This window comes from Phytophthora infestans, genomic scaffold (assembly GCF_000142945.1).
Source record: "Phytophthora infestans T30-4 supercont1.2 genomic scaffold, whole genome shotgun sequence".
Taxonomy (NCBI): domain Eukaryota; phylum Oomycota; class Peronosporomycetes; order Peronosporales; family Peronosporaceae; genus Phytophthora; species Phytophthora infestans.
The window spans coordinates 4,849,596-4,975,435 of NW_003303757.1; the positions used below are offsets into that span (position 1 = coordinate 4,849,596).

A 125,840-nucleotide genomic window follows, 5' to 3' on the forward strand; every position below is an offset into this window, starting at 1 on the left:
AGTGATCTCCTAATTCACACTGCCCTCCAACCAATCACATATCGAGAATGGAACAGCGCACAAGTCTAGATCTCCTAATTCAGAGTACAAAAAACGTGCTAAACTGTAACTATCCACCCAGAAATTCGCAATGGCGCGCACTCCCGGCCAACGGAAAGGGAGAACCCGTATTTCTGGCACTGGCAAGCCTCCCAAGAAGTTCAAGCGCGTTGCCATTTCATACGCCTACAAGCTTTCGGTTGTGGAGGGAACCTGATTGGGAGCTGCTACGACGGTTGCTGGAAGAAGTGCCCGTAGTGCGCCATGCTGTGGATACGCGTCACGACAGAAAACTTCGTAGTTCCCGAAGAAGAACTTGATAACTAAATTGTTTTGTTTAAATAATACGTGATAGAGATGCGTCGGTACATGTACAGATCTTGTCTATTTTGCAACAATACAACTTCAAAAATATTGGGTCTGAAGTAGGAGATCTCAAATACGGTAACAACGAAACCGAACTAAATTAATAATTTTTTTTCTCAAATAAAAAATCAATCCCAATATAGTCAATGACAATGGCTTAAAACCTCCAAGAAGGTATAACCCAAATATTTGAATTAATTAATTTCAGAATCTTTTGTAATGACTAAGATATAAAGTCGATCCTGATACATGATCAAAATATTATAGAGTCATATCTACGAAGAAGAATTCATATAGAGGCACCATCTTTGCATACGAACTCGAAGGATTAAAAAGATTAAATATCAAAGCTATCAAATGGGGTAGTAGCTACCGTGTTAAGGTGCGTGGTAGAACGGGTAAGATGGTTTATGTATGCAAAGTTTCGCGCCCAATCAACCAGAGACTGGTAGCTAAGCAGTACAATGATTCGATTGAAATCCTTGAGAAGCACTTGTCGCCTGACTTCAAGGCTGATCCTAAGTATCGTTTTTACAATGGTAATCACATGGAATCACACCTATATGAGGGTATCGAGGCTACTGATTTCTACGATAAGCTCGAGAACGTTCTTTCGAGCCAGGCAAGTGCTTTTAAGGTAAATATTGCTCTTGGGTACGAACTTATAAGCAAGACCGATCCTAATGATACTCGCTATTTCTATCCGAATCTCGCTAACACTTATGTGTTCGATAAGCCTGTTGCTATCAACAGCAAGGCTGATATTCGAAAGAAGGTGATTTCGGAAATTCGGTCTATGGAGTTGGCTGACAAGCTGAACTACCCCAGCTCTGGATATAAGCTCAAGGCGATCACTGCATTCAAGATTTTCGTCTACCATCGCGACCATGCTCTTGGGGATAGCGACGCTGCTATTCCTAAGATTATCCGCGAAAACAAGCATGTAATCAACTTCCCTAAGACCAACAACAAGTGCGTCTTCCACTGTATCGCCTGGCATACATTCCAGAGCCCTAAGAAGGATCCTCGCAGAATTCAGGCTCAGGTGAAGGAGGCATTCAAGCGCTACTGCTTTTTCAAGGGGGTGAAGTATACGTTGAGTCTATTTAGAAGCTTCAAGCCTATTGACCTACTACAGCTCGATGAGGTTGAGGACTGCTTCCAACTCGGTATTAACGTATATAACATGATTGTAGCTTCCGGAAATGTAGAATGCATTCGTAGATCGGACAAGGGGTATGAAGCTATGGATATTTTATCGTTCGAGAATCATGCTCTTTACATCAAGAACATTGATATGCTTCAGGCTAAATATCAATGTCCTAAGTGTGAAATGGTTTTCGTCAGCGTTGAAAAGCTGAAAAATCACAAGAAGAACCAGTGTGAGCTTGTAAATATTGAGAGCTTCCCCACTGAGCCAACTATATACAAACCGGCTCAGAACACGATACGATCACTGCTTACGAAGTATTCCGTCAAGGATGCTGACCATTACATCGATCACTTCATAGTTAATGACTTTGAGGCAATTCTTAAGCCTACCGCGACTCAACACGAGGAAAGTACTGTCTTCACGAACGAACACATCCCTGTGTCTGTATCCATAGCTGATAGTTTAACCGAGGAGGTGCGCTGCTTTGTGAATGAAGATCCGAAGATGCTGCTGACGGATATGTTCAAATACATCGGTGATGTATCGCTGAAGATTCAGCAGTCCAATGTCAATAAGTATTAGTCGCTTCTACAAAAAATCATCAATGCTCATGGTATGGCAGGTATGGAAATTCCAGGAGTAAATCTTGGCAAGACCTACAAGATGTCCGATGTGGAGAGTTGGATTGAAGTGGGGAAGTATGCCAGCTTCTTTGACTTTCACCGCAGTCTTAGTTTTGGTAAGCAAAGGTCTGATTATGGGAAACTGAAACAGCAGCTTGACCAAGTACCAGTATTCGGCTTCAATTCTGGTCGATACGATATTAACTTGATTAAGAAAGATTTGTTTGCCGTAAATGGTACCGACAACATCAAATCTGTCATCAAGAACCCCAGCTACATGTGCATTGCTACATCGGACATGAAAATGCTTGATATCACTAACTATGTACCAGCTGGTACCAGCTACGACAAGTATCTTACAACATATCTCGGTGGCTGCAAATGCGATGACAAAATTAAATGTGTCTGTGGTCTTGGTAAGGGTCTTTTCCCTTACGAGTACATCACCGCGTTCAATGTTCTAAAGCAGACTACTATTCCACCTAAGTCAGCGTTTGATAGCAAGCTCCGTGGAATGAGCATCACGAGCGATGACTACGAACGAGTGAAGTTCGTGTGGGATTACTACGAGAAGAAATCAATCAAAGACCTACTGATCTGGTACAATAATCTCGACGTAGTCCCTTTCACCAAAGCTATCAAGGCTCAGCGAGAGCTATTTAAGCGCTTCGATCTGGATATGTTTGCGGATGGAGTGTCCCTACCTGGTCTTTCAGAGAAGGTCATGTATCAGACCTGCTTCAATAATCTCCAATATCCGGATAAGAAATCTGCTAACGCATTCCGATTTCCAGCTAAGCGCATGGCTGGCTACAAGAGTCAGGATGCTAAGGCTATACGAAAAATTGGTATGACGCTTGAGCACGTGAATACATTGCTGCAAAAGCAAAAGCATCTGTGTGGTCTATGCTATTGTCAACTGACTGCTGATACCGCTTCCGCTGATAGAATCAATAACAATTTTGGGCACACTGATGGTAATATCTTGATCAGCTGCATTTCATGCAACACCGCTCGAAAAGATATGTCTCTCAGGGGGTTCAGATACAAGAAACGGCTTGATTTTAACGCAGGCAGATTGGTGTTTTCGATTGACAAGGGGGAATCTGAGATTTACGGGAAAATGAAAGCTAACATCGCTGGTGGACCATCAAATATATTCAACAGGTATGCTAAGCGAAACGAGACGAAGATTCGTGGAGGTAAGATCTGCAAGAAAATTATCGGATACGAAGCTAACGCTCTATACCTATGGGCACTTGGTAATGAGATGCCATGTGGTCGATTGATTACGGTTGAAGCGTATGATGGTATCATCGATGACATCAAAGCAGACAAAGTATTCGGCTTTCTTGAATGTGATATTCGAACACCAGAACACCTTAAACAGTACTTTGGTGAGATGACTCCAATTTTCTAGAATGTACTGATCGACTGTACGAATGAGAGCGTCATTGGTAAGCACATGTTCGAACACAATGAGGCGCGCAAGCAATGCCGAGCAACACCAGCTCGCAAGTTGATTGGTAGCTACTTTGGTGAAAAGATTCTCATATACGCACCTTTGCTGAAGTGGTATCTCTCTCATGGTTTGGAGATCACCAAGACTTACAGCTTCATAAAAGCGAGCTCCCATAAAGCTTTTGCTCCATTTATGGAGGCTGTATAAAACGCCCGGCGAGAGGGTGATGTTGATAAGTCTAAGGCTATGATTGCCGAGATGATGAAACTGGTAGACAACAGTGCTTTTGGTCGATCTGGCATGGATATGAGCAAGCACAAAGAGGTTAAGTATGAGTCGAGCGACAAAGCTATTAAGAACAAGAGTGAACACTTTACGTTCCATGGTCTCGAAGAGCTTAATGATGCGTGTGAGATCACGATGAAGAAGCGTCGACTCAATAATAAGAACCCAATCCATTTGTCGATTGCTATCTATCAGCTTGCTAAGCTACGCATGCTTCAGTTTTACTATGACTGCATAGATTTCTACTTCGATCGCTCTGACTTCCAGTATCAGGAGATAGACACTGATTCGGCTTATATCGGTTTCAGCTGTGGTAATCCATTTCAAGACTGAATTAAGCCTGAGCTACGAACCCACTTCAAGGAGCATAAATACGATTGGTTCCCACGTGACTACAACACTGAGGTAGCTCAGTTTGATCGCCGTACGCCTGTTTTGTTCAAAGATGAATGGTCAGGTGATGATATGGTCTCACTATCAAGTAAGAGCTATATTTGCTACCTACCTGATGAGACATACAAAGTAAAGGTTTCAGCGAAGGATATTCAACAGGGAAGTGGTCGAAACAATGGTGTTCTTAATCCTGATGGGTTTGAGACTGTCGTACGGGATCGCATCACGCTACAAGGTACAAACAAGGGGTTCAGACTATCGAAAGAAACCAAGTCTATCATCACCTATACTCAAACCAAAACAGCGCCTAACTACTACTATGACAAACGTCGAGTACTTGATGATGGTATCACGACTGAACCACTTGATATTTAAGCAGCTAACCACTGGGGATTTTTCTAATGTAAATATAGATCATGGACGCGCTATTAAAGAAACTCTACTATGACCCAAAAACCGGTCTTATAGGAGCTCAAGCTCTGTATCAGAAGGCAAAGGAGTTGAATCCTAAGATAACTTTCAAAATAGTAAAGGATTGGTATGGGAGTCAGCCCGATATTCAACGATTTCAGGAGCAAAAGAAGAGATTCAATGGTTTCAAAATAGCTTCGCATAACCCCAACTCGTGGCAAATTGATCTTGCGTTTTGGGAGAAACGGCCAATTTTGACTGCTATCAACATCAACTCAAGGCGGGAATACGCAAAGCTCTTACAAAACAAGACGGCAGCAATTGTGTTAGAAGCGCTTAAAGCGTTTGTTCGTCTCCACAAAGTGGATATCCTAACAAGTGATAATGGTAGTGAGTTCATGAATTTACAGGCCCAAGAGCTCTTCGAATCCAAGACAATTGAGCACTACAACAATGCGCCAGGTGAATATGGAACTATGGGAAAAATTGAACGATTCAACAGAACGTTGAAACAGAGACTAACTAAAATGTCCCCTAAGAGAAATACGCAAAAGCTTATCACTGATGTTATTGAAAACTACAATACCACGTTTCACCGTTCGATTGGTATGACTCCAAATGAGGCAAAAGACAAAGTAATGAATGCAGACCTGAGTCATAATCAGGTGGAAGCCGATAGAATTGAGAAGGAGTTTGACGTCGGATCAAGCGTATTGTACCGTCTCAAAAAGCAGACGTTTGATAAAGAAGCTGCTCGACGGAGCAAAGCAGTCTATAAAATCGTTGGAATTGATGGCTACCGAGTCCAAATCCGTTCAAAAAATGGTCATACCCTCTACAAGGCGCCAAACGATCTTAAAATGGTCAACACAGAGACTACAGATGCTGTTATTAATCGTGGCGATATTCTTGAAGCTGAGAAGATCTTGGATCATAAGACGACACGGTCTGGGAAGTACAAATATCTGATCAAATGGCTTGGTAATGAGCCTGATTCCTGGGAACCTCAAGATAATCTCCGATTGATAAATAAGAATCGGAAGTCGATGCTAGAAAAAGAGTACTGGGCAAAAAAAAAACACACACAAATGAGTCATAATTAGCTTTGTGTAAAAAATATATTAGAGCAATCCTCGGTAAGCTTTGACTCATTTATAGTACATTTACTATTTTTAATTAGATTATTGAAATATCTGACTTGATATATATATAAACCCTTATTATAAATATGTGCCCCAACTGTTGTAAACAGTTGGGGCACATATTTATAATAAGGGTTTGAGGTGTCGCCACATTCGATCAAAGACATAAAAGGCACAACGTGAGCTTGCTACGGTACGTCGAAAGCTGTGGGTCATTCAAGAGGTGAGTAGAGTCAAGAATGAGTTGATAAATCTCGATGCATGAGCAAACTTTCGTAAAACAGTAGTAAATCGAAAGTATCGACATGAGTTGGAAGCAATATTTGGAGTTCCATTCCATTGCATTAAGGATCGCTATCTAAATCTTCTAAATGAGCGGAATAGTATCTGTCATAAATATCAACCATTTAGACATGCCTCAGTTATGCCGAGTTTGTGGTAAGGGAATTTAACACTACTCATTTTTTTATGATTCGTTTGATATAGCAATAAAATGTTTCCTTCTTTTACATCGCTCGCTCAGAGAGAGCAAAAACGGCAGGAGCTTCTTGAAAGAGCTCAGCGCCGCGTTCGACAATCCAACACTAAGCGTCAGATGTATGCAGGAACGTCATGGGCAAGTGATATCACGAATGCGGTTACTACAGTTCCAAAAAAATCAACAGAATCAACTCAGACCGACTCATCCGAGTCTGCTGAGTCATTAAAAAAAACACTGATTGATGGATACTCCCAAACAAACCCTGAGGTCTCAACACCCCAGGTGGAGTCACAGTCGCAGACTGACGGCTTCGCCTCACGTCTGAGCGACAGCTCAACTCCAAATGTTCGCCCTGTGATGATCGATGTTGGAGTTGATAGCGGCGTGCGGATGGTAAATAGCTCAATTAATACTGATCGTGTTAATCAAACTGATAGAAATATTCTAACAAGACCTCAAACATCTGATGTTGGTATCGATAACACACAACAAACAGCTGATGTTGGAATCGACAATACTCAAAAAATGTTAGATGCTGAAACAAACATGAAAAGCATGGATACCGAAGATCAAGTGGAGGCGCGATCACTAAGAAATTGTTTACCGCCAATCCTAATTGGGTAGCGCTTCGAATTAAGCTAATTAAGCGTAAGACTGGTAAGGATGACAATAGATACTTTCTTGGTGAAAAGGGGTCATTAATTACAGTCAAAACGGGTAGAAAGAGTAAGACTTATCAATCGATTAACTGGGTGGCTACAGAGGAAAAGATTAGGGACATCTGGGTATGATGGCGAAAGTAAATCAATCGATGAGAGCAGTTATATGAGACTTGAAGACCCTCTTTTTCACGTTTCACTAACGCGAAAACGAAAAATCGCCGATCCAAGTGAAGGTGATGATGCATTCCGTTCAAAGCAGCGTCTTGAAGATAGTTTTGAGTTGGACACATCGACTTCAACCTCATTAGACCAAGTTGATAGTAAAAATCGATTGCTTTGGTCTATTTTCAAGAATAAAGCAGTGCTTGAGTCGGCTAGTTTGAAAAAGAAAATCATTCCTATCCTCAAGAGCATGAGTAAAACATCTCAGGCGGATAGAACTGGATACGTATGGATTGATGGTAGTGTATTTAGTATTGATAGTGAAAGAGTCAAGCCAGCGATTAATAAAAAAGTCGATTGGAGATCTACATTCCAAGAATTTATTGATTTAGTCAAAGATCGTGGCGATATCGATCTATTTACTAACGAAGACACCACCAAACTTGCAAAAGCCTTTGAGCCACGCGATGGTGAGGCTCGGCATGGAATTAAGATTGGAATTGATGAAGATATGAATAGTTCTCTAACTAATGCTGATAACGATGCGAAGAAGATTCTCATGGACTACTACAGCAAAATAGCATCTAAAGGAGTTCGAATTCCCTTAAGACTGAAACCAATTGTAGATACCAAAAGTGGTGTGAAAGCTAATCAAAATTACTACTTTAGTGAGCCTACCGCAGCAAAACCATTTTACATTAGAAACCACGAAAACAAAGCGGTTTCTGGCAAGGTTTTCAACGATCTTATGAAAACCATTAGATGGATGGATACTTTCAATAGCCTGATGACCGGGTTTGAAGACATAGAGCGATACGTCTATGAGAATGATGATCCAGCATTGAAAAAAAATCTCGAAGCTAATCTTCAGCTATTAAATCGAGCGATCCTCGACAATACAAAATCGACAGATACATCAGCTCGAATCAAATCCTCAGAGGGTACTCAATATCGCGATGACACTTTGCAAAAACTCCACGATGAGTCAGAAGCCGCATTCCAAAAGTATGGCGAAGCTCAGAGGAAATACGATGAGGCGAAGCGAACAGTAAAGGGTAATAACTCAAAATCCGCAAGATCAGCGTTGAAGGCGGCAACCGCTGCCATGAAGCGACCAAGGCTGTCTATTAAATCAAGGCTAAAAGCTACTCCGATGCTAAGAACTACACCGAGGTTGATCAATTCAGTGATCGACAAGACGAGCGCACGGTTCGCCAAACTGTGCATAACATGGTTGATCGAGTGGGGTCAGAGGTTAAGAGGAATCTTCAGGGTCGTGGGTTAAGAGGTGCTGGCGTCGCCCCGCTTGAAGGAGCTGTCCGTCGCGGGAGGACATACAACCTCAATGAGATTCAAGGTTTGGCCACCCCATCGGCATACATCTACCGTCAGCTGGGTAGTAAGTATATCAGAATTCCTGATCTTGATAACAAAACCCTTGTGATTGTTCAACCCAATCGCCGCAAATGCGGACCCAAATGTCAAATCAGTGATAGTCTACAATCAATGATCCGAACTCTTGTGTATAAGAATCATATCGATCAAGCTTCATATGACAAGCTCAGTATCGATGATAGAAAACTGTTCAAACAGATCCTTGCAATCACACATCTTCAGTATAACTTCCATGACCACCTTGAGAATTCGTTAGACTCTCTAAGAGCTGAATATGACAAGCTGAAAGGAGAGCTTAAATTAGGCAATGATAATCCTTCAATCATCAAGCAACTGAAATCGCTTAGTGTGGATATGTACTCCAATCGTTTAATTTCGGATTCTGAGTTCAAGGATATTATCGTCCGATTGATATACAGATGTTCTTTTTCAATCCCCGAATTATTTCCAGCTCAGGTGGTAGATATGGCGACAACGCTGATCTCAACGTCGCAGAGCTAAAAGCCATCATGAAAAATCTTATGATCCATGACCGCCCTCAAAAGACCCAGGCAGCTGTTTGGGCAACGGATCTTGACAAGACGCTCAAGAAAACGGATGCGTCAACCCAGACGGAAGGAGGGAAAGTATGGGCATACTCAACTAAAAAAAAATCGAAGTCTGTAAAGACGTTTGCTATCTAAGCAATACCAGATCTAACAGCTTTATTCGCCATTCCGCGATATATACTAATTTTTTCTCTCCAACATGTATTTCCAAGATAGCATCTTCCCCCGTCTTCGCATCTCTGATAGGAACGAATGCACTATCTCCGAGAGCTACGATCTGATCAGCGCGCATGAATGTAGAAGCAATTACCTGAGTAGGTTCATCAGCAGTTAAATTCGATTTAAGATCTTTGCTTGGTAAGCAACCCATTTTGCAGCGGGGCTGCCGTAGCTTTAGCGTCAGAGGAAGACGTTCGACTCAAAGAGTCACTAATACTAAGTTCCTTATCCAAAGGACACTTACAGCCCAAGACCAGGGCTCAAAGTTACCACCTTAACTTTTATGCTTCAAAACCAGAAGTGTTTTATTTACTAATATTGCGGCCAAGCCGTCTAGGGGTAAATGTATCTGTTTAACTATCTAGCATAGTTAAACCTAATCAAATGCATAACGTGTGGCTTTCGGCCAACGTACTGAGAGACCTTGTTAACTCTCCAACTTATGTACTGAGAGTTTGTTAACTCTCCGGGTACTTCGTACCCCTGTGTGTTCCACACCATGTAACCCCGTTACACTCTCCCCCACTAAGATGAGAACATTCCGTTCTCGAAACTCTCCTCAGCGAGGTCACGTCTTGTTAAGACGGCGGAGGTTACTACACCTCACACCAGCGTTGTACAGCTCCGTGAGCTCACAAACGCCTACGCATCGTTGATGCCCAACTTCTCGTCGTCGGCCCACGGCCCAATGCTCCAAGCGCAGCGCGCATCTTGCTCTCAAGCGGTCTCAGACCTACGCTCGCGCTCCGCGCCTACTCCAAGAGCTGCAAACCGCTTAGAGCAATGCTCTTGACTCATTCGAGTCGTCGACAACAGCTCAGCGGTTGAACACCGCTTCACAAGCGATAGGTCCGTGGTTCAAACCCACTAGGGCACAGCCCTCTCGTTCCATGAACGATTGTTCACGCTTGGACAAGCTTAAAGGCAACACCCTTTTAGCTCAATGGTTGAGCGCTGGCTTTGAGAGCCACAGGTCGGTGGTTCGAGCCCACCAGGGCACAGCCCTCTCGTTCCATGAACGATTGTCCTTGAATGGACAAGCTTAAGGGCAATTACCTTTTAGCTCAGTGGTCGAGCGTTGGCTTTGGAAGCCACAGGTCGGTGGTTCGAACCCACCAGGGCACAGCCCTCTCGTTCCATGAACTGTTGTCCTTGAATGGACAAGCTTATGGGCAACGCCCTTTTCAGCTCAGTGGTCGAGCGCTGGCTTTGAAAGCCACAGGTCGGTGGCTCAAATCCACCCGGGCGCAGCCCTCTCATACCATGAGTAGTCCGTTCTCGGACTGACGTACGGGCATCGCCCTTGTAGCTCAATGGTAGAGCTCCGGCCTGTCAAGCCAAAGGCCAGTGGTTCGATCCCCGTGCGGGACACCACTTTCGCTGTTACAGCGCATCCCCATTTGGATCATGCTCATCGAGCAAGTTGTTTCAAAACAACTATGCGTCTATCGAGACGCTTGTGCCTGAACCTTGTTCAGCACAACACGAAGCACCTGCTTCCTTCGGGACCATGTCCCTAACACTACGAGGTCTCTCCACCTCCTGCTCCCGCTGCGAGCACCGCTCATACGTACGAGCTGGCTGCTACAGCCACTGGTCAGAGCCTGAGCTCAACTACTGACCTGATCGCTCCCCACTCTAGTGGGAGGCGCCCAGCGCCTGGCGACGCTGTCGCACGCCATGGTGGCGCTTCGGCACATGATGTGCCCGGTCGTAAGCGTCAACGACGTCAGGGCAATCTTGCCGGAGGATAGCCTCAGACTCCCATGAGTTCTGTGCGTGAGGGTAACCCCTCCACTTCACCAAGTACTGGGTACGACCCTGGCGTCTACGCCACGCCTCAAGGCGTTCCACGTGAAAGTGGAGCTCACCATGCTCATCGAGCAGAGCAGGAGGAGGCCTTGCCTCAGCTGGGCTCTCGCGGGGAGAGTCAGCACTTGCCGGAACGGCGTCTGCGTCCATACGACGCCGGCGTCCACGACGCGAACGTTCACGTTCACCGCCCATCGGTCGATCTCGAAGAGGTGATCCACCTTGTGGATAGGTTAGAGCCACCACTGTTGACTCACAACCAGGTCTCGGACCTTGAGCGTCCAGCTGCTCGGCTGAACGTTAAGCTTGCCTTGCTCCTGCATCTCGAGCACTTCGCTCCGCGACCTGTGGTTCTGCCACATGCTGTTGATCAGCCATCTGTGGATCCACCACTTGCTGTCGTTCAGCCTCCCGTGGCTCTACCAGTTTCTGCCCTGCAGCTGTCCGTGGCCCAGCCACCGTTGGTGCCAACGCCTCCGCGCTCACCTGAGCAGGGTCTTGATTTGGCTTAAGCAAGCCAACATAGAAGACCGGATGCGTGCGCATCTTCTTTGGAAGGTTGAGCGTATACGCTAGGCCCTTCCTGGCCACGACCTTAAACGGTCCTATGAACCGAGGTCTTAGCTTCGTTTTGAAGACTGCAGACACTGCATGAGTAGGCAGGTTTTTAGCGTTTAATAAAACTTGGTCTCCGACCTCAAACCTCTCAACATTGCTTCTGCCCTTGGCGTCTGCATGTTCCTTCTGCGTGTCTTGGCTTTCAGCCATAGCGTCGCGTACTTGACGCATTACGCTCAGTCTCAAAGAGACAAAGTCATCGACTTGCTTGCGAACCGCAACAGGGCTGACATCAGCTAGCCGCTCGGCTATCCCTCCCCCATCAAGCCCTGAGCCACTGCGTGGCGGCGTCAGTGGGACGCGAGGGTTAACCAAGCCGTTCACATAGAACGGAGTGTAGCCTGTCGAGGCGTGCACTGCATTATTTAATGCGAACTCAACGAGTGGGAGCATCTGGCTCCAGCGTTTTGGCGCCTCAGCGCATACGCTTCGGAGGGTATCCTCCACAACGCGATTCACGCGTTCGGTTTGACCATCGGTCTGCGGATGGTCCGCTGTGGACATGTCCAAACGAGTGCCGAGCACTCTGAAGAGGGACGTCCAGAACTTCGCGGTGAAGCGGGGGTCTCGATCCGAGACAATTGCCTCAGGCAAGCCATGTTGGCGAAAGACTCGGTCTAAAAACAGCAAAGCTGGACCTTCACCATCAATGGTGTCCGGCACTGCCGCTAAATGAGCCATCTTGCTCAATCGGTCTACAAAGACCACTATACCCGTGTTTCCCGCCTTATCCTTGGGAAGGCCAAACACAAAGTCCATACTCATGGACTGCCAGCATCCCTTGGGGACAGGCAAACTCGCCAATGGCGCTGCCGTGCTCGGCGCGGACTTTGTCCGTTGACACGTCTCACACGTGCGTACATAGGTGCCGACCCACTTATACATCTTGGGCCACCAGTACATCGAGCTCACCGAGCCATAGGTCTTCTCCCGACCTAAGTGCCCGCCCACGGGCGTATCATGAACCTCGTAGAGGATTCGATACTTTAGATCCTCATCATGAGGAACGACTACACGAGGGTTATCCTCAGAGTCGGTGCTGTAGTACAGCAGGCCGCCATCGAGTGAGTATCGATGCAGCCTAGACAATTCCTTGTCAGAGACTTTAAACTCTTCGCTCCCAAGAGCCCGTAGCAGCGCTACGCACATGTCGTCTTGTGCATACGCGCCGCGTATCAAGTCAGGCACTGACGACGTCACTGTCGTGACATGAGCTAGCTCGTACTCCGGCCTGCGCGAGAGCGCATCGGCCACTACATTAAGCCGCCTCGGCTTGTACTTCACCTCGAAGTTATACTCGGCAAAAAAGGAAAGCCATCTTGCCATTCTCTGAGAGAGATGAGGCGACTGTGTCGCAGTGCGTAACGACGCATGATCAGTAAAGATCACAAAAGGCTTAGAGCCTAGCAGGTGTACCCTGAATTTGACTAGAGCATACTTCATTGCAGGTAGCTCTTTGTCATGAACTGGATAGTTCTTCTCTGCAGCTTTGAGCTGGCGAGACTCAAACGCGATCACGCGTTCACGCCCTTCGGCGTCTGCTTGTAGTAAAGCACAACCGATTGCAAAATCGGAGGCGTCACAGACGACGCTAAACGGACTATCCGGGTCCGGTAGCGCAAGGATCGGAGCCTGGAGGAGGCTCTCCTTCACAGCCTCAAAGGCTCCGTCGTGCTCGACGTTCCAGCACCATGGTGCGTCCTTCTTAAGGAGATGTGATAATGGCCGAGCCATCTCCGCGTAGTTCGCGCTGTACTTGTGCAAGTAATTGGCTAAGCCTAGCCACTTGCGTAAGTCTTTTTGGTTCTTGGGAACCGGCCAGTCCACGATGGCCTTGACTTTGGCAGGATCTGCCCGTAAGCCACGCTTCCCAATGAAGCACCCGAGGAAAGGTATCTCCTTCGCGCCAAAGACGCACTTGTCCAAGTTGGCATACAACTTATTAGTGCGCATGCACTCGAGCACCGCTCGCAAGTGGTCAATGTGGTTATCCACGTCTGACTTTCCGTGCTCGGCACGACTATGGACGAATATATCGTCAAAGTACGTTTGAGCGTACGCCCGGTGGGGCCTAAACAGCTGCGTCACAAGACGATTGAACGTTGCTGGTGCGTTTGACAGCCCCTGGGGCATCACCAGCCACTCCCAGAGCATACCGCTCGGAGTACTCACCGCTGTCAGCGGAATGTCGCTCGCTCTCATGAGCAATTGGTAGTAGCCATCGACCAAGTCGAGCGCGCTGTACAGCGTACAGCCTACCATGTTGTTCTGCAGAACATCCTTGCGAGGAATCGGCGTTTGCGCCGGGATAGTGGCCGCATTTAGCTTGTTAAAAGCATGAACAATGCGCCACTTGCCGTTCGGCTTTCTGACACAGAACGTGGGTGTCGAGTGCGGAGACTTACTCTCACGCACCATCCCTGCCTCGTGCTTCGCACGGAAGAATGCGTCATTGACGTCACACTGCTCTCTCGGCAAAGGCCATTGCCTTGTTACGCAGTATTTGGTTCCAGGAACCAGGTCAATCTCATGACACACGCCTCGATCCGGAGGCAGGCCCGTCGGTGGGTCTTTCGAGACAACGTCTTCATACTCCTTCACCACCGGGTAGAAGGGATCCGAAGGATCTTTGAGGATCGCCGATCCACTTCTTGCGCTCAGCGCCTTCTTGGTGTCCTCTAGGACCGCGTCGTCCACGACGGATGAGGAGTTCAACTCCTCCTCAGGTCCCAGCAGGACCACCTCGGCTAGTTCGCCTGTCTTCAAGGCTTCGACAAACTCGGCAATGGACATATCGTCCAGCTCTAGCAGAGCATCTGCAGCGGGCAGAGTGTCAAGGCTGATATCGCCTTCTACCTCCCCCGTCACTCCGTTCACGAGTGTATACAGCTGTTCACAGCAATCACGTGGAGCATCACCGCTCGTCACGTTGGACACATCGTCCGACGTCGAAGACGTCACAGACGCCCTGCGTCTTCTTCTCCTCTCCCTCCGCGACCGAGCCCGGCCGGAAGAGGGCGGTGTGGCGACATCTCTGTCACCACCGCCGGGTGCAGCAGCACCATCACTCCTCGAAGAGGATACAGTGTCTCGCAAGACACACGGCTGAAAGCCAAGAGGTCCTCGACCTTCACACACTGAGCTAGGTGTCACTTCACCTGCATCTCCTGGGCCACGCCCATGATGCCTCGACTCGCAGTCGACCGCGACCCTCGGGTCACGCAGCGGTAGGTCATCGACCAGATTCGTACCACTCAGTGGATTACGCGCCACTCCGCGCTCGTCCTCACCAGGACCCAGCAGTTGGTCATTGACCTGACCTGCACCGCTCAGCGGATAACGTGCCGCACCACGTACGCCCTCAGGGCAAACAGCAACCTCGTTGCTAACAATTTCGGACATACCAATGTCCAGCACTACGGCCGCCTCGGCCTCGTGCTCGCGCCAAAAGCGCTTCTGCTTCCTAGCAGAGGTGGGTTCATGACTCACCAAAGCTCCACTAGGAGCAGGGTGCGACGCACCCAGCGTTTTCGACTTCCAGTCGATCCATGGCTCATGGCGTTCCAGCCATGCCATGCCAAGGATGAGGTCATACCTCGCATCCAGGTCTAAGACCAAACAGCGTTCCACGCTATCGAAGTTCTCAAACTTAACTCCAAGGTCGACAGAGACCTTCGACACAGTTACCAGTGTCCCCGTCGCGAGACGGACAGAGATCGTATCTCTCGTTGGCACTTCCAGTGCTTCAGCATACAGCTGACTCCCTTCTAGGGTGGAGCGACGGGCGTAGTTGCCCGAGGCTCCCGAGTCAATCAAGACTCTCCATGGCTTTACAAAGCCCTTCACGTTTGCTTGAACGACCAGCAAGCCCGGCTTGCACACACTCTTCTCGTAAGAGAGATCAGCTCTCTTCGGGGCTGAGCCCCGTTGCCCTCTACCTCTTCGAGGCACAACAGAGCTCAGTTCTTCCCCAGTAGGCCGCCCCGCGCCTACTGGGAGTTGCCGTTTCCCGGCGATGACCCGGAGGGTTTGGCTCGCCGGAGCCTCGCGCTTCTTGCGCAGGGGGCAATAGGCCCTCAAGTGCTTAGTGCTATTGCACACAAAGCATCGGCGGATGCCGGCGCGCTGCTCCGCAACAAGAAGCTCCGCTTCTTCATCTCCAGCATAGCTGAGGTCCATCGGCTCTGGACCGCTCGAAGAGCTTGCGCTACCAGCGCTCCAACCAGGTCGCGCCGACCTGAAGTTGTGCTCGGCATTCAATGCCACATCCACCGCCTCTTCAAAAGAGTTAGGGTGTACACGGAACACTTCCGCTCGAGCTGCGCTCACACGAAGTCCCTCCATGAACACGGTCACGCTGACCAGTTCCGGAAGAGGGTCCGCCGCCATTCCAGCGATAAGAGTTCTCAACTCTTGGACATAGTCCAATAAATTCTTCTTGCCCTGGCGGGTGGCAAGGAACTTTGACCGGATACGGTACGCCTGATTAGGCGGCGCGAACACGCGCGAAAGCTGTTGCTTCAGCTGATCCCAAGTGGGAAATGCAGCGTCAACAGACGTGCCGCACGTTAGTGCCCATTCGCGAGCGCGACCTCCAAGCCTGGAGATAGCCAGCGCCACGCGCTGATGCTCAGACTGGAGCAGAACCGATCCCATGGCCATCTCGACCTCACGGGTCCAGAGAAGGAGATTCTCTCCATCCGTCCCCTCGAAGGTTTTTACGCTCACCATGAGCGGTTTCAGTCTCATAGACTCTTCACGCGTCATCGACGCCGCCGCCGTTGCGGCGCTCATCTTCTCTTGGACATGCTCCAAGAGCGCGTTCTCGTAGCGGGAGAACGATTCCAGCCTGGCAGTGACCGCCTCTGGACCTTGCGATGCAAGATGAGCCACGCCCTCCGGGCCAAGCAAGGACATAAGCTTAGTAAGCGCGTCCTGCTGCGCCGGGGGCGAATTCGCGAACACGGAGTGTTCCATCCTCGCAGAGGATATAGTCAGCCGACTCAGGAGCGGGATTGACTACAAGTGCTACCACTGCTGTAGCTTTAGCGTCAGAGGAAGACGTTCGACTCAAAGAGTCACTAATACTAAGTTCCTTATCCAAAGGACACTTACAGCCCAAGACCAGGGCTCAAAGTTAACACCTTAACTTTTATGCTTCAAAACCAGAAGTGTTTATTTACTATTATTGCGGCCAAGCCGCCTAAGGGTAAATGTATCTGTTTAACTATCTAGCATAGTTAAACCTAATCAAATGCATAACGTGTGGCTTTCGGCCAACGTACTGAGAGACCTTGTTAACTCTCCAACTTATGTACTGAGAGTTTGTTATCTCTCCGGGTACTTCGTACCCCTGTGTGTTCCACACCATGTAACCCCGTTACACATTTCTTGTATATTATTACCAAAGAAACTTCTTAGCATAGAAATCCGCTGATGGTTCTGGGTAATCAACTTTGTGTCTAAGGTAGTATCGATGACGTCTCTCCTCATCATTATGAATCAAGATGACTAAAAGCCTTCAGAGGCGTTTGATCCCGATATTGGGCGTATCCACGAGCCCCGAAATCAACCTTGCGCAACTTTCCCGTATCAAGACGTACCCATACTCGATACTTCTTGCTCTTCAAAGGTCTTAGCTCCCAGCGCTCAATCCTCATGACTCTATATTAGCCAAACGATCTTTTAATCTATCTATCTCACCCAAAAGATGCTGAATCATCTTCATATTATAAGCCGATATTCGACTGTAATCAACGTTGAGCTGTTGCTTAGCTGGTTCAAGGCTTGGGTCTTCTCCCCCTTCAATATCATCTCTGTAAAAGATCGATATCAAATCAGTAAGATGGGCTGAGACCAAATCCTAAGCTATGAGACCGATTTCTTGTCCAGGCTTGTTTTCCGACTCGATCCAGTCATAAAGCTTGACCTCACAGCTATCGTAGAGCCGCTTCACACGATCAATTGGGCATGATTGAATATTCTTTTTAAGGCGTCGATCCGACGTCATCGCCATGGCTGTACAGGCAATGTATCCTCCGAATATACCCGCTACTGAATATGTGATCGGGCCAAGAGCGGATTCTGTAGCTCCACTATCTGTTCTGAGGCGATACACTGTCGTTCCGCCTGCTCCAAATACAAAACTGTTGCTGCCAGGGACGTGCAGCGGAGCTGAAGGACTTGTAGTACCAAGACCAAGACGACCTGTGGTAGTTAGAATCATCGACGTCGAGTTATTGACCCCAAATCTGAGGTCGTTGTTTGTGATGTTCCCGATCCATGACGCGTTCCCTGTGGTTGATCGATTGCCATTATGGACTTGGATCTGGAATTGAACAGGAGTCGTATTCGACCCGGTTAGAGTCATCATTCGTGTGTAAGAACCATCAAGAAAGTCCAATCCACTACCAGTAATCGAGAAATATTCATTCGTTGCTGTAGAGTTGACCCCAAGCTCTGTCAGCGATCCTACTGTTGTTATAGCTGATTGGTTTCCATACGCTAAAAACCCATTGATAACGCCGGAGCAGCTGATATCCCCACTCGTTGACAGATTATTGAGCGAGAGGGAAGTCGGAATAGATGTTAAAAAGCTTGATAGGTCATAATACGTCGAGCCCTGGCGCAAGTTCGTGCAGGTCAGAGTAGTAGCCGTTACCGAACTTAGGCCTCCGATATTCAAGCTTGAGTCGCATAATAGGAATTTATTTGGCGTTGCGGTACCAAAACTAACTCCGTTTATGTATTCAAGAAGGCCCAAATCGTATATAGTCCCGTTCTGGCGATATTCTCGACAATCGATGTAGCTTGAAGTGCCTGTTATCGATATCGAGCGCGATGACCCACTGAACGATAAATTTCCACCGATCGTAAGACCTGATAAAGAGCCGAGAGACGTTATATTTGGTTGGGATCCGGTTTGTAGCGTTCCAGTAATAGTAGAAGCTCCAAAGCTATAAATTCCGCTGATATTGCCGGACGAATCGAGAATCAAAGTTTTGCTGTACGAAGCAGTTCCCGCTATTACTCCGCTAAGGTAGCCCATCCTGTAATCATCCTTGCTCAAATATAGTGTCTGCGCATAATCGTATGTTAGATAACCACTCGAGTCTAACGAAAGATAGAATGAAGGATTATAAATGGATGATTGAAATGTAGGCTGTGGATATGAGAAACCGGAACTCATTTTGTTTAATCCTATATAGATCAAACGATTTTAGTCATGAGTGCTATTCCTGACTTCGGGGCTTCGATTCCGAAAAAATTCAAGTCTGCTTCGATGGGTGATATCCCCGCATTGGATATGAAAGCTTCGTTTAGAATGGTTGTGCTCGGTCCAAGCTTTTCAGGAAAGAACAATCTTTGTATGTTTATTCTCAAGCATTCTCCTCACGTATTTGCTCATCTAACTATCATTGCTCGTAATCCCCATCAGGAGCTTTATGAGTATCTCCGGGAAAAGTTGGAGGGATTCATCACATTTGCTGACCCAGATAGCCCTCCTAAAGTAGATCAGGTGCGTCATACTCCATTAAGCTCTAACAAACCGGAGCTTGTAATCATCGATGACTATAGCAATGATAAACTACTTCAGAAGAATATCTTCTCTCATTACTATACACGTGGGCGACACTTTAAACTCTCAACCATATTCCTAAGGCACAGCTACTTTGTCACTGATAAGATGATTCGGTTGAATTCAGAGTACGTAGCGATTGTAAAAGCGAATTCGAAGCGTGATTTACAGATGGTTGTAAAGGATTTAGCATCAAAGGCGTTGATGAACGATCAATCGTCTATTACTATAATAAAGCCACGGAGCGCAAAGGACAGATGCTGTTCGTGGATTCAGTCAAAGGTCAAATCAGATACAACTTTGATCGACCGATAGATATTGAGCAATAACTTAAGAATATTTTTTTGAGTGATCCAATATACATATACCATGGCAAGTTTTGTTAAACTCGATTCCACTAACCTCGTTCAAAACAATTATAACAGCACATGGAAATACAGCTTTCCTGGTAGTGCTGCCAATTTTCAGGATGTGGTATGCGCGGTTATCGATTTCGATGTATAACTCTGAATACAACATCGATGCAACTCAGTTCCTGAATAACCCTTCAAAACCGAGGTTCCGACAGCTGGAACCACATCCACTGTATCTGTTATCCTCCCTGATGGACTTTACAGCTATACCGATATTATTAGAAGCATTCAGACGGCCCTCGTAAATGCTGGAGCGTATTTAATTAATCCATCTGGTGAGAACGTTTTCTATATTCAACTAACGGAAAACAGTGTGTATTATGCTGCTCAATTCGATTTTAGCGCTACTCCAACGACACTTCCTACAGCTGGTGGCACTTGGACACGACCAGCAAGTGGGCTTTATTCGTCAGGCGGTACTGGTTTGCCAACAACAACGCGTGTCCCTCGCATCATCATTGATAACGCCTCTTTTGGTAAAGTAGTAGGATTGACTGCTGGTACGTATCCTTCAGCGTCTGCAACGGTTTCAAGTGCTCAGCTGTCAAATACCATTCCTCAGATTCACCCAACCTCGAGCTAAATCGTTCGATGCGACCTGATCAAAAACGAGTATGTTGCCTCTGGTGATATCCTTAGTGTGTTTGACCGTGGTGATGCTCAGGTAGGTCAATTAATCAGCTATAAGCCGAGTCAGTATGCTTGGATGAGCTGTCATAATGGCGCTGAGAACGTCTATTACGATCAGTATCTATAACCAAAACGATCAAAAGGTTAAGCTCCGTGATACTTCTGTCTCGATCATGTTGTTGCTGAGGGAAAAAAAGCATTCAAAATGGTTTTTTTTCTCACAATCCGCAGAATAGGGTGCAACTAATTTAATCGAAAAGAGCCAGCAATCATTGCTTTCTTACGTTTAGCACGGAGTGCAGCCATCTTAGCCTTCATTTCGGGCGAACCTTTAGCTGGTTTCTTAGGGACTCCTACACCATAGCGTCTCTTTACCTCACCTCGAACCGATTTGATCAGGTTCTCATGCTCTGGCTTGGTTGCTTTTGATAGTAGAAACTTCTCGCCTGCATCGACTGCATCAGTTAGAATCCCCTTACGTTTAGCATACCCGAGAGCATTTTTCGCCGCCTTCTTAACATCCGCTACCGAAATACGACCACCTTCTTTCTCTACATCGAGCAAGGCTCGGACGTAGGCAAAGTCTTGAGACTCTACCGGGGTATCGCTGTCAGAGTCGTATACTCCAACTCCTGTCAATGACCTAATAGCCGCCCTTGCGGGGATTCCTGCTTGAGGGGCTCCAAACGCTGTAGCAATAGCAGGCACTGCCGCATCCAGACCCTTACTCAGCAAACCACTATCTTTTACGAATTTGAATGCTGTCGATAACCCTGATTTGATTTTACTCCAAATGGATCCTCCTTGGAGCTTCTTGAAGCCTTTCTTGATCTCATGCTTGGTAATGTCAAGTCTAACCCCACGACCCGCCTTGCGTGCTTTTAGTGCTTTCTCATACGAAGCTGGGTGGAGATGGATAACAGAGCCTGAACCCTTGAGTTGATCAGCTGTAAGACTTAGCTTACCTGTCTTGAGGGCTTTATTCAGCTTGGGAGCTGGAACATCGCTGGAAATCGTCAATTCGCGATACATTATTGCTATATTTCCTGAAACATATTTAATACAGAATTGACAAATTCAGATCTTTGAATCGATTCAATAGATTCATCTTATTTTTTTGTTTGCAATATAGCCATAGCATGCAAAACGGACCACAATAATCGCCATAAGTGCCTTGATATTGTTTGGGATTGTATCGCCTGATGCCATACTTCGTAGGTGCCGCTTCCCCCATTGAATCAAAGAATTCTCCATCATGAACAGCCTGTCAGTGTCCTACATCGAGATTAGGCGATCTAAGTAGAACCAGATATGATCCTTTCTTCGGAAGCGGCTTTGTGATCTCATTTGACTCAAAGATAGCATCGAGATGAACCTTAATACGCTTGGCAAGTTCAATTAGATCATGATCGGATGTAATAGGCTTGACGAGTTCCATAATAATTATTTTTGATAAAATATATTACATGCCATATAGAATCTCAACGATGTCTGAAACACAACTTTCCGACCAATATCTTTACCAGAGCTCGCTCAAGAGTGATCTGGAGATTAAAGTCTCCTCTGGCAAGCACGTGCCTTTCGTTATCGATCTTAACCAGGGCTCATACCAAAACGGTGTTATTACTATCGATGCTACATCCCAGCTTAATGGAAGTGAAGGATTTGCTTCGCTTCGCGATGCCTACATTATGCTACCATACAAGGTATCGATGAAAAACACTCATGCTACTCTTGCTACGGCTGCAGCTAACCGTTTTTGCGTTTCGCTGAAGTGTGGAAACTGGAACGTCATCCATTCGATGTCCTTGGAGCTAAATGGTAAGACTATTGTTTCTATGGCTGACTATAAGCTTTTCTGGAACAATATTCGTGCTCAGACTGGATATAGTCCTCAGTATGTTGAAAAGCATGATGCTGAATCTTTCCTGTATCCGGATGCTGCTCAATCAACCAAGTACAGTGGTTCTTCCAATCCCTCTCCCAATGGAGACGGGTATTCGAATAATATGCCAATTTCAACGACCTTTAACGCCGGGATTATCTCTGCTACGGCTTCGGTAGCAAATGATGCTTTTGCTAAACGCCTTCTTTCAAATCCACCAAACGCTGGCGCTGACTCATCTAATACATGGCCGTCTACGGGTGGCGCATCTGCTACCACTACCATTGCTAATCAGCTTGGACGTGGTGCGTTCGTAGTAGGTGCTGGTACAGCTGGTGCTATTATGGGTACATGAAATTACATGCTCAAAATCAAACTCGTTGATTTACATCCGATCTTCAAAGAGCTTGATCTTATGGCTAACCCTCAAATCCGTCTTCGTTTTCGCGTTAATCAGGGTACTGCTGCTATTGATATTGATAGTTCTACTAGAATGACGTTATCGAGTACTACTCTATCAAGTGGTAATACCTGTCCAGTACTGGTTGCTTCTGCGACTTCTCCAGCCCCTATGTACAGTGTTCTTAGTGGTACTGGATCCATTGCTCTTTCTTGGGGTGCTGTCGTCAATGCGCTTGAGCCTACAATTGATGGTACGTACATGCCTTTCACGACTTCTAGACTGTATGTTCCGTTTGTTTATTTGGAGAACCCTCAGGCTATCATCTCGAATCCAGTAAAAAAGGTCCGCTATAACGACTGTTATGCACAGTGGTTTTACCAGCGCGCAGGTATTGGCAAGCAATCGACTCAGCTTAATGCTTCTTTCGATCTACAGCTATCCGTCTGTCAAGAATGCGAAGTATGTTATCCTTCTCCCCTTTGCCGAGCAAACTGGAAACTTTGCCACTGCTGCTGTTCAGCAATTTCAGAGTCCATTTGATAGCGCTCCTTGGACTCTTCAGCCTGGTTCGCGCATTCGCAACTTCAATGTCCGTATCGGTTCGATTCAGTGCTTTGATATCAGCCATGATTATGACTTCCATCAGTTCACTAATGAGGGCGCTAAAATTGGCTCGATTAATGGTGATCTGACCCCTGAGCTCGTGAATGGACTTCTTGACTATCAGACTTGGTCGCTAACGAACCGTGTCCTGATTGCTGATGTAAGTCGTCTAACCGAACGTGATGTTCCGCAGGCCATTCAGATCCAAGGCACAAACGCTGGTTGCCAGGGAACAAACATGCTTGTATTGGTTGTAAGCGAGCAGGAACTAAGCTATGATCGCCTCACAGGCGAAATTTTAGAATTCTCAACCGCGTAGGTTCTCGATACCATTTCATTGAACAAAAAAAACTTTAATCGCTTAATTAAGTTCCTGGAGTAGCTTAGGACACTTTTCAATAACGAATTCACTCTTTCGAAGCCAATCAATGTAATTAGGGTCCATACGACTGATCTGCTTAAGCGTTTTCCCCTTGAACTTGTCCCAACTCATCATATACGAATTATCATTGCTAAGAAACTCGGAGTGAAGGAAAATCTTGATATTCTCAGTAATATTGAGACTGGGTTGGTTGTGCATCCATCGACAATACCCGGGATCAGAAGCATATACTTCTTCGATCGGTGTGCCCTTGTATTTTCCAAAAGTTAGTTCGTTCGACATGTTATTAGTTATGTGTATTCTATATACATAGGGTCTTAAAATTTTTTTGAGAAAAATATATAATTCTGAAATTCAGACAAAACCTGTTCAGTGGTCGGAAACTACCCTAAGATCGAAAAGACGTTGCTTTCGCTCTCGTCGTCAAAATAGCAGCTGCCTCGAAAGAACGTTCCAGGACTGGTCTCGCTGGTAAATTACGGAAAGTAAAAAAACTGCCGGCGTAATGTTCCATGACCCACTACTTGCAGCTTCATTGGGAGACAACTACGCACTCGCCATTACTCCTAAGGTTGCAATCACCCCCCGCGAACACGATATGAAGGTTTCAGTCACGCGTTCTGCAGAGAGAAACTTTGTGCAGGTGACGTTGGCTTTCAAGGATTTGTGGTATTCTGTACCAGATCCAGCAACTCGAAAGCGAGTATCGATCTCCTCAAGGGTGTGAGCGGGTTCGCACTCCCAGGCACTATCACTGTTCTGATGGGTTCTTCAGGTGCCGGTAAGACCACGCTTATGGATGTTATTGCTGGCAGGACGACGGGTGGACAGACCCGTGGAGACATCCTGCTAAACGGATACCCAGCTACCGATCTTGCTATCCGTCGAGCCACTGGTTATTGCGAGCAGATGGACATCCATTCGGAGGCGTCTACATTCCGTGAGGCACTTACGTTTGGTGCCTTCCTGCGTCAAGGTGCTGAGGTGCCAGATGCCCAGAAATACGACTCCGTGAATGAATGTCTCGAGTTGCTTGACCTCCACCCCATCGCTGACCAGATCATCCGAGGCAGCTCCACAGAGCAGATGAAACGACTGACTATCGGTGTGCAGTTGGCAGCCCAGCCCAGTGTGCTGTTCCTGGACGAGCCGACAAGTGGACTTGATGCTCGCTCCGCCAAGCTCATCATGGACGGTGTACGCAAGGTGGCAGACACGGGAAGAACGATGATCCACCAACCTTCGGCAGTGGTGTTCAGCGTATTCGACAGTTTGTTGCTACTTAAACGTGGCGGTGAGATGGTGTTTTTCGGTGATTTAGGAGAGAAAGCCTCCAGTTTGATTAATTATTTCGAGTCGATCGAAGGTGTGGCAAAGCTGGAGAAAGACTACAACCCAGCGACCTGGATGTTGGAGGTCATCGGTGCTGGTGTGGGCAACGACAGTGGTGATACAACAGACTTTGTGGGGACTTTCAAGGCGAGCGTTCAGGCCCAGTTACTTGCTGCTAACCTCGACCAAGAGGGAATCACTCGTCCGTCAGTATCAGTTCCTCCTTTGGTATTTGATCAAAAACGTGCAGCTGGGAATTTTATCCAAGCGAAGTTCCTTATCAGGCGCTTCTTCGACATGTACTGGAGAACCGCATCGTACAACTTGACGCGTTTTCTCATCTCGATTATGCTCGGACTGGTGTTTGGAATTGCCTACGTGGGTGCGGAATACTCTTCGTACCAGGGAATCAACTCGGGGCTTGGCATGGTGTTCATGACGCAATCGTACATGACGTTCATTGTGTTCAGCAGTGTGGTACCAATCTCGATCCAAGAACGAGCCTCATTTTACCGCGAACGCTCGGCTCAGACGTACAACGCGTTCTGGTACTTCATCGGCGCTACGATAGTCGAGATCCCGTACTGCTTCGTTGAATCACTCTTGTTCATGGTCATCTACTACCCGATGGTTGGCTTCACTGGAGTGGGACATTTCATGGCGTATTGGGTCAACTTGACTGGCCTCGTGATCCTTCAAGCGTATTTTGGACAACTACTCGCGTACTTGTGTCCAAACCTGGAAGTCGCTTCGGTCTTCGTCATCCTCGTCAACTACGTCTGGATCACCTTTACGGGGTTTAATCCACCAGTAGCGTCCATTCCCCGTGGTTATCGATGGCTCTACCATCTTAATCCACACAAGTACACGTTTGCGAGTCTAATTACGATCGTGTTTGGTGACTGCCCGAGTTCTGGTGATGGTAGCCAACTCGGCTGTCAGCAAATGACGGGGGCACCTCCGACACTTGGAAACGAAATTACGGTATCTGACTACTTGGACGAGATCTTCTCGGCTAAACGCAGCGAAATCTGGTCGAACTTTGGCTTTATCATGCTGTGGATCGCATGCCTGCGTGTCGTATCTCTCCTGGCTCTTCGTTTCGTGAACCACCAGAAGTAAAGGCCGTTTTATAAATGCTTGGATAACATGAGCCCTAAAAAAATGAAATACATAATACGTGTGTCTGCAGTGTCTATGAATTTCGTTTGTTTCGTCGGAAAACGATGCAGCACATGTAAAACTGCCGGGGCTTTAAAAATGGACGGCGTCCTAACAGCGGGTGAGTACCTGTATTGTAGCCTGAATTATGATAATTTATAACTGTTTGATAAGAAAACACCATTTAAACTTACCATAATTCAGTAGATACAAACTACAACAAATGTTGCGTCGAACGCGACTGGACATAAGTGGTCGCTGGCGATCGTTCTCTTCGTGCGCCTCCTCCGACTCCCTACTCGCGTACGGCGCCCGCATCTTGCGCTGCCCAGACCCACACGAGAAGGTTTCGCTTACTTCCGAGTGCCAAACCCGCTGGCTGTCCGAGAACCTTCCAATCTACAGCGAGTCTCAATGGGGAGCCCACATCCCTCCGCCGCTCCCTGCTCGCGGTCCCAAGCCCGAACTCTTGCCCCCTAAAAAGATGCCCGGCATGAAGCAATTGCAGACTCAAGCCAGTATCCCCGTTATCATGCTCCACGCATTGGCGCACATCGAATTAGGAGCAATCGACAATTACTGGGACACCATCGTCCGCTTCGACCCGATTAAACACCAGCTGCCTCGCGAGTTCTACGACGATTTCCTGAAGGTCGCAGGTGACGAAGCTCGACATTTCGCTATGGTAGACGACAGACTGAGGGAATTAGGCTCCCACTACGGGGCCCTCCCGGCCACTAGAGCGTTATTGGAACACGCAGCTAATACAGCAGCAGACTTGGTTGCGAGGATTGCGGTAGTGCCGTTAGTGCAAGAAGCAAGGGGACTGGACTCTGGAGATCGGTTAGTTAGTCGGATTAAATCCATGGGGGACAAGAAGTCAGCCAAAGTGGTGGAGCAGATTGTCTTTGAGGAACGGGACCATGTCAGATGTGGCATCAAGTGGTTCCAACATCTCGCCAACGTGCAGAGGAGAGAGGACCACGTCACATATTTCCAGGAGCTGGTACTTCAGTTCTTCCCGGACGGACTACCAGGTCCGTTCGACGTGGAAGCGAGACTTGCTGCCAACATGGGGACGGAGTGGTACCAAGCTCTGGAGAGTAAGGTCGCACACTCGTATCCTTCTCAACCAGGTGTGCATTTAAAGAAGGACAAAGTGTATCACCACAGTCAACACAGTGCCAGTGTCGCAGCCTTCGCTGCTAGCAAGAAGAAGGTGATTCTAGCCGGATCAGTGTGGCCAGAACGCACGAGCTCTGCCGCTGGAGTGCGCAGTGCTGACATTATCAGTGTGCTACAAGAACGAGGATTCCAGGTGCTGTGTGTATCTCCCAGTCGTCTGAATGGGCACACAACACGGCTGGAAGAGGAGCAAGGAGTGCGCTGCATGCAGGCAGACGCAAACACGGACGTGTTCCAGAAGGTACTGTTAGAAACGATGCCCCAGCTCGTGGTGTTTGATCGTTTTATTGCAGAGGAAATGTACGGGTGGCAAGCAAAGAAATACGCACCCGAAGCTCTAAGAGTGCTGGACCTGCAAGATGTTCACTTTATCCGCCGTGCTCGAGAGTTTGCAGTGAAGAAACAAGGTGTGAACTTTGAAGATACGTTGGATGGAGCGCAGCTGAACATTGATCCAGTTGAGAAGCTTGCTATCCGTGAATTGGCATCTATCCACCGCTCCGATCTGACGCTGTACGTGTCGGAATTCGAGCGTGACTTGCTGGTCTCCCGGTTCCAGATATCTGATGTGAGTCTGCATCGATGTGACTTTTTCTATCCAGAGATCGAGACCTCAAAGCTACGACCTTTTCAGGATCGCAAGGATATCGCCTTTATTGGAAGCTTTAAACATGCACCCAATGTCGACGCAGTCGAGTGGACCAAGAAGACGATTCTCCCGTTGTTCCGCAGGATTGGAGGCGATGCGGAGATCCACATCTATGGATCTTACGGCGAGACTAAGCGCTTTACTAAGCTAGAGGACCCCGTACAAGGTTTCTTCATGAAGGGCTTTGCTCCTGATGCGCATGAGATGCTGAGCCAGTATCGACTGAGCATCGCGCCGCTACGGTTTGGTGCAGGTATCAAGGGTAAAATTGCAGACAGTTGGTTCGTCGGGACGCCATGTGTGAGCACGTCGATTGGCGCCGAGGGTATGACATTGGATAGTGTTCCTTGGGGAGGTGTGATTGCCAATGTTCCTCAGGATTTTGCTACCGAGATGCAGCGTCTGTACAGTGATAAACCCAAATGGAGCGCTGCGCAAGGTGCTGGTGTAAATACGTGTTTAACGTCCTACAATCGTTCGAACAACGCTGATAGCTTGATGGAACGCGTTGAGCGCTTGATGCAGGACAAACACGCATTACGACTGGAGAACTGGATGGGGCGCATTTTGTGGTCCGAGAAATTCCGCGCGACTGAGTACATGTCCAAATACATTCGTGGGAAGAGCGAAAGAGTAGACAAGATAGAGAAATAGACAAGTTGTTCCACACTGCGAATTACTGCTGTGGTATTATAGTTCTGGGTCAGAGCGACTCGCTTTCTAAACTCGGGATATAAATTTGCTTTTTCTTGCTAGAGGCTTTCTCCTGACCGAAACGCTTCGTGGCTGGTTATTTCTCATGTTAAGCCTTTTTTTCTTGGCAAACCGTCGTTCCCCGCATATAAGGCATATGTGCTGTAAATGAATACAACACTGCTTGTGTGTTATATTCGTTTAGAAAGCCTATGTGTTGTACAACGATCAAATTGTTTGACTTTGAAGAATGGGTCCTGGAATCTGGCTTGGTTGTTGAGGCTTGACGATCGGGTGGCCTCCTGCTTGCAACTCACATGATGTTGTGATTGGTAGCAGGTCTTTTCTGGTTTTGCTTGTTAATATTATGAATTCTACATGTATTACTGTTTTTTTTATAAGAATCGTTTGCACAAATGCATTACAGTCAGGGGCTAATGGTAACCAAATATCATATGATATTTTTGATAGTAATAGTACTATTTTCGATATTAAATATTAATAGTAACTCATTTTTGCAAAAGCTAACATAATATTTTTATATTAGCTCGGAGAACTGAAAAATATTAGATACTACATGATATTTTATGATATTTTCCCACTTAAGTACGTTTCTTGCCAGCTTACCTCTGTGAACCGAGCGGAGCCAAATAACTTTTTCGATCAGGTTCTAGAAAAGCAGTAGGCTTTAAGACTGACGAGTATTTGCTCTAGTATTTCACTGTGACACAGACAAAGGCGATCGAGATGGAAAACTGCAAACGCTTGCAGCTGTTTAACGTTGATAGAGCGAAATCAAGACATTTGTTCTTGTTCTCTTCCGATCTCCTCGTCGACATCGTGCGTCTAATAAACCTGCTGCCTGTGGCGCTAGATTAATGCGCTCAGCAGTGCCAACACACAACGCCAACCTTGCCGTCACTCACAATTGTCCCGGTACTCACGGTTGATTAGTAATACTTCAGCTAGTCGAGCGTTAACGACATCTGATTAGTTAATGTAGCCCGATTACGCAATCATTGAAAAATATAATATCGTATTAACTAATATTAAGTTGATATTTAATAATATCATATTGTCTCAAAAGAAAATATTAGGTGATATTTTTTATATTAACTGGTCTACAGGTGATATTTTCACAATATTAACTTCACCGATTTTGGAGTTACCATTAACCCCTGATTACAGTACATGTAATCACGTGTATTATACTTAAGTATTATGTATCCATCTACTTTCACTGCGAAATATGATCCGGAGCGAACCAAGCACAGCGTTTTCAGAGGATTTTCAACCGTGTACGGGAATTTGAACACCAGTTTATTGTCCTTGTCAACAGTACTTACCTAAAGCTACGTCGCTCAGCACTCATGGCTGTGTAAATTATAAAATTAGAGAATTAAAGCCAAGTATTAGCAGCACCGACAATTTTGTTGAGAAGGGTGGTTGGTTGGAGCTCTCAAGAATATTCATTGGTTGGTACAGCCTTGTGTTTTAAGTAGGTTTCAGCCACATGTGTTCTAATTAGGTAGGTGGTCAAATTGAGGTTTAAGCTAGATGTCGAGCGAATCCCGTATTTTATTTAGAACACATATGCCTTATATGCAGGGTAAGACGGTAAGACCGGTACTGCAAACACTGGGTTTCGTCGATCAGCGCGGTGTAGATGGCCACGACATGGCCTTTGTCAGCGTAGGCGTTGGATTTATTGTGCTTTGCATGTGAAATGCGATCCATTTAAGCTTTCTAATACAGAGATTGCTGGATAGGTAAAACCGGCTCTAGCAAAACGGACTTGATCTTATTTAGACTTTTTATCTCAAAATGACGGCCCCAGCCACCAGCTAAACTGTCATTCAGGTAACGACCAAGAAAAGTGCCTGTGGTGAAGCGTTTGGACCCCGTCAACGGCGGCCATACTGGGCTGTGTGTAAGTATCAACTAAGAGGAACTGACGATCGTTCTAATGGTATGAATGTGCATGCGCTTGAGTTACGTTAGGCCCCCGTGAACGAGCAGCAGGCCAGGTACGTGCTGTCGTCTCATAAAAGGTTTTCAGTGTGGTCTTTTCGTATCCAAATCTTCATATTGTGTGTATATCTAGGTAAAACCCGGTGGATTAACGTGTAAAACAGCAACGACGTGAGTGATACCGTCTTACGGTATTTGGACATCGCTACTATCAATTTGTTAGCATTTTTGGCGCGTTTGACTGTGGTATTTAGCTACACCTGAAAGAAAATAACTGCTCGAGGTGTCCATCCGAAGTTCAAAGGGATTAGATAGCAGCATGGAGCCGTCGGTAAGCTAGATTTGCCGTGGCCATCAGAAGGCTCTCCGAAGTAGCATCATTTTGACGTGCTTTCAGTCACATAGGCCAACATCTCTGGTTGTACTACCTGAAACTACCTTATTGCGAGCAACGCTGACGGCAAGAAAAGGATGAATAGAACGGAACCCACGCGAGGGTAAAACCAAGAACTTTGATTTCATAGTTGGCGATCGGTTTGGTGTACTTCGCGCCAAAATACTTGGTCTTTTGGAGACACGTCCTTTTCAAAATCTTCGCCTTGACGACGATAACATTTACTTCCGAGCCAGTAAAGGTGCTCCCCAGCATCGGTACGAGGTTATTACAAAAGCCAATTTCGTCGCGCTGTTGTCGCAAAGAGTGAAGCGCGTTTCTCGTAAGGATAAAGAAGCTTGGAATGGAGAAGTTTTCGAAACTTTAAGGGTTGAATTTTGTGTTTACTGTCGCGGTCGCGATAACCGTCCTACTATACATCGAGCTACGGCATCAATAATTCAGCAGGCGACAGTGGCAGTGCAACGCTACCACCAGGAGAATGACATTACTCTAGGCTAGATTACAATGAACCACGTTGCCACTACACATGCTCGACAGCCCAATATAACGCAATTTACACTACCGGACAACACTACGCGGCAGGCTATGGCTCGATGCTTCGATGGCAACTACGGCTACGACACACCACGCAGATGCAATACCACAGATTGCTACCATCAGACTCGAGATTATTGGAAACTGGAACGGCTTTCGGGTTGAAGTAGCCTCACTTCGATCGGCGCTGGGCTTACCAGCACATGATATTTTTACTCAAGGAATTTTTCATGGTTTTGTTCCAGTTGATCCACCTGAAGACGACCTAGAAGATGAAGACCATCGAGAGGGAATTACTGGTCAACGAGTTTAGAATAGTAAGAAAAAATATAAATGCTCAATATCATTTACTCGTTTGTTTTAGTCAAAGTATCAAATGGTTTGTCTCTAAGCTGGTCAATGTTAAATCCACAATGTCCATAAATGCCAAGAGCACCGTTTTGCTGTCGCCCCACACAAGCCTTCATTCCAACCCTTAAGACTTCATCCGGATAAAGTGGAAATACGAGGTTTGCGTTCCTCTGGATCCACCTTTTTAGCGCGCCGAAACCAATCTCAATTGGATTCAGTTCCGCGCAATAAGGTGGCAAAAAAAAAAGTAGTCGAGCACCTGTCTGAAATAGACTTCCTCAAGCTCGTGATACATGTGTATCTTTGCATTGTCTAGAATAACACTGGATCTTGGCAACGGCCAAGGATTTAGGAGAGGAACAACGTTCTTAACAAAAGCACGAAGAAACAAAGATCTCGTAAATGTCCCCGCTGTAGTCTCCCAAGATGCGAATCCTTGATGGTCAAGGGCCGCGAAGATTAAACGACGCTGACCACGTGAAAAAGGCAGCTTGACAACGCACTTACTTTTTCTCTCCGACTACCCGTACCTCCTGTACGCGTGGCGACCATCTTTGGAGGTTTCGTCAATGAAAATGAGCTGCTCCGGGTGCGAGTATATTGCGCGGAGTTTAGCTTTATAGTTAGCGACCTAACGATAAAAATAAAACAAAATATTAATGTCAAAATCACTATATCTTCAAAAAGCTGAACAAACTCACCTCAAGAGGAACACTTTCACGGGCTGCCCTCGTCAGGACTTTTCTAGTTAGACCCAAATCAAAATGCATCGCCCGGCAGATAGTCGAAAGTGACACATTTGTCCCTGTTGGGGTTTTGTTCGTCTTGTAAATATTGCTGTAGCTCAAATTGTGCGTGGCTTTGGTTCAAAGAGGTCGCTAATGAACCCTACGGCGATTCCGTAGTCGTGTAGAAGTGAAACAGCTCGCCAACGAAAGTCCGCAGAGTACGTCATGAGTGCTGAAGTCTTGGGAACGCTGTGTTAATCATGAAAAGTCGGAAATGCAGTTTGATATGTGCAATTCGGGGTTACCGAAGCTAAAACAGCAGCATAGACTGAGTTGGTCAGCTCTAATTTAGAGATTGTCTGCGTGAGTAACACGCTAACTACGAGATGTTCAATTGTAAACCGCAATGGTAAACAGACTTTTGGCAATCAGTTTTGCCAAAATACATGCAAAGCATAATAATCGATAAATTTGATACCGTTCGATGAATCAGAATGTCGCTTTGCTCTATCTTCTTGGCGCACACGAGTCGATAGAGCTCCAATCTGCACTTGTCGAGCTCAGGCTATACGCCCTCTGTCTGCAAGACCTCAAGAAACGATATATTCGCTCCATGATCGACGATAGCCGCTTGGCGTTGGCGGTTGATTTCAGCCACGATAGTCTTCAGTAGGCTATCGATGGAAGGCGGCAAAAAAATGGAAGCCACGGCGCTGGCAAACTAAGATGTGATCGATCCCAAGCGGGAAAGTGCCGTGAGCGACGCGGCTGTCTGTTGGATGGATAACCGTCCCGTGCATCTGCTAAGTGCTGGAGGTAGCATTCAACAAGACCGCGTGGTAAGAAGAGAGAAATCGGGTGAGCAAGCCGAAGTAGCGTGCCCAAGAATCCTGAAGGATTACCAGAAGTTCATGGGCGGAGTTGATGTCCATGATCAACTCCGTCTTCAAATGCAAGTTGCTGTGTTTGCATGTACCGGATATCCAATTTTTTTTACCTGTATGTTACATACTACATAGACATTCTCTCCAGCTTTCACTGAAATACAAGAAGTAATACAAGGGTCTTTTTCTTGGGCTCATCGATCTGGCAATCTTGAACTCGTTGATAGTCTATAACCAGCGTCGAGTAGCAGAAGGCAAAAGAAACGTATCTCACATCAAGTTTCTCAAACAGCTACACTTGGAGCTGGTGCAGCTAAATGAAGAGGATTGGGATGAAATCCGCTGCACACAACAGACGCCAACCAAGCCGAGAAAGCGGGGACCCCTGTACAGCATCTACACGAGCTCCTTCAGGTTGATGAGTGGAGGGATGGCAACAATGGCCAAGGGCGGAAGCGTCGTCAACGTACCTGTAAGGTGTGTTCTAAGATGAAGAGACTGAATGGAGCTGAAGGCGGTGAGACGTCCTACTATTGTAAGTCCTGCCGACTCCCTACGTCCTCAAAGACGGCTGTAGCGTCGCGTGTATATCTCTGCAACAAGATCAAGCACAAAGTTGACGGTAAGGAGCTTTCATGCTTCGATATATGGCATACAAAGTGAAGGAATGGAAGCAACCTACCTCCGTCGATAGCGAAGAAGAGAATACGGGCGCGCACACCTGGGGCCGCTTCCACTACTGAAGCGAGATCGGCAAGTGATGCCACGACTGCAGATGACGAGCCGGACAAGCGTCAGCGGGTAGAAACGACTGTTTGAGCAGCAACACGATTTAGTCTACATACCTTAGTTGAGTATAATGCATTCTGTTCGGTTTGGCAGCTGCTGTTGAAGTCTTTTTTTAAACGATCTGTCTCCGGCTGCGCCCAGCTTTCGCACTGACTTTGCATTGTTTTGAACGTCTAAGTACGCTTTCCCACTGTACCCTGTATGTCTGAGGAGATTGATCTTGTATTGTACAGGCTATCATTTTTTCACCATCTTAGGGGTTGGGAATTTGCGAGGCTTTCCAAATACAGGATACCAAAACATACTAGCTGCAGTATGGTAACCCCTCCCCTGATATACAAGCTAACAGTGCAAGGGTTTCGGTAAATGAGTGCGCTGGAAACTTCGGGCTCAAGGGGTTAAAATCAATTGTGTATGTAAAATATTTTTTCCTACATACAAATAGCTGTACCCCGGTGTACTGTATTAAGTTATTCGGTAGCTGTAATACGATAGTACGTTATTCAGAAGTCCCCCTGAATAATCGTCTGATTAATTTGCATATGATTTGTCAAGTGTACCCCCAATCCAAGTGATCGAATGAAAAGGGGTATAAGGAGTACAAGGTACGTTTATTTTGGGGACTTTTGTACGCTAAAGAGTAAACAGTCTTGTAATACGAAAGCACGATAATGTATATCAAACCGAACTGTATACTTCGAAGTACCATATGGCGCACTTTCGTATTTCTGTACAGCTATGTTCAAGAATTTCATCCGAGAGTTGCTTGTACGACAGTACAGTATAACGGTCGTGCGCTCGAAAAAGTCTCACTACTTCCGGTATGGAGCAACTGGTAATCCTACCGTCAAATTTTGGCAGCTAATTAATAAATACGAAATAATCAGACGGTTCAAAGTACAACTATGCTGGACTTTTGTAAGCTAAGCTTACTTGTACTGGGAATACCTTCAGGTATGGACAGCCCACACCGGATTTATTCCACGGTACTGCGTAACCCGGTTGGCTCAACATTCAGCTTCAATTCCATGTGAGCTGAATGTTGAGCAAATGTTTGCTGCCAGGTTGCAGTATCTAACACTAACGTGCTCGTCGTGAACTCTCACAATACAGCGCATGTTCTGTTTAGACTTGATAGTCATGTCTAAACGTGGGGTTGATGCTCCGTCTGGTGACACGCTATCGCCTGCCGAGCAGATGAAACGCCGGCGAAAAGAAAAGATGAGGGCGTCTCGTGAACAAGAAGAGAAAGGTATATATTCGACGCTATAACGTCTCTGCTACTTTGATTACTTTTGTTCGCTCAGGTTGTGGTGAAATACCTACCAAGCAGGCCAGTGTAAACAAGGCCATAAAGCAGCTTATATGAGGAAGTTCCGAGCGTCCCAAAACCAAGTAATTGACAAAAACGCTGCAGGTAGTTTCTAACTGAGCGTGCTTTCACTTTTTGATTTGGGTGCTGCTCTAACTGAAGTTTGCGTTTCCAGGACGCATTGTGCTGGAAGTATTTGAGCCCCGTGAAGCAAATATTGAGCCGGAAACAATCAAAGAGCGCTTGCAATCTCTCGCGAAGTCTGCCTTGTTGCAAAAAAATATTTCAGAACGAGGTAATTTACTTATGACAAACGGCCAAAAGTATACAGGGGATCCGCGACTCGTTCTCGTCTATTATTACTGTTGTGCTGGACATCCCGATGCGTTCGTCTTCAATGACAAGAGTGTTCGTGAAAGTGGAGATGTCAGAGAAAGGCTTTTAAATGCGTTGGATTCACCCCCAAGCACAGTTGAATTTACCCGATGTCAAACAGCCGCTGAAACGTCAGATCCAGCAGGAAATAAAATATTTGCGTGTGCTTGCTTCATGCTGCGAGTTTATATTAGGCTCGTACTCTGAACGTGATCGAGTGTGTTTGCCGTTATCAATGTTATTAGATACGTTTCGCGTGTCTGACGAAGAATATGCTCAGCGATAAGGACATTTATCGTGCGATATGGTGAAAAAGAAAGCGCAGGTATTTATTGAACCGGCTAGGGGTACCTTCTTCCTGAATCCAGAGCTTCTATTGGCTAAAAGTTACAACATCACCGGGAATTGGCTACACTCATCGATGCAAAGAGAAAAAAGTGTATTCCCAGCTAGGTCGAAGACGATCTAGTATTTATTTAATTTTCCTGGTAGTGCTATGAGTAGTACGTACAGCCCTATAGGGGTTTATTTGAGATTATGTACACACACCAACATTAGGTATCGATTCGATACAAATTTCAATTAAGAAGGTCTTATTTTCCTACCAATTTGTATAAAATTCACATGTTTCACTCTACAGTAAAGGTTTGGCATGGGTATAAACTGATAGAAACTTGGCTTACGAAACAACATATAGCCCACTTTACGTAAATGCGAGGAGATGTTTTCTTAGAAAATTTACTTTTTTCAGTTTTTCTTACACGGCTAGGTGCTATGCAAGAATATCACTATTAATAATAGATCTTAAAAGCTACAAAAAGGTATGTAAACAAAGCTGTCGAGGCCGTTGAGGTGTGTGTCGATCGCACGTAGCGCCTCCAGGCAGCGCGGCATCATCCGTCTACATCTAGCCCTTGCTCAGTAGAAGCCGCAGTGGTCCCAATGTCTTGATGCAGCCACTTGACGCAGCATCGAGACGCTGAGGCTCCTGGACACGGTGATTTCGGAGCTTTCCCTCATCATGCGGTATATTTCGCGAAGTGCTAAGTCCGCTCGTATGTGTCGTTAGGCCGTATCGAGCCAGCCGCCGCGGGCGTCACAAGTGTTGGTCTCGATTGGCCCAAAACTTGCTCGAGCAGATAACCGCAGCGGCTCACTCACCGCAGCGGCGGCGAAGTATAGTGCTCGGGCGGTGGTCGCCGCAGCTGGAGAGCTCGCTGAGAGGTGGCTGTGAGCTTTTGAAAGAAACAATCTTCCCCGTGATGAAATGATAACCTCACTCAAATCGTATTAACTTCTTAAACAGATTTAAATTTTTTAGATGTGGTGGAGTTTAGTGTGTAAACGTATCTCATCTGTATATGATTGTTAGAGCAGATACGGTAAAATTCAACAGCACTACCAGCCAAATTCTCTCGTTTCCTGAAGTTGCCTCCCTCAATCCGAATGTTACGGTTATTTTTGTCTTAGTAAATGAGTCGAAATATATTTACTGTTCCACAATCGGGCTACACTATCTTCTTTTTTCGTAATTGGATCTGAATATTTTTATTTTGAATCGATCTATCGAGTTTCTTTCATTATTAATAGTGCCGCGCAATATGCATAATACTGAGTGAGCCCTACTTAAAATTTCCATGCGCGCTTGATCAACGACTACCAGAGACCAGCGAATATTATCGTGTCGACTATACTTAGTTTTACATAGTAAAAAGTAGTGAGTCAGTCACTTCAGCAATCGGCAATGGCGGATGCCACAGGAGGAAACAAAGGAGACGCAGCTCGTATGGCATCGCGTGGGCGAGTACTGGGCAAACGGAGCGACCGGAACACTCGTACACCGCTGTGGCCTTCGCGCTAACCTCGAAGGAATGAGCGATGGTCTCTCCATGGTGGCTCCGCATAGTTACCATACAGATGGTATTTGTGTAACACGGTGAAGTGCAGGGACGGAAGTTCAGCAGGGATGGATGCCGTGGTGCTGCTGCTTCCTGGACGCTGTGCAAGTCGACGGCTGAGCAGCAGTACCGACGGCAAAATTCGTAGTGTATTTGTAGGATTAGATGTAGGATGGGGCGTGCATCTTTCCAGCCTGCGATCCGTGGAAGTGCGGCTCAGGACGTGCTACGCGCATTCTAAAGACATCTGCACAACAAGTGGAGTGGGAGTCGGTCCTGCTCTTCCTCTCTACTTGACACTCCCACTTGATCATGTTGAAGAGCGGCTTCAACACGATCACCTTAGAGATCACCGCGATAGTCTAGGCACCATCACACTGCGTAGCAGCGATAGCACTTCGTCCTTGGCGTCGCTCCTTCTTCGCGTCCTTGCTTGCATGAGCTCGTTGTAGATAGCGATCACATCACGCGAGGCGATAAGGCTTGCTTCCTACTAAAATAGCTCAGTCGTGCTGATGGTCGATCTCTTTCCGTCATCAGGGGCATTCACGTAGTCAGCATCGGTGTAACACGTCGGCTCGACTTCGTTCCCGGCAACTGTGTTCATAGTTAAGCCATAGTAGAGGGTACCAGCTAGATAGCGTAGCGCTTCTTTAGCAGTAGCATTGTGTGTATGGTCAAAGCACCGGTACTTGCTGAGATGACGCACAGCGTGCGCGATGTCCGGTTATGAAGCTGAGACCAGATTCTGTAATGCACAAATGAGCAATTGGTACGGGGGCGGTGAATCATCTTGGAAGGGATTGACCGCCTCAGCGCACAGCGTCTCTGCTGTAGCAATATCATTGCGTCCTTCCACTTGATATCGCTTCGGCACCTCCCAAATGCACTGCCGCTGGCAGAAGGTCGCATATTGCCGCTAGTGATAAATCAAAATCTCCACACTGGGGAGATATTTGACTGGTCCGAGCGCAGTGAGCTCGTGCCCCCCCCCCCCCGAGGTGTTTGGCAACAATAGCGCACAGGTCACTTGGGCCCAGTAGCAGTACACCGTGAGCAACATGGTGACTTCACCCCTCCATTTTTCTGGCGTAGAGTCCGGAGACCGAGACGAGACGCTCTGTCCAATCTTCGTCACAAACTTGTGCAAAGTATTGTTCCAAACGCGCGGCGCTTGCTTCAGCTCGTACAACTCTCTTTATTCTGCATATGTAGCGCGTAGAGTCTTCTCCATAGCCTGGTGGCTGCTCCATATAGACCGCTTCGCCGAGACCACTGTTCAAGAATGCGGTCTTGACGTCAAGTGGTAGAATAGCTCATCCACGTTGCAACGCGAACACAATCACGCATCCGATCGTCTCGAAGCTGATTACAGGCGTGGGTGTTTACTGTAGTCGCTGCCCATGCGCTGTAGAAATCCTATAATGACCAATCTGGCTTTACATCGATTAATCCTGCTATTTGGGTCTCTCTTCAATGCATAAATCAACTTGCACGAGATGACACGCTTATAATTGGCTTCTGTGCGCGGCACAAGCACCGAAGTTCCGTGTTGCGAAGCGAACCGCGGGGGTGGCTGGTACATGTACCCACCGGTAATGCACTCAGTATCCGATTAAACAATTAAAAATAAAAGTGACTTGAGCAACCATGCAAAAGTGTCCGACCCAATTTGTAGTGCTGCAAGTATCCGACTTAAAATACAAAAGTAACCGAGTTAAAGTATTCTCCCGCGATCTATGTCGATGCCATAGCAAAATTGAATATTTGTTTTGATGAGGTTAGCAACTTGAGGTGCGGTGGACCCATGTGGATTTGTCAACGCCAACAACGACACTTTCGTTAGACGCCACTTCGAATCAATAAAGACAGCGGTAGCTCCGACGATATAAAAAAATGTTAGCTACGTTTGTAGCTAAGTCGTGAATAGCTGACACAAACGGCTGATATGAAACCGCGTCAAACACAGTTTGCAGAGCGCGGGAAACTAACTGGATAAAAATGAGATAGTCTCGATCAGCAAATTATAACGTGTCTCGAGCAGGAGCTACGGTGCTGAGGCTATTTGAAAGACGGCCGAGAAGATTAAGCAGCTCTTTATTTTCTAGTGAATTATAAGGTAGTCCAGAAGAGAGTAGCCATCTTGTAGCCAATACTCTTATTGCATCTCAATTTACGGCAAACAATTCACATATTGTGCGCTGTTTCTTTGCCCGTGTCGAAATTTTAGCGGTATTTGCCTCCAATGCTGCGGTTCTGCTGGTTTCTTGCTTTGTTTGCTTTTCCTCACCTTAATCGAGAAATGGATTTTTATGGGCTTTCAACATGTGCTTCCGAGCAATTCATGAGTTTCTTCCTCTCTAATACCAAATTTTGACTTATTCATGGTAGGTCATGGCCTTTTTTATATCAGCGTACTCGATGCATACGGGGTCGGTCATGATTTGCTGAGTCCGGTATTAGAACAGCGAGTAGTGGGCATATGTCCAAACTGCCGTGAACATATTATGGCTTGAATGTGTGATGGGGACCTGGATGCCATGTCATTAGCCTCTCCATCCTCCGTTGAAGTGGTAGTTCAGGCGAAGCTGTCGTATACGAACTTAGCTCACCGCTGGCGTCTGTGATGGAGTTGCTGTCGGACATCTAGCGTCGTACTTTGCGTCTGCGTAAAAACATCTGCGAACTCGCTTGGGCAACGCAAACATTCGTCTGTAGCGAAACGGGGGTCACACGGCTCCGCTCGTAGAGCTGTTATTATTTTTTTAATTTAAGATCAATCTATTTATTATGTAATAGGTTCACGTACCACTGATTCGGATCCAGAGGGGCAGTCGATATCAAGTGATGTTGATACGGCCTTTAGGTGATACAATTTCGATGTAATATCTAGTATCGGCGATTGATACGGACCGCTGTGTTGGGAAACCTCTCCTAACCATGAAACTGGAAACTGTGCAGCTTGTAGCATCGAGCGGATCAGTCGCATGACGGTCTGGCTCGTGCGCTTCACGATCACGTTTGCCTGCGGACTGTAAAGGTTCGAAGAACACGTGTCGATGCTAAGGTCCTCGTAGAAGTCCTCGAACTTCATGTTGACGAACTCGCACCACCATCAGAGATCAGTATGTTGATGGTCGCCTTCGAAAACTGGTTCTGAATCCAGCGGATTTGCTTCTGGATCAGCTCCGTGATTTCGGCTTTGTCGACTATTAAATACCCCCCACCACCACCACTACCACCTCCACTTGTACGTCGTAGCTTCGTCAATAAATAATAGAAACCGACTTGACTTTGAGATAGTGTCAACCCCAGCGCTGCACAAGTCGACGCAAAGCTTCTGCAATGGCTTTCCAGAGCGAGACGGCTTGCGCTTGTAGCTCATGCGTTTTGTCTTCGACTCTTAGCATGGAATGGATTGTAGAGGGCTTGTCAGTTGCATGTTGATACCAAAGTTATAGCCTTGTCCTGAAACAGCCTTGATAATTTTCATGTTTACGTGGCCTAGGAGGTTGGGTAGCAACGCCATCGACTTCTTCACTTCACTTGTCTTGACACTCATCACGCTCTTGAACTGGTGCGGGGTCCACATGCGCTTCATCCCGCGGACGTAATCGAATCACAGCTGCAACGTTTATTTGTCAAGCCTCGCGACCTTCTGGTCTTTTGAAAGGCGTACCTTGAAGTTGCCCTTGAACTGCACGTAGGTTTGCGATATCAGGTAGTAGGGAGCCGACTTAGAGTATCCCACGTCATCAGAAAGGCGCTCCTCAACCTTGACCGTGTGCTCGTTCACCACTTGCGTGTGCACGATAACAACCGTCGCGCGCTCGGTGGTGCCGCTGTCAAGCAACAACTCCGTACCTGAGTCTACATTTAGTTCAGTGATCATGGTCAGGTCGCTTGAGACATTGGTTTGCACACCGCTGTTTAACACTCACTCAATCATGTCGTTGTCCTTGTCCCTGCAGTTCTCTTGTAGCTTGCCTCTCACGGCAATTATAGCTTCACATCCTTCAACATGAGTCGGTACAGCCGGCTCAATCTTCTTTACGGATATAACGTCGATGATCCTGCGGAGCGAATTGCTGTCGTTGTTTCTGAAGCTCCGCGTTGGCAACACTCAGGGTCGGCACTCCGATGCCCTTGCTCCTCACACGTATTGCTCTTAGTCTTGGCCTTGCATCTGGAGATGGCATCTCTGGTTTGAATTGGGCTTTGGCCCTTCTGCTGTTTGCTGCACTCACGCGGCGATGAGCTGCGTCTACAGCTGTAGCTGCGGTGGTTGTTATTGCGTTTATTGTTGCCTCGAGCATGGCTACCTGAGCTTGGCGATCTCCACCGTTGCTGTGACCTTTGCCACGATCACTAGTATACGCAACGTCACGTTGGACTGCTCGTCCACAACCACGACCGCGTCCTTGCTGCCGTTTGATTTCTTGGCGTGCGTGGTCAGCGAGTCGAAGGCGCTCGATCGCTGCTCCCACGTAATGTGGTCGCCACGTGCTAGGCTGCAACGGGGCTGCCGTAGCTTTAGCGTCAGAGGAAGGCGTTCGACTCAAAGAGTCACTAATACTAAGTTCCTTATCCAAATGACTCTACAGCCCACGACCAGGGCTCAAAATTAATACCTTAACTTTTATGCTTTAAACCCAGAAGTGCTTAACTATTTTTGAGACCAAGCCGACTAAAAGTAAATGTATCTGTTTTAACTATCTAGCATAGTTAAACCTAATCAAATGCATAACGTGTGGCTTTCACCCAACGTACTGAGAGACCTTGTTAACTCTCCAAACTATGTTCTAAGAGCTTGACTCTCCGGGTACTCCGTACCCCTGTGTGGTCCACACCATGTAACCCCGTTACATTCCCCCTCACACTAAGATGAGAACATCCCGTTCTCGAAACTTATCTCAGCGAGATCATGTCTTGTCAAGACAGCGGAGGTCACCAGACCTCACTTCTGCGTTCTACAGCTCCGCGAGCTCACAAACGCTTTCGCATCCTTGATGCGTGGCACCTCGACTCCGGCCCACGGCCCAACGCCTCCAGTGCGTCGTGCTACCCCTGCCCCCGACGGGCCCAGCCCACAACTGCGTTCCGCAACTGCTCCAAGAGCGTCTTCTTCTCTTTCCGTGGCGGAATACCACCAAGCGTATCGTCGTCGACACGGACAAAGCTTCATGAGCCGTCAACATGAAGAGAGCAAAGCTCAAAGCTCGTCAGAGCCGCGGAAACCACCCAGAGATGCTCTCGGAACTTGAAGAGGGCCAAGTCGACTACGACAAGCCCATGGGTAGCGAGTCGTACTCTAACCCAACCTCTCCAAGGTCGCACACCGATGTCGCGTCTTCTCCAGCAGCCTTAATGAGGTCTAACCGCTTGGTTGCACGATTTCCAACGCGAAGAGACCCGCGGACACCGCATCCGTTCTCTGAGCGTTCGAATCCAATCCGCGCGCTGCGCGATGCGCCACCGCTATCGTCGCGGTACGATGAGGAAGATCGATATGATCACAACGTCATTGCAATTGTCTTGGATGAGACCCAAGGCCGTCAGTTGTCCAATGAGCAGTGCTTACAGTCGCTCCGACCTGTGATCCGACCACTTGTTCTCACGTCACGCCGTGACTACGGCTTCCAGACGCGAAACCCTGCCGAAGCGGCCAGCCTCACAGCTCCGCAGCCGCTGAACACGTACACGTGTGGGTCTGCGGCCTCGATTGCTGATGAGCAAGTGCAGCGGCACCGGCTCCGAGAGCGATACTTGACTCCACAAGTCACAACTTCCCGGGAATATCAGGCGTGCCTACAAATGCAGTGCAATCGACAACTTGCTCCCTTCATGCGAATCCTTCCGGCTGTTCATAGCCCTGAAGAATCCCAGCGTGCTTACGAAGCACTTTTTAAAAGCTAGGTGGAGAGAGCTCGACGGCTTTCCTCCTATAATGCTCTTCAACCAAGTTCCTCTGAAACCGAAATTCGTCTTGGGAGACGTTTGCGCTTAGACTTTGCTGAGTCGAAGAGCACGCCGTCAACACTCCGGACCCTGTCCCCATCACCACGAGGCGTCACCGCCTCCCGTTCATGCTGCGAGCGCCGCTCATTCCTACGAGCCGGTTGCTACAGCCACTGGTCAGAGCCTGAGCTCAGCTACCGACCTATCATCCCCGCGTTCTAGCGGCGGGAAGCGCTCGGCGCCTGACGACGCGGTCGTACGCCGTAGCGGCGAGGCAGTGGGTGTGCCCGATCAAAAGCGTCGAAGACGTCTGGGGCGTCCTGCCGGAAGACAACCTCAAACTCCCATGCGTTTTGTGAGTGAGGATAACCCATCCACTTCACTAGGTACTGCGTATGACCGTGGCACCTGCGCCTAGCCACAAGGCGTTCCACATGGTAGTGGAGCTCGCCGTGCTCGTCGAGCGGAGCTGGAGGAGGCCGAGCCTCAGCTGGACCCTCGCGTCGTGAGTCGCAGCGACGGGTTCGCGCTGGAGCGGCGTGTGGGCTCTCTGAACCAGTATCTTCACGATACGCCTGAATCTCTGAGTCGCCATGCAGATGGTCTCGATGAGACGAACCACCATGTGGACTGGTTTGAGCAACCACAGTCGGTTCAGCACCGAGTCGCAGACCTTGAGCGTCAAGTCGCTCAGCTGCAAGGTCAGCTCGACTTGGTGTTGTGTCTTCTGGCCCCGCCACCTGCTGTCGATCAGCCTGTCGTGGCTCGGCCTCGCGCTGTTGCGCAGCCTGGCGTGGCCCAGCCACCGTTGGTGCCAACGCCTCCGCGCTCACCTGTGCAGGGTCCTGATACGGCTTAAGCAAGCCAACGTAGAAGTCCGGAAGCGTGCGCATCTTCTTCGGAAGGTTAAGTGCATACGCTAGGCTCTTCTTCGCCACGACCTTGAACGGTCCTACGAGCCGTGGTCTCAATTTTGTCTTGAAGACTGCAGACACTTCATGAGTAGGTAGGTTTTTAGCGTTTAATACAACTTAGTCTCCGACCTTCAGCCTTTCTGTATTACGTCTGCCCTTGGCATCTGCATATTTTTTCTTGTGTGTTCTGGCTTTCAGCCATAGCGTCGCGCACCTGGCGCATTACGCTCAGTCTCAAAGAGACAAAGTCATCGACTTGCTTGCGAGCCGCAACAGGGCTGATATCATCTAGCCCCTCGGCTATCCCTCCCCCATCAAGCCCTGAGTCACTGCGTGGCGCGTCAGAGGAACGCGATGGTTCACCAAGCCGTTCACATAGAACGGAGTGTAGCCTGTCGAGGCGTGCACTGCATTATTTAATGCGAACTCAACGAGTGGGAGCATCTAGATCCAGCGTTTAGGCGACTCAGCGCATTCGCTTCGTAGGATATCCTCCACAACGCGATTCACGGGTTCGGTTTGACCGTCGGTGTGCGGATGGTCCGCCATGGACATGTCCAAACGAGTGCCGAGCACTCTGATCAGGGACATTCAGAACTTCGCGGTGAAGCGCGGGTCTCGATCCGAGACAATTGCCTCAGGCCATGTTGACGAAAGACTCGGTCTAACAACAGCAAAGCCTACCTTCACCATCAATGGTGTCCAGCACCACTGCTAAATGAGCCATCTTGCTCAATCGGTCTACAAAGCCCACAATACCCGTGTTTCCAGCCTTATCCCCGAGAAGGCCAAACCCAAAGTCCATAATCATGGACTGCCAACATCCCCTGGGAACAGGAAAACTCGCCAACGGCGCTGCCGTGCTCGGCGGGAACATTGTTTGCTGACACGTCTCACACGTGCGTACATAGGTCCTGACCCACTTATACATCTTTGACCACCAGTATATCGAGCTCACCGAGCCATAGGTCTTCTCCCGACCTAAGTACCCGCCCACGGGCGTATCATGAACCTTATAGAGGGTTCGATACTTCCGATCTGCATCATAACGAACGACTACACGAGGGTTATCCTCAGAGTCGGTGATGTAGTACAGCAGGCTGCCATCGAGCGAGTACCGATGCAGCCACGCGCGTAAGCGCCCAGACAATTCCTTGTCAGAGTCTTTAAACGCTTCGCTCCCAAAAGCCGTAACAGCGCTACGCACATGTCGTCCGGTGCATACGCTCCGCGTATCAAGTCAGGCACTGACGACGTCACTTTCGTGACATGAGCTATCTCGTAGTCCGGCCTGCGCGAGAGCGCATCGGCCACTACATTAAGCCGTCCCGGCTTGTAAGTCACCTCGAATTTGTACAATCTTGCCATTCTCTGAGAGAGATGAGGCGACTGTGTCGCAGTGCGTAGCGACGCATGGTCAGTAAAGATCACAAAGGCTTAGAGCCTAGCATACACTGAATTTGACTAGAGCATACTTCATTGCGAACAGCACTTTGACATAAACTGGATAGTTATTCTCTGCAGCTTTGAACTGGCGAGACTCAAACGTAATCACGCGCTCACGCCCTTCGGCGTCTGCTTGTAGTAAAGCACAACCGATTGCAAAATCGAAGGCGTCACAGACGACGCTAAACGGACGATCTGGGTCCGGTAGCGCAAGGATCGGCGCCTGGAGGAGGCTCTCCTTCACAGCCTCAAAGGCTCCGTCTCGCTCGACGTTCCAGCACCATGGTGTGTCCTTCTTAAGGAGATCTGATAAAGGCCGAGCCATTTCCGCGTAGTTCGCGCTGTACTTGTGCAAGTAATTGGCTAAGCCTAGCCTCTTGCGTAAGTCTTTTTGGTTCTTGGGAACCGGCCAGTCCACGATGGCCTTGACTTTGGCAGGATCTGTCCGTAAGTCACGCTTCTCCATGAAGTACCCGAGGAAAGGTATCTCCTCTGCGCCAAAGATGCACTGGTCCAAGTTGGCATACAACTTATTAGTGCGCATGCACTCGAGCACCGCTCGCAAGTGGTCAATGTGGTTCTCCACGTCTGACTTTCCGTGCTCAGCACGGCTATGGACGAATATATCGTCAAAGTACGTCTGAGCGTACGCCCGGTGGGCCTAAACAACTGCGTCACAAGCCGATTGAACGTTACTGGTGTGTTCAACAGCCCCTGGGGCATGGCCAGCCACTCCCCGAGCATACCGCTCGGAGTACTCACCGCTGTCAGCGGAATGTCGCTCGCTCGCATGAGCTATTGGTAGTCACCATGACGCAGGTCGAGTGAGCTCTACAACGTAAAGCCTACCATGTTGTTCTGCAGAACATCCTTGCGAAAACTCGGCGTTTGCGCCGGGATGGTGGCCGCATTTAGCTTTTTATAAGCATAAACAATGCGCCATTTGCCGCTCGGCTTTCTGACATACAACGTGGGTATCGAGTGCGGAGACTTACTCTCACACACCACCCCTGCCTCGTGCTTCGCACAGAAGAATGCGTCAATGACGTCACGTTGCTATCTTGGCAAATGCTATTGCCTTGTTACGCAGTATTTGGTTCCAGGAACCAGGTCAATCTCATGACACACGCCTCGTCCCGGAGGCAGGCCCGTCGGTAAGTCTTTCGAGACAACGTCTCCACATTCCTTCACCACAGGGTAGAAGGGATCCGAAGGATCTTTTAGGACCGCCGATCTGCTTCTTGCGCTCAGCGCCTTCTTGGCGTCCTTTTGGACCGCATCGTTCACGACGGGTGAGGAGTTCAACTCCTCCTCAGGTCCCATCAGGACCACCTCGGCTAGCTCGCCTGCCTCCAAGGCTTCGCCAAACTCGGCAATGGACATCTCGTCCAGCTCTAGTATCTACAGCGGTCAAAGTTTCAAGGCTGATGTCGCCTTCGACCTCCCCCGTCACCCTATTGAAGAGTGTGTATAGCTGTTCACAGCAATCACGTGGAGCCTCGCCGCTCGCCACGTTGGACACCTCGCCCGATGTCGAAGACGTCACAGACGCCCTGCGGCTTCTTCTTCTCTCCCTCCGCGACCGATCCCGGCCGGATGAGGGCGGTGTGGCGACATTTCCATCACCACCACCGGGTGCGGCAACACCATCACTCCTCGAAGAGGAGACAGTGTCTCGCAAGACACTCGGCTGAGAGCCAAGAGGTCCTTGGTCTTCACACAGTGAACTAGGTGTCACTTCACCTGCATCGCCTGGGCCACGCCCATGATGCCTCGATTCTTGTTCACGACCTCCTGCGCTATGTCGGTCTGGTCTGGCTGCACAGCAGCATCTGCTCTCTGCGCCGATGAGGCTGGGTCGACTACCGAGGCGCTTGGGGTTCTTGGCGGCATTGGTGCGTGCTGGCGCCGGTGGCGCTGTAGACTGGGAAGTCTTTGGCGGCCTGGTCTCCACAGCGGGGCCGGTACGGCTTCAGTACTCGCTGGGTTCGGACTTGTGTCTGCTCCGCTGATAATTCTCATATGATCTTTCGTTGGTAAAGTGAACTTCTCCAACGGGAGCGTTCTGAGAGCTTTCCCATCGGTCAGGTGTGTCATGACGGACCCTAATTTGGACCAACGGCGTGTCGAGTTGCTACTGGACTCTTGGGCTTGAGACTTACGACGTCACAGCGGTTACCCCCTCGGCTGTAGACTGTAGCTGCAACCCGGACGCTCTCGAGCTTCGCGCGCTCCTTGCTGGGCTTCCAGCATCCCTTCTTGGGCTAATGACATGCGTAATCGTCTCTCCACAGTGGCCTCATGTAGCTACCATATATGGGATACTTATGTAACACGGTGAAGAGCAGGGACGAAAGTCTAGCAGGAAGAAATGCCGCGGTGCAGCTGCTTGCTGCACGCTGCGCAAGTTGACGACTGAGCAGCAGTGCCGACGGCCAAATTCGTAGTGTATCTGTAGGATTAGATTAGAATGGGGCGTGCAGCTTACCAGCCTGCGATCCGTAAAAGTGCGACTCAAGACGCGCGCGACACGCTCTAATGATATCTGCGCAGCAAATGGAGCTGGGGCGCGGCCCTGGCGCTTTCTCTCTACATGACAAAGAGCCCCCCCCCCAGACGTTCACAGACAACTTCACATCAAGTGGCAACAGCGTATATCCAAGCCTCCCCCAGACCGCACTGCTTGGAAATGAGCGGGTAATCACACTCAAGCCCTAGCCCGTCACCCAGGTTCGATAAGATTTCAATCCCGAGGGCTTCATCCAACACCCAACGCCGAGGTGTCCACCAGCTAGCTGATGTAAGTGGGAATCCTTCTGGTGCTGGTGCTTGTAAACATAATGACCACGAGCTTGCTAGCTCGTGCGAAGTTTTTGCTGGTGTCGGAGCACTTTCCGTCCATGCTGGAGCTGTTGGCAGTGGGAAACTCGCTGGTGCCGCTGTTTGTGGATACCGCGCTAGTGTCGAAGCTCAGCACGTGGTTTTTACTGGGGCGTACATGAAGACCTCGCTGGCGCTAGCGTACGCCAAGCTGGTTCTGGTGTTACGCGACAAGCACTCGATGGTGCCAGTGTAGTTTTCGCTGGGTTAAGCAGCTCATTGGTGCTGCTATACTCTAGCTCTCGCTTGTGCTGACTTACGTGAGCCCCGGTGCTGGTGCAAGGTTTTCAGTGGTGCAACCACGTGAAGTTTTCGCTGGTGTGGAGCTCGCATACGTGAAGCTTGGTTGGCATTGGTGTTCATGAAGTTCTCGCTGCTTTTAGCGCGTCTGGGGTACTCGCTGGTGCTGGTCTCGCTGCTGCTGCCTTACGACAGCCTGAATTATTGTTTGTGGTGGCACAAGTGAAACGTCAGCTGGTGCTCAAATAAACGCAGATGAAGATCGAGGTGCTAAGGACGAATAAAGAAGCAGTGTCGAGCCGAGTAAGTTCAAAATGAAGAAAGCTTCCACCAGGCAGAACGCACAATTCGATACCGTGTTTCATTGGCTTTACGGCTACTACAACCTTGAGCACTCGTACTCGTTGTCATACTCGCCAGCTGAGGGAATCTTTGCACAATCGGCATTGTGGCAAGGCGCTAGCCAGAGTCCACGCGCACGAGAAACCTTGCAGACTGGCAGTGAGCTCACTGAACCAATTGATCAGATATTAAACAGAAACAAAAGCTTTGACCAATTACATTCGTCCGTCGATCATTTGGCTATTTTGGGCCAGCTCCTGAGTAGCCGCGATGGGACAAATTTGAAAAAAAAAACATAGTATTTAATCGCCAAAATACAAGCGTCGGAGAATCTATCCACAACCAATCTGCTCCCGAGCACAGAACCGTAGATTTTTGTGCTCGTCCAACCAAGACAGAACATGCCAAACACATGCATTTACTGCATCAGCACACAGCAAATCATTTGACTCGACTTATGTAAAAATTTGACCTTCTGAGTGTCGCAACAAGACATAATCGACGATTAAAGGTCACTGCAGAAACGTGACTAGCCGCGCTTCGCGCCCCTTAGGCGCCTTCGCGGTTCGCTGCGCTCGCAATATGGAGATAGAACGTGCTGGAAAGTGTAGTGCTCGGCTCGCTGGTGAGCTCAGTGCTGGGCCCGCCTCGCACCCGCTCACCTTAGTTGGCGTCCGTAGCTATGGCAGCCACGTCGCCTAGCCCCGTGTGTGTTATCCCAGCGATGGGCGTGTGTTTCTACTATTTTCTGTCCAACTAACAAGTAAGTACGAGAGCAAGATCCTAACTCTAAATACTAAATAGATTTTACCTGATTCCGGGATCAAAATGGGTTCGAGGAAACTTTTTGTATCTGTAAAAACCGTGGGTTATTTTATTTTGTTATCCGTGCTAAAACAAATACAAATATAGTACTTTGTAGCAAGTTTAAAATTCCTGAGAGACTCCAACGGCGCCAAGATGGCCAGTGCCACCAAGAAGCGCGTGTCATACTTCTACCACCGTACGTCTGGCCCCCATCCGCCGTATCTGGCCTGTCTCCATGCACTAACCGCTCATCCTACCGCAGCCGAAGAAGGCCACTTCTATTATGGCCCGGGCCACCCCATGAAGCCCCACCGCATGAAACTGGCCCACCACCTCGTGGTCAATTACGATCTGTACCGCAAGATGGACATCTTCGTACGCAACAGATAGTTTGTGCCTGTATATGATATACGCAAGGTAGATGGCTGACTCCGCTCTACCATGAACTACCTTTCCAGGAGCCTCACATCGCGTCGGCCGAGGAGATCAAGGCCTTCCACGCTCCAGACTACATCGACTTTTTGCAGAGAATCAGTCCCAGTAACCAGAAGGATCTGACCTCTGAATTGCAAAAGTGTACGCATGTTACCCGCACATATTACAATCGAAGGACGATAACAAACTGAATTCTGGCGTGCAGACAACTTGGGCGAGCTGACGGACTGCCCCGTGTTCGACGGAATCTTCGATTTCTGTCAGATTTATTCTGGAGGCACATTAGACGCTGTGAGTCGCCTGAACCACGGACAGTGCGACATCGCTATTAACTGGGCGGGAGGACTGCATCATGCCAAGAAGTTGGAGGGCTCGGGATTCTGCTACGTGAACGACATCGTGCTGGGCATTCTGGAGCTGCTGAAGTACCATCCACGCGTGCTGTACATTGATATTGACGTGCATCATGGAGACGGAGTGGAGGAAGCCTTCTACGTCACCGACCGCGTCATGACGGTGTCGTTCCACAAGTACGGAGACTTTTTCCCGGGCACAGGAGACATCAAAGTAAGGTCATCAGTCACTGTATTTTTATATTGCGCAACAAATGCTCATTAAATGGCTATGTGCAGGATATTGGCACCAAGAACGGCAAATACTATGCGGTTAACTTCCCACTGCTGAGCGGTATGACCGACGAGAGCTACGAGAGCGTGTTTAAACCAGTGATCCAGAAGGTTATGGAGACGTTCTGCCCCTCAGCTGTGGTGCTGCAGTGTGGCGCCGACTCGCTCACAGGCGACCGACTGGGTTGCTTCAACGTCACTACACGAGGTAACGCCTCCCAGTCGCTATTGGTGATGGATGATCCATGTTTGTGCTAATCATTTATGCTGCTTAGGTCACGGTGAATGCGTCAAGTTCGTGAAAAGCTTCGGTCTGCCGATGCTCGTGCTAGGAGGAGGAGGCTACACAATCCGAAATGTATCGAGAGCATGGGCCTACGAGACGTCGATTCTGCTGGACGAAGAAGTGTCCAACAACATTCCGTACAACGACTACTTTGAGTTCTACGCACCGAATTTCAAGCTGCATCTGGAACCCGATCCAGATCTAGAAAACGCCAATTCCAGGGAATATCTGGACGAGTGCAAGTACGTTGACATAAAGGCAGCCATCTACTGCACTATCACGTCCTCCTACTAACCTGTGGGTTTCCACTTCTAGGTATAAAATCTTTGAGAATCTTCGTGCTCTAACTGGAGCCCCGAGTGTTCAGATGAGTCAAGCACCTCCCACGCACATGTTACGGGAAGAGGACGAAGACGCAGCAGACCCTGACGCACGAACCGACAATGACGGCAAGCGACAGCACGAGGCGGAATTCTATAGAGACGACAAGGACCAGCGCGGGAATGCAGACGACGTAGCAGATGCCAGCGTCAGTGCAGCCAACGGTTCTACTCAGGAGGAAGGAAAGGACAACACGGCGCCGGACGTCATCCCGATGGATGTGGTCTAGACTACAGGCCACGGGGAATGACAGCGACCCTCCCTCCCCCCTCCTTGTCCATTTTTCACTCCCTGATTTTATATGGACTGAACACTTGGTGCTCATATTCTGGCTGCTTTTTTCTATTTCGATTGCTGTTGCTGCAGTTTGCGTTGCTTGTCACGTTCAGCTTTCTCGATCTCGAAGCGCTTGAGATCCAGTCGCTGCAAGAACTCCTGCTTCTCAATGTAGCCATCTTTGGTGTAATGCGTGAGCTCGTCCTCGATGCCTTCCTTCTCCTTAAATTTGTCCCAGTCGAGCGACGATTTCTCCATCGTCGACACCTTTTTCGGCTCATCGAGCGACTCCAGCACCTTATCCAGCCCTTTCTTCTCCGTATTAGCAGCACTGGCAGTCGTGGAGACGCTGTACTTTTGACCAGCGAATTTGACCACTCGTTCCACCTTTTGTTGGGATGCGGCAAACTCTGTCAAGTCTTTTCTCGACTTCTTAACGTCCACACTGAGAATGGGGACGGAGAACTCGCGCAACTTTCGCTTCTTCTTCTTCTTATCGGCTGCACGCTTCGTCTTCCTGGTCAACCCACTCAGTAGATTTGTAGTCTTGTCTGCTGCAGTCTTGGACACGGCAGTGGACGCGTTAATGTCGTCCCAGAGTGTGTCCAGATGCGCGTCAGTCGTGGCGCTTCGCTGCTTGTCTGCAGCGTCGTCTGCTTCGATGACGTCGTCCTCCTCTTCCTCATCGACTAAGCGGTGTATCAATGGTTAGGACGTGCATCAGGAAGGGACTGGGAGGGCGAGGCAAGTGACGCACCTTCGGGGACGTAGTCTCCATCGTCTTCATTTGAGCTACTCATGGCAAAATAGTTTTCTTGTGTATTATTGATGTGGCAGCATCAATACTTTTTTGAGTGGACGTTTGTATGGGAGAGTTGTGAATTAACGGCATCTGTCCTACATGTCCTGCTTGCTGTTAAAGCAAATGGCTACACCCAGAAGAATGAGCACCATACCAGTGTACGTGGCTACAATGTGAGCGTAGTGGGTATTGGCGATATCACAAATTGAAAAAATATATGTTAGCGAGTTATGATATAATAGTTTCGAGATGGAAGACACCACTACAGGGTTTCGCAACGTACAGGCAGGGCGCTGGGGCTTCTCCCCAAGCAGACGACTCGTGATCGCCGTGAAGACGAATGTCAGCGAGTTGCAAATGGGTACAGCGTTCGAGATGTCTACCCAGCACCAAAAGAACAGCAAAAAATCAATAGGTACTGTAATCCCAGCAAAGATTTTTTGCTGTATAGATCATAGCTGTTGCTAGCAAGCCTAACCTGCCGAGCCAAGCAGGTAGACGTAGACAACAGATCCACTCTGGTTTAGAGCAAAAGGCAGCACAAACTGCAGTAGAGTCAACATCCCACAACTCTGTAACACCCCAGTATGAATATTTTCTCTGCAATGGACCCAAGCTCTCACCTGCCAGTTCTTCACGATACCCACAGCTTGCTTAGTGAACTCCCCGATGCTATTATCCTTCCGAGTGTACATGACGTCGTCGTTGCTTCCTGTTCATTCCAGAACACCCACACCACAGTATACGAGCAACTCCATCAGACCCTCTTTCAGACGCTGTCTCTTCAATTGACCCATCCCCAACATCCACCCTCACCTCGCTTGATCAGCGGGTTGGTGCATCCCCAGAGCGCACCGACAAACAGGAAGGACAGCAGCGTGGGCACTGTCGAGCTCATGCTGCACAGATCTGCCACGTGTAACGTCCTTGTTCCAACCGGTTATTATCGGTTTCTACATGACGACGCAGACGGCGGGAAAGTGGCAGGTGCAGTCGGACGACTATGGCAACATTTACTTCTACAACATCCTCACGGGCGAATCTGTGTGGGAATTACCCGACGAAGAGCCTGAAATTCCAGATGAGACCGACGACAGCCCACGCAAACCCCTCGACATCGAACAACCACGAGAGCACTACAGCGTCTACGCCATCGCAGTTGGCGTGGCGAATGTCATGGTGAATATTGTCGAAACTATGGAGAAAAATGGCGAACAAGTGAAAAAGTCAAAAGTTAAACGAAAATTCATGTCTCCCGCAGCGGAGAAGAGATTCTTGAAAAACGCAGCGAAGAAGAAACACCTTCGTGATGTCACAGTTACCACGTATATCAACTCGTTGATACCCATGAATGAGTCAGGAATACTCGAGAGTAAACAACTACGAGAAGTGGGCAGTTTGTTTACTGCCAAGGAATCTCAAAGATGGCTACAAGAACGTGATCACGACCGAGAAGTGAAGCGACGAGCCGTGAGAAGAGCTCGAAGACAACATCACGCGACAGTCGAGTCGAGACAAAGGCATCAGCACCTGTTGATCCAGTTTCGCTCCGATCTTCTGAAGTATTTGTTGGAGAAGATAAAGTGCAGTAGTGAGCTGCAGAAGCAACGGATTCTGCTGCTTACGACGCCCCAGATGCTGGCGGAGATGAAGGAAAAGAAACGTGAAATGCTCTTGAAACTGGAGCCGGAGATCGCGGAGAAGACGCTGGCCAGAGAGAGACTTAGCCAGCAGAATTATGAGAAGAATGTCCGTAAAGTATTCGCTACGATCGATGAAGCAGACACGGGCAAACTACACCTGCTTCAAATTCTTTTCGGCATCTTCTCGAAGGAGTACGTACTTCTAGTTCGAGTGGCAAAATAAACTATCTTTTAATAATTGCTTCCTTGTAGGAGGCCTCAGAAGTACGCGGCAAAAATACGAGGGCTAGCTGAGCTTCTGGGATCTCCCGAGTTGCAGCGATTCTTGATTGATTTTATGTCGCAGGCTAGCAGAAACGATGCGTCTGGTCCACATTTGGTCACTGTACGTGAGTTCCGAGAGTTTGTGAGTATAATTGAGGAAGTAATGGATCATTACGGAGGTGTTAAAGCTGCCGTTGAAGACGCTAAAAACGATATTGAAGCAGCTTTAGCAGCATCTTCTTCGGGTGGAGTGAGTCTAGCCCAAGCACGAATGGGCGCATTGTCAGAGAAGAAGATCAAGCATGAACAAGCCGTCTTGAAAGAGCATGAAGCGCAGCTAGAAGCTGCTCGACAGCGAGAAAAGAAGAAAGGTTTCGGGGTAGAACTGGAGAGTCTCGTGGCTCCCAAGGAAGAATGGGAGAAAAACCATCATCATCGAATGATTCGCTCGGAAGCGAGTGCTCCTGTGTATTGCTGCTTGTGTCGAAGGAGGAAATGGGAGTTGCGGAGAAGAGAACAAGAGGAAGTTGAGAGCGAATACCGCAGTCACTGGCCTACAACACTCGCGTTACGCGTGAAAGATGAAGAGCTGCGTTTTGCTAAAGAACGCGATAGAGAAAGTGGTATTCCAATCGAAGCAAGTGAGCCAGCTCAACTTCCAGATAAACCAGAGCAGGAGTCGAGCATCCTGAATAACAAATACGAGCTTGTTGGACTTGTAGGACAGACAGATACAACATTTCTGGCTGTTCGTGAAACCTTAGCTGCTCTTGTAAGGCTTGTCGAATCGGTAGCCATTGAGGAGTCCTCCGAGTGTGATAAGCCTCGACGAAGAGTTCACAAGAAGAAAGTTAGAAGATCACGTGGAAAACGAGTCGACGATCCGCCCACTACGGCAGTACTGGAGCGAGTAAATGTGTTTGAAAAAGAAGAACAAGAGCGGAAAACGATGTACACGGAGGAGCTTCACATGGTCATCATGTTAGAGCGCAATCGTCGGAGCTACGAGCGTCCACTGCTGCGTATCGAAGACGCTGCACACGACGCTTTTATTCGCTTGCTTGGGCGCTGTGTGAATCCTTCTGGATTTTTGCTGCGTCTCAACTTTGAGCGCTGTTTGGCTTTCTTCCCACCGCAGAGAATGGTTCTCGCAGTCTCTGATAATGGCGTCGAGGCAAAGAGACAATCGAACCGTCTTGCTCTTCACACTATCCCGTGTCGGACAGAGAAGATGGCGGATTATATTTTCACTCAAGTGACGACCATGCAGAAAACTCTGCGAAGTCCTTTTGTAGCTGAAGTGGTGGCAGTGGATAAGCACATGTTCCAATTGTTCTCGAATTTGGGTCTCCTTGTCGAGTGCTGTCCGGTTGTATTTGTCGTGACGGAGTATTTTGACCTTGGTAGCTGGTTGACTTATTATCACAGATATTTTATCAACGAGAATGTCAAATATTCGGAAACGGAACAACACTTACGGAACGTGTTCCGAGAGGTGGCATCCGGACTAGCAGCAATGCACACTCTAGATTTGCTGCATTTGAATTTAAACTTAGGAAACATCTACGTTTCGGATAGCCAAGAAGATGCTATCCACGTGAAGATCGGCGGACTATTATCATGGAAACACGACTTCGAAGCTGCCAACCTCCAAGTATCCAGCATGCACGATGTTTTCAACTACAGCTACATGCCTCCCGAAGTCGTCAAAGAAGCGCAGATCACTGCAAAAGCCGACGTCTGGATGCTCGGGTGTGCGTTATGTGACGCTCTATTCATGTGGCAACGACGACAACTGATCCTGTCGACTCCGAATCGTCCTGCCCAAACTATACAACCTCTCATCTTCCACGCCCAAAGCATCGGAGAACTCCTTCAAAGGCTCCCCATCGCTACCAGTTTGTCCATAAGATCACTCATTCGGATGCTACTACAACCAAATCCAACGCAACGACCGCAAATGAGTCAAATCGTTGATTTACTTTGCAGAAACAACGCACTTTAGGACTAATATTTTAAGACTTTCTTAAATTTTATGAGATAATCGTCAACGTCGGTTCCTGGCGTCGCGTCCGTTGCAACGAGTCGAAAGATATCGGCACAGCTCAACAAGATGATGCCAAAGGGCCATGCACAGCTGATGACGCTCAAGGAATTGTTCCAAGCAGCGCAGCATGACGATCTTGAAGCTGTTCGGGACTATCTTCAGGTCGTTCTCCACGACGAGATGGAATCCAACTCTCCGAGCGCGATCCAGGCGATCGTGGAGCCCAAAACCAACAACTCGCTACTGCACTACGCCTGTGACAACGGCAACTTGGACGCATGCAAATATTTACTCATGTGCGAAGGGTTCGCCCTGGCCTTCCTCAATGAGGTCAATTCTTTTGGACACACTCCTCTGTTCTACGCTGCGAGTAGTGGCAACCTCTCATTAGTCAAGTGGCTCGTCTCAAATGGAGCAGACATTGATACAGACTACAGTGATCGCAGTGATATCGTGCCTCGAGACGGAGATTTGGGGATCTTTACACCGCTACAGATCGCCTGCTTTCGGGGCCACGAAGGTGTCACCAACTTTTTGGTTGAATGCAATGCCGAACTCTCGGGCACCAGGAGAAACGGCAAGACGCCGCTCCACATCGCTAGTGCTCAGAACCACCCAGCGATCGTCAAGTTATTGATGGAAGCAGGGGCCGATGTTCACGCCTGTGACGAAGAAGGGAAAACGCCAGTGGATGTGGCTCATAGTGCTGTGTTGTCACTGCTACTCCCAGACGAATATGAAGTCCAACATGAGGACAACGACCTAGAAACAGGCTCAGGAGACCAGGACGACGACGAGTTTGAGGGTGATGACAAGACGAAGGGGATGGATAAAGTGAAAAGTGCGTTCGGATCGGAAATTGCGCGAGCGTTAAGGAGTAAAACCTGGAAGACTCGCGTCACTGCGGTCACGGACGCGGCCACGTGTTTCCAGAGTGACTTCACGAGGACAAACCTCTTGAACTTGTTCGATGGCGCGTGTTTCATGATGGAAATGGCCCTGCAAGATGCTGTTACGCAAGTGGCTTCCAGTTGCTGTACGTCGCTCCTGAAGACTGCGTTCAACGCGGTGATAAGTGACAAGGAATTCCACTCCAGAGCGTTCCACGAGGAACGTCCAGTAGCTCAACGTATTGCGAGTATTTTGCTGCTCCGAGGAGCAGGATCCAACGAGAAAGACTCGGGTGAAGCTGTGTCGTCGCTGCTCTATTTGATTTGTAAGAGCACAGACATCACACGGCATTTGACGCTTCAGATCTCCCAAATGATGACGTCGTCAGCCCGACCGCTGTCTCCCAGTCCACAGGGGTCGTCTGCGTCAAGTACGAGTGCATCGTGGCGTCACCAGCTCGTAGCGATCAAGATTCTCTCTGCAATTGCCAACCAGTATCGCTTGGACGAAAAGACGAGCGGATTGAGCTTTGCCTACGCGATGAAAACGAGTATGTTGTGTCTTGCGAACTCCAGTGTTCACGTCCGAACGGCATCGATCGACCTACTGGTCCACTGCCTCGTCATTCGATGCGAAGAATCAGGTAAAACAGAACACGTGGACTTTGCACTTGTCAGTCACTAATCTTTTCATATTCTTGTAGAAATCAAGGGCTCAAGTGAAGCGATCTACGAGCATACTAAGAATTGGTGCGAGTCGTTGTTCAAGCAGCAGAACCAACAGCTGAAGCCTTCGATACAAGCCAAGATCAACACTGGGTTGAAGAATGCTCTGCAGAAGAGTAAGCGGTTGTCGAACAGAGCGGACGAGTCATCAGATACTCATAACGGCGTAGAGAACGGCTATACTGCTGCGTTCGACGTCCCAAGTGCGACCATATCTCCGCGTAGTAAAGTATCTCAACGAGAAGATGACCTTCCGTATGCAGAGCCCATTCAAGACCAGAACAAGGACGTCGCAGGCGACATGTTGGATTGTTTTGGAGAGAAAGCTACGCGGTGTTTGTTCTCCAACGCTTGGGCTCCTCGAGTGGAGGCTTTGAGCTACTTGCAATACTTGGTGGAGACACGTCAACTCTCGTTTGAGAGCCAAAATGTAGGTCGTGGGACTCTCGTAAGTGCGACGCAGACGACGCTACTGCAGGCGTTGCAAGACCGCGTCAACTCGGTGTTTGAGGCTGGCGTTTTGCTGCTGATGGAGGTTTGTATCGCGCTCGAGAGTGCAGTGGCTTCTCCTTTAGATGTGGATGTAGTACACGACCTGGTACGTCCGTTGATCCCTCGACTACTGGTCAAACTCGGAGACTCCAAGAACCGACAACACGTCACTACCGAAGACGCCTTGTTGCTGTTATCCAGACAGACTTCGTGCATCGGTCCGGCGTTTCTACTGGAAGAAATGATCGCGTGCGACCGGAACTCGTCTCCGCCCACACTCTCGGCCACGTACTTAACCAACAAAATGGCTCTCGTATCGAAATTGCTGCTGGAATTCGGCATCATCGAGAGTTCTTCGGACAACAAGGGACTGTTACCAATCCGGAATGTACTGCAGTTAGCACTGCAAGTCAGCGAACACAAGGACCCCAAGGTGCGTCAAATGGCTCTACAAATTGTGGCCGACGCGATGCAAGTGGCGCGTAGTGCTGCCATGCCCTTTCTTGACGCCCTCGCGCGCGCTAGTCGACAGAAACTCATCTCCAAGCTGGTGGAACGAGGTGTGATGGAGTCCGATATGCTCATGGACGAGGTGGACGACTTCGAGATTCCCACCGAGACAGCTCGACCCGGAACGTCAGGGTCGATTCGTCCGCCTACTGCCTCCGGATCGTCGACGAAACACCGACCAGCACTTACGAATCCCTCGCTATCCGCGAACTCTGGGGCTCAATTGAGTAGTGCGACTCAGTATCAACCTGTTCAGCTTCCGTACGGAACAGCTCTGACAAGTGAGCAGAAGGAATCGTTCTCTAACATCATCCAAGGCTTTGGAGAAGAACTGGTGCGCTGTTTACTGGACAAGGCGTGGGCTCAACGGGAAGCTGCGATTCGAGAAGTCGAGCGCCAAGTTGTGTGTTGTGCCAGTGGTCGAGTGGCGGGTGATACGGCACTACCAAAGACTCTGGAGGCTCTTGGCATGTTGGCGCAGGTGCTCGAGCTTGGTCTTAACGACACCGTTGCTCGTGTTTTCCAATGTGCCTTGCGTCTGTTCCAAGTGATTGCTACCGAATTCTTACCTTTGGTGGCTTCCGAGCATCAGTATGTGGACCAAATACTGGAAAATGTGGTGGGGCTGGTGCTACAGAAGCTGGGAGATACCAAACAAAGACTTCGACAAGACTGCTTTACTCTCTTACACTCGATGGCGTCTCTAAGTCACGTTGGCCACGCTCGTATGTGTAAAATGCTGGCAGAAAAGTATCAGCAACTTGCGACTTCCTCGAACGCTGTAGCAGCATCTCCGCTGGTTATCGGAGAGTTGTTGAGGTTGTTCACGATGCTAGTGCGAGAGGCACCGACCGGTGCGACCCACGACCAACCAGATTTGTCTCTTATCTTGAGTATCGTCCGCTCCGCACTCGACAACAAACACGTCGATGTTCGCAATGCCGCTATAGCGACTTACGTGACAATGTACGAAGCCACAAACGGCGGCACGAACGCGTCGTACGGGGCAGTGGATCTCAACAGCTTCTTAGCTCAAGTGAAGCCTTCAATTCGAGAAACTATCACTCGCAGCGTAGTACAGATCACCAAGTTACTACCGACAAGTTCTCATAATAGAGAGAACAACGATAGCAGCCGACCCGAGACCGATAGCGCCAGGAAGCTCCAGAGACCACTAGGTGTCGATACGCACAAGCTCCAGCAGATTTGTACTGCTCAAATCACTGAGCTGCTCACTTCCCCCACGTGTAGTCCTGCTCAACGGTGTCGTGGTGTGAATAAACTGGTGGACTACCTCGTGGATTCTACATCTGGTCCGAATTCTAAAGGCGCATGGGAGACGTGCTGTCTTGTGGCCAAGCAGCTCACTCTAGACGCTGCACCTTCCGTCTGCTTGGCTGCCTTTGACCTGCTTCAACTGCTAATCGATCCGCCGTGTCCGAATGCTAGCTACGCCGTTCCGTGGGGAGAGTGGGGGGTGCATCTCGTACTGGGCTCCACGATCCGAAGTGTAGTACAGCAAAGCGCGAGTGAATGCGTCCGAGTCCGCTCGAAAGTGCGCGATATGTTGCGTCTTGTGGCGGGTAAGAGTGCTATTGGCAAGAATGCAGTTTGTAACGCTATCCTCAGTGCTCCAGAGCAAAGCGATACAGGGGAATGCATCGCGACACGGAAGATCGCCTTGACCAAACTACGCTGGCAATTGACGTTGCGACTGGAACTTCTGTATGAGTTTCTAATTGTTAGAGACAGTAGTGAAGGTGGAGCGACGTCCGGAAGACGCAAAGCGAGTGCGAAGTCGTCGTCGATGGAGCCATTAGGCTTGGACAACGTCGTGCCATTCCTCGGATCGTGTGTGACACATCCCAGTCCAATGGTGAAGACGGCGTCGATCCAGATCGTGCGGTTCTTGCGTGGCGTAAGAGAAAAAGAGCTCAATGCCTTTATCCAAGCGAGTTGCTCGCCTGCCTTACAGCGGAGACTGCAAACTCTCATGGCCCAAGCGGCTCAAAGTGAGGACGAGGGCAACAACGCCGATCACTTTGACGCAGACAGAGCGACCTGCGTACGTGGAAGTCGCGCGTCTCATGTACGGCGTGTTGCTGCCTTGAGACCTCCAAGGTCAGTGCCTGTGGAGGAGAAAGAGATGATGGCCGATGTGTTCCCGCCGCCGAATTCGGCTCCTGGAATGAGTCGACGAACCGCTGGAGACGACGATGACTCGATGGACGATGGGAATAACGTGGAATCAGGTCAGCAAAACAACTCGAAGCAGCAGCCAATTTGGCTTGAACAGCCCGGTTCGAGTGGATTAAGTAGGAAAGGTGATGACATGTTTGGGGCGATAACTTTCGACAACGGCGAGCCGGAGGGACCTGTGGTGGTTGGTGGAGGAGTGGCTGGACTGATGAAAGCGAGGAGGAAAACTGCGCTTCGTGGAAATAGTAGCAACAACGACGAAGTGAAGGAACGTTCTTGCAATGGAATCTACTGAGATAGAGGAGATCTAAAAACTGCAATCCAATGGAGGTGTTAGCCACATTACTGTTGACAAAATCGCTATCCCACTTGACAATACTACTGTTGGCTGCAGTTTATCATTCGACTGTGGCAGCATACTCTTCTCGTCTTTGTATGTCATTCTGTTTCTGCAGCACCCCCGTTAGCACCGTCCAGATCAAGAACCAGAAGGTGAAGTTTAATCGCGGGTTACCCAGCGCTTTTAGTGAAACTCGCTACCTCACTACAGAATCGACAACGAACCACGAGGATAATGAAGAAGTAAGACTGGGTGGGTCATGGCTTATCAAGTTGACATCCGCTTCTAAGAAAAACCGCGCTACCTTAAATAAGCTGGAATCGATGGAGAAGAATCAACGTTTCCGGCAGCAGCTAGTACAGGACCCAGCTTTGACTTAAGCAAAGCAATCCGTGGAGGATGACCCGGCTTTAGGAAATATCTGGTGAAGCAACCTTCATTGGAAGACGGAAAACTACATGTATCTCGACGGAGAATCCCGAGTCGCTTTAGCCGACGGCCTCAAATGAACCGTATTAACCCTTTAAGCACGGTGTTCTGTATTATACAGAATATGTAATATGACAGTGAGAAGTATGCTGCAAGCTAATATACGCGAATGGCGACAGCGATTCGGCGCATATAGGAGTTTGTATTTGTGGGGATGGAACATCTTATCATTTTGGATTAGAGACCGGGAGATAGACGGGTATTATTCCTCTGCAATAGAAAAGGCAATATAAAATGCCCAGAGGTTTCAAAATTCTAACTTCGTCCCGTCATCTTCTCGCCCACGCATTCGTCCATAGGTTTCAAAATTCTAACTTCATCCCATCTTCTCGCCCACCATTTCGTGAAATCGTCCAGAAATGACGGAGTGGATTGACCCAAAGGAGTTCAAGCGTTTATGGGCCTCTCTGATCAAGGCTGGATGGAAGGCAAGACCGCCGACAGGCCTGGACTCGGAGCACACCTATGTAAAACCAGGCGTGAAAGGTCGGCTTCGTAAGGACAAGGCAGGAGTGAAGTACTCTGTTGGTGCGTGTTGCCCGCCATAAACATGACTTGCTTTTTTTCTAACGCTAAATGTACTAGGCACAAAAGCGTTGTGGGGTTTTGCTATGCGAGAAGGGTTGATACCTCCTCTTAACCCCTCTTTTCGAGGCCCAATAACTGTCGGACGGCCTCCAATGGGAAAGCAGGCCGCGTATGCAGCTGCAAGGAAACGAGTGCCCTCGCCAACCCTCTTGTCTGGTGCAGTGGAAGATGACACGGTGGCGGCGGGTACAGATCAAGGGGGCGGCTTGGAGAAACCTGTTACGGCGGATACAGAACAAGGGGACGCCGAGGAGGAGACTGTGCCGGCGGATACAGAACAAGGGGGGGCCGAGGAAGAGACTGTGGCGGCGGATACCGAACAAATTGATGCCATGCAGCTAACTGCGCCGGCAGATACGGAACCGACTGCGGCGGCATATACAGAGCACGGTGATGACGTCGAAGGTAGTGTGACGGCTCCTACAGAACAAGGATGTGGCGAGGTTGCGACCAGTTGGACCGGTCTGGATGTGTTCGATTACCCACACTTTATCGACGCGATGAGATCTGAAAGCTTGTTTGGGCCTGTTGATGCGGACGATGTGAACATAGCTGACCATAGCCTGGCGCCTCCAGAAGACGTTGAGTCTGTTAGAGATCCTGTCGATGCTCCTGGGGACCTATCCGAATTATACGAAAGCGAGGTGGAATCAGATGACGAGTTTGAAGACGACAGCAGCGAATTTGCACAAGATGATATTGCTATGCGCACGATGGCTGCTTCTGGTTGGGAGATCTATGATCAAAACCATTGTGGTAAGATAGCATCATACAGAGTACTTTCAGCTGCATCTTTATATGCTGTGCCTGGTAGTTTTTCTAATATGTTTGTAATTCTGTATAATCCGGAGTACAGGCGACCTACAGCTTGATGAAGCAACCGACTTATACAACGGAACGTGGGGGCCCACCAGGTCTGCCGCAGCCTTCGCCAGCTCGCCGCTGGGTATGTTTTTCTACTTTCTCCCTAAGAAGTTGTGGTTTCACATTGCGAAGGAGTCCGAGGCGTATCGTATCGAGTGTATACCAAGTGTCGCTGCCGCCCAGCGTGCTAAGCAGCTCGAGGCTAGCGCAAAGGACCCCACGAAGACAGTACAACCAGCAGAATCATTGGTGGAGAAGCTGACGAAGACAAGATCCATAAAGGCTCACGAAATTTTGCACGTGGTGGGTCTGCTGATAGCGCGGTCGTTGTGCAGTCACACGGATGGCCTCGACAAGCACTGGCGGACACAGGAGGATGGAGCGATACCCCGAGGAACGTTCAACAGATACATGTCTCGGGATCGTTTTAGTACCATCATGAGATACCTTCACTTTCAGAGCTCAGCCGTGGGCGCTGCTACGATTGACAAGGCTTGGAAGGTGCGACCTGTATTGCAGACACTGGAGAAGACGTTTCGCCGAGGGTATCGACTTGGAGCGCGCATTAGCTTCGACGAGGGGACCATTCCTAACCGAAGTAAGTTCAATCCGGTGCGCGTCTACAACAAGGACAAACCGCACAAGTACGGGACGAAGGTGTACATGACCTGCTGTGCGGAATCCGGGTATTGTTCTCGGTGCGTATTCTCTTTTTACTCTGTACGATACAGCATTGGCTACGCTGATTAGCTTGTTCCGGATGGTAGAATGGCATGTTCTGTCGGACACGGAGTTAGCTGACTATTGTGCTTGGTGTTCTGTATGCCTCAGCATTGAAGTGTACATGGGTGCCTCGGACGAGTCGAAGAACGCGCAGACTCCTGCAGAGCGAAAAGTAGCCAAGTATAAAGCGAAGGGAGTCGCGCAGAAAGCTGTCATTCGCAACGTCTGTAAAGCTCTGGATGGGCAGCAGGGAAAACGTCTTATAATTGCGGATAACTTCTACTCATCGTGCGCACTCGCGATCGCGCTGATGGAGAAAGGGTATTACTACGTCGGGCACCGAAGCGACCGTCTCGGGTAACCAGCTGGATTCGCGTTCACACAGAAAAAGCGGCCCGTGTCGATGCCCCGAGAAACTTATCGTATTGCCTAGTCGAAGGATCACCCTGACCTGGTTGCTGTGTCTTGGATGGACTCAAAACCTGTGAATCTAATTGCTACCGGTTGTGCAACCACGGCTACCACCGTCACCAGAAAGGAGAAGGGATCCGCGATATCTCAAGTGGTGCCATGTCCTAAGTTACTTGCCGATTATCATAGTGGAATGGGGGGCGTCGACCGGCACGACCAGTTACGTCTCCAGAGGTATTCAATCCAGCGATGCGTTGCCTTCAAGAAGTATTACCGGCAGCTCTTTCTCGGGCTCGTCGACATGGCCATCGTGAACGGCTTCATCGTGCATAAGATAAAAATGCGAAAAGATGGCAAACCAGTACCAAGTCATGCAGAGTACATGCGTCTCTTACATGTCGAGTTATTAGCACTCACCGCGACAAGTTTGGCTAGTAATAAGCAAGCAGAAGACTTGGCCTCGAACCCACTGCCTCGACCCGAGCACCAACTACAAGAGCAAGAGAGAAAATACAAGGACAAGCGACGTCAGCACCTATGCAAGGTTTGTTCTGCTATGGCTCCACCAAAAACCAAAGGGTTTGAGAGCCGTTTTTTCTGCGAGGCCTGTGAGGAGCTGCACGATGGATATGTCCCCCTCTGCAACTGCGTGCGCCGAAAAGAAGCAGGAAACCGACTCACATGCGATCAAATTTGGCATGACTCTTGGGCAAACGGCACTGCCATACCTGCTCACCTGAGGAAGAATATTAGATTCCGTAAGCGTAAAACGCAGCGAAGATGCATGAGAGCATGCCGAGGTTAGTTAGCGAAGTATTAGTTTCTAATGCCGCATTGAAATAAATACCTCCTTCTCCCTGTCAGCAGTTCTATGCGTTCCCACACCAACATTTCGGCCAAGTTTTAGCCTAGTTCTTCTTCACTTCCGTCTAGTCTAGAACTGGCCGAAAAGTTGGTGTGGGAACGCGCCGACGCGCCGACAACCTTTGGCGCGACCAGTCATTCTGGCACCAAAACCGTTTTGCTATCGGATTCCGGGGGATACTGATAATCAAAGTTTTTTTTACAGACATCGTTCGCTGCACATCATTTCTAAGCCAATAAAAATAGAGATATCGTACAGATGGTGGGTACATTGTTGCATTTATGGCAACCAAAACATCACCTATGTCCCAATTCACAGCGTCTACGACACTGCGCATGCCGAACGGCTTGCAACGGATTAATTTTACCGAGCTAACAGCAATACGTTAATCAAGTCAAACAATTGTTCTGTATAATACACACGCGACATAGCATTTCGTCTTGTAATGATTGCAGTATATTGTGATATAATATTAAGTTTCCGTGTGCTATCATTTCAAAATTCTGACCTCCAGTTCGGGCTACATGGGTTAACCTCGAGAACCATTTTCTCGAGGTTTTACCGCCTCGCAATAAATCGGGGGAACCTTGGTTTGTCGTTCCAGCTGAGCGTCTTCCTTTAACTAAGCCCAAATTGACCAACACCATAATTTGCCACGTGATATTCCGTATAAGATGAATGGACCACCAACAAACAATTTGCAAGTTAAATTGCCGAAAAAAAGCTGTCACAAATCACAAATTTGAATCATGTAGCAATAATTTTGAGAATCACTTTGACATTTTACCATTTAATTTCATCTGAAATCGAAAATGCAGCTACGCATCTTGACGTTTAACTTGTTTTTCGACGAGGTGGCGCGCTCTGCGCGCATGAAAGCCATCGGGCGGTTGGTGGAGCATTTCCGTCCCGCTGTTATCGGGTTCCAGGAGGTCACGCGCGACGCTCTGGCGATGCTCAAGGGGCAGCAATGGGCCAAGTTTTATGATTGCAGTGTGGACACTGCGCCCCCATTTCAAGAGACCTATTTCGTAGCCCTTTTCAGTGCCCTACCAGTCAAATCGCTAGAAACTTACCCATTTTCAAACTCCGGGATGGGGCGAGAATTGGTGATAATGCAAGTTGAGCCCATTCCAGGCAAGACTCTTTTCGTGGGGACGTCCCATTTAGAGAGTTTGCCTCAATTTGCAGGACCCCGAGTGGCTCAATTAAAGGAGAGCTTAACGTTGCTACGGGACAGAGTGAACAATGCTGATAGCGACGAGGTGGTGACAATTGGGAACAAGAGGCGCAGCTCCGACAGTGTCTGTTTGGGTGCACTGTTCATGGGGGATACCAATTTGCTCAAAGCAGATATGAAGTTACTGGATCGGCGTCTAGCAGCCTTCGCTGATGTGGATGTGGAGCTGGCAAAGTCCGGGAGATCCAAATGTCGGACTTGTGAGGAGGCTATCGATAAAGGGGCAGTGCGAGTAGGCAAAATGGCGAAAACTACGGTGGCTGGAGGGAAAGTGATGGAGATCCGAGTGTGGTTCCATGGTAGCTGCTTTCTGAACGCGTCGTCAACAACAGGTGATGAGAAGAAGTTGGTAAAGAGAAAGGGAAGAGAGCTACGAGGAGAACGAGCCCGAGATGACGAGGAGGAAGTAGATTTGGTACGTTGCTGCGGTAAGGAAGGTATTGGTGCTATGATCTCATTTTACGTACTATTGATACAGGCGACGATGGGTCTACCAGGCGGATGGAAGGATCTGTGGCTGTCTGTGCCTGGTAACACAGAGGAGAATGGGTACACTTTCGATGGCACACGCAACTCGTTGGTCACGAGTCGATCATTTCGCAGCCGACTGGATCGCATGTACTTATACTCTGCGCCAAGCGACGAAGCAGCGACGTGTGTGTTCAACGAAATTGTGATTGTTGGTCAGCAGAAGATCGCTGATGGTCTCTGGCCGTCTGATCACTTTGGGCTGCTTAGCACGTTCACAATTCAAGAAGAAGAAAAGAACGATGTAACTGGAAACAGTGGAAAGAAGAAGGCACGTCGAATGGAACCAGGATCGGATACTGGATCGCAACAAACTCCAATTACAATTGATTAACATGTAAGAGAAGTGCCGTTCCCTACATTTGATCATCGTAACAGCAGAAGTAATCAACACAGCAGATAATCACACATGGACATGGATCTGCAAGTACCTTCCTTTATGGGAATCTTCTCGATCATCATGTCAGCCAGTGACCTTCACAGGGGGAAATAGTATAGATTCTTCACCTTTTCCAACACAATTTATCACCGAAAAGTTCTGCACACTGTAAAGTATACGCCTCCAGTTTTTGGAAGTCCCAGAATTGTTTTACCTGAATCGAGCATCAAGTGATACCTTGACAATTCTGAGTTCTGCCTCTCCATTTTTGATCCACCTCATTGAAAATTAGCATCTAATTGATTGGAAGTGGACGACGATTGTGCCTTGTGAGATTATTTTATTTATGGGTCCGAGATGAAGTGTAACCCAAACTTGATCCTGTAAAACTGATTTCTTCGAGCCCATTGAATTATTCTCCAAGGCTTGGCCTCCACAACATAGTACTTTGAGTCTTCAAGCAACACAGACAAGCGTCTTCATCAAGCGGTCCACTACGTGTTTCGATTCAGGACGAAACTCAAGTTTTCTGACCTCTTGATTGTTATTGTTGCAGGATTCAAAACAGAAAAACTACTCTTTCAACCATGAAACATCCTGCTGACAAGATGCAGAGATAGTTATCGACATCTCACCCACGATCCAGGTCGATAACGAAGCTGGATGAATCGCACCACTTCGTTAGCTGGCTGATTCAGAGTACTTAATAGAATGGTGATCAACTTGGCTCATATTTTTTCGCTCATTTGTGGCATCCCCATAATTGAATACTACAACTCTACGGAGCTTCATGGGGCAAAAGCGTACTTTACTCGCATTTCAGACGCCAAATTGTCTCGAACGTCGAAGATGTGATGATGCATGGCGGTGATGGCGTCTTGACTAAGCAAACTGATTCTAAATCACTTGGACATTCTGGATTTCACACTGATCTCCTCTAATCTATAAGCCGAGAATATTGTGTGAATGCGTTGGTGACGCTGTATATAACTAACTATCCGCACAGGAGTCTTTGTTGAACCAGCACGATATTTCAGTTTCGTCGAAAATTGATGTAACCATTTCCGAAATGGTTTACCTGTTTTGGTGAACCATGTTCAATGTAAATTTGTTGCTGACCGTAAAAGATATGTATGCCTAAGCCACAGTACTAAGCGATTATTTGACAAGTTTCCCCTCGTACTTCCATACTTTCGCTGGTGGCGTACATTACGGCTTAGGATATCAAAGCTTTGTGAGCAGCTTCGAGTGCATCTTCGGGGCGGCCATCGTCAAACAGCTTCTTCACTTTGCCAATGGCAGAGTCCCCTCCCCAGCGTCCTGCCTACCACAAGGTATACGCTTCCATTGTCTTGTATCTGTGATCCGTCTTTGGTAGTTTCAGAACATTCGGAACACCGGGATCGCCAACTGTTTCGAAATTAACTCCGGCGATAAGTCCTTGCTCACCCACCTCTGGAACAGGTAGTTCTGCATTTTCTGGGCTAGTTTCTGTAAATCCGGGACACCCATTCATCAGCTGGAAGGTTGCTGCCAGTTGTTCCTCCATTTTTAATGGATGTGCGGCTAGTAGCGTCTCCAAGTCAGTACTTAAACTGCCTCCGACTTTGGTTCTGTAGGTTTTGCAGTATCTGAGCCAGTGAAGGAACAGTGCATCGTCAATGCCGAGTCTAGCGTCATCAAGCAGCAGAATTTTAAAAACTGTCGCTGGATCCACATCGGATTTCAGCCACATTTCGCTGATCCTGTTGCGACCGGCCGACGAACGTAGAACCAAAAGTCTCTGCATCTCGTCAGCAAAACCTGTCATTCCTTTTACTTGTCGAAGAGAGTGGAAAAGTGCACTTAGCTCTGCTTCCGGCTTCGTCTTGTGCAGTATATCGAAGATCCTGCCGTCCGCGAACCAAACAGCCCCTCTCCTAGCATTGTACATATCCACATACTTCACCCACCGCAAGAAAGCTGGGTTATTTTGTCGAGCTTTACGCCAGTCTTTCCGAGCTTTAACTCTTTGAACACAACCTCAGGATTCGTCCGAAGTTTCAACCACATTTTGTTTGCAATGTCGTGGCCGGATGGGCTAATTTTCGCTACACCACCAGCGATCTTCGACAAGGCAGATCTCTCTTCCGCGGCCATACCTCCAATGTTGCTACCGGTAGACCTTAAAAATCTTCTGGAGAGAGCCGCATTATTGCCCGCAACATTAAGGCGCTCCATCGTAGGGCTACTGAGAGCCGCTCTGCATGTAGAGTCAAGGAAGGCTAATATAGCCAGCAAGATGGTACAGTGAAAGCGCATAACTGCCTTGGATGGACGAGTGGTGACTTGAGACCCAATCGCAAAATGATGATGTCCATGCACGTTGGTTGGGTGGCAATGCCACATTACATGATTGGGATTAACTTAAATCAGGGAAAAACCGACTTGTTCCGCTCGGGAATTATTTTTAGAAAGGCTAAAGATTTGGTCCTTGTACTATTTAAATAGTACCTGTACCCAATGAAAAAAAACAGGTACTTAATGCCACAACAGGTATTGCAGCAATACCGCCATACCAAGCTAATAGGCATGGAGGAAGAACGCTACTATTTACTAAATGCTTCCAAAAACCCGGTGAGATCACTGAATTCGTCGTCTGAGTGAAAGAGCTTATTATATTGTTTTTGACAGGATAGCAAATATGGATAAAGCTTTTTTTAACTGACAAGCACTGGCGGTGGATTAGGATAATTCATCGCGAGCCGGTGCATGATGACGTAGATGATCTGCGTGTGCGGTGCATGTCACATGGATACTGTATACTTGTCCACTGGACAAGTACAGTTTTATGTCCAGTATGATTAAAATATGTTTATTGAAAAGGTTTTAAATTAACTCGAACTATTGAGTGGCTAACCCTTTAACACTTTAACAATCTATCGAAAATCTGGACGAACAAAAGAGTTCTCACAGATAAAAAACGTTGCCGAGCAGCCGAAGTATCGGCGTTAGAAATCCGAGTGACCGACTTTGCGACCATACGCACTATACCCAGAAAACGTATCTCCCCGTGCATGACAATACCATGACCAATAAGCTTTTATATCAATTTTGATCTTCGAATGCGGATGGTAGCATCACTACCGTGTATCTGAGGAAACACGTGCTGCGCCTTGATCTCGTTAATTGTGACACAAGTAATTGAAGTGGCGACATTGGAGCCATCGACACTTTTTTTTCTAGACGATCAAGCTTGAGCTCGACGCCTTCGAACCAGTTTGGCCAGCTACGTATCATTGGTTCTGCTCTGACGCCTGAGTTATGGACCACATCAGGTGCCATTGTAGATTGAGCAAAATCCAAATGAACGGGGAGTTGGACCCCGTGACAGATCTGGTCCACTGGAGGGAAGGTCGTTAGAAGCCAGGTTGCGGTATCTATCACTGGTGATTTTAGCATACGCTGCAGCGTTTGTTCTTGAGCAGTAGAACCTCTTCTTGTAGTCGACACGTGTCTTTCTCGAGGTTTGGTATGCGATCATATTGTTTCTGTCAATATCGGTGTTAGCTTAATCGATGCCTCTCTCGTGTTGTTTATTTGGCGTCGCCAGATTTGCGTTGATTGCCATTTCTAACTTTTATCGCTGTGGAGGTTTTTTTAGCCTCGTCGTCAGGTGTGGTGTCTGCTTGTATGTAATTCTGGAACAGGTCTTGATTGCAGACTTGATGACCCCACACAACAACCCCTCCTTGCCTCTCGACCATTCTCAATAACAAAAGCGAATGAATACCTCGATCGGTCAAATGTAAGAAAACACCGAAATTAGGTTGGTTTCAACGTTGCATCACTGGACCGATTGCGTTGTCTCGCAGATGGTGGTATTGTAGTGGGCTCATTGCCGACTCTGGTGAAGAAGATAAAATTGAAAAATGCTCATTGATACCCTGTTGAGGAGAAATGCAGTCCCAAATAGTAGTGGTTCTCACCGTTGGCAGGTAGGTTTGAACTGCCAATCACATCAAACCTTCCTGTCCTAAAACCTACTCGGAAAACTCGGTAGGTTTGGTAAAGAAGTGAGGGTTTCATGTTATTGGTGCAAACGACTAGGAGAAGGTTTGATTTGATTGGTTGTGGCACAACAACATCGCGACCACCAACTTTAGTATTTCATTCTGCCAAAGTGGTTAACAAAAGGTGGAGTGCTGAGGAAGAATATGCTCTTCTCGATTACTTGTCTACACATTTAGATGAGTACACGAAAGGAGTTAAGTCGAAGCTCTACGAAGCTGCTCTTACATTGCTCCCGCAGAAGTCAGCAACGCAAGTTAAGACCAAATGCACGGACCTCGAAAGCACCTACAAAAGCTACAAGACTAAACTCAGTCGCTCTGGGTTTGGTTTGAAAACTACTGATCCTACGTCTATCAAAGGTGCGTTTGCTTGCCAAGCTTTTTTGTTTTGTTGGTCAATTGATGTTGCTACATCGACAGACATGCTACTCAAGAAATGCAAGTACTTCTACGAGATGGACGAAATCTTTGGTTCGAGACACAGCTTGGTCCCCCCGTTTGTGCTAGAGCCGAATGCTGCTGTGCTGAATGGACAGCTTTACACTAGGTCCAACACTACCGTCACGATGCAGACACCAGCCGGCCAGCGAAGAAACCCCAGCTCAATGGAAAGAATTGCACTAGTCATTCGGTCCCTACATTTATAAACAGAACCTTTTGGACACACCATCGTAATAGAATAGTTAGCAATGCCACTAAGACGCCTGTAGTTGTAAGCTTACCTTCCCCAATGCCAAAATGCTGCGCAATGCGATGAATCGTCAAGTCCTGCAGCGCGAAGAGAAAACCCTCCAGCTGAAGTTGGACAGGAGCTTGTTGCTGCTTGCCGGGTACTCGAGCGAAGGCAGTGTGGGCCTCGATGCGTCCCAGCAAAAACACGAAGGTCTGTTTGCTCATGCGTAGGTCGCGGCGAGCACGAACGGCATCAAGCAGAAATATCCGTTCAGGGCTCCATTTCCCAGTTTTGACGACGTCTGAACGACCCAGATAGCGGCTGGAGACTATCGCGCAGTAGAAAATATCGTCTTCGTCTTCGTCGTTCTCGCTTCTCTGGTCACAAAGCAGATAGCTTAGAGCTGAGTGATGTAGATGCAGCAGCAGCGCTGCTCGTAGAGATCGTCCCATTCTCACCTTCAGCGCTCACTTACAATGAAGTCACTCGATGCGACTGTCAGTAAAACCTGCACACGCTGCTCACAGTTGAACGATGAAGGTTTGATTTGATTCGCATACGAAACCTTCATACCTTCTAACCGTGAGAGCCACTACTAGTGGTAGTCTCTACTTCCTAACAAAATGTTTACGATGAATGTAAACATCACATCTGGTGCAGACTCTACTCCCTAACAAAATGTTTACGATGAACGTAAACGTCACATCTGGTACAGAAGATTGTAACGAAACATTGATGACGGAGTGACTGGACAAAAACATCAAATATTACTTTTATTTAGGGTTTGAGATGCACCCAGCCTAAACTCCCAAATATCCTTCCTACAGAGCCGAAAAGGGTTAAGCCATGTCTGCCCCTGGGTTTGAGCCTGAGTGATACACACACGGATCTTAAACGACATACATTTATTCATGTTGTACATCCAGTTTCGTACAGAAGCGAGGAAAACGGCTTCACGTTCCACCTCTAATTTCAGGGATAAGGCCTGTCTACACTCCCAGCTAAAAAGTGTAAATTGCATTGTCTACAAGCTACTCTCCACACTTAAAAGGATTTGTAATACCTGTAATACATGTAGATCATAAAGTAAAAAGAATGTATTTGTGACGGTACAAAATATCACACATCCGTTTTCCCGTGTTCAGCAAAGTTCTTCTCTACATGTAGCAGCTGGTTTCATCTCCTTGAATCACCACCCATCCGCAAGTAAAACTGTTAATATGTTTTTTTGCTGAAGCTGTCTTTCGCCCGGCCTCGCCAGGCCCAAAAACGCCCTCACATAGTGGTCCGAACTACGTTATGCCGCCCAAATCTGAGCTCTCGCCATCTTTTCCATCGTGCTAGCGCTCTTATCGATGAGCTCCGTGGGGTCGTAATAACCAGATCCAAACGTGTTGACGATGTGATTATCAGACGCAATGGCATAGCGCTTGTAGAGCCTAAGCGGATCGATGGACTCGTTCGCCTTTAGCTGAGCAAAAACGTCATCACCCGATGCGCCTTCCTTCATCGATGTGGCGTTAGTAAGGTCAACGTTGTCCCTGTTTAGACCGATACGTGTTGTTTCTTGTAGACACCATATAATTCTTAGCCAGGACAATTGCAGGGCGAATGTCTAGCAGGAGGACCCGGACCTTCAAACGAGAAGTGCCGTGCGGCGTTGGTTGTGGCCTCCACAAGTATATGAAGGCGCCAGGTAAAAACGACTGGTTACTGTAAACTTCACAATCATAAGCCCTGCTCTACAGCTGACCACGCGTTGGATCACGGCTGTGGCGATCCCACAGACATAATACCCCCCACTCCCACTCGAGCATCGATGCATTAGCACTGGTCGTGTTAATGCTAGCAGCTTATGCCAACAGACCTACATCACATCAGGAAGTAGCTAGTCCATGCTAATCGTTATGATCACAGCTAATTACTACTATCGACTACAGGCGAGCTCCAACTTATTGTTCATCTACTCTTCGAAAAAAAGGTAGGAATTTGAGCATCTCTCGACTGCGATCGAGTTTGACACGATCCAGTGCCTTGGTCGTCACATCTGCAACCGTGTCATTCGTTCCGACATGCTCCGTCGCAAGGCGCTTCACCTCAGCGAGATGGCGCACAAAATGGTATTGCTCTTGATGCGCTTCGTCTTTGAATGCTTGCCAGGCTTGACAGCCAGATATATACTTCCACGATTATCACCTAGCAACCCAGGCCCTCCACGTTCCAGCGTAACTGCACACACAGCCCCAACATCCACAAGATACTTGGTGCCCTCGTTCATTGCTACATATGCTGCTTTCGTAGTAATCTGGACACTGATATCTTGCTTATGGGACGTATACAAAACGACGCTACCTTCCAACATCGTAGCGTAGCAACTTATGCTTTTTCAATCTTCAATGTCATTCGAATAGTCTGCATCGTAAAGCAGGTCAGCACCACCCGTGAGCCTCCACCAGCATCGTTAGCGAGCTTATAGTCAGCTGTATGAGCCAGGTAACGGAGCACACGTTTTGCCATAAACTAGTGCGCGTAAGTATAACTGCTACGGAAATTGCCTAAGTTCCGGACGGCGAAAGCAAGACTGTAGCGCTCCCTCTAGTTCTCGATAGGGGATGATATGCTGGTCTGTGGATACTCGCAGCTGTTGCGGAGATGCTTCAGTAGCCGTGCAGCCATTGCACGCTTCCATATTAAACATCTTTAGTACATCCTGTACACGTTGTCGTCACTGACGGTATGCCACCCGCATCTTGTCAGATCAATCCGTATCTACACACCTAATAGTTATTTCACCAGGCCGAGTTCAGCCATGCCGAGCTGCTGAGCTAGCAGCCGTGCAGCGCTGCGACACAGCTCAAGTGGTACACGCAGCTACAAATCGTCTACATACTAGATCGTTAACAGCACCTTTATCTCTCCCGATTCTCCCATTTTGGTACATTCAGACCATAGTCTGAATCAAGGCTGGAAAATTTAAGCCGCTGCAACGCGCTGTACAGCTTGCGGCTCCACACATCGGGGGATTGCGTACAAACTTCGTAGCAACCGGCAAACATACACTTTGAAGCCCTTGTGGCTGCTCCATGTCCACCACCTCATCGAGGTGTTAATAGAGGAAGGCAGTCTTCACGTCGTACTAAGGTGTAACCATTCCACATTGTAGAACGTAATAGAGATCGTGTCAAAGCATATTACAGGAGCATACGGCTCCAAGTACATCTGCTTGAAGCCGTGGATTACAAGCCGGAATATAAACCGGTGATTTCTCCACGTTCGTTTCGTTTTACAGCGTAAACCCAGCGACAGGTTATTGCTGGGGCCGGCCTTCAAAGTCAGTACGCGGCACTAATTTCTATGTAGCATGATCCCTGAGTGACTCCAGTACTTCTTTAATAACCTGAAGCCATTTGCTTCCCTGACGTGACGCTCTAGTTTGTTTGTACGGAGTCGACACGTCACCGTCATCACAAACACGCGCTATGAACAACATAGTCTCTCAACCGAACGGATGGCTTCTGCTTCTGCTTCTGTTTGCGCTTCGCATGCACGTGCGGCTCCAAACAAGCGGTAGCCGCGAAATGAGAAGGTGTCTAGTTCCTTCCGCACGCACGCTGCGAGCGATAGATACATTATCAAGCTCAACGCGTTTTCCCATCGAGTTCACACGACATACACTGTCCGTTGTGGTCTGAGTATCAGCACAACTTACGTCCACACTGGACGCATCATTCGCAATTATAAAAGGTGCAGTGCCTCTACCTGCGTTGGACATGTACGTGCACATTCTTGGCTTGTTTCTTACAACGGGTGCATTTCCTGGTAGCTCGTGATCTCCACGAAAAAAACGTATCTTGGAGCAGCTTCACAACGTAGCTACTCTCAACTACAAAAGCTTTCGGAAATCGAATGCTGTCATCACGCGCAGTGATGACAGCTCCTGTCTTCACATCGATGGGTTTGTAGACCTTCTTATCCGCCGCATACCCGAGCAGAATGCACGTCCTTAGGCGCATTCCCAACCGACCGCACCGCACCGCATCGCCCAATTTTGTTCCGTGAGGTGGTGTCGGTTGAGAGCGGTTATGCAGCGCGAAAAATCCATCTTAAGCAGCTGGTATATAATAGATCTTGTCATTTGTGGAAAATATCTCTTGAAGAGACGACCTCAAAGCTCGTGGACTGGAGGCATCTTAAGGTACGTAAGGATAAAGAAGAGAGCTGTAGGGTCTTACAAAACCGCTAACATCGGATACAAAGCAATAGCATACAGACACCAGAAGGTGAAGCAACTCGAGGTGCACTAACGCCCCATATCCCACCGGGTAGATTCGTGATTTTGAGTCCTGTACCAACAATGCCTGTCCTAGCACCAAATCATAATCAAATACAAGCTGTCTACACAGTGCAACAGCAACAAGAAAACCCTATCCGGTCAGAAAACCCAGCAGATAGATTGCTAAAAATGGTGGATAGCTCAGATGACAGTGACACAGTGGATTCGCGATCTTCTCTGGTGGATTATGAGAGCTGGTCAGCGGATGCGATTCGGAAAGAGTGTGCCAAGAGGGGCCTTAAGCTAAAGGCTGGCTTGCGGAAGGGTGAGCGTAGTTCAATACTTTTGCGTCATGACGCTGCGAAGCAGGCATACGACGGCCTTCTATTAGGGGATGGTGGGCAGCCAACAGGCAAGAATGCAGTGTCAGCTTATTATATGTACAGGCTGATAAAAAAATATTTTCGGACGAGTTCGCCACGCGATTCAGTCAATCAGGTTTGTTATACTAAATAAATTGCGATGTTTGTCTGACGAGCAATATCTATGACTGAACTTAACGTTATTTTTTCGTTTTAGGTAACACTGCACCGAGAGCGGACGTAGATAGCAGGACGCTGCGTGAAAAGAGCGGCTTCTGGCAGGATGTGTAAGCCACTTTTCATACAGAGGTACCCTCTCGATCATGAACGAAATCAATTGATGTTCGACTATGAATTATTTGGAGGTGTAGATACATCGGTGGTCAAACCCCACTCGTCTAAGAAGTTATACGACATGTCAAAAGTATTCGACTCTACTTCTCCGCGGAGGAACGGTTTACTGCTTCGGGCCAGAATGAAAACGACTTTCCAAACTTTGTAAACAAAAACGGAGCTGTCTTTTTTCTACGCAAATGGTTGAATGTACGTCAAAATATCTCATTTCATTAAGCAAAGATACGTTCTTATTATATATGTTTGATTCTTCTTTTCAGATTTAACCCGACCTGATAAACTTTGCTCGTGGGGGGAAATTTGTTGAAGATGAATTTGACGCGTTAGAGGCGTCTTCGCAGTTGCACAACTTTGAAACGACAAAAAGTAATTGCAAGCAGCGAAAATCAAACGATTCCTCGGAGCTGGCTGCAGCTTTTCGAGCGTACGTCGATGATCGACGTATTGAAGGGGAGCATGCCCGGTCTTCGACTAGTGTTAAGGTGCAAGAGAGAACACACATACTTTTCCTGCTTGGTGATATTCGCAGATAGTTGGGAGATATTGACAAAGAGCTCGTGAATAGTGGCGATGAATGCATCTACAGTAAGATCGCAAACTACTCTTATTAGAGCGGCAAAAAACGGATTAGAAGCTCCAAAGCGTGGTGCTGTAGCAAGAACGTTTATAATACAATACATAACGATTTTTTTCCTCTATAGTGCTGCATTCAATGAGAACATGAGGGTGATGTAGTTCTTTGGTTGACTTTTTTTTCTTTTTAGTGTGGCGTTCAATATTGAGCCGCGGGCGATGCAGTTCTTTAGTTGCGATGTACTGTACAACAATTTTGCGCGTCACATCGTCCATTTATTGCACAATCTCGCCACCTTCCGTCTTGTACTCAGTATGAGTGTAAGATAAGTCGCAGCATTCGGTCGAAGTGCGCACTTTGCGTCGGATTGATTTTGTTGATCTGGTTGAAAGGCACGGGTTCTCCAATTCATTCTGCTCGATACAAAAATTAGGCAAACGCACGCATCCATGGATGACGTGAGGTGTATTCCGCAGCGACATACATAATGGTCTCTTAAGAAGCCTCCACCTATTGACGAGTAGGCCAAATGCCATCTCTATTCGAATGCAACACTGGCTAAAAAAAGTTGTAGTTGTCGCGATCGGGTCTGCCTTGAAGCAGGACTATGTTAAACGGTGTCAGCACCGTTCGGCTCTGAGGGTACGCGTTGTCGGCAACGACAAAGTAAGGTCCCTTTATATTAGATAATAATTTGCTAAGTGACCACTGCAAGAAAGCCACAGAGTAATTCCGACCACTGGGAGCGCGGCAGGCCATCGCGGTAAACCGAAATTTGTGGTCGGCACACGAATGCACGTTTAGACCATATATTTGGTAGTGTCCAGGAAAGAAGTCAACCACAAGTCCACATTCAGAGCTGCGAGGCACTCGTGTGGGGCACAGCCACCCATCTAAAGCTCCCATACAACCCGGCATTGCGCCACCCGTGCTAATAGATCTGAAATCAGCTGCACTTGATTCCAATTCATCGTTACTACGGGGGAATTTCATTGCTAGTTGCTTGCAATTCTTGAAATTTCGTTGATCAGCATGCACTACACGATAAAAACCGGCCCGACCTGTACCCGTAATTACACGTATGTTGTGATAGCTACCACCATGCAACCAACTGATACACGCTAGCAGCATTCCAGCAGGAGAAATTGAGGTCCCACCTAGACCACGCCGCAAAGATTGAAGAGGATCTACGGAAAGTCTTGGGCCGACCAAAGAGAGAAGTCTTTCGGAACCCGCGCAGCCCATGCGGTAATACTGCTAGAACTCTCCTTCTAATAGAAAACGTTCAGCATGAGCAAACGGGTTGATGCGATGTCGAACTACAATTATTATGCTGCCACTTGAATACTCCTCGTCGGCGACAGTGGCAGCAAGCGCAGGCAGAACAACAGCACAGAACTCTCCCCTCTCGTTGGACGGAAACGTGGCTAAAGTTGGGATTTGGAAAGTAGCTTCAACTGCGCATGTTGAAGCCGAGAGTGATTTGATTGGCTCCGTCCTCATGTTGTGCCTAGCCGCTTTATGTGGCGATATCACCGCATGCGACACGCAACAGCCTTTTTTTTAACGCTGCAAGCGACCACCTAGCTCTTCATTGGTTCTTACCCAATGATAATCCTCTATTTAATCGCATGCGACCGCATGAGCCGGTTGAGAATGGAGCTTACCCGCGTCTGCATTATGCGATGGACTGGCCTCTGATTCTACAGCACCTCATGAGAGCTTCTCCATTCGGTGAACTCGACGGGCACACATTTAGCGTGTCAATTGCATACAGGAGCGACCCGCCCAATAGCACATTAAGTAGCTCTGCTGCCTTCAGCGTTGAGCGTATGCAAGCCAGAATAAAAACATTTCCTCGCACAACAATCTTCAGGACTATCACTCTTTTTATACTGCAGTGTCACGCCTTGACTAGCACAGAAAGCTGTGAGCTCATTGCTGGTAAAATCACCCCCCGCCATCACCATGGAGCGTCACCAACCCGTATTACCTGGGCTGTTTGCCCACTTTCAGTATCATGTCCCGACGTGCTCATATGCATCCGCTTTAGTCCGCAGTAAATACGCCCACTTATATCGCGAATGCTCATCTATCACAAGGAGAAACATGGTCGGTTTGTCAACGACCACTTCGCTTACAGTGCAGAGAAGGAACACAGTCGTAGAGGCTCGGTGTTTATGCCAAAGTTCACCATCGTGTGTATTAAGCTGCATATTACGATCGTTGAAGGCGTTAATTGGTCGATCAGCCTAGAGCTGGTATATTTATATGTAATTTGACTAGAATGCCCAATAAATCGACCGCATTTGTCATTTTTTAGCTTCCTACCGCCTGAAATGGAGGTGGAGATGCCCTTTTTATTTAACACCTTGCTTACGAACGTCGTATAAGACGACATATTATTTTTGTCACGTCGTATATTACGACATTGCACGAAGGTCATTAGCAAATGGCTCGGAAAAGTTTTTTCAATACTTTAATCAAGTTACCACAAAAATATAATCTGCGAGAGGTCATTTTGCTACAAGTCAAAACCAGGCCAGGGGAAGGGGGTCAGCCACGTCGTGAACAGCCACTCATTCGACATTTTGCTGGATGGTGCGCATACGGAATAGTCGACGCGAGAAGCCCGCCGTGCCGGCTGCCGCTACACACGATATTGACTTTGGCCACTTATGGCGGCAGCTTCGGGCGGCGGGGTGGAAGTCCAAGCGTCCGAGTGGCCTCCAGACTGAGTGGAGCTACTCGAGTCCTGACAACACGCACGTCTTCGTGGGGGAGAAATCAGTCGTGGACTACGCATTCGACAGTGGCTTGCTGGAAGAGGCGGATGCTGATGCTCAAGTCCGAGATGAAGGAGGTGGGGAACTAGACCAAGCAGGAGCTGGTAGTAGTGGTGAAGAGCAACAACACGAGGGAGAAGACGTCGTTCGGCCTTCCCAGGTCGACACGAGTGTCCTTCTTTCGCAGCATACCATTGATCGAATGTTCGGCACCCCAAGTGAGGATGACATCGAGCTGTCGCAGACTGCAGTGAGCAGAGCATTCAATCTATCCTCAGGAGATCTACAAGACGGAGGTGCCCGCGAGGCCGCTGCTGGACTGCATTTACTTTTGGAGGCTTCTCGATTAGAGAGCGAGGGTGATGTAGACGAAGAAGAAGCCGCTGCATCTCAACCTCGACGACGGACACTTACGCCGTTATCAGGCAAAGAGGACGTGAATGTTTTGCTGGATGGGGAGAAGCCGAGTGACTACGAGAACTACAGCTCGGGTGATAGCGACGACGACGGCATGAGTGATATTAACAGCGATTCCGGAGCCGGGATGTCCGAGGAAGATGACGACGTCCTGTCCGACAGTGACGCAGTTGAAATGGACAAGGCTTTCATTGCGGCACTACAGGTGGGCAATAACGCACTTAGCAGAACCGCTGCAACGGAGAGAGAGCAGACACTACGAGGAATGCAGTGGACGCCAGTGTCTTCGGAGTACGAGACAGATGCTGCTGCGTACCCTGGACTGGGCACCGAAGAAGCAAGGCCTGTGCCCGACCTGCTGCAATTATGGAGATCGCCAATCCTCACCTTCTTTTATTTCATGCCGAAGTCTCTGTGGGTTTCTATCGCGGCTGAAACGAACCGATATGGTCTACAGCAAGCTGGCAAGCGCGCCCGTAACATTCAGGCACGGCAGACTGACCTTCGGCGTGAAATGATCAAGCAGATTACACGTCGTTTGAAGGCTAAGGCAGCATACTCTACACACGAGATTCTTCACGTTGTTGGACTCCTCGTTGCACGGATGCTCTGCCCTCAAAAGAAACGATTTGGTGCGCACTGGAGTATGGTGGAAGACAAGGCTGTTCCCGCCGGTCTTTTCGGGCGGTTCATGACGCGTGACAGGTGCCAGAGTATCATGCGAGACTTGCACTTCGTAGACAACACGATTGACCACGGTAACGATAAACTCTGGAAACTTCGCCCCGTTGTTGACAAGGTCCAAGAGCGCTTTTTGCTGGGGTGGTCTCTTTCTGCTATTTTTTCGTTTGATGAGGGTATACTGCCGTCCACGTCGAAGCGGAATACGACCCGGATGTTCATGGCCGACAAGCCTCACCGCTACGGGTCCAAACTATTTATGGTCTGTGACGCGCAGACGGCATACTGCCACAGGTACGTTTAAAATTTGTATGTCGTAACTATCTACTTTGTGTTTGCCTGACAACAGTGAATGTCGTAACTATCTAGGTTCGAAGTTTATGTGGGTAAGCGTGCATCTGCTGATGGACCTGACACCTCAGTTGACTTAAAGACTGGAGCTGCAGCCGTGGTCCGGAATTCGAAGATTGTTCTCGCCCAGTCTCGTCACAAGTGGCATACCGTCGTGATCGATCGCTACTACTCGTCCGTGCTCCTTGCGATTGAGCTCCTGAGTATGAAGGTGTATGTTATTGGCACGATCATGACTAATCGGCTTGGATTCAACCCGAATCTCAGGGCTACGAGCAAGACACGCCCAGTGAGCATAACCCACGGTACATTCTCGTTCTCTCGCTCTATCGCCATCCCGACCATGATTTCCTGTGTTTGGTGGGACCGGAAGCCCGTCTATTATCTCTGTACGGGCTCCATTATGGCGGCGTCGACAATTGAGCGAAAAATAAAACGTATCGGTGCGGTTCGAGTGCCGTGCCCCTCTGCTGTAAATGACTACCAGAACTGGATGAGCGGAGTTGATGTCCACGATCAACTCCGTCTCCAGTCGTATTCACTGCAAATGTCGACGAGGTTCACGAAATATTATAAGAGCCTATTCTTAGGTTTGCTGGACATGGTCATGGTAAATGCGTATCTTACGCACAAAGAGGGGGCCAAGATCAAGGGGATGGCTGCTATGAAGCGCTCAGAGTGGTTTTGCGTCCTTCAAAATCAACTTCTCCAACTCAAAGCCGAAGATTTTGCTGGAGTGGAGGCAACACCGCCTCCTGCGAGCCAAAAGCGCCAGCGCACCCCAGTACGCCTCACGCACGCGCTGCAGCAGTCTGAAGATTGGGTTACCGTTACTGGGGCCCAGAAACGCCGGCAGAGATCGTGCAAGGTCTGCGCGCTCTTGCGTACTGAAAAGAAGAAGTCCTTCGCAACAACGTTCTTTTGCGAGCGCTGCTCCGTTGATAATGCGAAATGCTGGTTGTGCAACCGTATTCGACGGGAATACAAGGGCGCTGCGAAGACATGCTATGATATCTGGCATGATGACTTCGACGCCGGGCAAGCTATCCCACCAAACTTAGGGAAGCGCATTGTGCTCCGTCGGCCCCGGCCAGAAAGCTGGCCAAAGAAAGAAGACGCGACGGGAACTTCGACTTGGGCACGATGCTGGCAGCGACGACGGCAACGGTGGTGACAACGAGAATGGTAGTGATGACAAGTGAGCTTGGTTGCGTGTCAGTTGATTAGTGATTTGTTTCAAATACACAGCTTCTTGAACCATCGTACCTTCGTCCTTGCGTTTCTTGATTTAAGTGGACTGCCTGTGAAGCAATTTAGCCATCTGTTGACTGCACTTGCAGTCAGTTACGACATTGAGCAGGCAATACTGTCGCTGAATCCCGTCAGAGTTACGACATTGAAAGAAAAACCTGTTGAAAATTAATGCACCTAACCTCACGTCAAAAAGTGCACCCATACAAATACGTAGTAACATTGATATACCGTATCTTACGACATGCGCTTACGCGCTCTGGGCAAGTACCGTCCGGACGCAAGGTGTTAATAGTCTTTTTTTTAATAGTCTAACGAAATTGGGCCCTATTAATACCTGATTTAGCCGGGTACAAAGCAACTACATGTAGTGATATTTGTCCCTATCGGTCAACACAGATGACTCCTTATATCTATTTAGTGAAGGTAGCTCCATAACATATAATAAAATTGAAAAGAACTTAGTATGACACAAATCTAAGGGAAGGATGAAGACTGCTCTGATAGAGCAGAGCAGAGAATTTTTAGTAGAATTACTACCTAATATATCCTCTATAGGCAGAATTAGAGCCCTCTTTTCACAGACCCCAGACATGGTGGCTATGAAACCTGTCAAGGAAAAATTATATCTGCAGACCTGGCTGGAAAAAACAATTGATTCCAGACTGTAGCGGGGTGTAGCTACAACTCTTTGACTACACGCTGCCTCAATAGCGCCTGAATGTTCAATCATAACTGAGTACCGTCTATATGTAGACGTACCTTCTTTTCGTATGCAAGATCAAGCGGGTGTCTCGACCTAATATTAAGCGCTCTACTCAAAATTTCCGTGCGCGGTTGAACGCGAATGCAACATCCCAAATCTGCAATAGACTTGATATCTTAAGCACGATCTGGGCACGTTTGTAATTAACAAGAAATTTGTAAGCAAGTGACCCACTGAACACTGTAATATTAGTAGTAGAGCCAAAACGGCAAATTTGGTCGAATTTTACAATATCGGAAAACAAAACTAGCCATACTCCATTACATGTAAGAATGGGATTATTATGGCATATCATAGCCCAATATTTTTTTTTAAACTTGCCTTCTGAAAATAATGGTTATATTTCAGAAAGCGTACTTAAGAAAGTGCTATTCGTGAAAACGTGACCTTGAATAGTGATTTGTGAGGGATATGTTTTTAGTTGAATGAGCGAATTGAGGACAACAATATATTGATAGGGTATTGGCATCTTTCATTTCTGCAGAATTACTTATATTGCGGGTTACTGTTGAGATCGGTTTGCGGCCACGACAAAAATTCAAACCAGCACTGTATGTGCAGCAGATTACTCCGCCTCGCACGGCTTCGTAGTAGTTCGTCGGCGACGACCGAAGCGTAGTACGGATACTACGCTTCGATCATCGCATGCAAGGCCACGATAAATATGTACATTCTAAGCTCCTTCTTGGTGGACCCACTCCAGACTACGCGACCATTGCAGGGCCTCCGCTACGCTGCGCATAGCTGGTCTTCTACTGTACTGTAGTGATACATGTGTCCCGCCGGAAAGCCACTTTTCAACACTAGGCAGGTTTCGAAATCGGCTCTATTAACTCTACTCCACCCTCAGACCAGAACATTTAGGCAGATTGCTTTATCAAAAGTTTCTGCCACGGGAAAGTCACAACTGTCGTCATCAAGATTTGAAATTGCAACATGTTGCGACCAGAGAGCCCTGTATCATGGGATTGGATATATGATGTGAGGTGGTGCTGCCGGGCAGGTGCATGTACTGTAGTGCCTGTGCACTGCACAGCACTGGCCACTTCAAATTCTGCTCTCCAACACCCAGCCGGACGAACGGAAGCCATGCGTTTGGTCTGTGTTATCTTTTCGATCTTGTTCCTTCTTGCTGGATTCGATGCTGGCTCGGCACTTGTCGACTCTGAGAAGGCCTACATCAACCGACGCGCACCTACTGCAGAAAGACATTTAAGATCGACAAGCGAAGCTAGAAATGACAAGATCAGAGAAGAGAGAGCTGGCACGTCAAGTGTTCAACACATTGCAGATAAGGTGGCTGCTAAGTTGATGGAGAAGATGAGCATGAATCCATCGAGCATTTTCAGTCGGTTACGTTTTGGAGAGGCTGGCGCCAAGCTTAGCAGCAACAACTAGGCGTTCGTCGCGTGGCTTCAATATGTGAACAAGTTCATGGCGACCAAAGGAACAGTTCAATTCTCCACGCATCACTTATTCAACCTCTTATGGAGAAATGCTGAGTCGAAGGGAGACCTGGTACAGCTCTTCCAGTCGCTCAGTCGTGTTGAGGGCATGAAGGATCTCGCACACACGATGCAGCTGTACATGTTCCAAGCGTCAAAATCCACCCGCAACGTGATGAATACGGTGTGGTTGCAGGCCTTTGAAACTCCTGCCGAAGTATTTACCACGTTACGTCTTGCAGACAATACTTTCGAAAATTTTAATCGCCCAAACCTGATTGGGTGGCTAAGGTATTCTAAGGACTACAGCAAGAGTGTGGGCTTTTCCACCAAGGACACATTGGATCTCTTGATGAAGGCACCCCACAAGAGAGACACGGACTTCGGACTGCTGTTCTTGTCACTAAAAAAAGAATCTTCGATCCAGAAGGACGCTGGTGTGATGAAGCTTGTTGAAAAACTACAAGCTCAACTTTTCAAGAACTGGATGGACAGCAAAATGACACCCGACTTAATCGCAGGAAGGGTTGTCAGCTCGGCGACAACTAACTGGGAGCGTGTTTTCAGCCTGCCTATAACAGATCCCAAATTTAAGCTTGTGGAAGAGTATACTTTAAAGTATGCAGCAAACGAAGGGGGTGATCTGTTGGCCAGAGTGCAGAAATTGTTTGAGCAGAACAAGCCCGTAGATGCACTTAAGGCCGCAATGGCGGCTACGTAAAGTGTCCGCGGTTGTGCTGAATTGCACTGATGACAATGCCGTGTTTCACGGAGAAGCTCTGGATTACACTACTGTGTGTAGGGCGGTTGCTTCACCATTGGACGCCGCCCATAAGTGTCATATGCAATCTCTAAAATATAGTGCACAGGAGCAAAATATCTATGATTTCTGATCTATATCGCTGCCCTGATACCGTATTCCTTATGTGATTGGCGACGCTCGGTCATTAGCGACAAGCTTGGCGACCAATATAATTTTAAACATGTAATATAGTTTTTCTATGCAGGTATCTGTTATGCTGGCAGAATTTGACTGTCGCCAATCACATAAGGAATACGGTAATGCAAAAAACCAAATCTACACCTTTTCAACTTCAAAATGGCGACAGGTAAAATCAAAGTGACAAAACGTAAGTTCAAAGTGACATGACACTGACACTTAATATTTATACTTTTCAAGCCAGGAATTTATCATTTTATTATAAATGTAAATATTTTTTGAGTGATAATTTGTCGGCTATCTTCAGAGCAGGAGCTCGCAAATTTGTGTCTTGCTTGTACACTGAGAGCTTGAAAACTTCTTGCAGTTGATAATTAGGCTCATGCTTAGTAGCCTATTCATATCTTCACTACCATCTACTCGATTTCCGGACGAACTCCCCACTCAGAATTTCGGTTTTTGCAATGTAGCCATTGCCAAGCTCGCTCGAATTTGTTTTCTTAGTGCAATGTAAAGCAGTATCTTCATTATTTTTGCCATTGATGCCCCTTCTTCTTCTTACTTCCTTTGATGATTCACGTATCGTAGCGCCAGTAGTGAGAGTAAACGAACCAAATTATCAAAATGCCGACATTGCTCCAGATGTCGCTGTGTTTAATGAGGAAATTCGTTTCCAAATACTCTTTCAGCGTCATTCCGTCGGGCAAACCTGGAGGCGTACCTGTCATCTGCTGGCAGCCTCGTTGATTGCCGTCTCCATCACTAGGACAGTCGCCGAACACGATGGCTGCGAGACTGGAGAAAGCGTACTTGTTTGGGATGTAGCCACTTGTAGCCACGTGGAATCGATACAGCCGGAGGGTTACAGCCCGCGAATAGAGTGCAGATAATGTTGACAATTATCATAAAAACGGATGCCACTTCCAGACTTGGTAGAAGGAAAGCCAGGAACTGTCCGAAGTACGACATTAGCAGCACAATCAACGAAAGATTGAGCCAGAAGGTCATGAATGCAGCGACGCCCGTAAAGCCCGCCATAGGATAGAAAATCGCCATGAAAAGCAGTGTTGTGCCAAAACAATACGGAATCTCGACCAAAGTCGCACCGATAAAGTACCAAAATGCGTTGAAGGTTTCTGAGGCTCGCTCGCGATAGTAAGACGCTTGCTCTTTGCAGGTGATAGGCAGAGAGCCGTTGAAAGTGATGATGGTCATGTTAACCGCAGCCATGTAGACCATACCCATGCCCGAGTTGACGCCCTGATAGGAATCATATTCCGTATCCAAGTACGAAACACCTAGTGACACAGCCAAGACCACAGCTACGATAACTCGCGTCAAGTTGAATGATGGCGTTCTCCAGTACATGTCAAACCATCGCTTAGTCAAGAACTTTGCCTGCGTCCAGCTGCTCGCAGCTCGCTTATTTCCAAATGTTATGGCTGGTGTAGAGGGCGACGGGCGCGTGATCCCCTCGCAATCTAGATTTGTCTCCAGCCAGCGGTATTGCTCGCTCGACTTGAATATCTCCACAAAATCCATCTTGGCGCTACTATCGTTCCCCACGCCAGCACCGATCACCTCCAACATCCACGTCGCAGGATTGTTTCCAACTTCCAGCGTGGAGACACCGTCCATCGACTCAAAGTACGTCACCAAGTTCGACGCCTTCTCTCCAAGATCGCCGAAGAACACCATCTCGCCTCCGCGCTTAAGCAACAACAAGCTATCAAACACCCTGAACACAACTGCTGAAGGCTGGTGAATTGTGCACACGATAGTTCGACCCGTGTCTGCCACCTTGCGAACGCCATCCATGATGAGCTTGGCAAAACGCGCGTCCAGACCACTCGTCGGTTCGTCCAGGAACAACACACTGGGCTGGGCTGCCAACTCCACACCGATAGTCAGTCGCGTCATCTGTTCCGTGGAGCTACCACGAATAATCTGATCAGCGATGGGATGAGGTCAAGCAGGTCAAGACATTCATTGACGGAGTCGTATTTCTGGGCATCTGGCACCTCAGCACCTTGACGCAGGAAGGCACTAAACGTAAGTGCCTCACGGAAGGTAGACGCCCCCGAATGGATGTCCATCTGCTCGCAGTAACCGGTGGCTCGACGGATAGCAAGGTCGGTAGCTGGGTGGCGATTGAGCAGAATGTCACCACGGATCTGTCCTCCAGTCTTCCTCCCAGCGATCACGTCCATAAGTGTCGTCTTACCAGCACCGAAGATCCCATAAGCGCTATAATTGTTCCGGGAAGTTCGAATCCGCTGACACCTTTAAGCAGGTCGATTGTGGTTTTGGAACCCGCTGGATCAGGGACCGAGTACCACAAGTTTTTGAACGCCAGTGTGACCGGAACAAAGTTCCTATCAGCTGGCTGGGCAATAGGGATCGAGCTGTCACTATTCGATTGTTTGTGTTGCTCAGCAGCCTTCGGGGAGCTCACAAGCGCGTAGCCATCAGACATTGACCCGACATTCTCCACTGTAAATGGTGTGTTAACAGGCTCTGCTGTACGTCTGTACTCGAGAATGGCCCAAGCAATCACCATAAACATAACGTACATTCCAATCATATAGGCGATTCCCAGCCACAACCAAAGACGCTGGGTTGGTACATCGAACGAGTTTAACGAGTACTCACTCATGGTGCTCCCATAAGTCTGGCAATAGTCGACACCCTCGTATACACAGACGTTAAAACTCGAGTCTGTGTACTGATTCACCGTTGCTGCGCGTAGACTCCAAGCCTGGGGACTAATCCAGTACATCCAGACCAAATAGTGTGGCATCTGGCCTCTCGTGATCACAAAACCACCAAAGAGGGTCATGAAATACAACGAGAGTTGGCTCACCGGGCCTGCCACATTCATATCTGGGAGTACGGACGCAAGCAAGAAGAACCACGCTGCAAAGACCATACTCGTCAGAAACATCACCAACTCAAACAATACGAACCCAGACACAGTCGAGACAAACCCACACATCCAGTAGATGATCGAGCCAAAGATCATTGTCTCCATTAGCGCCAGTGGGACCTGACTCACTGACGCTGCGAGAACAAAAGAAGAAGTTCGGTGAAAATTGGCTCCACGCTGTTTGTTAAACACGTCACGAAGGTCCATGAAGATCGGCATCTGCGAAGACTGTCCGACTGTCACGAAATTGATTGCCACGTAGATTATGCCAATGACCACCTGAACGTCCGATGCGTAGAGCTGGTAGAATGTACTACCGTTCAGAAGGCCCAGCAATACCGACATCAACAGACGACTTTTTATCAAGGCCTTATTGCGAAGTGTTACAGTCATTTGACGCCGAGTAAGTGTCGTCGGAATAGGATCCATGAATTTCTTCTTATCGACGAGCAGCGAAGGATCTAGCGGGGAGTTGAGCTCGATCCTCATTCGGTTGCAGATAGGCGATCGCCTGAACGCATCGGCAAGCTCGAATGCGGAGCCTGGACAGCCCCCCACCTCGTACTGCTGTTGCTTGTTCGTACCTAAATCCAACAAGAAATCTGCCACGTCACGATTCGCAAGACACCTGAAGCCCAGACTCTCGAAGTGGTTTAATGCCTCTGAGCGAGGACCGTGATACACCACGTACCCGTCGTTCAGCAAGATCACGTCGTCAAACAGCGCGAACACTTCTGGAGACGGTTGCAGTAGCGAGATGGCCACCGTCTTGTTCAGCGTCTTGGCCTGACTGCGCTGTGTCGAGATGAGGTCGAACGTCGCGGCGCTGTCCAGTCCCGTGCTGATCTCGTCCATCATGAGCACAAATTTGTTGCCGAACATCATCTCGCCTGTCGTCACGCGCTTACGTTCGCCACCCGATATGCCACGCAACATGGCGTTGCCTAGGATGGTGTTCTGGCAGTTTTCAAGACCAAGCTGACGGATGATCACGCCCGGATAATGTTTGTACATGGCTCGCAGCAAGTCGAGTGCCGATTGATTCTGCTCGGGTTTTCCATTCGAGTACAGCTGCTCCTCTGTCTTGGACAACGTATCTCCCGAGCACACGTTAGCGAACTCAAGCGTCTCCTTGACGGTGAGAGTGGGAAAGTGTTTGTCGTGTTGGTCCACGAAGGACACAAGCTGCGGCAGTCGTCTACAAAGCTCTTGTTGGGACGTGCCGTTGTAAGTCACCTGGCCATTGACTGAAATGCTCTTGCTAGTTGGGAATCTCCCACTCAAGATCTTGAGCAGTGACGACTTACCGGAGCCAGGCTGGCCCAACACCAATGTCATGGTGCCTGGCTACAGAACACCGCTCACGCTCCGTAGAATCTCCTTTTTCACAATGTGAGTCTTAGCAACCATCTTAGCTAGACCCGTCCTAGTTACATTCACGAGCGTAGGAAGCTCAGTCTTGAGGTTGGTCTCGTCCTTGACCACGACGTCAGCTGAGACGGCGACGTTGTGGAAGCGCACCTCAATCTTAGGAAGTGGCTGCCCGATTGCGGCCTCAATATTCGTGGCGATGTTCTTGGGGAGGTTGATCGCTTCTAGTGCCATTAGTGCATCTCCACTATCGGGTGGTAACTCGTTCATTAGAGACTATAGCACAATAGATGATATTATTAATTTAGTGCTACGTATTACAATAGAACGGTGAAGCAGCAAAAAAACCGTGCAGAATAGAAATCAATACCGATCCTTACTAGATCTTCATGGCCGCTGTAACTTACAGTGTAAAAGCATCCACCGGCTTGTTTTCAGCTAATAGATTTTTTACACTGTTCAGTATTTGATCGCCACGGTTTGCCGCATACCGCAATATTTACGCTTCTAGAAGTATATACCTGGGTTCGGTAACCAGCAGAGTGAGAACAGGCCTCCAATTCTCAGTAACTGGGCTCGCTATCATGACCCCGGGTTTATCCGGCGTTATCTTGGCATTGATCCAATTCTTAAAGAGTCGAGATTGTAGCTTCTCAAGAAGTTGTGCCACACCAGTGTCCGTTCTGACTGCTTTGTCCATTGCGAGCGATTGGAATAGCACACCAAAATCTGTCTCTTTGTGGTGAGGTTCTTTCATCAAGAGATTTAAGGTCTCCTTTGCGGAAAGCGTCTTCTTTACATCATTGCTGTAGTCGCAGGAGTACCGAAGCCATGCGATTAGCTCTGGTCGATAGAGATCGTCTGAGACGTTGTCTGCGAGGTGTAGCGTGGTAAATACTTCGGACGGAGTTTCTAGGGCCTGCAACCAGACCGTATTCATCATTTTGTGACTGGATTTCGCTGCGCGGAACATGTATAGCTGCAACGTGTTGGCAAGGTTCTTCATGCCCTCAACACGGCTAAGTGTCTGGAAGAGATTTATCAGGTCTTCGTTCGATTGGCGACTATGCCAAAGCAGATTGAATAAATGGTGCGTGGAGAACTGCTCAGTCCCTTTAGTCGCCATGAACTTGTTCGCGTACTGAAGCCAGTCAATGAAAGCCTTGCTGCTGCTGGTGAATTTAGTGGTGGCTTCTCCGAAGTGTAAGCGGTTGAAAACACTTGTAGGGTTCATGCTCACTTTCTTCATTAACTTGATCAAGACCTCATCGCCAAAACGAGAAATACTTGATGTGGTAGCCCTCTCTTCTCCAGAGACAATATTTTGTTTAACTTCGTTCGTCGTCGATCTTAATAACCTTGGTGAAGTTGATGTTTTCTTCAACGCGACAGGCTCGTGTTGGCTGAAGATAGCGATCTCGGCTTTGTCAGAGTAGACATGTGCTGAGATAGAAGCAAGTTCAGCGACGAGACATACGACCGAGAAGAAGATGCCGAGCAAGCGCATCATATCTGCGCAAGTGTGTGCTTGTCAGTAGAATGCAAAGTGGGTTTGTCTAGACTTGACAGCCCACTACACTCTAATCCAGACAACTGGATCAGCAGTGCTGACTGCGCAATTGCACTTCAGATCCAATCCCGGAATCTATGAGCCTCATGGATCATGGGATTGAAGATACCCTGACTGCTCATCATGAACCTCATTGTACAGTAGTACTCGGGGTACGGGTTTCAATGTAAATCTTGATGACGATCACAGTGATGTTCCTGCAGGAGCCATTAACTGACTTATAGGCAACCCGGAGCAAATGTTCCGGGAGAGTACACCGGTCCGGATGAAATTGTTCGTTAAACTCGATCCGATTGCGACAGAAAGTGAAATTCGTTGATTTTATGTGGTTTATTGACATTCCACCTGCAATACACAATACGTCATAAGATCAGACAAAGAGATGATGCACGCGTATCGTGGCAGGGCAAATCAATTAATTAGTTTAACTCTTGTTAATAACTCATATCACCATGTTTCACTTTGTCCCGCAAATGGCAGCCCCTTCGGTAAAATATATCCGCTCACACGAAGGTCAATGGGGTACCGAGATACAATCGGGATTTGTGGACAAAGGAAAGGAAAATACCTGGTAGGCCAGGAGTAATCTTGCGTAATGCATATGAAAAGAAACGAACTTATAAGTCAGTACGTGAATGCGACGTCAGTGATTATTAAATGCTGATAATATCATATTATGAAGCCTTACATAAAAATAACCGAAAGGTTTTATCAGGATAAAAATAAGGATATATTGTCTTTTTTTATCTTTTTATCGGTCTAAGCCTTGTAAATCGGATAGCACACGTTAGAAACACCCCTTCCCCCAGCCCCCCCCCCCAAAAAAAAAACATTCATGTGGTGGATTAAGTGCACGCCGCCTCCGGTTAATCTATGACGTCGGTGTCGATGCCCCACAGTGTAGTCTAGCCCCTCCCCCATCACAGTAAGGACGTTCGACGATGTTGCCGTTTTCACAGTGACGGAAGCAGGGTCCTAAAATGTTATTTTTAATAAATATATTTTTAGTTTGCAGTATTAAAATAATTTATTTTTGAGCTCCCACTTCAAAATCAAATAATTAATTCTGCGCTCTCTCCAGGCAGTAACCTTAAACCGGGCACGATGGAGCCCTACGGACCAGCGGTCCAGCTAAACCGCAATCTACAATCGATCTGCCGCGCTCTTGCCCTCTCATTTTGATGGTTGGTCGCTGAACCGAGCCTACTGGAACGCTGCCACAGTCCGAAAGGTTGTGCGTGGTGAGGCTCCCACCAACTAGACGAGTATCAGCCCACTGTATATTGCATACAATAACACCAATAATTTTTGCATCCGTGGTGCTCCAAGCACTTAAAATTATTTTTATTGCTGTTCTGCCAGTCTCAATAAAAATAACATTTTCGGAGCCTCTGGACGGAAGGAACAGCCAATACTAGCTTTGGAAGACAGTGGTTCGGATAAACATTCTTCCAGTGACACGAAAACGTGACCAACAAAGGAAGCGGGTGTGTGCTAAAGTGCATAAGCTCCTATGGGGAATCGCCCATGTACGTGCCTCCAAAACAGTCATCCAGTTCTCCAGCAATCGTTGCTGGCTCATTACCCAAACGCAAAACAGAAGACCACCGTTTAGTACCCTCCGCCTTGTATTAAGAATGGTTTGCGCCCTTTCAAATTGTAAGAGAGAGATAAAAGGATAAGACAAATTAAAATATTGTATCCATATTTTTATCCTTGATAACTATATTTAAAAAAAAATTGTGCAGTTAGTGCTGGCTAGCCAGACCGGTTACCGGACTGCTACCAAAAGTCCGCAAACCAATTAACTAGATAGATGCCAGCTAGTTTAAAGATACAATGAGCCAATTGCAGCGGTTGCTGTGTTTGTTCTAGCTCCATTACTGCATGACCCAACTTACTTGTTTACTGCACTGACATTTTGTACAAATTAACTGCACTGGCATTCGCTCGCAGTTCGCCACTACAAATCATACATACATAATCAGTACAGATCTCTCCATTTTAAAACTGAGCAAAGTTACGCTTTTTTTTTTTATTAACAGGCGCTTGTTTCTATGCAGGGGTTAAACTGACAGTTCGCTTAGCTGTACAAAGTGACAGTGCGTTCGTAAAGTGGTTGAATGGGGCGTGCGTTCTTTCCACTGACGGTTGCGTCGAGCTCAGCAAGATTCGCTTTGATGCGATCATATTGAGCTGAGGATATCCGAGCAGGCTTGCGAATCAACCACCAATCCACAAACTCGGTGCACGGCGGGGTTGTCAAGCTACCCGCGTAGTTGAAGAGGTGGCTTTTGCCAATATAATCGCTAAGTAGCTCCGAATACGAGCCCCTGCGTAAAAATTAGCACTAAGCCAATGATTGTCTAAAATATGTAGAAAATATAAACGTACAGGGTAATCGGGATGGTAGTATTCTTCGTGACGTCGCTCATTGCATCCACAAGAACATCTACTGCTGGTTCGGTGACTTCTTCATCAGTCTTCTCGATAAAGAGTCCGATCACGAGAGCTGCCGAACCGTCTGCGTTCTTGTGCACAAAATGGATTTCGCCATCAAACGCTTTGCCATTGAAGGTATGCTCGGAAGGGGCATGTACATGGAACTGGGCGAAGCTATACGAGATCTTCTTTACCGTAACAGAGCAATTGCCTTAATGAGTTGTCAGCTGAAAGTATCTTTGTTAGTAGAAAATCTGTAAAGCTCACGAACCTCCGTTTCCTGCCGCCATGTAAGAGTCTGAGGCCACTGTCATGGTATAGCGCGGGCACGAACCAAAGAACGCCAATGGGGGAGCAGCATGCAAACTACACAACTTGGGTGTCGCTACGTCAATAGGCGATTGCTTGCAACCGCCACACGTCGGATAGGCCTTAGGCCATTCGGACGGACTCAACGCATCTGAATCGTTCCTGTAGGTGAATTCTGGATCTCCAGCCAGAGCACTGACAACAGCAACAGCAGAGAACAGCAAACCAAACAGCGACAAAGTCATCGTGAGCGTGAAGGGGTAAAACAAAAGTGAACGAATTGAACGAGCTGCTGTTTGTCGTCGGAGGGATCACATGAAACGGTTAACCCAACTACCACGCTTCGACATAGGTTCAACGGCTACGGTGCCTATAATCTGAGACGGGCTCAGCAATACTATAGCCCACCAATGCAAACCATTTTACTCTCCAAGTATTCCTCCAGACCTTCAGTTGAGCCCTCACGCCCAATGCCGGACTCTTTAACTCCACCGAACGGAGCTCCAACATGGGTTACCAACTCGCTGTTCACCCCTACCATACCGCATTCCAACTCACTGGCAACTCGAAAGATCCGAGCCACGTCCTGTGTGTAGAAGTAACCAGCTAGCCCAGCCGTCGTGTCGTTCGCCTTCCGAACCACTTCTTCTTCACTCGAAAAACTGGATAACTGAATCACTGGACCGAAAATTTCTTCGTTCCAGATACGCATCGAATCGTCAACGTTCGTCAGGACTGTTGCTTCGTAGAAATTCTTGCCGAGATCACTGCATTTGCCCCCTACAAGTACCTTAGCGCCATGTTTCACAGCGTCTTCGACCAAGCCTGCCACTTTGTTGACGGTAGAAGGTCCGATCAAAGGTCCAAGTACCACACCGTCTTCTAGCGGTAGCCCCATTTTAAGCGTTTGAACTCGTTTCACCACGAGTTTAGCAAATTTAGCAAAGATAAACGAGTGGATGAAGATTCGGTTGCTAGCGATACAAGCTTGGCCGGTGTTGGAGAACTTGGATCTTATCAAACCATCGAGAGCCTCCTCTAAGTCGGCATCTTCAAACACGATGAACGGCGCGTTGCCACCAAGCTCAAGCGATAAACGTTTCACTGTCTCGGACGAATGACGCACCATCCATCTCCCCACTTGTGTCGAGCCTGCGAACGTAATTTTCTTAACATCAGGACTCGATGTCAACACTTCACCGACCACTTCGGATTTCTCTCTTGGTGTGGTGACCACGTTGATAACTCCTGGAGGGAAATTGACGTCCTCAGCGAGTTTGGCTAGTGCAAGCATCGAGAGCGGCGTCTCTCCTGCAGGTTTGACGACGGTGGTACATCCAGCAGCTAGAGCAGGACCCAGACTCAAACCTAGAATGGCATACGGAAAGTTCCAAGGCGAGATGATACCACAAACGCCCACCGGCTCCTTCATGACCAGAATCTTCTGACTCGACTGTGTTGGCGAGATCAGGAACCCACTGGAGCGTACGATCTCGTGGGAAAAGAACTCAATTACACCGACAGCGAACTCGATTTCCCACTTCGCTTCTGGAAGGGGCTTGCCACACTCCAGAGACCCAATAATTGCCAGGTCTTCTGCATTGGTGGAAATAACTGCGGCCCAGTCTTTTAACAATTTAGCGCGGACCTGAAGGAAAACGTTGGTCGATGTCAATAATTAGAATTAGGTAGCTAGTTAGTTTAAAATATTAATCTTACCGGTGGTGTAGTCTTCTTCCATTGATGTTGTGCCGCAGCCGCAGCAGCAATGGCTACACGAGTGTCTTTGCCTCCCATACTTGCCACACAGGCGATTTCCTGCTCCGTTGCAGGATCTAAAATCGTAAAAATAATGCTGCTGATATCTGACAAAAAAGCAAAAACCTTGATGCTTACCAGTGACTGTGAAGTGATCTCCGTCGTGTGCTTCGACCCATTTCCCATCAATAAATCCTTGTGCACTTACGAGATCGGGTCGCTGCAGCTTTGACAGAAGCGGTTGATACTGCCGCAATCCTATAGGAGCCAAACCTTGAGCTAATTGGGCAGTTGGGATGTTAGTAAAAGTCGCCATCTTCACACTGCAGCCGGAAACGAGAACTGAACTGCTGTCTTCCGTCTCCTCACCTTTCACTCGAGGTGCAATAGAATGACGCTGGCAGTTGACCAACGGGCATGTTACAGCTAGGAAATTAGGGACAAGACGAAGCGTGACATGTGAACGCAAGTACTACGCATTCCAGTACAGTTATTCTCAGTTACAATGTTAAAACTTCACCGCTGACTTGTCTCCCAATTCGTCGATTCATATACCAACGCATTGGACTTGGGTGGTGCCGGGTTACCAAGGATAATATCAGCAGCCTTTTCAGCTAACATAATGGTGGGTGCGTTGAGGTTCTCACTAACATTATTGGGCATGATCGAAGCGTCCACCACGCGCAGTCCTTCAAGCCCGTGCACTCGTGTCTGCGCATCGACAACCGTGTTTTTATATCGGCCTCTTTACCCATTCGATTCGTGCTGGACGGGTGGTAATCCGTACTAGCATTTTGCCGAATCCACGCGTCAATCTCAGCGTCCGACTGTACTCCCGCGATCGGAGAGATCGCTTCTCCTCGATATTCATCGAGCGCTTGTTGCATCAGAACTTCACGTGTCAACCGCACGCCATTGCGCATATCCACACGATCGGACTCAGTCGCCAAGTAATTGGGTTGGATGGCAGGACTGTCACGCGGGTTGGCACTTCGCAACTTGATGTAGCCTCGGCTCGTCGCGCGTAGTGCTGTACAATGCAACATCATGGCGTGGCCGTCCCGTAAGAGCTGACGGTCTTCGTCACTCGCACCAGGCAAGAACTGCCACTTGAGATCAGGATGCCGTTTACCGGATGCACTACGGAAGAAGCCGCCGGCTTCAATGTGTGACGAGGTGCCCATGCGAGTCTTGGAGACCAGCCACTGGATCCCCATCCACGCCATCTTGCGCGGGAAATGTGGCGTTGCATGGTAAAGCGTCACCGGTTTCTTACACGCGACATGGAGATAGACACCGAGATGCTCCTCCATGTTCTGTCCGACCGCGGGGAGATGGTGTGCGACGGGGACTCCGATCTTTCTCAAGTGCTCGGCGTCTCCCACACCAGAAAGCATCAGTAACTGTGGAGAATTGATCGCTCCACTCGATAGAATCACCTCTTTCAGTGCTCGAATTTGAGTCGCTCGGGTTTGAACTGGGAGACCGAAACCTTTAACGAAGCGAACACACTCACCATGACCTCGTGTAGTTACGTTAAAACAACCGAGACGATCGCCTGTCAGGGAGTCAGCACCACACTGAAGTACCACTGCCGAGGGGCAAAAAGTCTCCATCACTTTATCTATCACTGGCTTGAATATGCTTTCGTAGCTATCGTCATCCATGCCGCTGTGTAGTGGGAAGTTGACAGCGTAATACATCCCACTCTTTGCACCGATATCCTGTTCAAAACCAAGTTAAAGAACCTTATATCAGTCTACCCATTCAAGACCATCGACGGGCTTCAAGGAGTTAATACCTTAACGTCTCCCGTTCCAGGGAAGAAGTCGCCGTATTTGTGGAACGATACCGTCATCACACGGTCCGTGACGTAGAAGGCTTCCTCCACACCGTCACCATGGTGTGCATCAATGTCGATATAAAGCACGCGCGGGTGATACCTGACACCAAAACAAATATTAACGCTAGCCCCAACCATGTTTTTCTCCGTTAAAAAGCACTCGCTTTAGCAGCTCCAAGATGCCGAGCACGATGTCATTCACATAGCAGAACCCCGACCCCGACGCCTTCTTCGCGTGGTGGAGACCTCCAGACCAGTTGATCGCAATATCGCAGAGTCCGAAGTTCAGACGCGCCACCGCGTCTGATCAGCATAGATCTGAGTCTTCCTTCTTTCAATCTAGTAGCACTACTGTATGCCACGAACCTAGAGTTCCTCCGGCGTAAATTTGACAGAAGTCGAAAACGCCGTCAAACACGGGGCAGTCTGTGTCGCTCGTCTCTCCGAAGTTATCTGCACACACGGTTTACGTCCATTGCCCACCATAACAACCTCAAATTGACGTACATTTAGCCAGATCTATCGTTGGGTCCCGCTGGTTCGCTGGACTCACGTGCTGCAGGAACTCAATGTAGTCTGGCGCATGGAACACCTTCATCTCGTCTGCAGACGCCCAGTGCGGCTCCTACAGTACATCAGGGCACAAAACCCTTCAGCCCCCGCTCTTCATTTCCATATACCCAGCACTGTCCGTACGAAGACGTCCATCTTATGGTACAAGTCATAGTTGACAACCAGGTGATGCGCGAGTTTTATCCGATGCGGCTTCATGGGGTGTCCAGGGCGATAATAGAAGTGACCAATCTCAGCTGTACAGCTAGACCTGTCAGGACATGCAAGTGTTCCTTCAGCGCCTGGGTCTTTCACGTACGGTGATAGAAGTATGACACGCGCTTCTTCGACATAAGTCTCACGAAATTGCCGATTTCTACTGAAAGGCTGACAATCCCCTATATAATTATTCAGACTCCTCAAAAAAAATATTAGAGCGGTATTTGCGCACATTGTTTGCCCCTCCTAGGGGCCCCTACCGTTGTCCCCCGTACCAACCGCCTAGGCGTTCAATTTTAATACAACGCACAGTGTGCTTTGTATTTGTTTAGAGCGCCTAGGCGTTCAATTGAAGGGTAACGGTCAAAGTGAGACGAACGTAAGGCCCATTGACCCAAATGTATTAGATGTGCATTCCTTCCACTTGCAGGCAGCAGTACAGCCCAATTCTAGCTATGGAAATCGTTCTAGAAGCGTCGTCTACGGAGTACGTGAACGTCGACACGACCTTGCAATTGTAGTTGAGTGTTTTAAGCTCGATGTTGCATCCATGGTACTGAGCTGCTGCAAAAATCACGAGTTCGCTTCCGTCACTCTGTTCATTCCGGATGGACACAAGGTAGTCCTCGTCAAACAATCCGCTGAGCTCTTCGAGTTCTTGCATATACTGCGTCAGATCGGTAAGGTAGTCATCTTCATACCTAGCAAACGCGTGCCTAAGACAACAGAAAAGGCTCGAGCGAATATCTTCAGGCGTGTACCAAGCAGGTTTTTGGAGACAGAGTCCCTCCTTGTCATCGTCGCTGTCGTCGTCGTCGAACAGGTGCTGGTACCGGAGGTGCCATTCGTGCATGTCGATGCTAGAGTCAAGCAACTCTCGAAGTGGCGGGTGCAGTTCCGACTTGTCAAATTTGGAGCGCTCAACAATGCCACAGACCCGAAATGCCTTCCGTGTGTCCTCAGCTGTCCTCGTAGCGATCCAGTTCAAAACCCATTGTGCAACAACAGAATATTTTGGGACCTTGGTGTTTCCTGCCTTAGTCTGCAGCTTGGGGTCATCAAGTGCGCGTCCAATGTATTCGTCATACTGGTCAGAGTAAAAGGCTTGGAAGCTACGATTCACAGCCACATCAAGAGGCTGAAGAAGACTTGTCAGGTTAGGTGGTACCAACAACACGTGGATATTGTATCTCTGAAGACGCTTCTCGTTGAACAGCGAAACGTGGCACGCATACGAATCAATTATGAAAAGCACGTGCTGCCCGAAAAATCGTGTCTCCTTCCTGCTGCAAATGACAGTCTTCGCGTAGTCGATGAGAATTTTGTCGTTCCACATGCCGGTACTGTTAACATCCACAATAACGCCCTCAGGAACCGTCGGCTTGTGCTTTAGTTTTGAGAAGAGAAGATGAGGAGTTAGGAATTCGCCTTCACCAGTGATAGCGAACGTTGCTGTGAATCTCTTGTGGCTGCTTCCTCCTTTCCGAAGAAGCACTTCGGGTTCTCCACGAGTTGCAATGGTCCTGTTCGGCTCGGTTTCAAAGTACCGAGGAACTTGGTCCATATTAATCACGTTGCAGGGCAAAATGCCGTGCTCCTCAATCAATCTCTGAGCTGATTCGATGAATTCCAAACAGGATTCCTTGGCGTTTGACGGGATCGCTCTTGTCGTTGTATGGCGCCTTGACACGAGGTTGTATCGGGTCTTAAAGCGATCTAGCCATCCTGTTGAAGCGACAAAATTCTGCTGCGGTATGTCCTGCTGGGAACGGTGGATGTTCAATGCTTGAAGTTGGATGTATTTGTCTTTGACTCGTAGTCCCTTTTTGTTTCGGGCCGTTATCCAGAGATGGAGCTTCTTCTCGAGTTTGTCGAACTCAGGTTTACGTCCGGCACCGGGAAAGCGACGCTGCATGCGTGTAACAACTTGGCGGTCCCTTAAGGCGCCTTCAAGCTTGTCGAGTTGCTCCACCCAGCTGCGTACCATAGACGAAGACACCTTGTACTCTAGTGCCAGTGCATGATATCCGTGTCCTCTAGTGTTAGGCTTGTACTTGCTAGCGACTTGTCGTTTAAAGTAAAGGCTGTAACTGTTCCGCTTTTTGTCAGGTGACATTGCGACCGGAGCAGACAATTGAGGAATGCCGTCGAAGCCCAGGCCAGGCTCGCAAACCAAGCCGACGACGATAAGTTTCGTAGAACGGTTGGTCGAGCGCTGCTGATGAAGCCTCAGCTTGCTCTCGCAACCAGCAATTTGGTCGGGAATAGGTAGCGACTGTTGATGGCTAAGGTTCGTTATGCCGAGAGCCGCAGCAAAAAAATTAAAAAAATACCTCGAATTAAGCGCTTAGGCGGTTGGTACGGGGGAAGACGGTAGACAGAAATAAAATATTTATAACTATTGAGAGGATTGTTTGAAACCAGCCGTCACCGATTGACATTAAAGATGCGCGCAGCGACGTTCTCGATCCGTCGGGCGAGACGAACGCTTCAGACCTCGTCCTTCAGCTCAGCTGCGTCCTCTTCGTCGGGATTTCACACCGCTGCATACGTGGCTGTTGGTGGTGGCGCCGCAGCCGCCGTCGTGGCCGCGTACAACGGCGTCGTGCCGCATGAGTGGGTCATCCGGCAGCTGGCCGAGCCAATGATGCCCGTGGTGCGGATGTTCGAGCCCGAGACGGCCCACAAGATCGCCGTGCAGTGCGCACGCTTCGGTCTGACGCCCAAAGACCCGGAGACCGACCCAGAGCTGCTGCATGTCCAGGTTCTAGGCCTGGAGTTTACAAACCCGCTGGGTATCGCCGCCGGCTTTGATAAAGACGGAGAGGCCATGGAAGGGATGCTGGACATGGGCTTTGGCTGCGTTGAGATCGGTAGTGTCACACCCAAAGCACAGCCAGGCAACCCGACACCCCGTGTCTTCAGATTGCCCGAGGACAGAGGCGTCATCAACCGCTATGGGTTTAACAGCAAAGGACTCGAGCACGTCGGTGCCCGTCTCGAGAGATACGTCAGCTCCCGTGTTAACCGCCAGGACGACGGCCATCGGGCTGGCGTACTGGGCGTCAATTTGGGTAAGAATAAACTTACCGAAGACGCGGCGGCCGACTACGTGCAGGGCGTCCACGCGTTGGGCAAGTACGCCGACTACCTGGTCGTGAACGTGTCGTCGCCCAACACTCCGGGCCTCCGCACACTACAGGGCAAGATCCAGCTGCAGAAGTTGCTGGAGCACGTGCTTAAGGCACGTGACGAAGTTGCAGACACCGAGAAGCGCACCATTTCCCTACTAGTGAAGATCGCGCCCGACCTGACAGAGGACGACAAGCAGGACATCGCGGACGTGGCTCTTGCGCTCAAATTGGACGGATTAGTGGTGTCCAACACGACATTGAGTCGTCCGGATACGTTGAAGGGCGCTGCCAAGGGCGAGACGGGTGGACTCAGTGGCTTTCCTGTGCGTGACATGTCAACCAAGGTGCTGGGCGACATGTACAAGCTAACGAAGGGTAAGATTCCGCTTATCGGTGTTGGTGGCGTCTCTACGGGCCAGGACGCGTACGACAAGATTCGTGCTGGTGCCTCGCTTGTGCAGATGTATTCGTGTCTGATCTATGAGAGTCCGCTGGCTGTGCCACGTGCCAAGAAGGAATTGGCGGCACTGCTAAGTCGTGACGGCTACAAGAGCGTGATTGACGCCGTAGGCGCTGCTCACAAGTAAAGAGTGCTGAACCTCGTGGACGGTAGGCAGACTTCGACAGTTCTTGTCATAGAGCGACATTCATACCTGCCATGCCTACCGTCTTATTTCTAAGCTGTAAACACTTTTTCTTAAAATTAATACTGTAGTAGAGAACTTTAGTTCCAGGACCCCGTGCCGCAATAATCGCGTTCAGGATGCCGCATCCAAGATGATTAGAAGATACAACAACGTTGTTCATCATGAGCTTCATGCATGACGACACTTTATGATTTACAATATGACTCAAATTCTCGTTGCAGGCTCGTGTTTCTCGAAATTGATGTTTTTTATAGTGACAGTACTGGTACCTTCGTAAGGAATTAGTGGTCGCTTCCATACCACTCTAGTGTTCTGACTCTAGCGATGATTTAATAAAATAACTGCAATCAGAGTAATTTTAAGGATATAAAAAAAGGATTAATTTTGAAGCGTCTTCTTTGAAGATGTCCTCAAGGACAACTAACAAAACACACCACGATTCGAAAGATCAATATCGTAATAGCTTGGAAAGTGCTGGATGTCATAAAAATTTCTTCGGCACGTCCTAATCGCGCGTAAGAAACGCGTCTCGTGAATTCGCTCAAACTCGAGTTTATCCTAAACTTTAGGATAAATTCCTTTCGTGCTCAGATAGACGTAATGAGCGTCGACGCTCCTTGATCTTCAGTCAAAGACTTGGAGCACGACGACTAGGTGGGTCACTTAGCTGGGATCGCTTTCGCTTTGGTGGTGGCGCGCGGTTTACGTTCCTTTTCGTCGACTGCATAGCGTGGATGCTTGCAAGGATCAGTTAGCTTCCTCCCCGAGTAGAACTTGTCAAAGCAGGACTCTTCGCCACCCCACCGCTTTGCGCGGTAGAGCGAAACTTTGCACGTATCGCAAGCATAGCGGGTTTTGCAGCCCATTCGGGTGTGCTCGATATTCTCCACGTCGTGGTTCAACCGACAACACATCTCACAGCACCGCTGAAAGTTTCTTTCAATACTCACCTACGTCAGACGTTAGCAGCAGCTCTAAATTCTGCTCAGTAAAAGTTACCGCACCATTTTGTGAGCTCCAGGCTTTGACAACCGCAGTTCCATCCACTCTTTTCCAGTTTCAAAATGAATTCGCTTCTTGTAGCCAAAGGACAACTTGCGTTCCCCCTTCTTCATTACCGATCGTTGGAATCTGCTAGCGGTCTGGTCATAAGTAAAAGAAAATCGCCCTATTCGCTTATGTGTCCCGACAATTGACCCCCCCCCGGTTTCGACAATCCGCTGATTCACTGATTGAGACTGATAGCCTCTGTCCAAAGCATGTATAATACCAGGTAGCCGTATCTGACTCTCCGTCGTTCCAACAGATACAATTCCATTGTGCACAGTTCCATATCTGATCAAGTTTTACACAAGGTTAGATCGCCAAATATGTTGCTCCATTTTCGAAGAAGACGTTACCCTTTTTTCGGATTCCGCAGGTGTGCAAGACCAGTGCCATCAACAAGCTGGGAGCGAAGTCTGAGTAGGTCATCGTTCAATGAAGCGATAGTAACTTCGCTCACGAAGCCGATATCTCAGCACAAACGACGAATCTGCTCCATTGTGTTCGAGACATCACGATTGATAGTAAAAGGAGAATTCCGATGTGCCGAGCTGCTGCTTGTTTGCTGAGGAGGATCTGATAAAGCGGTCAAAATTGTTCAATACTTTGTTTGGGTCATCACAGTAGCAGCGGCAGGGTAGCACCTCGCGTTGCTTGGCTTATAAAAAGCTTCTGGAGTGACTCCATAAAAACTCAGCCATAATTCTACCCCCACAAACGAAAGAATGTCATCGAGGGTAGCTGCATCCGATGTACGTAGGCTTCTGTTAGCATACGAAGCGAAATTGGAGAGTATTGACGAGTACAGCCACGCCTCGATGAAGCACGCGACGTCAACACTAGCAATATGATGCTCTGACGTTCCGAACATTTTCTGTAGCAGCCTTGTGACGACAGCTCTGGATTCTTCTCTTGCTTTGTCCAGCAAAAATGCGTCCACATCGTCTACTTCGACACGCCCATCACTTAAAGTCACGTAGCTCCGGGAAGAAGTCGGGGCTTGTTTTTCAAGGTCACTTTAAGTGTCATACTCGTCGCTAGAAGACGTGTCGCTATCCGCCATGGCCGCAGGTCAGCGTCGAGCGCTCGTTGATTTGAGTTATTAATAGAAGCGGAAACACGGAGTGAATGTGAAGGGCTTTAGCCAATCATGTTTATCCTTAAAATTCTTGGTTAAGGATAAAGTAAATTTTGAATCGGAGCCAGCAATTTATTTTTATCCTTCGTTTTTAGGATGAATTCATCGGGGTTATGTACATGTCTACCGTACACTAAACAACCTACTTCGAAGTACAGAACATCATGTACTAGAATATTGTGAATTTCCGGCCAAATTTGCTCGTGGGTTGATCCATCCGATACAGCTTTCAAGTCATTTTGCGACCATCCGCTTCGCAGCTAAGTACGAATTCAGACTTAAATGAAATCTAAATTCGTACTTAAAAGGAGCCCTAGTGAGCCTAATATATTTATCGTTTCTTGCTGGACGATCCGTCCCGGAAATATCGAATAAGCAGCACAATACATGTAAGCTTACTTAAGAACATGATTACTGACACTACGGAATAGTGATTCACAACTCACTACTTTTGGAAAAACGTAGGACAGCTGTCGGATAACAAATATGATTTAATGTAGCGGGGTACAATCCAGTGTGCCCCCAGGTTACATAAAGAGTGACCCGTCCCTCTTGTGGACATCTGGTACACGGTACCAGGTGCTCTAGGAGCCAGTCATGACTACTTAGCTCCACTATAGGTGACCTCTAGTTTGTATGGAACCCAAGCTAAGCTTTCTTATAAATACATAAGTCTTACATCTGCTCTCCTAAGTAGGAAACCGCTCCCTCTGAGGCAGGGAACACGTGGACTATCGTCTACTTGGCTAGTAAATACCCCTAAGCACTTGCTCTGTGCAAGGTGCTGTGTGACCCCGTCACAGTTAACATTGGTAGATACAGCATAATAAAAAAAAATTAAGCAGTGGGGGGAGGGGGGGGTGCTTGCCGAGCCACACGAAGTATTGTTCCAATTGGCATCGCTTTTCGAAGATGTTATTTTAAGAACTATATAGTGCTTCGACCCTGTTAAAACGGCACGTTTTTTTAATGGCTATCGCAGCACCCAACCAAGTCTTGTTATTTAGTTTACGTGTTATAATGTGCAATGATCCATATTTCTTCCGGCAGCATTATCGCGCAAACAATACAATAAGGCCGTAGAAAGCCGCGGTCTTCTCGGAATCGCGCTTGGACGGAACTGAGCGCTGCTGCAGGCACCGGACTAGCTGACGTGGGGTGGACCAGCTTCCGGCGGATTATTGGACTCAACCCGTGGAGCGATAGCTGTTGTATCGCGTCAAATTGCCTCTACGTCCCAGCGCTGGCTGGTGTTGGCTGCCCTCACCTTGCTTGAGTCCGAGAAAAGAAGATTACGATGTATGATACATAAAAAGAAGATAAAATACAAAAAACGTGATACATCATGTATCATGTTTTTTTGGCCTGCGCAGGGGCGGCGGCGCTCCGAAGGGTCTTCATTTCTCGACGGCTCACTATTGGAGCGCTACGATCGGCAGTGGAAAATGCATTGTGTCTGCTCCAATTGGAGGTATTAGGGGGGGGGGGCAGAATTGACTATTTTGCAGACATTTCTGGCTAAAATGACTACCATATTTTTATGATAAGCGACCATTTACATTTCGAAAATGGTTCACCAAAACCGGTCGGCGCGTTGCGTACATCACGTACCGCAACTGCTTTGTCGGCGGGTGAGACGTTCCGTTCACCCTACTCGACAGGTCGGCATGACCAAGAGACCTGTGCGATGATTGCACCAGGTCGACATGACGAAGGGACCTCTGCGATGATTGCACCAGGTCAGCGCTTTGCCTCGTGTGTGGTTGCGTGCACCACAACACTGCTGATTCGCTCAGCGATTCCGAGGCACCTAGCGCCAGTGTTTTCCGTCGTTCTGGCTTGTTTGGTTAGAGCTACCGGTAAGACCAGGGAGGAAAGGTATTTCCGAGCCTCTCCCCACTTAAACTTGAGTCCATTGGGTCTTCCGTGGCATGTGATAGCCACTGGCAGCCCGACGGCTACCTGCCTCATGGATCGTTAGGAAGGAAAGGTCCCCCCCCACTTAGCTGTGAGACTATTGAGTCTCTCGTGGCTTGTGATAGCCACTGCAGGCACGACGGCCATTCGCCTCGTGCACTGCGCCGGCATGGACGGCCGCGGCGGACGTGCCGGCCAAAGGCATCCAGCCCGGTGCGGAGCTATGTTACCCGACTTGGCTGTGTGGAACTCGGTTACCCATACCGGAAGCGCATAGAGCGACTTCCTTATCAGTTATGGTCTGAGTGACCTTGCGTGGAACTCTGTTACCCACGCTCGGAGCACCGAATGTCGCTCTCCTGAAGCATATCCGCTGCTTGCGGAACTTACTACCCGCAATGTGGACCTATGTTACCCACCTGGTGAATGCCTTTCGGCAACACCACTGTCGAAGCCCATACGGCGCGACAGCCTCCGGTGTTGGGATCGGCTGGTGTGGCGGACCCACACCGGACAGAGATGGTGTCCACCGACCGAGTCACAGGTGTCCGGGCCCTGGACTCTGAGTCGCTTAAGGTGAGGTCGGTCTGAACAAGGTTATGACGAAAGGGGAGCTTGATCGACTCATCCAGTGTATTTCAAGTGTAACGGGCCTACTTTAAGCCCACGACTTCGGCTTACACGCAAGCACACGTGTATGAGGAAGCGTAAGCTTCGTTTTACTTAGATTAGCTATACTTTCGTCCGAAAGTATATATTTACTTAAGTAGGAAAGTAAAGCTGATTTCTGGTAAAATGAGAGCTGTTTATTTGTTTGTTTGGGTTTTCTCCTAATCAAATATTCAAAATGAAAGATATTTATCAACGAATGGTTGACAAAATCCTACTATTCTAATTAATGAGGATACTGACTTTCAATTAATGAATGCCTTGAATGCCTGCAGACCAACAGTCTGCCAAATGTAGCCATTAGTGTAACTAACACCAATGTGGAAAACCTCTTTCGACATCAAGTGGCTATGTGTAGCCACTCGCGTGTAACCCCGCTAACCCCCCCCCCCCCGCCGTTAAGCTAAGACTTCTCTAGTCTTAACACATCATTCAAAGATAACCATTTTATGGGTCGACCGCTGCGCAGGTCAAAATTGGGTCAACGGTTTTTTTGGGTCAAATTGGGATTGAAATGGCATTCACCACTTTTGTGATCAGTTTTAGCTAAAATATCATCACTATAATCAGGTGAGTGTATGTACAGTAAGAAAAAAGCATTAAAAAAACACTTCTTATCCTGTGTCCTGGTATTGTTTGTTTGTGGACCGCCCGGTTGTTGGTCCGATTAACGATGTTCTCGCGCACGCTGTTAATGTTCCACCACTCCGATTTAAACTTGTGAATCCATATTTTCTTGAAATATTTCCAGAATTTCTTCCAGTTGTCTCTCGAGTATCTGATTTTCCTCTCGCGGCAGTCATGCTTAATTTTTAGAGCGGATCTCGTGGACACCTCGAAGTGTAATGTTCATGCGGCGAATGATTGTCAATATGTCCATACATCCTTCCCGCGTCGCCAAGTCCACTTCATTTTTCGTAATTTTTAACTGCGATATTTTGCGACAGAGCGCTTGCTTGAAGTGAAAAGGGCATCCCACAATTCTTGCCTCTGGATATTGGTACTATACAGTCTTAATCATTGCAAACACAAAGCCGCAAACGACGTGCGCCGGGGCCAAGTTTTGCTTTGAGGAGACGCAAATGTTGCTAAACAGCCGATTGTACGCTTGGGACGTTTTTACAGTCGTTAGTTTATACCAAACTGGCAAATATAGCTCGGAGATGGAGTCATAGAGCATCACAATTACCAATTGATAAAACGGTGTTGGCACACATCAGCGGAATGCATCGACAAAAATTGAGCTCTGACGCTACTTTATACGGTCCATGAGATGGGGGTGGGACCGGCCGACCAGTCGATGTTGTACTTCGTCTTCGTAGTAAGTCACATGAAATTGAAAAACTTCAATCCACCGCTCTCTTTAACGTCGCAAAGCGGCTCCTGCTCCAGCCGACCAAAAATCTCCCTTCCAAAACGTTTCGCTCTGGTACGATATAGTCGACCCAAGCTTGCTTTTTAGCTGCACCTTGGGCTATTTCGCTGTCACCTCCGTAAAATTGGTCCCGGACCATGCGCCATACTTCGGTGGAAGTCAGCGTGACATCTCGGACACAAACTGTATCCGTTGTCACCATCATTTCTTCCATACGATCAGTGATTGCTGGAGCTGGCCCAGCGGGAGCCCGACGGAATTGATGAACACAATTGGACATGGGCGCTCCAGCCTCAACGGCACCGAGGTCACTCACATACAGCTTCGTCTTGCATTTGGTGCGGCGATAGGCACTGGATCGATAATGAGTAGTACTATTGTGAAAATAATATTAAACGTAGAAATAGCCGCGGAAATGGACACTTCTCGCTCCCAAAGTAGCAACGAGACGATTCCCAGGTAGGACTTCGGCTTGAGATGTCACTTCAAGTTGATGACCATCATTCGCTTCACTTTCGGAGTCTGATGATTGGCTCGGAATGATTATCGTTTCGTCCGACGGTGCGTCACTGAGTTCAGATTCGTCAGACTGGAAAGGGTTGGTCATCGGATCGTCGGAGGCGTAGTAAGAGTTCATGGTGCTTGGTAGTATGGGTATTGTTGATGTACTTGGAACTTGGTAAGCTCCTAAGTGCCATATTTGACACGCTAAAGGTATCGGCTACATTAACGGCGCTGCAACTACGATAGCATGACACGACTTTGCGATCGAGAACACAACTTGACGTAGGTACGATGGGAACACGAAGGGACGCACAGCACTATCAAAGGGTACCACTAATTACAATAGTCAGTTATATAAGTTTCATAAATCCTAGTAAGCTGGAGACATAGACCTAATTGAATCATTGTCACTGTCAGAGTTGTCGGAGTCAAGTCCATCGTCAAGATGAGAATCCGAGTCTATTTCCAGCTCCTAGTCTGACTCGAATGCTGGAGCACGCTGCGGGTCGGCATTCACCGGGGCTTGGGCTCTACGATTTGAAATATCACTCAATAGCCGGGAATTACCACGACTTTGCTTCTCAATGACACTGATAAACCGAATGAGGTCATTTCGCTATGAGCTCGTCGAGGAGGACACCCGCGCTAGAGTCTGCTCCGGCAGACCCTGGTACGTCTGTGCCTGCACCAGCAGGGACCGCCACTTCAGTGTCCGTGCAAGCGAACACGCCCGCGACGGAAAGCAATCATTCTGTCACGCAGTACCACGTTTTGCTTGAGCAAAAACATGCACAAGCTACGACTGACAAACCGTCAGTCGTCATGGAGGGCTCCTCAGCTATTTTTGCTGATGGAGACATACCCATTGATGGGTCTGACATCGAAGACGTCCCCATGGAACATGAGGACACCTCGTCTTCAGCTGTCGACTCTAAGTCAGCCGAACCAACGTCCGTCCTCCTGGTGGGTCGCGGCGTGGCCCTGGCAATGATCTGGACGCTCCTGAATCGAAGCATTCGCGCAATGAAGAAGGGGCGCACTAACCTGTGCCGGTGCCGACTTCTTCTCCGCGTATTACACCCGCGTTACGCGCTCCCTGGATGCCAACTGCATCCGATGTGGTGTAGTAGAACACACAAATATCGTCAGATGTGGATTCCTTACACAAACCACAACGAATCGCCGAGTTAGGTCGGCGGTTTGTATGGCCTGCGCAGAGGGTGGTCCCCTCGCGGTCCGGCCCTTCCGGGACAGACGAGTGGCTCGCTTCCACCCGGTTCCGACTAACCAAGTCAGATCACTTCCGAGGCTCCGCCGAGTTTGGTTCGGCTGAGCTCGTTCACAACCCTGTGCCCTCCACCAAAGGATGGACGACGGCGCGCGAGCGCTTTTACAGGTCACCGAGCGCAGAGGCAGCTCAGCTAGAAGTGTTACGGCACCCGGGCTATCCGACGTACCGGCCCGCTGAGTATGCCGGGCTTTCTTTCGCGCGTAGCGAGACTTTGTCCTACCCGGACCGACCTAATCTCTTGGCGCTACCAGTCAATACCCTACAAGCTATGCCTCTCGAGTATTGACGGCAGGCATAATCCAGCCCTATGCAGGGACTTACCGGAAAAGTGTACACGTGTCTTGGACTAGGAAAATTCTGCTCTGTTATCTTCTAGGAGCCCTTTCGGCTCCCCCTATTTAATCCTATGCTTCTCATACAAATATCTAATGAAATGTAGTCGTTTCGGATCTCTACCGACCCTTCAGCTGAGTTCCGGCGACCGTTGAGCTCAGCGGCTGTCCGGATAGCATATCCGGACAGATCGCCGAGTACTTACCGTGATCCTTGGCTCCTAAGCTCTGGGTTATCAGACCGAGCCGATTCTTGACCTAAAGTAGGTCGGCGTATGGTCGAATCTGGAAATCCCTACACCACAACTGCCCCGGTTATGATACGAGCCGAGCTGGTGAGTGTCTTAATCCTTCATTTTGTTCTGCCACCGTTGGTCCGTACTCGGCTGATGACGTCTCGCGGCTCCCCACCACCTTCTTTGGTACGTTCGTTGCTTCCGCTGTCACTCACTTGGCAGCTCCTTACTCTTCGCATGTTGTTCCAGCACAACCCGTGGCACCATCCTTCTTCTCCAACTCCTCGTCGAGGTGAAGGCGTGCCAGCTGAGTCGATTCCTCGACCCGTCGGTACTCGTGGGGTCAGCGACCGGCATGACGCTGGGCTGGTTGACCTGACAACTTCCCATGAGTCTGACGCGGAGTCGGCAGAGTCTTCTCGCGTGCGCCTTCCTGGTCCACCGAGCTTGCCGGGCGACACCACTTCGGGCGCCACCAATCAGCCAAGCTCGACTGCTCCAGTGAGTCTTGACTCCCTTATGGCCAGAATTAACGAGCAAGGGCATGATCGCCGAGAAGAATCGACCTTCTTGGCGAGGCTCATGGCTTACGGATTTACTCGTTCCGTGGAGCCCTCCGATCCCGTGCAGCGGCGAGCGATTTTGCATGCTGCTTCCGCGGGGGAACTGCTGGATATCTTGAAAGACAACTACGCCGCGCTTGATTATCCAAAGATCATCGGCGATCTCCAAGCTGACAATCAAGCTGTTCAGGAGGAGAACCGCGCACTGACTCGGCGACTGGACTCGCTTGCTCTCAGCAATGTCGACTTGTCAACTCAGCTCTCGTCGGCTCAACAGCAAGTGTCTCGATTGGAGGCTGCTGCCACGCAATCGGCTAATCTCCTCGCGTCGCTGCGAAAGGCTGTAGTCTGAGTGAGGCAAAACTTGCTCGGGCCATCGCAGCTGAGCAGAGCAAGGTTGACGCTGCGTTGGGTCAGGCCCAGCTCCACCATCAGCAAGTCTTGGATCGGGACGCCGAGATCGACGTCCTTCTCCGATCCATTTCTGAGAGGGATGCGGCGTTCATCACTCTTCAGGGCATTGCTTCCAAGCACTTCGAACAGCTGCAGGAGTCGGTGCGGTTGTACAGTTCCACCGGTACTCAACCCTTGCGGCACGCTCAGTCGGTGATCGCTGAGCAGCGGGCTGTGATCTTGCGACAGAAGCGGCTCATCCGTCGGAATGGTATTATTCCGATGCACGATCCTCACATGGCTGCTGCTGCTGGCGGTGGCTTGCAAGTTCCTGGGCTTGATCCGTCCGACCTTCTCCTCAACGCCCGGCTGTGTCGTGTCTTGGAGTCTCGCTTTCCTGAGGTTTTCAACATCCCCGCTGGTGAAACTCGGCGGTTGGAGTTGATTGTCCATCCTCGCCGAGATGCTCCAGTGGCGAGTTCCATTATTGGTCCTAGTGTGGTTCCCTCAGCTAGTCAAGCGTCTTCGGCGACTTCATTGGCAGACTCGGCTGCGGCTCCAGTCAGCTCAGCGGCGGTAACAACCCAGGCTGAGCCGACTCTTGCTCAGCTTCACCGTACGCCTTTGGCAAACTTGACCTCGACTCAGCGGCTTCGGCGTTATGCCAACCCCAAGTCTCCCACTGCTGCAGGTCCTCGTCATCGTGCACCGGCGCCGCATCCGCCTCAACCGTACGCTTGTCCACTCCCCGGCGAGGATGGACACGAGGCTATCAGTACCCTTTTGCACTCAAGTTCACCTCAAGCTACTGTATCCGATGGAGGAAGGCCTCGCTCTGGAAAGTCCCGTCGTCGGACTCGGCGGACGAAGGTTCGTCACCTTCAGCTGAGTTCTGCTACTCAGCCCGCTGTCTCTGCTCGCTCTGAAGACGACGATGACGCTTCGAGCGAAGCTGAGTTTGAGTTTGAGTTGCCTGAGCCGCCCGCCGACACCGTTCCTGTAGTTGCTTCGACGACTTCGGCGGGTTCTTCGTCTTCTGGTCCTCCGGTGACTTCGTCAGTCGCGGCTATTTGCCCACCGCCGATATCTTCATCCGATGTCGTGGCTTCACTGCCTGTCCCGGCTACGAGCGTGTGTGCCCCAGGCTCGACTTCGCCCATCTCCGCTGGGTTGCCCCAGTCGAGCGCACCACTCAGCGTCGTGCTAACGGTGGTTGGACGCTCCCAGTCGCCCTCTCGGGGTCTGAGCGTATCCACCACGCCGACTGACTTAGTGACTCCGGCCGTGAGTGTCCTCAGACCGTCTCTCCCTGTGACCACGGCCGTGTTGACGTCCCCATCTGGGCGCCCTATCCGGAGATCTGCTGCGACCGCCCGCACTGTGACTGCTCAGCTGCTTGAGGATCTCGACGCGTCTGACGACGAGGTGTTAGGGCCTGGTGATGGTTCTGTACCGTACACCGGCTCGACGAATCCTGCCGCTGGGTCGCTCTTGGATCCCATTTCCTTATCAGAGAACTCGGCTGGCAGTCCTTCAGGTTCCGACTCAGCGACCGCAGATGCTCGTCGTTCTGTCCAAGCGAGAAGTCTTTATGCGGCGATCTTCGGTTCTGACGACGAGATGAACGATGAGTCCTTGCCGCCGAGTGATCTCCACTCCTCGCGGCCTTCATCGAAGGATTCTGGTGACCGGACGAGTTCTGCCTCTGCGCCGGCTTCGGGGAAGCAGCAGCATCGCAAACGTCGTGCCTCGTCGAGTCCTACCGGTCATCGGTCGAAGCGATCCAAGAAGCACAAGAAGCACAAGAAGCATCACAAGACGCACCGACACCACAAGCATCGGCAGCTTCCGTCGACTCCTGATCCAACTCCGGCTCAGTCCATTCCGGCTGCTCCTTCGCCGAGTAGGCTCCCGGTTATATCGATTCTCTCTCAGCCGAGTTCGACTGCTTCACGTCCGGCTGTGGTCGCACTTCCCAGCGCTCTTACACTCCCGCTGGCGACGTTACGGACTCGGGCCTCGCAAGCGGTGTCCAAGGATTGTCGCCTGACTCTTCACATGGCTCAACTCCGCGAGGTACCATTCATGCATTTCGGCTCAACTCGTTGTTGGAATGCATTATTGGATACACTGAGCGGAGGGGTGCAGATGGAGCTCGTAGGGGGCAAGAGTCGTGTTCCGCCTACGCCGTGTTCTCTTGACGGCATTCGAGCTTTCATGGCCGTTTTCGACCCGAGCCATCCTTGTCAGCGTCTTCGGCGGATGCTCCCTGAGCTTCCTTTCTTCTTTTCTCCGTCGATACTGGAGGAAGCTCGGCGATGTTTGGCTTCTCAAACCCGGCCTCGAACTTTGATGCAAGTTCTTGGAGATATGTGGGTGAAGCTTCGTGGCGACAGTCCCTTGGACTCGGCGGGGAGGCCCATCCAGACAGATGGCCAAATGACTCGTTACTTCGTAGCTCTCTATGAGCGTCGTCATTGGATTGTCGAGTCGAGTGTGTTAATGGGTCTCCATCCTGACGTCAACCCGGCTGCCACGCCCGCCCAGCTTGCTGAGGTATACGAACTGTGGCTGGTGTACAAGCGCGAGCGCAAACGTCGTAGTGACACCTTGCGATCTTTGGTTGTTGCTGTCTACGACCAGCTTTACTCGGCGGTTACTCAGAAGCTCGGCGATGAACCTGCTCCACTGGTGGACGCAGAGGTTTATTTTGATCCGTCCGTTCCCCATTACTCTCCCGTTAACCTTTCGTGGGTTCCTTCCGGGAGAGACTGGGTCCAGTGTGCTCACGATGTGAATCTAGCCGAGCCCTGGCGAGCTTGGTGGCTTACTGACCCGGCGGTCCATCCGTACAATACTTGCTTCCGCGCTCGGAACGTGGACTTTTTGGTTTTCGCTCCGCGCGGTATGGATCCTCAGGTTGTTGACGACGCGATTGAAGAAGATTTTGATCTTGCTGAACCAGCGCCTCCTGCCTATGCCCCGGGTGCTCCAACTCGGCTGAATCGTCAAGGCATCCATATCTTCACTGGGTCTTCGATCGGTGAGCTCGGCTCAGATGGCGAGAGTGCGTCTGATGACGACTCGGCGGACGATGGGTTAGGTTCTCCTAATCTCCGAGGCGCGTCTCCGAGTATGTCTCCGTTCGGCACCCCACTCCCTAGTGGAACGGAGCCTCAGCCCACTTCCGCCGCGTCGGGTCCTGAGGCACCTGGTTCGGCGTCAGCTTCGTTGGCTAGCTCGGCGATGATACTTCTTGCCACGGCTGCAAATGTTGCATCTCCTTCCGCAAATTCCCAAGGGATGACGTCTGCTACGACGCCACGCCCCCAATCGTCGAGTCCGCTGAGCTCTTCCCAGTTGTCTCCGTCGGGTTCAACTCACTTGGAATCCGGATCGCCGACCTTTTAGTTTCCTTCCTTTGACTAAGCGTCCCGTAGGTATCGTTCAGGACTTCATTTCGTAATTATTCAGTATATGTAGTTTCGACACAGTAGCATTCCATCTCAACTCGGCCTGTGTCGTCCGCTGAGTTGATGTAACTTTTGGTGCAATAGCTGTTAATCCTCATCTGCAACTTGCACCATTTGCAGACGGTTTTCGCGCTTCTTCTGTCGTAGATAGTCAAACAGGAGACCCCCACATGACAAATTCGACAGTGGTTCCCAAGTAGGCTCATCGTAGCCGACCCACTTAACTTTAAACTTCCGTTGTGATCGTGACGTACTTGTGGATAATGGTAGCTCATCGTCGAGAATTGCTTCGACTTCATACTGGTTCGTACTTGTGTCTGGCTCCCAGCTGTCTTCAGGCAGTAATTCTTCGTCAAAGTCAAATCGCTGAGTCTCTTCGAGGTCGGCGATTAGCCTCGTCTTTGGTCTTCCGCCGAGTTCGGTGACAGCCTTCAGACGTGATACATGGACCACTGGGTAGAACCTATATCCACTCTTGTCGGGTAGCTCCAATTCATAGGCAAATTCTTCCACCTTCTTCTTCACCCTGAATGGTCCATGCCATCGGTGGGCTAACTTCTTGGTCAGGCCCGACTTGACTCGCTCCATAAACAACCAGACTTGATCTCCTTCTTTGAACAAGGATTTGGTGGATTCATCGCCTGGTTCTGCAACTTCATCTTCGTCATCTGCTGTGTTGGGAATGGATCTTTTCTCCTTCTTGCTCAACGCTTCGTTGTGCTCTCGAGCTCGTCGTGCTTTCTCTCGCACTTGGAACTCAGCTGCTAATCGAAGTGCCACTTCTCGTTGTCTGTTCGCTTCTCGGCGCCACTCGACTGCGTCCGCCGAGCTGACTGGGCGTCCCTGTCCACGTCGTATTGAGCTCGTCATAGCCTTGAGTGTAGACTTGGCGTCCCAACCATGCACCAGATAGAAAGGGGTTTCTCGCCGAGTCGAATCTCTTGAGTTGTTGATAGCGTGTACCATCTTCTCGGCGATGTCATCCCAGTCGGCTTGAAGTGGGTCTTCTACGTAGACCCGTATAGTCTGAACCATTGTCTTGACTGACCTCTCTTGTTGACCGTTAGCTTGTGGTCGGTAACTCAGCGTAGCTCTTGATCTCGACTGCATCATCTCGGAGAACTTTTGGAACACTTCACTCATAAACCTTGGATCTCGGTCGTGCCGTATCAGAGACGGAGCCCCGAACTGCCTGAAGACGCATTCCTCAAACACCTTGGCCACTTCGAGTGCTCCGGTGTCATTCATAGCCTTAGCGATAACGAACCCTGTGAAGTGGTCCTGGAACAGCAGCAGTGCAGTATTGCCCCGCTGAGTTCGAGGAAGGGGAATCACGAAATCCATTGACACGACTTGGAATGGATGGTCTGACACCACATTTCCCGGCGAATAACCTCTCAATTGTGGCTTGCTCTTACTAGTATTGCAGTCCTCGCAGGCCCTAACATGTTTCACCACGTCGGCGTAAAGACCAATCCAGTACTAGTCGGCTTTGACTCGGTGATACGTTCTGACGATGCCTTGATGCCCTCCTTCGATCGAGTTGTGGCAGTTATGAAGTATTTCGTCGACCATGGTTGACGGAATCACCAATCTCAATGAGAGGTTCGGTTCGCCGAGTTCGCCTAGTCGGCGGGCTTCATCTCGGCGGTATAACAGGCCGTCTTCGCTGAGTACAAAGACTTCTGTGACTTTGCCGGCATTCTGAGCTCGACAGTGTGTAAGGTCCTCCAATTCACCTCTCAGGTACGCCTTCAGATCGGCCCACCTGAGTTCTTCATCTTGTGCCTTCGCGATTCGTCGTCTCCGCTCAGTCTGTACCGTCACTGGATCAATGTCGTTGGCATTCTGAGCTGTCTTGGCTGACTCCATCTGCGACCCTGTTTCGACATTCGGGGTCGTGTGGTTTATCCGCCGAGTCGACGCCCTGCTGACTTGTTCGAATTCATCTCCACTGCTTTCAAACGCGGATTCTCCAGGATTGGTAGACATGGCTTCATGATCCTGACTTCCTCCTCTTGCTCTAGCCGAGTCTTCATCCAGCTCGTCCTCAAAGTGAACTCGGCGTACTCGGCTACGAGTGACTGCCGTGACAATCGGTGTTTCCGCTGGGTTGTCTGTGGCGTACAGTTCTTCGGCTTCGCGGTTAATCATTCTCAGCTCTGCTTACCTATCCGTCCCAAGAATTACTCTTCCGGCTTTAGCTTCCAGTGCTTCTGTAGCGAGAGAATCAGCCGCTGCGTTATAGTGTCGCGCTATGTGTCGATACCGGACCGAGTTGAGTTGTTTCGTGAGATCCTTGTGCCGAGCTAGTTCCACTTGCAACGTTTCCTTCTTGCATGCTATCACCCCCATGGATTGCTGGATTGCAAGCCGGGAGTCACCCACGATAATCAGATCGGTTATCCCTCGGTCAATCGCCGCCAAGACTCCATTGTTCATGCCGGTGTACTCGGCGATGTTGACTGTGGTGGACGACAGGTAAGCACTCGCAGCAATCTCAATGTCCCAATATGGAAGGCGCCACAGTATCCACGAACAACTGCCATACCCGCCGTATTTAGCCGTCTTCGCTGAGCCATCAAATGACAGCACGCATCCTGCAAAGTCAGCTGGTATTCGGGCATATAGCAGCGCTGGGTCCATTCGAACTGTCGCCGAGTTCTTGAAGGGAGGTGCCAGGTGCTTCAAGGAATCGTCGAGTCCGATAAACGGGGTTATCGACGCCTGGAGCAACTGGGCGAAGTCTACATCTCGCTCACGTACTCGTTTCACCTTCAAATCGTAGGGCGACAACATAACTGCGAAACTGACTGCGCGACCGTACAGCGACTTTGACTTAAACACCCACTCCAGCGTGGAGAAACGAGTGTAGACGTGAAGCGTCTTTCCCGCCAAGAGAGTGTAGCACACTTTCAGCAATTGCAACAGCGCGACTACTTCTTTCTCAGCGGGATAATAGCCGAGTTCGTTCTCCTTTAGTACGCGTCCGCAGAAGCGAACTGGGTGCAGCTTGTCGTCGTGTGGTTGCATCAACGTACTGCTCAGCGCCCACTCATTGGCGTACAGCATTATGTGGACTTCTTTTGCCGAGTCGAAATGACGCAGAATTGAGCTTCTGCTACCCGTCTTTTGAGCTCGGCGAATGATGCTTTTGCTGACGCCAGGTCACCCCCAGGGCCAAAGTCCGTATCCTTTAGCTGATAGAGTACTGCTCCGTAAACAGCCAAGTTCTGGATGAATCGGCCGTAATAGTTGAGGGCACCGAGGAGCGCTTGCATCCCCTTCTTCGATTTCGGGAAGGCGAGCTCGGCGATCGCGGCTATCTTCTTCGCATCAGCGCGTATGCCACTCGGCGTAATCTCGTGCGATAGGAAATCAACCTTGGGTTGGATAAAGATACTCTTGGTAAAGCTGATGCTAATTCGACATTCTGTGAACCGGGCCAGTAATCGGTCGAGTGTTTCCAAGCAGGCGTCGAACGTCTCCCCTCCAAAACAGATATCATCGACAAACGACCTCCGCTTGAACACCGGAATCAAGGAAGACTGGTCAGGTTCTCCATCAGCAAACATGTCGCCGTCCGGTCCATTGACCAGGTCTTGGACCGGATCGCAGTCAGCTTGTGATTGGTGGTCAGCTTCAAACTTCGTCAGCTGACTCTGCGTTGAATCGCTGATTCCGTCGAGCTCAACTCGCCGAGTTCCCGACTCGGCTTCAGCAACAGCCATTCGTTCGGCAAACAGCTGCCATCCTCCCTTTGGTTGAACGTATCCCCATAGAGCGTTGTCGATTAGTCGCTGGTAAATCATAGGCGCATTCTTCAATCCAAACGGCATTCGTAACCATTCAAAGTGTCCAAGTGCACATACGAACGCTGAGATCTGCCGAGCTCGGCGTGTCATCAAGACTGCCCAGAATCCACTCGCAGCATCGAGCGAGCAAAACCACAAGTAGCTTTCCAATTCGGTAAGCAGGTCATCAACCAGTGGCATAGCGTATTCCATCGGTGTCGTAACCGCATTAACCAGTTTATAGTCAATGCATAGTCGAATATCCACACCATTTTTCTTTAGCACGATCACCACTGGCAAGGCCCAAGGACTGCTCGAGAATGATATCAATCCAGCTCGAAGCAGCCCCTTCAACAACTCGTAAAGTTTGCTCAAGTGGCGGAGAGGTATCCGCCGAGCTCTCTGCTTAATGGGTGCGTGTCCTTGAACGTCGATGTCGCACAATGCTCCGTACGCTGGAGGCGGCAGGGCATTACCACTTGAAATCATTATCCCTTCGTGCTTTTGTAGCTCTGCCACCAATTTAGCCGACTGTGCTGGCGTATGACTACTCGACTTGACGTTTGCAGCGCCATAGTCGAGTTCGGTAGGTTCAACTCGGGAAGGAAGGCCAGCTCGTGAGCGTAGTCCGTCAATTCCAAATTCGTTCCACTACGCTCAAAGGCGTTGGTCGTACCATCGTCAACATCATCCTCTTGCTCGTCTTCAGTCGCAGCGATAACCAAGTAGTGTTGTCTTAGAGTTTCCGTTGGGTCTCTCGTTGAGTTGCACTCGTCATCTCCAGCTTGTCCTAAACCGTAGTCAATTCCGCCGGGGTCGAACACCGTCGCCGCTGAGTTCGTCACTCCGACCTCAGCTATAGTACCTTCCAACAGTGATACCTCTGGTAGTTCATAGTTGTCGGCTGTGTCAGGGTCCGTATTCGCTGAGTTCACTGCGATGGTCGATCTGACTTCTGCGTTCTCAAACTTGGCTCCGAGGTAGATGGTATCATCGTCATATTGTCTAACCACTTTCGGACAGGTCGTAGTTTCCATAGTCTCCAACGCTGAGTCCGTCGTAGCTGGGTCGTCGTTCGGCATTATTCCTTCTGGCAGTAATACCTCCCGATTATCATAGTCCTCGGTCGCGTCGGAGTGATCAATCGCTGAGTTGGTTGTGACGGCAGAACTAACTTCTGTGCATGCAAACGCGTCTTCGGAATAGCTGGCATCCTCACCGCATGCTGTGCCCACGTCCGAGGCGCTCTCAGTGTTTAGATCTTCTGACGCCGAGTCCACCGCCGCCGACTGGGTAATGCAGGCTTCCGGTGTACCCATCGCTGAGTTCACCGCGGCTGCAGAACTTGGTATTATTATTCCAAACTTGGCTCGGTTGTCAGCAACGGGTTGAGCGTCACATAGGGCGTGTTCCGAGCGTTCTTCAAGGTCTCCTTCCGTTATAGCTGAGTCTTCAGTCGCCGACACGTCTTCCGTGGCCCTTACTTCACTTGTTCCTTCAATCGCTGAGTTCGTGTTGACGTCAGAAATGGCGCCATCGTCTTCAAACTTGGACAGCTGATAGGAGACATCTTGGCCATCGTGTAGCACCGACGTACGGTCCGCTCGGACGTCTTCCAGCGTGAACGCTGAGTTTATAGCCGGGTCACCCCTTGTCACTCCTGAAGTCGATATGACGTCTGCGTTACCGCGACGCTTCTCGTAGTCGCCGGCTTCAGCGTCGGCTTCGATCCTTCTCCAGCGTTCGGCGCATGTTAATTCTGGTCCACTTTCCACTGGAGGAGGTCGTCTTTCCACCGCCGTCGGAGTTGGGTATTTTCGTCTTTCCACAGCTGGCGGCTGGTGTGACAACCAGTCGTCGTACAGTCGTTGTTCTTTCTGCAGCAAATCTTTATCCATCGCCGACTCAAAGGCCAATATCTGCCAGTCACGGTACTTCGCCGAGTTCACGCGGACATATCCCTCATTGGCCAGTACTCCATGTGGCTGCCATTTTATCACATAAAAGTGAGGTGGGCACCATACTGACGTCTGTCGTACGTTCGTAATCAGGACATGGGTTGGTCTTCCTCGGCGATTAAAAACAACCGTCGGAATCCAACCCTTCGTCCGTCGCACCCACAAGTCATGCGTCGACTCACTGGGTTGTCGCCTGGGCAATTTGAACTCAGCGGTCATTCGACTTTCGATCGTCAACCCGTCTGGTGGCCCGCATGGGACATTTGGTCCGAACTCGGTCTTGGTCGGTGCATTACTTGATCGGATGAGTGGGATCAACATCTCATCGGGTAGCTTTACCGCCGAGTTGTACAGATCCAGACGGATTCCAGCTGGGATCATGAAGTCGGTGCCGAGAATCAAATCGACTCCGGCATGATGAGGCATTATCCATACTTCAAACTCGTATGCCACTTCCCAGCCGAGTGTCACCTTCACCACTGCTCTTGACGTTGTCACCATCCTGTCCTTACTTATTCCTTGTATGTCAATTCGCTTATCTCTGCTGGCCACTCTCTTGAGACGCAGTTTCCTCGCGAAGTACTCACTTATCGCCGAGACATTTGCTCCGGTATCCAATAATATCTTGGTCCTTCGGTCGTTCACTGCACCCAATACGAGGGCTCTCATTCTAACTCGACGATCAAACGTCTGTGCTGACCACCATCCCAGCCGTTCTCCCGGAAGCAGCTTCATTGTCCTGGTACGATGCACAGCTTGGTCTGACTGCCGAGTTACACTTGCAATCGCTCGGTTGTTATCATCTAACTCACCGAGCTCACGTTCAATTCCGTCGATTTCACGCATCCAATTGCCATCCCCGCTTCTTCCCTCGGGCCGTCCTGCTTCGCCTACGAAGGCAAACAAGAAGTTCGCCTCAACTGCAGGTTCAGCTGACTGTGGCAGCCCGGCATATTCCAACCCAGTCAGTGTTGGCGGGCCGCCGAGTTTAAATCACTCGGCGCGTAAAGGTTTTGCAGGTCTTCTGGCACTTGCGACTTGTCGACAGAGTTCTTCACGAACGCAGCCAGCTTCTCATATTGACGAAACAGCTCGCACCGGCCGCCTTCATGGACTTGTCTGCAGAATTGGCAGCGTCGTCGACAGTAGTGAGCCGAGTGCCTTATTCTTCCACAAGCTGCACAAGGTCCTCGTTGGGTGTTGTCGCGTGATCCATCTCCACGGTTCGACTGTTCTCGTTGGTTATACGGTCGCGGAGGTCGGTTCGCTGAGTTCCCCAGCTCGGTCGAGCATCTGTCTCCCGCCGAGTCTCTCGGCGGTCCGGTGTATTCCTTTATCATGGAACGCCGCGTCAATGTAGTCTTCGTCTTCCGCTGAGTCGTATCCTCCGGACTGTCCTCATCATCCCATCGTCTTCGGAGTGTACGACTCGCGATCTGATCGATGATCCTCTCGTCGAGTCAGCGTCACGACAGTGACTCGGCGGTCGCGGTTTTCTTCCTTGCGACTTCGCTTCTCATCTTGGCGGCTCTGATCCTTCCGCTTGTCATCTCGACCTCGTGCGATCACGAGTCGGTCGCGTTGCTTCTTGCGTTTCTCGCCGAGGATCCGACGATTGATTATCTGTTCCACCTTACTGATGTCTTCCAACTGCAAGGGGTACATCAAATCCATCACATCGTCATCACCACAATGCAGCAAGAAGTGTTCGACATGGTCAGCTGCGTCGGCGCCACCCTTCTCATACTGGATCTTGGCCGTCCGAGCATACCCGTTGAGTCGGATCAGGAAGTCGCAGATCGGTTCGTTGACTTTACGTCTCGCCGAGTAGTAACGAGTGCGGGCGGATTGGTCGAACTGTGAGCAATAATAATCCAGGAACGCCTCGCTGAGTAGTTTCCAACGTCGCTGAGTCTTCTTCGGCAGCTGCCTGTACCAACTCTTCGCCGGGCGTCCCAAGCATAGCGAGAAAGGCTCGCACCATGCACTTTGGGGCATCCGGGTGCTCTTCATCTCGTAGATAAAACGCTTGAGCCACTGGAGCGACGCGTCAGAGCGGTAGCGCTTTCCATCGAACTCGGCGATTTTGTCGAGCGAGGCGTGGGTTCGGACTTCGAGGTACTGCGTCGAGTCCTCTTCAGTCGCGTCAAAGCTCAAGTTTCGGATGTAGTCCTTCACGGTTTCTTCACGGTTACCTCTCACGTTGAAGGCGTCGTCGTCTTCTTCATCCTCCTCGTAAGCCTCAGCCTCATCTGCAGCGTCATACAATTCACGGTAACGACCTACATTTCGCTGCCCACGACTCGGCGCTCGCTGAGTCGGGTTTAGCTTCAGTGGAGTCAGCATGTGAGAGTCTTCGAAGTACGGAGTTCCTTGCGTAGCGCGGAACACTTCACGTCTCTTCGTCTCCGGCGTTTTCGGCAAAGGAATCTTGCTCGGGTCCTCGCCGAGTGGTTTGAACTCGGCTACTCGGCTGTACACCTTCTTCGTTCCACCAGGGGCTTTCTCCAATCCAAACGCCACTCTCAGCTTCTTCTTCCATTGCCAGAGTTCGGCTCCGCCACGGTTCAGACTCCAGTCGGACAGGATGAGGCTGTTTGGTCGGCTGTTGCACCGATAGCCCATCGCCTTCAACAGCAACTTGGATTGCTTCCCACTTGACCCAGACACCCAGGCTTGTTGTATTAGACCACGATGATTCCACGTGAATACTCCGAAAACTAATGGAAACAGCAGATACAGGTAGTACGTCGTCGGTGAGCCCTCGAGAGCCAAGTACACGAACGCTGCAAACACCAGCACGACCAACTTGATGTCCAGCTGTTGGCCACCCGCACCAAGCAGCCACTTCATACTGAAGTCTCGTGGATGCAGATACGCCACTCCAACCACAAGCAGCCATCCCAAATACCCCAGGACGACGATACCAAGCAGGAAGGAA

General features: G+C 49.0%; 26 protein-coding genes across 26 annotated transcripts; 11 read left to right on the top strand and 15 right to left on the bottom strand.

The window, feature by feature from the left end:
- Positions 1-17,495: 17,495 nt before the first annotated feature.
- PITG_01888 (uncharacterized protein) lies at positions 17,496-17,997 on the bottom strand (the record flags this gene model as incomplete). Its single annotated transcript, XM_002908437.1, has 2 exons — positions 17,496-17,557; positions 17,649-17,997. 2 exons carry the CDS (start codon positions 17,995-17,997, stop codon positions 17,496-17,498), a joined length of 411 nt encoding a protein of 136 aa, XP_002908483.1.
- A 999-nt stretch (positions 17,998-18,996) lies between these two features.
- Positions 18,997-19,679, top strand: PITG_01889 (uncharacterized protein; the record flags this gene model as incomplete). The annotated part of the gene is made up of 2 exons (XM_002908438.1): positions 18,997-19,527; positions 19,608-19,679. The coding sequence occupies 2 exons, from the start codon at positions 18,997-18,999 to the stop codon at positions 19,677-19,679; spliced, it is 603 nt and encodes a 200-aa protein (XP_002908484.1).
- Positions 19,680-19,719: 40 nt separating this feature from the next.
- Positions 19,720-20,629, top strand: PITG_01890 (uncharacterized protein; the record flags this gene model as incomplete). Its single annotated transcript, XM_002908439.1, has 4 exons — positions 19,720-19,848; positions 19,909-20,289; positions 20,377-20,459; positions 20,512-20,629. The coding sequence occupies 4 exons, from the start codon at positions 19,720-19,722 to the stop codon at positions 20,627-20,629; spliced, it is 711 nt and encodes a 236-aa protein (XP_002908485.1).
- A 7-nt stretch (positions 20,630-20,636) lies between these two features.
- Positions 20,637-21,425, bottom strand: PITG_01891 (uncharacterized protein; the record flags this gene model as incomplete). The annotated part of the gene is made up of 3 exons (XM_002908440.1): positions 20,637-20,672; positions 20,745-20,942; positions 20,991-21,425. The coding sequence occupies 3 exons, from the start codon at positions 21,423-21,425 to the stop codon at positions 20,637-20,639; spliced, it is 669 nt and encodes a 222-aa protein (XP_002908486.1).
- Positions 21,426-21,450: 25 nt separating this feature from the next.
- PITG_01892 (uncharacterized protein) lies at positions 21,451-21,831 on the bottom strand (the record flags this gene model as incomplete). Its single annotated transcript, XM_002908441.1, has 2 exons — positions 21,451-21,603; positions 21,673-21,831. The coding sequence occupies 2 exons, from the start codon at positions 21,829-21,831 to the stop codon at positions 21,451-21,453; spliced, it is 312 nt and encodes a 103-aa protein (XP_002908487.1).
- Positions 21,832-21,880: 49 nt separating this feature from the next.
- Positions 21,881-23,603, top strand: PITG_01893 (uncharacterized protein; the record flags this gene model as incomplete). Its single annotated transcript, XM_002908442.1, has 3 exons — positions 21,881-22,591; positions 22,685-23,122; positions 23,202-23,603. The coding sequence occupies 3 exons, from the start codon at positions 21,881-21,883 to the stop codon at positions 23,601-23,603; spliced, it is 1,551 nt and encodes a 516-aa protein (XP_002908488.1).
- Positions 23,604-23,645: 42 nt separating this feature from the next.
- Positions 23,646-23,948, bottom strand: PITG_01894 (uncharacterized protein; the record flags this gene model as incomplete). The annotated part of the gene is made up of 1 exon (XM_002908443.1): positions 23,646-23,948. One exon carries the CDS (start codon positions 23,946-23,948, stop codon positions 23,646-23,648), a length of 303 nt encoding a protein of 100 aa, XP_002908489.1.
- Positions 23,949-24,428: 480 nt separating this feature from the next.
- Positions 24,429-26,120, top strand: PITG_01895 (ATP-binding Cassette (ABC) Superfamily; the record flags this gene model as incomplete). The annotated part of the gene is made up of 4 exons (XM_002908444.1): positions 24,429-24,968; positions 25,054-25,097; positions 25,307-25,808; positions 25,863-26,120. The coding sequence occupies 4 exons, from the start codon at positions 24,429-24,431 to the stop codon at positions 26,118-26,120; spliced, it is 1,344 nt and encodes a 447-aa protein (XP_002908490.1).
- Positions 26,121-26,382: 262 nt separating this feature from the next.
- Positions 26,383-28,647, top strand: PITG_01896 (uncharacterized protein; the record flags this gene model as incomplete). Its single annotated transcript, XM_002908445.1, has 2 exons — positions 26,383-27,278; positions 27,348-28,647. The coding sequence occupies 2 exons, from the start codon at positions 26,383-26,385 to the stop codon at positions 28,645-28,647; spliced, it is 2,196 nt and encodes a 731-aa protein (XP_002908491.1).
- Positions 28,648-50,665: 22,018 nt separating this feature from the next.
- PITG_01897 (histone deacetylase, putative) lies at positions 50,666-52,469 on the top strand (the record flags this gene model as incomplete). Its single annotated transcript, XM_002908446.1, has 7 exons — positions 50,666-50,708; positions 50,775-50,887; positions 50,971-51,088; positions 51,153-51,514; positions 51,580-51,781; positions 51,849-52,101; positions 52,175-52,469. 7 exons carry the CDS (start codon positions 50,666-50,668, stop codon positions 52,467-52,469), a joined length of 1,386 nt encoding a protein of 461 aa, XP_002908492.1.
- Positions 52,470-52,582: 113 nt separating this feature from the next.
- On the bottom strand, positions 52,583-53,316 carry PITG_01898 (uncharacterized protein; the record flags this gene model as incomplete). The annotated part of the gene is made up of 2 exons (XM_002908447.1): positions 52,583-53,205; positions 53,274-53,316. 2 exons carry the CDS (start codon positions 53,314-53,316, stop codon positions 52,583-52,585), a joined length of 666 nt encoding a protein of 221 aa, XP_002908493.1.
- A 97-nt stretch (positions 53,317-53,413) lies between these two features.
- On the bottom strand, positions 53,414-54,216 carry PITG_01899 (uncharacterized protein; the record flags this gene model as incomplete). The annotated part of the gene is made up of 5 exons (XM_002908448.1): positions 53,414-53,484; positions 53,602-53,697; positions 53,797-53,863; positions 53,942-54,030; positions 54,135-54,216. 5 exons carry the CDS (start codon positions 54,214-54,216, stop codon positions 53,414-53,416), a joined length of 405 nt encoding a protein of 134 aa, XP_002908494.1.
- A 59-nt stretch (positions 54,217-54,275) lies between these two features.
- PITG_22686 (protein kinase) lies at positions 54,276-62,384 on the top strand (the record flags this gene model as incomplete). Its single annotated transcript, XM_002908449.1, has 5 exons — positions 54,276-55,153; positions 55,214-55,934; positions 56,040-57,194; positions 57,339-58,713; positions 58,867-62,384. The coding sequence occupies 5 exons, from the start codon at positions 54,276-54,278 to the stop codon at positions 62,382-62,384; spliced, it is 7,647 nt and encodes a 2,548-aa protein (XP_002908495.1).
- A 4,797-nt stretch (positions 62,385-67,181) lies between these two features.
- Positions 67,182-67,962, top strand: PITG_01902 (uncharacterized protein; the record flags this gene model as incomplete). Its single annotated transcript, XM_002908450.1, has 3 exons — positions 67,182-67,610; positions 67,656-67,900; positions 67,956-67,962. 3 exons carry the CDS (start codon positions 67,182-67,184, stop codon positions 67,960-67,962), a joined length of 681 nt encoding a protein of 226 aa, XP_002908496.1.
- Positions 67,963-68,093: 131 nt separating this feature from the next.
- On the top strand, positions 68,094-68,471 carry PITG_01903 (uncharacterized protein; the record flags this gene model as incomplete). Its single annotated transcript, XM_002908451.1, has 1 exon — positions 68,094-68,471. The coding sequence occupies one exon, from the start codon at positions 68,094-68,096 to the stop codon at positions 68,469-68,471; it is 378 nt and encodes a 125-aa protein (XP_002908497.1).
- A 1,989-nt stretch (positions 68,472-70,460) lies between these two features.
- PITG_01904 (secreted RxLR effector peptide protein, putative) lies at positions 70,461-70,817 on the bottom strand (the record flags this gene model as incomplete). The annotated part of the gene is made up of 1 exon (XM_002908452.1): positions 70,461-70,817. One exon carries the CDS (start codon positions 70,815-70,817, stop codon positions 70,461-70,463), a length of 357 nt encoding a protein of 118 aa, XP_002908498.1.
- A 15,328-nt stretch (positions 70,818-86,145) lies between these two features.
- On the top strand, positions 86,146-86,454 carry PITG_01905 (secreted RxLR effector peptide protein, putative; the record flags this gene model as incomplete). The annotated part of the gene is made up of 1 exon (XM_002908453.1): positions 86,146-86,454. The coding sequence occupies one exon, from the start codon at positions 86,146-86,148 to the stop codon at positions 86,452-86,454; it is 309 nt and encodes a 102-aa protein (XP_002908499.1).
- A 1,711-nt stretch (positions 86,455-88,165) lies between these two features.
- PITG_01906 (ATP-binding Cassette (ABC) Superfamily) lies at positions 88,166-89,651 on the bottom strand (the record flags this gene model as incomplete). The annotated part of the gene is made up of 3 exons (XM_002908454.1): positions 88,166-88,195; positions 88,252-89,388; positions 89,436-89,651. 3 exons carry the CDS (start codon positions 89,649-89,651, stop codon positions 88,166-88,168), a joined length of 1,383 nt encoding a protein of 460 aa, XP_002908500.1.
- A 2,586-nt stretch (positions 89,652-92,237) lies between these two features.
- Positions 92,238-93,248, bottom strand: PITG_01907 (secreted RxLR effector peptide protein, putative; the record flags this gene model as incomplete). The annotated part of the gene is made up of 1 exon (XM_002908455.1): positions 92,238-93,248. The coding sequence occupies one exon, from the start codon at positions 93,246-93,248 to the stop codon at positions 92,238-92,240; it is 1,011 nt and encodes a 336-aa protein (XP_002908501.1).
- Positions 93,249-95,391: 2,143 nt separating this feature from the next.
- On the bottom strand, positions 95,392-96,064 carry PITG_01908 (carbonic anhydrase, putative; the record flags this gene model as incomplete). Its single annotated transcript, XM_002908456.1, has 3 exons — positions 95,392-95,641; positions 95,703-95,961; positions 96,022-96,064. The coding sequence occupies 3 exons, from the start codon at positions 96,062-96,064 to the stop codon at positions 95,392-95,394; spliced, it is 552 nt and encodes a 183-aa protein (XP_002908502.1).
- Positions 96,065-96,456: 392 nt separating this feature from the next.
- On the bottom strand, positions 96,457-96,771 carry PITG_01909 (succinate-semialdehyde dehydrogenase, putative; the record flags this gene model as incomplete). The annotated part of the gene is made up of 1 exon (XM_002908457.1): positions 96,457-96,771. The coding sequence occupies one exon, from the start codon at positions 96,769-96,771 to the stop codon at positions 96,457-96,459; it is 315 nt and encodes a 104-aa protein (XP_002908503.1).
- A 1,562-nt stretch (positions 96,772-98,333) lies between these two features.
- Positions 98,334-99,043, bottom strand: PITG_01910 (choline dehydrogenase, mitochondrial precursor; the record flags this gene model as incomplete). Its single annotated transcript, XM_002908458.1, has 3 exons — positions 98,334-98,343; positions 98,386-98,521; positions 98,569-99,043. The coding sequence occupies 3 exons, from the start codon at positions 99,041-99,043 to the stop codon at positions 98,334-98,336; spliced, it is 621 nt and encodes a 206-aa protein (XP_002908504.1).
- A 268-nt stretch (positions 99,044-99,311) lies between these two features.
- Positions 99,312-100,368, bottom strand: PITG_01911 (histone deacetylase, putative; the record flags this gene model as incomplete). Its single annotated transcript, XM_002908459.1, has 7 exons — positions 99,312-99,328; positions 99,397-99,541; positions 99,619-99,819; positions 99,863-99,963; positions 100,027-100,113; positions 100,168-100,285; positions 100,357-100,368. The coding sequence occupies 7 exons, from the start codon at positions 100,366-100,368 to the stop codon at positions 99,312-99,314; spliced, it is 681 nt and encodes a 226-aa protein (XP_002908505.1).
- A 466-nt stretch (positions 100,369-100,834) lies between these two features.
- PITG_01912 (uncharacterized protein) lies at positions 100,835-101,284 on the bottom strand (the record flags this gene model as incomplete). Its single annotated transcript, XM_002908460.1, has 2 exons — positions 100,835-101,024; positions 101,133-101,284. 2 exons carry the CDS (start codon positions 101,282-101,284, stop codon positions 100,835-100,837), a joined length of 342 nt encoding a protein of 113 aa, XP_002908506.1.
- A 1,593-nt stretch (positions 101,285-102,877) lies between these two features.
- PITG_01913 (dihydroorotate dehydrogenase, mitochondrial precursor) lies at positions 102,878-104,152 on the top strand (the record flags this gene model as incomplete). Its single annotated transcript, XM_002908461.1, has 1 exon — positions 102,878-104,152. One exon carries the CDS (start codon positions 102,878-102,880, stop codon positions 104,150-104,152), a length of 1,275 nt encoding a protein of 424 aa, XP_002908507.1.
- A 1,456-nt stretch (positions 104,153-105,608) lies between these two features.
- PITG_01914 (uncharacterized protein) lies at positions 105,609-106,127 on the bottom strand (the record flags this gene model as incomplete). Its single annotated transcript, XM_002908462.1, has 4 exons — positions 105,609-105,727; positions 105,773-105,810; positions 105,862-106,017; positions 106,117-106,127. 4 exons carry the CDS (start codon positions 106,125-106,127, stop codon positions 105,609-105,611), a joined length of 324 nt encoding a protein of 107 aa, XP_002908508.1.
- Positions 106,128-125,840: the final 19,713 nt, after the last annotated feature.